This window comes from Canis lupus, chromosome 17 (assembly GCF_011100685.1).
Source record: "Canis lupus familiaris isolate Mischka breed German Shepherd chromosome 17, alternate assembly UU_Cfam_GSD_1.0, whole genome shotgun sequence".
Classification (NCBI taxonomy): domain Eukaryota; kingdom Metazoa; phylum Chordata; class Mammalia; order Carnivora; family Canidae; genus Canis; species Canis lupus.
In genome coordinates this window covers 3,757,085-3,901,263 of record NC_049238.1, presented here as the reverse complement: position 1 = coordinate 3,901,263, position 144,179 = coordinate 3,757,085, and the positions used below count along the sequence as shown (strand labels likewise).

Here is a 144,179-nt window from a genome sequence, read left to right as displayed (position 1 = left end):
GCAGTCTCTCGAGAGGCTCTCCTTGTCCTGCTGTCAACTCTTACCTCCAGCTTATAACCCTTCGCTAGAATTTCACTTCCTTGAACCAGCAGCTAATGTGGAAAAAAGGGTGAATTTGTGAAGTCTCCAGTCATTTGGAACCTGAGACCGTGTTTTCATTAGCTGTTTAAACTATTCCCAAAGCCTACTCGGGTGAATTTATCGTCAAAGTGAAAACTATTAAGAGATAATCAATTATTTGAAAAATCATTTTGAAGAATTTTTAGAACATCCATCTGCATCTATATTTTTTCATTGCTCCCTAAAACATTAAGGAGGTCACGTGATGTGATGAGCACTGGGTGTTGAATAAAACTGATGAATCACTGGGATGCCTGGGTGGCTAAGCGGTTGAACATCTGCCTTCGGCTCAGGTCGTGATCCCAGGGTCCTGGGATCAAGTCCCTCATCGGGCTCCCCGCAGGGAGCCTCCTTTTCCCTCTGCTTATGTCTCTGCCTCTCTCTGTGTGTCTCTCATAAATAAATAAATAAAATATTTTTTAAAAGACTGATGGATCCCTGACCTCTACCTCTGAAAGTAATAATATGCTATATGTTAACTCATTGAATTTAAATTTAAAAATAAATAAATAGGGCACCTGGGTGGCTCAGCAGTTGAGCACCTGCCTTTGGCTCAGGGCATGATCCTGGGGTCCATCGAGCTCCCTGCGGGGAGCCTGCTTCTCCCTCTGCCTGTGTCTCTGCCTCTTTCTCTGTGTCTTTCATGAATAAATGAATAAAATCTTTAAAAAAATAAAAATAAACAAATAAAAATAAACAAAAAAATAATGCTCCCCGGATTAGCTTCATGCGGTAATATTGTCAATCTAGGTCATTAAGTACATGTGGATATTTAAGTCCACATATTAATAATATACAAGTAAATCCAATTATATAAATATATGTATGTAAATATGCATTATGAACGTGAATTAATATAAAGGAATCATATAAATATGATTATAGATAATATCCCAACAAGTGTATAATATATACGTAGACATATAACGCTATGCAACCACAACCCTTTATAGATCAGCATTCTCACTTTCCCAGGCTTCTTCCCTCCATATTCCAGTGATTCAGGGAGGTTTTGCTGAATGTCTGACTATTTCTTGATAATTAAACAGTGATAATAAGAGCTAACATTCACCAAGCATAGACATCGAGTCAGGGAGCCTTCCTTGTGCAAACTCATCGCATCTGAGCGAGGAGCCTTCTGTCTGCTGAGAGGCCGGGGGCCCCGTCGCCACTGCAGGCCTGTGCCCGGCTGGAAGTGCCAAGCCAGGCTCTGGGCTTGGGCACCGTTTCCATGGCCACTCGTCGATTATAGGCCCTCTCAGGCTCCGTTTCAAGTTTCAAATGTAATTCAGAGGTTCCCGAAAGCTTTAAATACAAACAGAAAGTTATTCCCAAACAATGATGCTATTTTGAACGTCCACCTGTAATTCTCTTTAAGTCTAGTTGCACGAGCCCACAATTTGTGTATTTGTGGCTAAGATGAGTGAGAGACTGTGAAATACTAGTTGAAACATTTCACTGCACCCACTTCTCAATCTGCTCTTCCCTTCTTTCCTCCTTCTCTATCTTTTCTCTTTACCTCCCTTGCTTTCAACCTGTCCTGCCAATCTCATTCTCCAGCTAAGTGTCCAATTAGATGATTGTATGCAAAAAAAAAAAGTAATCATAAAAAAATCAATACCGAGGTTGTGGCGTTGCTACTGATGTGATCAGAAGGAGGCTCTCATCTTCCCCCCAGACCCTCCCTCCCCACCTGTCACAGGGCGTAATGCTCATGAATGCACATTCATATTCTTGGCTGGAGAAACATTGCCATGGCTCAGGTACCTACTGGGCTTTTCTTTGCTTTTGACAGAAGTTATATAGAGTTTATATTTAAAGAAAGAAAAATGAAAGGGTTTTCTGAATTTCTAACAGAAAATGGTGGGCTTTTTTTATGTTCCACTCATGCTGGAGCTTCATATAGGGGAACCTAGTGATATATCCTTTGCAAACAAAGGAAGCGTGTGGTCGGGCTCTTAATATGAAGGTCAGGGTTTTATTTATATTCACATTCAATTCAGAAAGAATAAAAAATCAATACAGATACGAAGCTGACATGCATTGTCCGCAAGCCCTAGTATTTCTAAATGCAACATAGAAATGCACACAAAAGGAACCTTCTGCAGAAGAATCTGGATCACCGACGTTCACACAAAATCTTACCCTTTGCCCCCAGATCCTGAATACAGAAATTTGTTCTCCTTATGCTCTGCTATTTTTGATAACGTTCAAATTTATTGATTGGTCTGCCTGCTGGGTACGTCTTATTAACAGTGTTAGGAATGAGAGGGATTTGTGATACCACCTCTTGGTCTTCAGGAATGCCCTTGTTGCAGAGGGCAGAGGGTTTATGCTGCGTGTATTTAGTGGGACCGGGAGCTGCAAGGGATCAGGGCAGCCCGGTGGGTGGGAAGCCGGAAATAATGCCGAGCGGTGGTGGATTTCGCCTCTCATCACAATGGCACAAAAAGACCAAGGCCCTGTCCCTGAACACATGCTCAGTGGCAGTGACATCTTTCCGCCTGTTACCTGAATGGTCCATTAACCATATTGAAAGTCAGATAGAACTCCTCTGCCATGCAGAGGTCTCCATCCTCTGTTTATCCTTGGATTTTTACAACTGTAAAGAAATCGTAAGGGTAAGAATTTTCCCTGGATCTATCTTTTCTCCCTTTTTCCTGCCACTAGCACCGAAGCAATGTGATTGACTTAAATCGGCCATGTTCTGTACCCAGGGCCACATACCCGTGTGGACATCTGAAGATATTTTGGCTTCATGTCCTGTATTCAAGCTGTTGGGATGGACATAGGCGTGTGTCCTTACACACATACGAAAGGTGGGAAGTGGGACTGCTCGACATCACCCCAGCCATTCAGAGCAAGAAGGGCAGTTCTTGTGGTTGTTGGGGTCAACACAGACAGACCTTGAAAGAGGTGCCTCACCAGGGCCAATGGCCATCGACAGCTACAGGGCCGGGGAGGGCTCCCTCCTTCCCTGGGGATGGCCCATGGGCCAGGGAGCAAGGCTCGCTCCCCTGACTCACCTCCCTGGGCTGTCCTCCCCTCTGCCCTGGACTCCCCACACCCACCCCTGATCAAAACAGGGCCCCACGGAGGACTTCCCGCTGCCTGGGTGCCTGTGGCTCTTGGGGCAGCTGGACAGTCAAGTTCACGGAACATTCACACGAATGCTTGGAAAATGCGAATCAGGGTCGTTTATCCACAGTGATCCCCGGTGGTAAATAAGCCAGAATCAGAGCAGCGGGTGACAGAATCAAGGAGCCATGTAATCGTCCACGTTTATGGGTACAGGTATTTCTTTTTTTTTTTTTTTAAGATCTTATTTATTTATTCCTGAGAGACAGAGAGAGAGAGAGAGAGAGAGAGAGAGAGGCAGAGACACAGGCAGAGGGGGAAGCAGGTCCATGCAGGGAGCCCGACGCGGGACTCGATCCCTGGACTCCAGGATCACGCCCTGGGCCGATGGCAGGTGCTCAACCTCAGAGCCATCCCAGTGCCCTGGGCAGAGGTATTAGTCGTGGGGTTCAAGAGAACCTCTGGCGCTGCTGGGTGTTCCCCCCACCCTTGGATGTTGCCAGACCTGGACCTTCAGCCGCAGTCCATCCGAGGTGCAGATTCAAAACTGAGGAATTCAGTTAAGGCCTATGAGCACATTCTAATCTAATACATGTTAAAATGATTATATTCTTACTAGACACATTTTATTCTTATTTTAAAATAGCGACTTTTTCTTATTATAAAAGTACATGACAGAAATTTTGGAGACTAAAAAAAAAAAAAAGAAATTTTGGAGACTAAAAACATAAACTGGGAAAGAAAAATTTTAAATTGCATAATTCCACTTCTCAGGAAAAAAAAAATACTATTAACACTCTGGTAGAGTTCCACAGTCTTTTGTTCCTCTGCTCATATTAATATGTATCTTATTATAATTTATATCATACTAAGCATACAACTTTGTGGTTTTCTCTTTATACACAGCATTGCATTATAAATAATTCCTAGTTTACAAATTTGTAATGAGCATCATTTTCAGAGGCTATATATCATTCCACCATTAGGCTAATTTTTTTAATCAACCCTTTGGGCCTTTAAATCGTTTTCTCTTTTATTATTATTATTTTTCTAATGACTATAATGATATCTATGTCTCAAGATTTGAAAAATGTGAACATTTTAAGGCTTTAAGCATTTAATACTGAATTCTTTCTAGAACACGTTTTCCAATTTCCAGCAGCAGGATGCTATCTTCACCATACTCACGAATACACTCAAACATGAATACTTAGGAAAAGTCATTTGAACCTACATATTATAGGTAAATGATATAATTTATGTTTTCGTCGATCTTCTAGAAATCCTTGGAGGTAAATGTTATTTATATAGATACGTACAGATATGTATTGTAAACTTATACAGTAAACTTTTTTTTTTCATTTTAAATGTTTAATTTTCTTTTGGGGAAAAATAAAAGTGTGTAGTTTTAGAGCAATAGGGACTTTTAATGTGACACCTGCCATTATCACCACACTGTAATTTGTGGTTGCAAGAAAATTATTGCAAATTTCTGCGCCTCCCCTGTCTTTTATTTGTAACATGAATTACGTGTGGGGTTGCTGGGAGGGGATTCAATAGGCTATAGGGAGAAAGTGCTAAGAACAGCTCGGCCACATGGTAAGCCCCCTAGACCGCCTACAGATTTTTGTTTGTTTGTTTTCACACCTTAGAAGAGTGAGGCCCAGAGAGGTTAACCAACTTTCTTAGAAAAATAATTTTTTTTTTATTTACTTATGATAGTCACAGAGAGAGAGAGAGGGGCAGAGACACAGGCAGAGGGAGAAGCAGGCTCCATGCACCGGGAGCCTGATATGGGATTCGATCCCGGGTCTCCAGGATCGCGCCCTGGGCCAAAGGCAGGCACCAAACCACTGCGCCACCCAGGGATCCCCGTCTTAGAAAAATAGAATCCATAAATAGAACCCTTTCTGAAGAGTATCCTGGAGCTTTATCTGCCCAGTGGCATAAAATACCCAGCAGAATGGGGGTTGTTGATCTCAGGAGCATTGTGTCGATGCTAATTCCGTTAATGAAACATTGACTTAGGTCTTATCATTGCAGCCGTTCACTTGTGTTTTCAGACCACACAGTGCATGGGTCACAGGGCCATGGAAGCAGCTTGAGTTGGATCTAGACAGGCCTGGTTATGAATCTCAGCTGCTTCATTTACTGTGTTATAATAAGATACTTGACCTTTTTTGGCTTTTCTATTTTTAGCCTTAAATATGAATTGATGATGATGATGATGATAGAACAATTCAAACATTTGTTGTGAGAGTTGAATGACTCAGCAAGCATTCAGCCAACAGGAGACCCCAGCACACGTCCCTTCCCACCAGGCCTGGTCTCCTCCTGTGGATGCAGTTGGTGCTGTGACATGGGCCAAGGACACAGCCTCACGCCAAGAAGAAGGCTGTCAGGTGGGTGGTGATCATGGAGCCAGGGAGAGAACCTGCATCTTATTGAAATCCTGACCCGGGAGCTTGTCCACGATCCTCTGGAAATCCCCCTCTGCCTTGTACTGCGGAGCATTACATTTTGTGAATCACTCATTTGTTTCCTGTATATCTATCCTCTCAACGGTTCTGGAGGGCATTGCTGCTTTAATTTTCACAGATGAACTCTGCAGGGAGCAGGGCATGCTCTGTGCTGGGCCTGACATCTCTGATGCGTGTAGGGGGAGCCAACTTCTGCTCTCTGGTCCCCCAGGATCCACCATGCACCACACTGCTCCCCACCTGCTGCGGCCCCCATGCTAATGCCTCGTTTACACCCATGGTGCTAAGAAGAGAAGCTACACAGCAGTCATGGAGGGCGATCGTCTTCAAGGTCATGCTCTTAAGTCACCGTGGGCCTCCAAAGGACAGTTATTTGTAGTTACAGGTCTCAACATCCCTCATCCAAGAAGTTATAACATTGCTAAACCCTCCACCATGGAAGTCCTGTTTTGTTGCACAACTGGTAGCAGGAAGACTTTCCTTTGGATCAATTAATGGTGATGAGGGGTCCACTGCTATTGATTGAGCCTCCGGTATGGATTAGGGGCGTGAGTAAAAATCCCCATGCCTTCCTTGCGGGTCGGAAACACAGGCACACTCTTCCCACCCCACACCGCTTGCTCCCTGAACTCATTAAAATTCATGCCGAGGTGAGCAGGATGGTAGGGCACTCGCATCTTTGTGAGGTTTATGGACAATTTTTCCTGCTGTGCCTCTGATGGTAATTCCTCAGTTAAATAATTCATAGTGATATTAAGAAGCTTTTTCCTTTAACTATTATGAAGGAAGAAGGAACATTTTTTTTAAGTAAAAGGTCAAGGGAAAGGCCCCCAATTCTTTTTTGTTTATTTGTTTTTTGAGGAAAGTCGTAGGTTTCATTGGAAATTATGAAATTTTTAAAAAGTTTAATTATTGGCTGCTAGACTGATACTTTTTTGTGTCAAATAAATGCATGAATCCATTGCAATCGTGTGAAGACACTATTGCCCGAAAGCCAAGATGCATAACAGTGCACATGAAATTTTAGTAGTTTGAAACAAAAACAAACAAACAAAAAAAAAAACAAGAAAGGGGAAATATTTTATTTTGGGGGTGACATAAATCCGGCAAATCAGGGGAAAATGGGATCTGTGTGAGGTGTAGAAAAAAGAGAGATGGATTTTGTCTAAGATTCATGCTGTAGAATCTGAGTTGGGTCAATACATTTACTGAGTGTCTGCTATGGGCTAATCATTTTGAAAGGCACTTGCTAAAAAAAAAAAAAAAAGAAAAGAAAAGAAAGAAAGGCACTTGCTACACAGACTCATCCTTAGCTCGTACAGTGGTGCTGTGAGGTAGATAATGTTCCTATTAGCATCTCATTTTATAAACATGGAAACTGGGGCTCATCAAGGTTGCATAACTTTCCCAAAACATGAAGCTTTTGGCAAAACCCCGACTAGGTTGCCGGTAGTTCTGCTTCTGACTCCTGTGGCCTTGTCTGTCTATTATCCCTGGAAGACCATTGAGGAAGCTGAACCCTCGGAGGAAAGGTTTCTGGTCTAAGGGCACTCAGCTACTAAGGTGCCGGAGTGTCCCGGATGCCTGCAGCGGGGAGAGTCCTGGAAGCCTGCAACTGACTCTCACCCCTGTAATCAGCTAGTCCCAATTCCAGAAGCCCGCAGCTCCCACTCTAGGATGCCAGATCTGACTTTGTTTCCTGTTTCAGAAACTGTAGCCTTCTGGGACACCTGCTTGATCATTAGCCGAGTCCAAGACCTCAACGTCTACTTGGGACTTACCTTTTGATTTTATCATAATTGAAAGTCAGGTCTTCCCTGAGACTGTGGCCCTTCCCTGAGAGTGCAAATGGGGGCTGCATGTCCACTGTCTTGCCGTGTGTCTTGCTACCATCCAGAGCCTTCATGGGATGCCCTGTGGCCCTTTCCAGGCACTCCACTCCCCCAACTGCTTCCCAGACTCTGGGACTACACAATGACCACACAGCGTATCTCTGGAACCATCGAAGTGGACCTGGCACCCCTCCAGGGCCTCATGGAGACTCGGGGCCAACAGAGCAAGAAGTTCCAGGATCTCTGGCACCCACAACTCAACCTAGGGAAGGATCATGCTGAGGCCAGGCATGTACGCTTGGCCTGCTGGTGAGGATCACATGCATCCATACTTGAAAATTCTGTAAATGTGACTCTGAAGAGAAGAAGCCTATGCCTGGGCAGTATTCAGATTCATTTAGTATCAGAAACTTCATTTTCAAAAAGCACCTTAAAAGACTTCTATCTTTAACTTGTTGGGGCTTTTCAAGATGTTAGTACTGACGTCGTTATCAAATGAGGGGATTTTCTTAGAAGTGGAGAGCTGTAATTGGAAAGTATTAGTCATGACCAGGAGCTTTGTGTTTGCCACATGGATCTGGGCACAGCCCTGCCCCTGGAGAGCGAGAGGGAAGTAGCTAAGGATTCCTGAGTCCAGACTTCCTCTGTAATCTGATTGTGTGGCTGCTTCTCCGCATTCCCAGTCTAAGTGGATGACAATCATCTGGCCCAGGTTACCTTGATCCTGCGTGGTGCAGATCTCAGTGGTTTTAATGACAGAGAGAAGGAGACAAGGCAGGCAGACAGTCTCCACAGTCTAGGACACGGCAAGGTAAAAGGATGGAAAGAAGACCCCTTTTAGCAGCAGGTCCCATTGCTTTTGTTTATTGCCCGATGCCGTCCTATAACTTTTGGAAGGAGGCACCGTGCGCAAAGCTTGCACAGTACAGCAGGTTGTCAGTTAGAATGTCTTCCAGAAGTCGGAGTCTGATCAAATCCACCCTGACACGTCTGTTACTTTATACTCTGTTCATTTTAATTCCCTTTGCCGTCAATACACACGAGAATTTCTGCAAGCTCCAGAAGGCCTCAGACGCTTCCCAGTAAGACACATCTGTTGAATTTCTCAGGAAAGATGCTGATTGCTATTATGAATATTCCATAGAAAACGTTTTTTATTAAAATGTCATTTAGGCAAGGAGGGTACTTTAATCAGCCACCAGAGTAGCATGTGTACAAATTTCTTATCTTCATCAGTTATACTCAGCTGTCCTTTTTTCTCTTAATTATTTTTATAATACATTTTATTGTTTAGAAGAATTTTTTATTCACAGAAACATTTCAAAGATAACACAGGGGGTTCCCATAGACTTCATACCCAGTATCCCTATTACCAGCATCTTATGTTAGCAAACAATACAGGGTGTTGCAATGAATGAACTGATATCGATGCAGTATCATTAACTAAGGCCCATACTTATTCAGATTTCCTTAATTTTCACTTAATACCCTTTTTCTGCCCCCCTGGGGTCATGGACAACATATCATATTATATTTATCATTTAAGTCCCCCCAGGCTCAGCTGATCTGTATGTATGAATGCACAGCATAGGTCTTTCTCCATCTCACTTAGTTTACTTAGCAAAATGTCTTCAAGGTCCAACAATGTTTTCACAAATAGCAAAATTTCTTTTTTTCTCTCTCACTTTTTTTTTTTTAAATGACTGAATAGTATTTCCTTGGGTGTATATGTACCATAATTTCTTTATATATCCATCCACCCATGGACACGTAGGTTGTTTCTATGTCTCGGCCATTGCCAATAATGCTACAATGGACACAGGGGTGCAGATATCTTTTCCAGTTAGCGTTTTCATTTTCTTTGGATAAATAAACACCCAGAAGGAGAGTTGCTGGATCACATGGCAGCTCTATTCTTATTTTTTAAGGACCCTCCATACTGTTTTCCACAGTGCCCACGCTAGCCTACATTCCCACCAACCATGCATGAGGGCTTCTTTTCACCACATCCTCGCCAACACTTAGTTATTGTCTGTTTGATGATAGACATTCTGACAGGTGTGACGTGGTATCTCACTGTGCTTTTGATTTGCATTTTTCTGATGCTGAGTGATGTCGAGCACCATTTCATATACTTGTTGGCCATCTTCATGCCTTCTTTGGAAAACTATCTATTCAGATCCTCTGCCCACTTTTTTCTTTAAAGATTTATTTATTCATGAGACACACACACACACAGAGAGAGACAGAGACAGAGACAGAGACAGGCAGAGGGAGAAACAGAGAGCCTGACGTGGGACTTGATCCCAGGTCTCCAGGATCAGGCCATGGGCCGAAGGCAGGTGCTAAACTGCTGAGCCATGTGGGCTGCCTCTCTGCACACTTCTTAGGTCAAATTTTTTGCTATTGAGTTACATGAACTCTTTATATATTTGGATCTGAATCCCTTATCAGCTATAATTTCCTAATATTTTCTTCCACCCCGGAGGCTGCCTTTTCACTTTGTTGATGGTTTCCTTTGCTGTGCAGAGCGTCTTAATTTGAGGTGGTTCCACTTCCTTTTCACTTTGTTGTTTGTGCTTTAGGTGTCATACCCAAAACAATCACGGCAAAGACCAGTGTCAGAGAGCTTCCCACGATCTTTTCTTCTAGGGGTTTTCATGGTTTCAGGTCTTGCATTCAAGTCTTTAACCCGTTTGAATTACTTTTTGAGTAGAATGTAAGCTAGTGCTGCAGTTTTGTCTTTTGCATGAGGCTGTCAGTTTGCACAATTTTCACGACATTGGCCAGCATGCAAGTGTATCATACTGGCTTTAATTAGCATGGCATTGATTAGTACTGACGCAGAACATTTTTATGACTTTATGCGTCATTTGTACTTTCTTATGTATGAGATACTTGTCTGTTCTTTTGGTTAACTTTTTTTCTATCGAGCTGCCCTGTCATCAGAACCAAACAAAAGAAAACCAAAACCAAAAAAACACAACAACTTCAGGATGTTGTTCATGTATAACTACACACTGATACTTCATTAGTTATATCCTTTGTAAATATCTGCTTGCAGCCAGAGTTTATACTTTCATAATTTTTGATATGAAAATTCTTAAATTTTAATGTGCTAATTTTTCAACTTTCTTCTTTTATGATTTTGCCTTCATAGTTCTTGCTCAAGAAAATTTTCTCTGCCCCAAGGTTATACATAGAGTGTTCTTGCAATTTTTTTTTCCTAAAATTTGTTTTTGGGTCCATGTGGAACTTATTTTTGATTATGGTGTGAAACAAATGTTCAATGTTATGATTATTTTTTGATAACCATCTGTCTTACCAGAAATTTATTGAATAAATTATGCTTTCCCCACTAATCTGTAATATCACATCCATCATATATCATATTTTCATATTCTTGGGTCTAGTTCAGGTTAATTCTCACCGGCAAATGAACTGATTTTTTTTTCACTTCCTGGGACTTACTATATAGGGAAATCTGTTTTAAAGTTTATTTTCACACATAATCAGCAATATATATTATATCAGGATAGTATAGTATCTTCCTCAAGTTGATGTTTGATGAAGGAATACACTTATATCATCTAAAAAAGCAACTTTTAAGTTTCCAAATGGGGCAAATACCATAGGAAAAAAAAAAAGTGATTGGAAACCCATTGAAGGGCCCTTTTACATTTGGGATCCATGAAGAAGATGGAGAAGATGGCTAAATGCAACTTCGCTTCTTATCTTACACTGAAACTTTTTTGAAAAGACTGTATGTAAGTGGGATTCTCCACTAATTAGCTTGATAACTGGTAATAAAATGATCATAAAACAATAACTTAAAATCTCGTTATGGCAGAAAGAAGGGGAACTAACTGTTGCAGAGCGAAGAAGAAAGAAGGGAAGGCGGGAGTAGAAGACATAAAGAAGTTTTTGCTCAAATAAAATTATATTTTTGTGAAAACTTAACAAAGTGTAGAAGATTCTTGAGTAACCTCTATGGCCAAATTTATAAGTGGTAGCAAGCAGTTCCAGGTAATCAAGAAAACAAAGTGAAAAATCGAAATAATGTAGCCACCCTCTGACCACCATGCTCCTGCACACTCCATGCCACTAAGCCCTTTTACCACAATGTGAAAAGAAATGTTGAAACATAGCTGACTTGGGCTGGAAGCAAAGTACTCACTCTGCACTTAGAACTATTTTCTGCATTTTACCATTTACTCTTTGCTGGGAAGTGGCATCGTTTTTTTTTGCTGTTTTTGTGGTTGTGGTCATATACAACCTAACCAGGGAGTCGATCTCCCTGGTGGGTGCCTGTCAGTCCTTGTCAGATTCACTTAATAGGCACTGTCTACTGGGTCAAGGCAACTTCAAACCGTCAGCCCTGCTCACACAGGGTGAGTCCCAAGCCTGAGTGTGGTCACGGAGAGAATTAATTCCATGGCATATATAACTAGTTCTAGCTCTGTACTCTTTAATCTACTAAGTGTGGGTGCCATGAAATGCAATCACACGGAAAAAAGAAGGTAAATAGGAAGCCAGTGGGAAAACCAGATACAGCAGTAGTAAACAGTAGTAGTAAACCACATGTGACAGGAGCATTTACTCACTAATAAGAAGGAGGGAACAGAGCATGGTAACACTATGTGCACTCATACACAGTGGTGAACACATCGAATATTAGAAGTCCTGAGCTATCATTCTGAGGGTTCTGACGTAGCGAACACATAGGCATCTGTGCACATACCGGAAAGAAATGAATGCGGGAGACATGGGAAGCTAGGGAACCTGTATAGGAGGACAAAGGAAGCTCTCAGTGCATCGTTGGGCTACTTGACTCTACCTAGAAAACACACAGGAAACCAGTCTACAAACCCTGGGAAGATGATCTCAAAGAGGAAGAGCACAGTTTAACTTAACGTAGTCACTAAATTTCACCACATATCACAGTGATTACGATAGGCATTGATGATTCATACTTATGCTCATCTCCAATGACAGTCCGTAGAGCTGGAGACAAACTAAAGAAAGAAAAAATTAACTCATAATAAAAGTAATTTTCAAAATAGCCTTGCAAGCTAGGCTCACAAGGGACTGGCATTATTATTAAATGTTAATGCCTGCTTCCCTTACTCAGCACTCACTATATTTGATAAGGTTTTGATCTTCTCGACATCTCCCCGGTGATGGGTGGATTGTAGGAAGTTGAGGTTGCAGAAAATCTTGAGTGATCTGTCTAAGACCCTTCATGTTCCTGGCACAAATTCAACTCCGGAATTTCTAGTTGGGCCTTCACATTCATGTCTGACACCTACTAATGCTGGTGTTCTTAAAGCATGATTTCGTGAAATCCCCAAAATACATGTAAAGTAATCACTCATGATCTATAAATAAAATCCAGAAAGAGTATTTGTACAGGTTCAAAAATATGAACGATGCTATGCTTCACAAAGAAAAAAGTAGATGGTTTTCTTCCTCTTCCTCATACTGAGTAGAAAGAAACATGAAATTTACCACATTCAACTGAAAATTAGCAGTAGGGTGTAGCAGAAAAGCACAAGCTTTACTCATGGATCTCTGGACTCGACCCTTGCTCTACTGCTTACAGAGTCTGGTTCTTCTATGAATAGATAGGTCTATGGTGAGTATAAAGTGAGTTGCTCTATGTGAAGTCTACTGGGATGCATGAGTGACATTGCTCCATTGTCCTCTTTTGTCCCAAATTCTATATGACATCATGAAGGTTTACCAGTCTCAGGTCACAGCCTAGTTTAGAACCAAATGAAGGATAGATGCAGGAATCAGATAGCCAGGAGATGTTTGTTTGTTTGTTTGTTTACAGGTGAAATCAAGGTGGAGGGATCTGGCTAACATATGGCCAGATGGGTTTGCCAACATTCCCTGACTGATGCCTCTCCGCTGAGTCAAATCTAAATCTTAAAACAAGCAGCTGGATGAACTCAATAGGAAGATCGGTCTACAGAGCAGACCCCATATGGAGGAAGACTGTCCATCTCAGAAAGAAAAGGAAGAGTCCAAACTCTTCGGTGCTAAATGTTTTAGTAGAGTGACCCTATCCATTTAAGAAAAGAGGATCCAATCTGTTAGAGCCAATCAGTCAAGACTGACTCACTTCTGCTTGATAGGGAAGAAAAGGTGTGGCGTGGGGAAGAGGCCAGGATGGTCACATGGCATCATTCTTCCCGGCAGAGTGCTCAGGAAGGGATGTGGAATTCGTCACAGCAAACCTCGCCATCCTTCCTGACACTCAAGCCAGACTGAAATTAGCTATAATGTGACCTTTCTGTACACCCTGCATCTAGACTCAACTCAACTCGACTCGTTTGTCCTTTTACCATCGTCATGCTCCATGTGGGCTAATGAGATTCCATGAGCACCCTCACACATGCGCACCCTCACACTTGCCATTTTTATAGTCATTCTTCACTCTGTATCCAATCCCAACCCTTCCCCGTGCCTTTCCATAGTAGTCCAGGTTCAGAAAGTATATTTCCACCTCCTGTTTTCCTTTGATTCTCCATGAAAAGTACTTACAACTTAAAATACATCACAAGGACTCATGCATAATAACAGAAACGGTAGTAGCTTACATTTATTAAGAATCACTGCATCAGAGCAACTGATGGCACAGTCAGTTAAGCATCAGACTCTAGATTTCAGCTCAGGTTATGATCTCAGTGTTGTGATATTGAGCCCTTAAGACTCTCACTCTCTCACCCTCTGCCCATCCTATTCCTCCCCCCCCCAAAAAAATATATATATATATATAAATTTTTTATTGGTGTTCAACTTGCCAACATATAGAATAACACCCAGTGCTCATCCCATCAAGTGCCCCCTCAGTGCCCATCACCCAGTCACCCCCACCCCCCACCCACCACCTCTGCCTTCCACCACCCCTTGTTTGTTTCCCAGGGTTAGAAGTCTCTCTAAATAAATATATCTTAAAAAAAAAAAAAAAAAAAAGAATCACCATGTACTAAGCTCTGGACCAAGTTTTTTTTTTTTTTTTTTTTTTTTTTTAAGATTTTATTTATTTATTCATGAGAGATACAAAGAGAGAGGCAGAGACACAGGCAGAGGGAGAAGCAGGCTCCATGCAGGGAGCCTGACATGGGACTCAATCCTGGGTCTCCAGGATCACACCCTGGGCTGAAGGCGGTGCTAAACCGCTGGGCCACCTGGGCTGCCCAGGACCAAGTATTTTTACACAAATTTTGGTTCATTTACTCTCCGCAACCTCCTAGGATTTCAAGCTACACTTTTCGGCATGTGTGGAGTTAGCTGAGGCTGAGAAGTATTAACAGACCCAAGTCTTTGAGGAAGGACCTTGAGGACGATGACAAGCATGCCTTCAGGATCTTGGTGGGCTTCTGCTCCATGCCCCGCTGGAACCCGTGAGGGTCGGTATTCCAGTGGACCTCAGGGATACTACATGTCAAGGCTGGGGTGACAAGAGCTTGTGCTGTTGCCACATCAGAACCGGACCTCCCAGTTCTTTTATCTTTGGGGCATGCTTTGACATCAGAGATCCACGGGACAGAGGCTACAACCAGAACAAGAAATGACACAGACACATACATCACAGTCACCAAGCTCACGTGTGTGTGTGTGTACTTATCGTCTGTCCAGGGCTCTAACACGTTTTGAGAGTCAAGGAGGAGAGAGGACGGCAGGCAGGTGGTAATCATGCTTCTGTGCGTCTCCACACAGTGTGATGCCTATAAGGGAAGACTACATGAGGCATCTTTAAAGACAGGTTCTGGGAAGCAGCAAGATATCTTTCCTGTACCCTAATTTAGGTAGCTGAGAGATAAGTAAATTAATCTTCATTATCAATCCGCCAGATAGCAGGAGTTACCCTGAAGCACCCACTCTGTCAGTGCAGCCAGGTATGGTCCACATGGCCGATCACTTGCCTTCTCGTGGATCCAGGTGCGTCCCTGACAAACTTGGCCGATCACTTGCCTTCTCGTGGATCCAGGTGCGTCCCTGACAAACTTGGCAACGAGAACGATCTTCAGTCCCGAACAAGCTTGCCCATTGCTTCTGCTTGCTCTGGCTCCTGCCTCTTGATGAGGCCGTTGCAATTAGGCAAATCACAGCGTCTGCAGTGGGGCCCCCTTTCCTTAGCCATGCATGACTCATTGTGACGAGGGAAGTGTAAAAGCAGCAGGTAAAAAATGATGAACAACATCCATCATTACACAGGGGTCTGGCTAAAATCTTTCTGTCACTATCAAGAGTGTGTAGTTTCCAGCCTTGACAGTGGTGGAAGCAACATGCTGTGAGCAGCGCAGTTTCCGCACACACCACCTGCCTTGATCCAGGCTTGGGCTGAAGCTACCCCACCTGCAGCCCCTAGAGCGGCCATGAGGTTAGATGGGCTGTGGGGCTGTGAGCCGGTGCGGGCACCCAGGGCCCCACTCCTGTCTCCTCACTCAGCTCTGCCTTGCCTTACCACTGGGCTCCTCACTCTTGTTTCTGAAAAGCTGACCCAAGTCTTCCTCGGGCCCCCCTGTGTGGGGGAGGGGGTTTCCCCAGAGCTCTGACATTGGCCTCTATCTTCAGATGTTGTCTCTTCCTTCTCCTCAGATTCTTAGGGTCCCAGACACTTGGAGATGGATCTTTCCACCTGGCCCCGCAAAGGTTCACCTCTGCCTCCAGAAACGTGACCCACATGGCTACATCAGTTAATCACTCCTTGAAAAAAAGAATCATACAGCACACAAGGTTTGCATGACCAGCATGGACCTTAGGAGCTCTTTTTTGGAGGCTTTCACAAAACTTCTACTTACCCAGAATTATTACCATGAAGTGTCTGGCACTTGCCTGTCCATTTTTCACTCCTTCAGGGAGCAGAATTTCACATCTCAACCCCAACTGGTATTTCTATTCTTTTTGGTTCAGTTCAGTCGCACACAGGTTCCTCTTCTTGCAAAGTGATTGCCCTGTATTTTACCTGGTTCTCAGGGCCAAAGAGTGAGGCATCACATCCCGGGAATGGTGCCCCAGAGTCAGTACTTGAGTCCACGGTGAAGGACATACTGAGGGTCTCGGTCCTGTCTCAGAGCGATTCTTCATAGGTGATAAAACAGAATGATAAAGGGATCCTTGGGTGACTAAGCAGTTTAGCGTCTGCCTTCAGCCCGGGGCATGATACTGGAGTCCTAGGATCGAGTCCTGCATCAGGCTCCTTGGATGGAGCCTGCTTCTCCCTCTGCCTGTGTCTCTGCCTCTCTCTCTCTCTCTCTCTCTCTCTCTGTGTCTCTCATGAATAAAGAAATAAAATCTTTAAAAAAAAAAACCCAGAATGATAAGAAGATGGTATTAGAAGACAGTATTTTCTAATATATTTCCTTATTTTGCTGATGAGGTGGTGAAGGTTTAAGGATGCTGAAAGACTCATTAGTGTGCCAACCTCAGACAACCGTAGGCAAATTTGGTGCTGAATCACTTACAATCTGATTCCAATCTGCAGGTCTTTCAAGATGTCATAGAAATATGTTGAGCTTTCAAAACATTGGTTACTCTGTGAAGACTTCACTTATTTATAAAACAGACAATACCTGTCCTGCCTACAGATTTGCTGTGATGATATCAAATGAGCTAATATACATGATAATGCTTTGTAAATTGTATGTCCTTATTCATGTATGTGAAACTGTTATTGATTGATGTAGTAGGAATAGAAATAGTTGCTGTCTTAGGAATATTATAACCACCCTACACTTTTCAATACTGCTTCCATATGGAAACTTCCATTGTTTATAAAAAATTATATATTTTACCAATACAAATATTTCATTGGAAAAAAATGGAAATATGATCACTTTTATTAAAATTTGCTTGGAACTAATTTTTTCATGCCAATGTATATAAATAAGATTTTTTTTTCCTGATAGACTCGGTTAATAGGAACCTTAACTTGCAACTGTCTCCTGCATTTCATGGTAAGAGTTACTTGATTTCTGTACCAATGGGTTTGTGCTGACTAGCAAACCACCCCAACTCTCAACAGCTAAAACAACAAACCATCATGTCTCATACTTCTGTGGTCTGCTGGGTGATTCCTCGCATCTTGGCCACTTGAGTGATCTCTGTGGGCAGCTGGAAGCTGGGCTGGGCTACCTGGTGCAGCCTGAGACTGCTCACATACTTGGTGTTTTTAGGCTTTTTGGTCCAGAGATTTCTGAGTAACAGCTGTGGTCAATGGGTCACTCATCCCCTGGAATCTAGGCTGACCTGCTTCACAAAGTGCTCTCAGCAATCCAAATGCAGCAAGAGAAGGAGAGACTTATTGGCAAGTATCCTCAAGTATGCCATTTACTAATGTTCTACTGGCCATCGTGAGTCTCAGGCCAAGCCCAGATTCAAGAGGTAGACAGTGACGTGGCCATGTTTGCAAATACTCCACCACACTTGCTCATATCCCTGATGCCTCAGGACTAGTTGAAAGCAGCTGTTGAGCATTTTTCTTGTGGTCAACCAAAGGCAGGGCAATGCGGGATGTACAAAGAAACATCACATGTGGAACCTGACCTTGTAAAGACAAGGAATGCAGAAAATAATGAGAGATTGAAGAAAAAAAACAAATAGAGTCAAATAGAGGATATTCTGGAGCAGATTAATATGCAGTGAAGGAATTGCAAGAAGCCAGACTCACTGGGAGAACAAAGGAATTTGTTTCCTTCAGTATTCATATTAGACTTTTTTCATATTTTTGCATGCCTCTAGCTTGACTGGCTAGTTTGTTAAAGGAAACTGTGTACGTGTGTTTCTGTGCCTACACAGTATTTATTTCAGGAGAGGCACCATCACTCTCTGCTCCATGATACCTGTATCACCCATAAATGTTTCTTTAGAAAAAAAAAAAAGATTTTATTTTATTTATTTATTTTTTATTTGAGAGAGACAGAGCATGAGCAAGAGGGGCAGAGAGTCTCAAGCCAACTCTCCATTGAGCACGGAGCCCGATCAGGGCTCGATGTCAAAACCCTGAGATCATGACCTGAGCTGAAACCAAAAGTCTGACACCCAACCAACTAAGCCACCCAGGCACCCCTCACCTGTAAGTGTTTCCAGCCACTTCTGTGTTCATTATCTCTAGCCCCTCCAGAGGCATATGAGGAAAGACATGCTGTCATTATGTAGAAGAGGAGTGAGAAGAGGGAGGATGGAAGGAGCCAGCTGGGGGGCCTGCAAAGAGCCAGAAAGGGCAGGGACTTCACTCCCTTGGGGGTAAGGGCTACAGCCATAATGTCACATTAGGAAGTCCCCCTAAAGTAAAGATCATGGTGATTAAGTCATGCACTTACTCAGCAACTAGTTATAGAATGTCTACTGTATGCCACCATCTTTCATAACAGAACATTCTAGGTAAGAGTGAGACAAAAGATTTTTTTAAAAACTTCCTGGAAAATAATAAGAACTATCAAAAAATTAATCATAATGATGTGATTAGATGAAGAAGTACAAGGCAAAGTCCGTGTCCCAAAGGAGAAGCAGAAACAATGACTTGCTAATGCCACATAATCAAAAAACCTGGCTTAGCAGTTACTAATTTTGTGGTTTTAAACAACTTACTTAAGTTTGATTAAGTCTCTCCATCTATAAAACGAAGATGCATGTAATTGGCCTAGTTTCTTCTCAAGACTTTTTATGAAACAAATGAGATAAGGTACATGAATGCAATCCGTGCGAGGTAGGTCATGATCTGTTGCCATTGTTAATGTGCCATCCTTGCCGTGATGACAGTTATTGAAATAGATGTGGAAGGCACATTCTAGATATATCTCAGAGGCTGAGCTAAGAGCAGGTGAGGGCAGTTAAACTTCAGAGGGAGGCAACATGGCAGGCCGTGGGCTCTTAGCAACAATCCGCTAAGTTACACTGATTTCAGTGCTGAGAATATGGAGCAAAGCAATCCACAGGTGATGCAGGCTAGAAAAGCAGGTAGGCCCGTCCCCAACCCTTCCCTGGCCTGCCATCTACTCAAAACCCAGAAGTTTGTGTTCTCTGGAAGAATATATGTTGCTTTTGGGAGGTGGGGTCAGTTTGAATACTGCCAGCCAAGAAAGGTTGGGACTTCAGCTCATTCGGGGTTTCTCAGCATGTCCTGCATTAGATGCTGTTGCACAAGTAACATCTCAAAATGTCTTTGAAGTGATAACGTACAAAAAATGTCTAAAATAAGATCTTTGTATTATGGTTGGTACCCTATTTATGCAGAAGCCCAGGGATTTCTCATAACATGATAGTAAAGCAGAATAACCACTGACTCTTTCCTATAAATCTTGGGCCTTGTCCACTTTCTTCAGCCCCTCTGAGCTTTACCATCTATGGCCATAAAGCATCGTCAGTGACACCAACCCTCTAGGATAGGAAGGATGTATGAAATAGCACACGGATGGCGTGTGGCACCAGGTAGGGACTAAAGAAGAGGCGGTTGTTTTCATCATTTTTATTTCCTGTTACTGTTTCAAAGGCAGTCTCGTGTGCTTCTGCCTCTCTGGGAGATCTTGAGGGAGTTCTCCTGAGGCCGTCACCCCCTTCCAACCAAACCAACACCTGCTGCCACAGGGGCTCTTTGCTGTATTGAGGAGGTGTGCTATACCTGCCTCTTACCGGCTCCTGGATATCCTACCAAGAGGTCTCATTCCACATCAGCATGCAGGCAGCATGGCTCAAGCCACATGTTTCTGATACCAATAATATTATCAGCTCCAAAAGTGTATCAATGAAGTCAATATTGGGGCTGGCTTTTACCTCACTTTGGTCCTTTGCAATCATCAAAGGCAATTTCTGTTGTGCAAAGTTTATGTTCTAGAGGCTTGGGGGTTATTATAGTGCAATTTGAATGTAAAGCAAATATAAAGCAAAAGATAGAACTAGGGGATCTTATAAAATATATTCCCTCGGTTAAATCATTTCTTCTTTACACAGGGATAGCCCAATAAAGCAAAAGACCCTTACAAATAGAATCGGGGCTTGAAGTCATTCCTCAGCCCACTCTTCAGAAGATGTGCCTGCCTGGGTCCCCATATCTTGCTAGGAGCGTAATTGGGAACTATAGTTCTCAGACCACCTACCTAAAGTGCATTAGATTAAATACTAAACCTGGTTATTATCACACTGTAACTCAGTTCTTTTCACACACACAGATACACACACACACACACACACACACACAAATACACACACCAGATTTGTGTTCACTGTCAACAGCAGCAAGACTTAATAGATTTGACAGGAAGCCGAGAGAATACCTAAGCCCAGCCCACAGTCATGTAGATGCATGGAGGTCTCAGTAATCTGTTGCTGAAAACCAGAAGAGGGTTTGTTCTGTGATCCCCAAATGAGTCAGATTTTCTAGTCGGAGATGACACTGCATCAGGTGTTGAAGGATGAGCATAAAACTGTGGGCATAGGAAAGACAAGGAGGAGGGCAATTAATTCCAGCAGAGAAAATAGTGTGCATAGGATCAGGGTGTGCAAATTAATAGCTCCTTCAGGAGAGAGTAGGTCTCTGTGCCCTTGACCAAGGTTCCTGGGGCACCAAATAGGAAAGGAAGCAGGGAGAAGCAGAAAAGCAAGAAGAAACCTATGCTGCAGATCAGAATAACCACTGGAAAGGGCCAATTCTGGCATGTAGGTGATGGTTGAAGGACAAGTAGAGGATTTCTAACAAGACTAATTTAAAAAAAAAAAAAAAAAAAAAAAAGACTAATTTTATTTTGAGGTCAATTCTCATGAGAAGGGTTTGCTTTGATTTGTAGAATCTGATCATGTATGCTGATCTAGATTGATCTACACATTTCTGGGAATTTATTGAACAGCTTCCAGACAGCAGATTTAAGTGGGGCTGAGATCCATCGGTGAAAAAAAAAATCCCATAGTAAATTATCTTCCTTTCAAATACCATCTTGAGTTTATATATCATTTTTTTCTTACAAGTTACTCAAATCACTTCACATATATCATTGCATTTTCTCTAATGTTTTTGAGACATAATTAGGTACATGCATTGCCGTGCTTATTTTATAAATATTGACATCTGACATATTGGTTACAGAATCTGCTTAAGAGAACATGGCATCAAAACTGTCATCAAACTACACATTATTATCAGCTATTTTGCATATAAGTCACATGTAAATAAAAATGTTATAAGCATTTTTCTATAATTAATTGCATACATTTAATATTTTTACATTGACTTCACAGTTTCAAAATAAATTGTACCAGCTTATTATACAAATCTCCAGCACTACAGGAAAAAAAATGTCTAACAAGGAAAAATAGGGGGGAAAAGTAGAAATATCATACATCTCATTACTGAGATTACAATAACTGTCCCCACAGCGGTCGTAGGATCATATTACTTGGGGGCCCAATATGGTGAAATGAATACTGAGTTAACGAAGGGAAAGGCATGCAGGGATGGGTGCCTGAACAGCAGCAGAAATATCAGACCCTTGTAAAGTACTCTGAGATTTAAGTTAAAACAACAGAAGCTTGTATGAGTCAAACAATTTTCATCTGTAGGTAAATTTGGTCAAGGATGGTGAGCTTACAACTCCTGCTCAAGTCTGTGTATTTATATGGCTATGGGATTAGATAAACAGTCAAACAGATAAACAAATACATGGACACAATAATTCCATAAAAATAAGATTGTGCTGCCATTCTATGACAATTATTAGTTTCACTTTAAACTGAAGAATAAACAATTTTAAATTTCACAAAAATTAACTCAAAATGGATCATGGACCTAATGTAAAATATAAAGGTACAAAATGATGGACCTAATGTAAAATATAAAGTTACAAAATGATGGGTACAAAATAGCTCAGTGGTTGAGGGCCCCTGCCTTCGGCTCAGGGCATGATCACGGGGTCCCGGGATGGAGTCCCACATTGGGCTTCCCGCAGGGAGCCTGCTTCTCCCTCTGCCTGTGTCTCTGCCTCTCTCTCTGTCTCTCATGAATAAATAAATAAAATTAAAAAAAAATAAAGCTATAAAATGAGAAGACAGCACAGGAGAAAACCTAGATGACCTTGGGCATGGCAATGACTTCTTTGAAAAAACACCAGAGACAAGATCCACAAAAGAAAGAATTGATATGCTGGCCTTCAGGAGAACTACAAACACTGCTCTGCGAAAGACAATATCAAGAAAATTACAAGATAAGCCACAGACTGGAGGAAATATTTGTGAAAGGCATATCTGATAAAGGGCTGTTATCCAAAACATACAAAGAACACTTAAAATCAAACAATAGGAGAACAAACAATTGGGTTACAAGGCTAGCCAAAGACCCTAATAGATATCTCACCAAAGAAGGTATAGAGACAGCAAATATGCATGTGAAAATATGTTCCATGTTGTGTGTCATTAGGGAAATACAAATTAAAACAACCCTGAGATGCCACTACACACCTATCAGAATGGACAAAATCCAGAACACTGACAACACCCAATGCTGGCGAGGCTGTGGAGCAGCAGGGACTCTCATTCACTGCTGGTGGGAATGCAAAATGGTACAGCCATTTTGGAGGACTGTTTGGTGGTTTCTTACAAAACTAAACATATTCTTACCATAGGATCAGCAATCATACTTTTTGGTATTTACCCAAAGGCAATGAAAACTTATGTCTATGCCAACCTGTGGGCATAAACCAATTGATTCATAATTGCCAAGACTTGGAAGCAGCCTAGATGTTCTTCAGTAGGTGCATAAACAAACTTGAAACCTTCAGACAGTGGAATATTATTCAGGTCTAAAAAGAAATGAATCGTGAAGCTGTGAAAAGACAGGGGAGAAACTTCAATGCGTATCACGAAGTGAAGGAAGCCAATCTAAAAAGAATACATCCTGTGTGATTCAACTATATGGCATTCTGGAGAAGGCAAAACTGCAAAGGCAGCAAAAAAGATCAATAGTTGTCAGAGGTGGGAATGGAGAAAATGAATAAGCAAAGCACAGAGCATTCTTAGGAAGACGAAAATACTCTGTGTGATATTACGATGATGGATTATGTCCTTACATGTTTGTCCAAGCCCACGGAGTACACAATTTCAGGAATGGACTCTAATGTAAACCTTGGGCCTCATGGGATTATGAAGTGTCAGTGGTGGTTCACCTTTGGTAAAAAGTATGCCATTCTGGTGAATATGTTGGGGGAGGCCACGCACATTTGTGAGCAGAACGTATATAGGAAATCTCTGCACCTTTCTCTCAATTTTGTAGTAAACCTTAAACTGCTCTAGAAAATAAAGTCTTTAAAACTGTTTAGCTGAAGGAATTACTGACTCCCATCTTTTCTAAACATTTGATCCTCCCCCCCCCAAAAAAAAGACTCTAAATGTAGAAAACCGATTACGTAAAACATTCCAAATTTCCACAGTTAAACTTCAATTGAATCTTTGTTTCAATTTTATACAGTATTGGGTTTCATTTTCTTAAATGAAAAAAAAAATCATTCTTCCTTTTCTCCTTCCTCATCTCCTGGTTTTTAAGATTGCATTTTGTTTGCATTGTATCAGAGTTACATTCAGTCCCATAAACGTAACTCTCATGACCTCAAGTCCTGTGTTTAAATAGATTCTCAATCATGATGGATTTTCCCCAAAAAATATCTTCATTCCACTGATTTCTCTGTTGATTTCTTGTTTGATTGAGTTTCATCTTCGCTTAGAGCAAACAGTTCTCTTCATATTCTGTTTGAATGACATCTTAGTAGATGTAGAAACATTGGATCATGCACCCGGCTCTCCGAATTTCATAAAACGTGCTCTATTTTCTGGCATTGAGTACAGCATACATTCTTTAATATATTGAAAGATTAGTTATTTCATTAGGTAGACGTTTTCAGAAGAACATATGGGAGTTAGATTTCTTGGGATTTTTTTTTCAGGTTTGAGGATGTCTTCCTATTTCCTTTTTTACAGTTAAAAAAAAAAAAAAGAAGTTAACTGGGCACGTAATATTCTTGGCTCACATTTTCTTTCCCTAAGAAATTAGTAGATATTACTCCACTGCCAGATTTCTGTTATTGACTATTGGTGCTGAAAAGTCTGAGACAAGACTAATTTTACCACTTTAGGGAGATTAATTTTTCTACTGGTTTATAAAACTTTTACTTCTTCTTCCCTTCCCTCCCTACCTCCCGTCCTCTCTTCCTTCTCAGTTTCTGGATGTCAAGTGCATATAATTAGACTATGGATTTAATCATTTAGTTTCATGAAAAACACATTAGTCCACATATGGATCACAATGATTTATTTAGCAAATTATTTATTTGGTATTTTTTAGTAAGTATTCATGAGTCTGATGTGAAAAAGAAAAGCCAGGACCTTGAATATAAACTACATTTTGCCATGTACTTGTCTCCGTCCCATCACCGGATAATCTATGGGATGCAGTCCTCTGTGCACCGTACATCTCTCCTCATCTTGTGTGCCTTCTTATAGGGCTTTATTGCATACATATTTTTGTATATTTTTTATCCCAGTTGCTTCAATGTTAAAAAAAATGTTTTATGGTGTATGTAATCTTTTAAAAAATGGCTCATTTAAAATTATATTGCTAAAATTCATTATATCATCATGTGTCACTGTTATTAATTTGTTTTCAGTGCTGTAGTGTATCTTGTATTCAGCTCCTTTCTTCTGATATATTTTCAGATTGTTTCCAGATTTTTGTATTTGTGGAATCTTGATATGAACATTCTTATTCAGATTTATTTTTCTCCAACAAAATAAGTGTAAAGTTCTTTCATGCTGGTCTCAAATTGTATTGCCTTGTCCACTATGAGTTGTGACAGTATCTTTTTGAATGATTGACAAATAGGTGATAGATACATAGACAGACAGATAGAAAGATGATAGATGATAGACAGATAAAAGGTAGATTATCTTTTGCTATTTGCATTTCCTCCTCTGGAGAAGATCTGTTCATATTTTCTCACTGTTCTGGTGAATTTGATGCTTTTCTTATTGATTTGCTGAAGTATTTATGTGACTTTTGTAGTAGTTTTTGTCACTTATATGAGTTGAAAATATCTTCCTCCATTCTATAACTTGTCTTTGCACTTTTTTAAACCCTATGGCTCCAGTAAAAAGTTTTTGGAAGGAATTAGTATATTGATTGCATCCTTTGCTGTTAGCTGAATTTAGCAAGGTGTAGTAAGAGGCAGATAAACTCAAGAAAAAAAATATATAACTAGTTCATAAGCAGAAATAACAGAAAATAAAGGAAGTAACTGAAATAAAAGCCTTGCAGTTTGGAAAATCCAATTACTTACATAAAGCCCTGACATAGTAAAAGACACTTAAAATTACTTTCTGATATTAATACCCAGTCCTGTGAAGACAAGTGAGTTAGAGCAATCTATCTCTGTTAAAAATAAGTCTCACATTGATCCTTCACCAGAAGAGACACGGAACAACCAGGTCAATAGAATGCCAGGTGGTATTAGCCAGCCTGCATCATCTTCTGTGCCAGAGGGAGAAATGGGCACATGAGCAAAGTGACCATGGTGGCTGCCTGTGGCCCTATAAGCCCTGTGTCTGCAGTGCAGGTCAGAAGGGGCCAGCAGAGTGCCCGGATCCGCACCCAGCTGGGATGACTATGCCGAACTCTGGTGTTGTGTGGTGAGCAGTATCAGATAATGCAGGTCGTGAAACCACTGAGATCTTTGTCATAGCAGCTGACATGACTTACCCTGACTCATCGGAACTATTTCCAAACTCTTTGGCATATGCTATTATGCAGCACAAATATCCATGATTCCTAGTCAGCAAAAAGATGTCACAACTCTGGAGCTTTGCTCTAGACAGAGAACTCGTTGTATTCCAAAGGAACACACGGTTGCTGCTTTGTTCTTTTTCTCTCAAGATATTAATTAGCCCCTCAGGAATACAACCATAAAGTGGCTTATCGCTTAGCTCTGCAGGGCTTTGCTCTCATGTTGGGCAGAGCACTGATTAATTTTTTAATTAGTCTTATGACTTCTTTCTTAGAATATACATTACCAAATAGTAACTACTGATCATGGACAAGCGTCTATTTACTTGGATGGAGGTTAAGAGGGCTTGAGAGTTAAGACAAAGCTGTTGTGCATGGCATGCGAGGCCCACCTGCTTGGCTTGCCCCAGCCACCAGAGCCTCATCTTGGGCTACTCTGCTTTCCAATTCCACTCTGGCAGTAGAGATGTGGTAACCATTTCTACATGGCACATGCTTTATTTTCACATGGCCGTGCCTCCCCCCTAGACTGGATCTTCTTCTGGAACAACCTTCTTCCCACCAGTAGCAGCCTTTACATGACTCTTACATAAAGAAGTGATATATGTAAACCACTGGCTTGTAATCTTTGACAGTACAGATTAGTTATTATTTTGTCATCATTTTCTGTGATTAAAACTTATTACAAATCTTATAGCCAGCCTGCCTACTTTTATGTTATAACTCTCCTGGAAGCACATTAAGAATCATATTTACTGTTAATATTTTAGTATTATCAGATCACTCTGTACTGTTCATGGCATAGTGTAAATACACACACACACACACACAGAGGAAAAAAGAGAGCACTAGTTTCAGAAAGAACTAATTCAGCTTACCGATTATAGGTTACAGGCCTTGAAAATGTAACTTATACCATTTCCAAGGCTGGTTCTTCACTGCAAAATTATCTTTAGTAAGACTAGGTACCTGTACGAGTGACAAACGGCAGGCACCTAATCAGCATGCATGTCTTGTCCCCTCACTTTTTCTTCTTGTGAAAAAACCTCTGTGAATGTCACTTCTCTACTTAAAAACCTCCCTTGCTTTTATGTCACCCATTGAATATGCATGAAATCATCGGTTCTTGGGGCATGCCAGTTGTTTTCACCATGGCCCTATCCATCCCCTTTACTCCAGGCACAGAACGCCGCTACACTGCAATCCCAACAGGTGTGGTCCACCCCTTTGCAGCTGAAGCCACTGTGTCTACTAATTCCCAAACCTTCAAAGTTCACATCTGACCTTTTCTTCATGGCCTAACTTAACAGCGGTCTTCCCATGCTGCCTCTCCAGATTCCCTGCCACCAACCCCCTAAAAAAACTACTCAAGTGTAATCTCTCTCATGAATAGGGAAATGAATTTAGTGGGACTTGCTGTTCACATCTTATATGAATTTAAACATCTGTCTTGACATTGGGATACCAAGACATGGGAAGCCGAGATCTCAATCCTGCTCATTTCCACATCAAGCCCGTATGCAAGATCAAGCCCATATGCAGCAGCCACTCAAAGAATGCTGCTGGATGACAAATGAACAAAATAGATAGAAGCTGAGAGTGTAGTTTTATTTATTTTGTTGCAGTTTTTGTTTACTTGCCCAGTTGCCAGAAAACAGTTTAAAAGTGAACTTCACCTGGGAGTAAAGGGCATTTGGGGCAGAGCAATTCTTACCCACCTGAACTTCTTTCAAAGCTTCCCCTCAGCTCAGATCCCTCTGCAGGTGGTTGCCTGTCAACACATGCAGGAGGTGGAGGCTAATCCTAGGAGAGTGAGGTTTCCTTCCCTGGGGGGAGCAGAGTAGGATGCTGAACTGTGTAAGCATCCAAACCCCTTTTATGATGATGATGGTGATGATGATGATGATTACACAAAGTTTCACCAAGGTATTTCATATCATTTGGATTATTTCTTTGAAAAATTTTGTGTTTTGGCTCTGCTGTTTTCTACTCCTTTATGTCATTTACTTTTATTATTTTATCCACACTTTATACATTGGAGATTAGACTGTAGCAATAATAAGGAAAACCATTTATTTGGACCTGGAGGCAATATTCTGAATATATATTCTTCTCTAGTAGACCCTAACCATATAGGCTTTTCCTAGAACTGGTTTTATTAGATTTCTTGGAAGAAAGCAGAAAAGATTTGCTGAATTACATCTCTAACTCATAATCAGACAGAGGGCAGTCACGGGTGCTTTCAAATGATGCATGCATGCAGAGAGCTTGCTTAATGCCTTTCCTGAGACTGATATATATACATATTCTGGGTGTTGTCCAACTGATCTCTGCAATGACAATTCTTTTTATTCAAACAGGAAACCTTTGATTATTTTAGCCACTTGTTTCTATCTCTAAAATAATAATAACAAATATTAGTAGTGTCTGTTTATACATAGATTTCACTCGTGTGCATGAAAACATCCATCTCCTGCCACAATCCAGTGAAAGAGGTGCCATCCTATTATTTCTCCAGATTGACAAGGGCTCAGAAGTGTTGCATGACTTCTCCCAAATTATGGCTGCTTAAGGATGTACTACAAGTAGACCATGACTTTGCGAACCTTAACTCATAGTTCTTTTAATGACAGGCTAAAAAAAAAAAAAAAGCCATTTTTAGAATCCAGAAAACTGGATACTGTCTTACACCGTATTGTCCCAAGAGCCTCTCAAAGAATTTGATCCAATAATAAGAGATAGACTTCTGTTTCTGAGGTGTTAATTATGTAGGAGTGGCCTTTGTGTTTTTAAGCACAGTCTATTTATAATGTGGTATTACACAATTACCAGTATTCCTTAGATTGCAAGATGTGTTGGTCACTCTCTAATACCAATGCATTGAAGATTCAAACTTCTTGATCTCTTTAGTAAGGGACTCCAAACTTCCCGGGGTTGGCTGAGCCTTCAGGTTTACTCTCCCTCACTGCCCTCTCCAGCACACACTACTCAGACTGCAGCCACACCTAACCTCTTGTGGTACCCAGTCTGGGATCTTAGCATCCTTGTGACTCATCAAGGAATGAAGCCTAGAATAGGAGCACTGAAGCTGGCATATGTTGGAGTATTGCAATCCCTAATTCTAATTCCTGGGCCCCCTTTACTGTCTTGGGGTAAAGAGGAAGATATAAGAAAGAAAAAGACCAGTGGCATTAGGATGTTTCTGAAGCTGCTATCAACTTTTCTTTTTTGGTTCGGTTGCTAAAATATACTCGATAGACCGTGTTCAGACACAAGAGAGTCTGAGGAATGTCTTTATCCCCATTGTCTGTGTGCCTTCCTCTTATTTCTAGAGAAAACTTGAAAACGCACACTGGGAACTCGCCAGCAGTGTCCTCACTCAACTCTGGAGAGGCTGAAGCAGTGCAGAGACACATTTACACACTGGCTTGTGTGTATTCGAGTTTAAGATTGAGGGTTTCTGCCAACAACATGGAAAGAAGATCGGAGGATACGCAGCCATGGGAAGATGACAGTGGGCCAGCTGAGAGTGATGTGAAGGAGATGGAAGACACAGGGCTTGGTGACAATGAGGGCAGAGAACCATGTAGGAGGACACTTAGGCTCCAGCTTTGGTGATTCTCTTTCTCAATTTTATCTCTTAATAAATAATCTTTTGGAAAATGGCAGCAGGTAGCGACTGTCCTTAAGAGGATCAAAGGGAGTCACCCTCTGGCTCCTTGGTGAAGACTGCACCATTGCCACCATGGTTATGCAGTATCTGCCGTGCGTGCCCAATCAGCCTAGAATCCTTTCATTCTAACCATAACTCACTAGCTCACTCACAAAATACTTATTGATTACCCACTTTGCATCATATGCTGTAAGGTTTTCTATTGAGAAGTCTACACAAAACATTCAGTCCCTAACTTTCTCTAGTATTAATCTTGATCCTCAGACCATGAGTTGGACTATCTCAGGTACCAACTTCCTTCACCCTGTCACCTCCCAAAGCTGCCTCCACCTCGCTCCTGGACCAGGGCTGACTCTGACTCTCCAGATGCTATGATGGGCTGATGGGTTGGCAACTTATGCCTGCAGTGCCTCACCCCACCCCATGCACCATTCCAATGGGTTGCATCTGTTTACCCCAATTGCTCCACATTATCATGAACGCCTAGCACGGGAAATCCAGCAGGACCAATCTCAAAACCTAGATGAGAACAACCCTGATAGATGATCCCTGATAGCAGTAGAACTTAAAATGGGAACATTTTGGAGTGAGTAACACTCAGGATGCTGGAGTCAGAGACTGGTTATGGAACTCGTTTTCCTCCCTGCTTCCTGTGCTCCTTTTCTTTCCATGTATCTAACATATATTTTTCTTCTGGAAGTCTCTTCACACAAAACGGCAGCATTTTGTGTTTATTCAGGATGCCTCACCTATATAAGGGTTTTTAGGTTGGAAATCCTGCCAAGGAACAGATAAACTAATTTATATTTAAATGTTAGTGTCTGCAAACATAGTAGCTTGGTACCCATCTGAAGATAGCTGTGTTTTAGCCTAAGGAATGAACCTCTAATGATGGATTTCCTGGGTGTCCTAGGGAGAGCAGTGTGGAAGATGTCTTATAACAATACAGATTAGTTGTTTTAACTGCTACCCCTTATTCTTATCTTTGCATGCTTCTGACCCCTTATTTCAACTCCAAACAGTTCATGGATCTAAATGTAAAATTTTCAATTATTAAATTTTTAGAAGAACACATAAGAGAAAGTCTTCACAGTCTTAAGGTAAACAGAGATTTCATAAAAATCCTAGAAGACAGTATAGGCAGTAATATCTATGACATCAGCCATAGCAACATTTTTCTAGATATGTCTCCTGAGGGAAGAGAGAAAAAAGCATAAATAAACTACTGGGACTACATCAAAATAAAAAGCTTCTGCACAGCAAAGGAAACAATAAACAAAACCAAAAGGCAACCAGCTGAATAGGAGAAGATATTTGCAAATGACATATCCAATAAAGGGTTAGTATCCAAAATATATAAAGAACTGATACAACTCAATACCCCCAAAATAAGTAATCCAATTAAAAATGGGCAGAAGGCATGAGCAAACATTTCTCCAAAGACCTGCAGATGGCCCACAGACACAGAAAATGATGCTCAACCTCACTGATCATCAGGAAAATGCAAATCAAAACTACAATGAGATATCACCTCACACCTGTCAGAATGGCTAACATCAACAACACAAGGAACAACAGGTGTTGGCGAGGATGTAGACAAAGGGAAACCCTTGTGCACTATTGGTGGGAATGTAAATTGATATAGTCATTGTGGAAAAGTGTAGAGGTTCCCTAAAAAATTAAAAATAGAACTATCCTTTGATCCCCGAATCACATTACTGGGCATTTACCCAAAAAATGCAAAAGCACTAATTCAAAGAAACACATGCCCTCCAATATTTATAGCAGCATTAGCTACACTAGCCAGACTATGGAAATAGCCTGTGTCCATTGATTTATGAATGGAAAAAGAAGATGTGATATTTTATATATATAACAGAATATTACCCAGCCACAAAAAATAATGAAATCTTGCCATTTGCAGTGATGTGGATGGAGCTAGAGTATATTATGCTAAGTGAAATAAATCAGAGAAAAGCAAATACCATATGATTTTATTCAGATGTTGATATTAAAAAACAAAACAAATGAGCAAAGGGGGGAAAAAAAGACAGAGAGACAAACCAAGAAACAGACTCTTCACGAAGAATAAACTGGTGGTTACCAGAAGGGAAGTGGATGGGAGGAGAGGGGAAGTTGGTGATGAGGATTAAAGAGGACACTGCTCATGATGAAAAAAAATAATATAAAATGATTTAAAAAAAAGGTATGCAAAGATTTTATAGACAGAAAACAAGCACATTAACTATAAAAGACGAGGTGTTTACCTTTGCCAAAACTCATCAAATTATACATATGGGAAAACCGTGTATTTTCTTTGTAGGTAAATAATACCACAAAAATAATTGCTGAAAAAGAGGAAAACAGTACAGCTACTGTTGCATAGGGATTTACAAAGTATTTCCATATGCACTGAAATATGCATTTATATTTCTTAGAAATCTCTTAAGGAGAAATTCAAGAACTTCGCTCATTAGGTCACTGCACACTGGGGCCCCCGCTGAGCCCCATTCAAGCCCCTGGACCTGCCCTTTGTTGCATTATTGCTTCCAATCTGTCTTTCCCAACAACTATCATCTTACTTATGGTTCATTTCTGTATCCAAAGCATCTTGTACAAGGACTGTTCACAGTAAGTGCTCAATACATGCTGAAGGGATGAATTATTAAGTATTCAAATAGCAGGGATCCCTGTGTGGCGCAGCGGTTTAGCGCCTGCCTTTGGCCCAGGGCGCGATCCTGGAGACCCAGGATCAAATCCCACGTCAGGCTCCCGGTGTATGGAGCCTGCTTCTCCCTCTGCCTGTGTCTCTGCCTCTCTCTCTCTCACTGTTTGCCTATCAAAAATAAATAAAAATAAAATAAAATTAAAAAAAAAGTATTCAAATAGCAGAATTCCATTCCAGAAGAACTTTAAAGATACAGACAAGTCTAATATTTGTGTAGGCTCAACTGGGTGGGTGATTATGGCTTAGATAAGATACCATTTACACAAAAAGAACAAAAAGAGAGAATAGAGGAGAAAATATGGGCTTTAATTGAGAAGAATTAATCACCGAGACTTTGGTTTCCGTATATTCAGGACTAGCGTATATGCTCAGCAGTATAGGACGTTGAGGATTGGAGTTGGGTGTAAGAAACAGTGGCATTTCCTCCTATTGAAATCTACGCATTGTTGGTTGTATATCGTAATCACAAAACCGATGGTTAGCAGAATGTGGGGATTATTTCTATTTGTCACGTGGATTGGAATCTAAGAATTTTGTGATCTCTGCCCATCAGTATGTGAGGAACACTTACTGAAGGCCGGCTGTGTGAGGAGCACACTATTAGCTGCGGGAAATTGATTCATTTACATATTTATCACAAATTGAGAGTACCATGCCCTTTTCTGTTAGTCAGATGAATTATTTAATTCACAGCCTCACAGAGCCACTACTTCAAACCCTGAATATGGGAAGTCAATTTGTATTTACTCAATAAATATTCTGTGTGGGAACAGAATGTGAAAGAACAAGAAAATGTTCTGCCTCAATAGGCCTAGGAGGCAAATTTCCTCGAAACAACTGGAGAAAATATGACAATATGACATACCTAGTGGACGTTCTGAGTTGTTTGGCACAGATACATGCTGTCACTCTTTGAAGAATGACAAAGGCTTCCACCGGCAGTGAGTCATCCAACTGATTCATGGAGGAGGGGAGAAATTGTCTTCACTTACTTTTCAAAGATTTATTTATATATTTGGCAGAGAGAGAGAGTGAGAGCAAGGAGATGGGGGAAGGACAGAGAGAGAGAGAGAATCTTAAGCAGACCCCCAGGTGAACACAGAACCTGACGAGCATCTGGATCCCAGGACCTGAGCTGAAGTCAAGAGTCTGACACTCAACCAACTGAGCCACCCAGGCACCCCTGTGCTAACTTGTGTTGTGCTCCTACTGTGTGCCAAGTATTATGGTGGACAGCTCATCTACGATTGGTTAATTGCATATTTAAACTAAAAATTGAGATTATCTCTTGAGATGAATATTCTATTTTTTTTACAGGAAATAAAAATGAGGGGCAGAGAGTTTTAAATACCTTTTCTATCATGATTTAGCTAGTAAGGAACAGAACTAAGATTTAAATGTAGACCTATTTTCCATTTGATGATTATTTTCAATTCACTGACTAAACAGTCATTGGATTGAAAAATAGGACCTCATATGTGGGGAGGCTGGAGGAGCTTGATTTTTCTTTAATCAACAAGGGAAGAAGCTGTAATAATGACTGGGTTTGAATCGCGTTGAAAATAGGACTAGAAAGAGTTTCCGTGGGAAGGAGAGGAGGTCTAGGGCTCCAGAGTGAAAAAAAGAAAAATCAGTTGGGATGTTATAAACATTAGAAGACTGGAAGTTCTTAATCCAGGAAAATGATAAACTGACCCAACCAAAGTGATCAGACTTAGTTGAGTCAGCAGGACGGATTGCTTCTGTATATAATTGAGAGGAAATAAAACTATTTAAGCCATCAGCTAAGTGTTTCCCACTATAAGTTACAGGAGCCTAATTGGAAAAGATCACTGGTGTCATTGGTTTATGGTTCCTCCTATAGTTTCCTGATAATAGGAGTTTCACGTTCTCTTTTCCTGGAACGGGGGATTTAATCTTTGATGGGAAAGATCCAGAGGACCTTTGACTTCCAATTTAAATAGCCCCCAATTGGCGCCCATTCATTGTTGGTGGAAGCGTAGCTGCCTTCACAATGGGGCATTTCAGCCCCTCTCAATGGGGAATTGAGCTTTCTCAGGTCGGGAGAGGATGAGTCAGATTGCACAGTGCTCAGCAGGCTGCGCACAGCATCATGGCCCAGCTGTCATCCCTCAAGAAGACTGGGGTGAGGCCCCAATATGTACCCGGAGAGCGAGTTCTCCATTAGCCAGATGGAACTTCAAGCTGTTGCCAGAACTTGCTGTCTTAAACCTCCGCTGTGAGATGATGCACGGCTAGACAGAGAAATATGGATCATCAGCCCAGCCCCGGAGAGTTGAACAGGCCTCGTTGATATTGACGTGCCTCCATTCTCTGGGGAATGATGAACTTCTGCTGACTGCTTGGGAGGCCACGACTAGCCATCGTCATCACGTGTGTGTCCCCCTCAGTGTCCTCGGAGCAGCTCCTGAGCGGCGAGGCACGTTCCCAGCTCCGAGACCCTGGATGGCAGCCAGGAAATGGAAACGCACTTCTTGGATCTGGCATTAGAGGCACGTTGACAACAGTAGGGGACAGAAGCAGCTTCTATAGACATGAAACGAGGGATGTGCGCTGGCGAAGTGGGCAAGAGGGCAGAGGGACAGAGTCAGGGAGCAGAGGAGGAGCAGCACACTTCTGGGGAGCATCGCAGCAGAAGGCCAGTCGAGCCCTGCCCCTTGGAGCGACACATGCGTCGTATGAGGACGGGGGCTGAGCCGTAGGGCAGTTCTGATTGTACCAAGCCTCCCTCTCCTTCACGGTCTGTCTCTCCTTCACACACACACCCCCACTTACATATTTTTATGAATCATTTAAAAATAAGTTACAGAGAAGATGTCCTTTACCCCTACTACAGTAGCGTGAGTTTTCAAAAATAATTCTCATCGACGCTGCACCATGATCAGCATCAAGAGATTCACGATACAATTCTCTTAAGTGATCATAACCTTATTCGGATTTCAGCAATCGAAGAGCGCAGGGCAGTTATTCAGTAGAACGTGTCTTAATGTGGGTCTGCTGAATGCTTTCTTACAACCACTCCGAATATTCGGGTTTTGGCAGGAGTCCACCCCAAATGATGTGGAGTTCTTCTGGGCCCAGGCTGTCAGGGGCACATCCTGGCGACAGAGCCATCATTGTCAATGGTGATGAGAACTCCAGTCTGGATTCCTTTTGCCTGTGAACATCAGACCTAGAGCCCAGCTGACAGCCGGGAAGCTGCACCGCAAACCCAAGTCCTCAGAGAACATTCCTTGAAAGCCCACTGGAGCTGAGACTTTCATTCGCATCGCACAGATGTTATCCACGGTGGTAGAATACTTCATCTATTTGGAGTGCTCATCACTATCTGGAATTCTCCATTTGTTCATCAAGTGCTGGGGTCACGGCGTCCGGCTAACTCTTGTACCCAGAGTACCCAACACAAGGCATCATTTTCACCAGGCACTTCATACGTCAGTCTGGAGTGAACAGCGTGGCCACCCAGCCCAGAAGATCACACATCCAGGCTGTGTTCCCCTTCCTCTCTGTACCCCAAACCCTACCAGCGTAGGTTTATACTCATTCTGAGAACATGACATGAAATTCCATGCCACCCCTGAGTTTGAGGTTATTCAGCTGCTTAGAGTGATATTTCTCATTGAACTGCTTGGCAAAGCCCCACTCACTTTTCAAGTTACACTGCAAATGTCACGTCCTCTGTGAAGTCATCCCTAACTCCACAAGGGAGAATTAATTTTCCTTCATCTGTAATCCCGGAACAGTTTATCTGTAATTACAGACACGTGTGGCACACAACACACCGTTGAACAGCTAGATGCCTTCTGAGTTCCTGAAGGTCAACTCTGGGCAAAATAGAGTAAATGGGTCATTTTTTTCTTTCTTTCTCTCTCTCTCTCTCTCTCTTTTTTTTTCCAAAAGAAAGCTTCCACCTAGATAATCAGCAAGAAGCCGTTCCAGATTTTGTGTGTTTTTCACAGCAGCCACACCAACTGTCTACTTTCAGCATTTGATAGGATGAAAGCCACCCCCCACCCCCACCACCTTGCTCTGCTCTCACCATATCTTTTCTACTAAACAGGAAATTCTGAATTCCTCATTTGAGGGCTCAAAATTTCAAGAATGGCCCCTGAGAATCAGTTCATATTTATTTTAAGCTAATGTTCTAATAGATCAAATAGCATATGTATTTGGCTTTTGGCAGGGGACTGACTTCCATGACCTCAAAACAAAACCCCAATAAGAGGACATTCTGGAGGAAAGGTGAGCTGCCTTAAAAATAATAAAGAAAAAGAAACCTCAAGGAATACCATGAATTCAGCCTCTGCAAACTCAGGAATATACATATGCTCATGGTCGATCACCCCAACGCTTCCAAAGATGAAAACACTGAAAAGAAATCAGAGAGGATACAAAGTAGATTACAAATAATGATATGTATTTATTGAGCACTTGTGTTCCTTTGCATGTTGTCCTGAGATCCTCTGTGTCAATGATGGAGAGGTAGTTCTAGGGTCAACTCCATTCATGCTGGTGGCTTGGATGGATGTTCAGAAATGCTGGTTTACATGGACCACCACGTGGACTAAGGGAGGAGTCATAAGCATGATTGAGAAGACAGCATGCTTGTTGAATGACTACATTTAGAGATAAGATATAATTGACTCCAGTGTGTTCAGAAAACCTCCAGATGTGCTATTAACTTAAAGCAACTCTCCTATCCAAGAACACAGATTTGTTCTGTGGGCCCTTTCTGTAGCATGGTCTTTGTTTGGAGCTCCTCCCATATAGATGTGCCTTGAAACATATTTCCTTCTCTTACCCAGTCATCTGAGTCTAATTTTACTAGTCTCCTTTTACTGCAAAATAGGTGAAGGGGATTAAGAGATCACAAATTTCCAATCTAAAATAAAGAAGACACGAGGTGCAATATATTACAGAGGAAATATAGTCAATAATACAGTTATAATTTTGTAAGATGACAGACGGTAACTAGGCTTATCCTGGGGACCATTTTATAATGTATACAAATATCAAATCACTAGAATGTATACCTGAAATTAATAGGATATTGTACATCACATATACTATAAGCTCTTACTTACACGCAGCTGCCCAGGGACAATTCCAGATCTACCTTCCTCTCATTCTGCAGAACTTCTTTTCTAGAAGAGTCCGCCTTCTGAATTGACACCTGCTGCATACATGCACCACATCTAATAGGCCAAGACCTAGAGTCAGTTGCTTGCTTTGAAACAAAAACACAAAGTTTAAGATATTATTTTTATTTTATCTCTTCATGAGAGACACAGAGAGAGGCAGAGACACAGGCAGAGAGAGAGACAGGCTCCATGCAGGGAGCCAGATGTGGGACTCGATCCTGAGACCCCAGGATCACATCCTGGGCTGAAGGCAGGTGCTTAACTGCTGAGCCACCCAGGCATCCCAAAAAAGAAAAATAATAATTTAAAACTGCTTGTAAAAAATCATTGCTTGTGAAAAAAATAATAGGTGTCATTTTTAATTGCATAGAAAATTGTGCGAGCTGGCAAATATACACAGAGAGTGACAGGTACTGTTGTTGGGAACTACAGAAAGGCTAGTTTTATAGCTATGCAGAGGTAGTAGGTATGTGTGCACACACATCAAGATCTGCATTGTCAAGAAACACTGAAAGCTCCAATCAAGGTCAGTGAGAAACACAGGAGAGGTTTGTTCCAGGGATTTCATACCCATCTGTGATGGCCCTTTGAGTTGAACTCAGTCCTATAGAATTAGGAAGAGGACAGAAACTAAATTAGGACCACCATCTATATGGGACTGTGTGTACCCTCGGAAGTCACACAGCACATCAACACAGTGTATCACCATTTGAACCCCAAGACCTGACCCTTACTGTCACCTGCTTGTACCCACCAGCCTTTGTCCTACATTTTCCCTTAGGCTCTTCTTTCTAGCTTCTCTCTTAACTCAAGCAAGGGGCCCTAACACCCCATGATGGAAAGCTGAAACCACCCCTCAGGCAATAAGACCACTCAGGCCCATCTGAAGTAAACTCTCAGCTTATGTCCATGCAGATGGACTATGAAGTGACCGAGGGTTACCTTCACTTCATTAAAATACCAAAATCTCTGCCCAAGGAGGACCATAAGCTTCCTTTACATAACATACAATGTAGGTAAAGGCATATTTCTTTGAAGCTTGTGCAGGACCTGATGCCCAGTTCTACATGTGATGACAAGGCTTCCCCCTCTAAATATTCATCCTAATCCTAAATTAAAAAAACCAATTGGCCCTTGCTCGGGGAGTCATGGCTTTGGAAGTTGTTCACTGGGATCTTCCTATTTGCTACACTTAAATTTTTCTTCTGTACAACAGCTCACCTGGTGTGGTTTCTCTCTGTGACTTCATTTTTAACATCAAACGCTCCCTTGCTTCTCTATACATTGCTTTATTTCTTTGCATCCTGAGCTAATTATTTATTCTGTTTATAACTTCCTTGCTGTTGTTCTCACCCACTATCTCTCTTCCTACCTTATTCTCACTTCCTCAATCCAGGATGGAGGAGTCTCTACACTAGTAAAAGCCCATGTATAATATCTTTCAGAAATATGCATGCTGATTTCTACGACTTATAGAAGTATGGCACTTCCGGTTTTGTATAAGATCAAGATTTATTTACAAAACATATACTTTAAGTTGGCATTATTGGGTTTTGTTTTAGGTGGTACATGGAAATAGGGGCCCCATTTCTCTTTAGAGAAGTTAGGATTTATCTCATGCATAATGGAACACCCCTTCACCAGCACCCTGACTCGTCTTGAGGTGTCTTCTTCCCCAAGTGTTTAATATTAGAAACAAATGAAAATTGAAAATGTCCTGAAACTTTAAACTGTAAACTTCCTAGGCCTTTCTTGGTGAAATTATAACAAATCTCCTGTGGACAACTAAATATAATGTGAGATTCGGAATTGATCCGGGACTGGGAGGACATGGCCATAAAGGACATTATTGAGACCACCGATCAACTTTGATCATAGATTTCAAATTAGAGGGTAGTTTTGCAGTGTTGTTAAATATCCAGATTTGGATAATTATACAGCGATTATGTAAGAGAACATTCTTGTTCTTAGGAAAAACACAATGTATTATTTAGAGGTAAAGAGACATGTTGTCTTCAACTTATTACCAAAAGTTTCAAGAAAAATAAATAATAATAATAATAATAATAATAATAATAATAACTATAAAGACATACACCACAGAGAAAAAAGTTAAGAATACAGTGGGCAGGGATCCCTGGGTGGCGCAGCGGTTTGGCGCCTGCCTTTGGCCCAGGGCGCGATCCTGGAGACCTGGGATCGAATCCCACGTCAGGCTCCCGGTGCATGGAGCCTGCTTCTCCCTCTGCCTGTGTCTCTGCGCCTATCTCTCTCTCTCTCTGTGACTATCATAAATAAATAAAAATTTAAAAAAAAATTAAAAAAAAAGAATACAGTGGGCAAAATGTAAACAAATGGTGGATCTGAGGAAAGCGTATGAAATTTTTGGACTATTCTTGCAACTCTTCTGTAGATTATATTATATTTAAATAAACCTTGGAATTTACCTAAACAAATATTTAAGAAGAAAGTCACTATTTATTGTCTATGTTGATCATTAACATTTTTCATTATTTGCCTGGAGATGAGCTTTAAAAAAAAAAAAAAGTAAAAATGTTGCTAAAACTCCATAAAGATGGTGCTTTTGTATTTTTGTATTTTGTAATTTTTTTAAATTTTTCTCTCTCAGAGGTTGTACTTAAAAATAATATCCCCTTTAGAAACAGCCCTGCTTTGCAGGAATTTCAATAAAAATATTTAGAAAATCAAGGGGAAATAGCATAATATTTTGCTCAGAAATATTCTTTGGTGTTGGTGTTTTGGCTTCCACCCCACTTTCCCTCTATTGGGTTGAAAACTCCTGACTTTGGTGTCAGCGGGATTAAGAATCATAAAGGACAAGCAGGGTGTCTTGCCTCTATCTCTGGTGTCTTGCCTCTTGCAGGTATTTTCCTATTTCAGCCCCACTCCCAATAAATGAACTTTCAGCAACCCCCTTGTGAAAAGGAAATATTACCTTGTTCCCATTATTACAACCCCTAATAAAATGGTGTGTTCCCTGTCTGAAATATGTTCATGAAGCAGGAAAACACGCCGGTGTCCCCATCTTCAGCTTGCTGGAAACACGGCAATCAGGGTGTTCTGTCCCTGAAATCACAGCATTGGGATTCAGGGTGCAGAAGTAGCCGCGCGTTTCCCTGGCAGGCTGTGCAGGGCGGGGGCTGAGCCCCCTGGGGGGCTGAGGTCCTGGGGGAGGAGGAGCCCAATCCTCCACCCCTCAGGCTGCAGTGCTTTCTGCTGCAATCAAACACGCTCTCCTCCCTGCCCTGGCAGCCGCCTCCCTCCCAGGAATCCACTCTCCCCTCCCACTGTGTCCCTGAATAGATGCCCCACAAATGCAGAGGATCCATCAGCCCGTGGGGTGTCCTAGCTTCAGTGCAATCGCACTGATCTGTGCTGCTTTGGTTCAGCAAAAACCAGTGGGCACACAAGCGGGATAGGCCACATGGAAATGCCTCCTTCTCCAGGCCGCCTAATCTCGTCCCTTTGCGGCGTCTTGCTTTATGGTGGGTCCCCAAGTCCTAAATAATATCCTAGAAGCAGCAGGGGCGGGGGGGGGGGAGGGGAGAGCTATTCAGGACCCTGGGGGGAGGAACCCGCCTTGGAACCTGGAGATCGCCTGTTGCCTTCGCTCTGCTCACCCTCCCTCCCTGCCTTTTTAAAGAAATCCACCTTCCCTGCTCACATTCCAGATCATTTCAAAGTTCAGCCAAGGCTTCGCCTCCCTGCGCGCCCTTCGTTCTGGGGGAGACCATCTTAACGCAAAGAGGGAGAGTTTATTCAGGTGGCATGAATCAACCAGCCGCCAGGGATGCAAAGCCTCCCTTGCAGTGCAGCCCCGGCATCCCTGCTCCAGCCTGGGTCCTAAAGAAGCCTAACAAAACCCCAGAAAAACAGGCCGCCAGTAATCTCCTTGCCTTCGCCAGAAACGGGGGTGATGGCAAGCTGCCCTCTCATTATAGTCCTGGTCTCAAGGTTAGAATTAGACCCTTAGGGTAAGGAGCTGTCAATTAGAGATAACTCCAAGCAATGCCGTCTGAAAGCTAGACTTATCTCCTAGCAACCCCTGCATTCAGGGTGTCCTCCTCAGGGCTGCTGTCGGCTCAAGAGTCATCTTGAAGACAGTGAAATACCCTTTTCAATTGGAGCAGATGCATAAAGAATTCTCCTTCCCTCCGTCCTCCTCCGTGGAGCCTGGGTGACATTTGACTGGGAAGGGGTTTGGATCTGGAAGGAATTAAGATCTGTTTTCCAGTTGCAGATGGTTTCGAAGGGAAGATTTAATAGAAGTATCTGGCCCCACGATCAGAAAATCTAAATTCAATCTGGAGGCTGGCTACCCTTGGCTTCCAGATAGGAGGCTGTCATGTTTATGTATAAGCGGACATACTCTTCCCTCGCATTGCCTGTTTTATGCTTAGGAAGAATTTGCCAACAGTTGGGAGTGGAGTGGCTATGGTTACCACGGGAACCCTGCCTCCCCTTTATCTAGCATGGCAGGGCATATAGAGAGCCGACAAGCATAAATCCTATTAAGAAAAGCACATGGTTATGCACCATTGATGTAGGAAACATCACAGAATTTACTACTAGAATATACACTTGGTGCAAAAAAAAAATCACATACATTCCTTGGAGTCGTCTATTCATTAAATTTGGGAATCGTGTTGTTGATTTTTCTAATCTCAAGCAGAGTGAGGATGACAAAATACTGGGTGATGACCAGGGGGTGGGGAAAAGCCATCCTTTGATTCTCTCCTGGTATCCACCGTAACAAAGGGATACCTCAGAAATGTTGTAAAAATAGCTTGGGCAAAATACCCAGCCTGCTGCGGGGTATAAATTAGGCATTGCTCTTGGAATTAAAGATTTGGCTTAACAAAGCTCTTTTGTAGGATAACAGCCTCCTGGGTTAGTAGTGCAGACACCAGGCACCGGCTGTGTGTTCAGAAGGCTCCTCAAGCCTCACCTCGCGGTCACTTCTTGGGGGGAGAGGGGTCACCCCTGCTTCTGCTGGTGGGACGTGGGTATCGCTTCTGAAGCCATCCTCACCGAAATTCCATATCCACACCCACACATGCCCTGCAATTGATCATTGAAATAATTACCTTTTTTTTCCTTTTCCTTTTTATTTTGTATTTAAATCCTTCGCAGATATTTGGGGGACAATGATCGGATGGCCAAGAAACAAACAAAATCCACCCCAAGCTGGCTGACTGATGAGTCTTCGGTGGGAAAACAAAACACATTCTGTGCAAGTGGGTCTTAGACCACAAGGGTGCAAATAGCTGTCACGGTGGCTGCTGTAGGTTTATGGACGGGGAGATTGGTTCTTTAGTATGCAGCATGATAAATAAGAATGCTCCCCCTCCAACCTGAACTGCTTCGCGGTGGATTTATCTTGACCCTCCCAGCGTGCAGATGAATTGCTCATTAAGTTCAGATGCACTTGTTTTTGTGTTGCCGCTTGTCCAGGGTACACAGGAAAAGCTTTTTAGAAAGAGGGGAGAGGCTTGGGGAACTCTGAGTGAATCTTTTTTTGTGCCTCTATCTGTGAATGGGATGCATATACAAGTCTGCCTTGGTGTATTTTAAAAATTAAGATTTCAGCTTTAAGAAAATCTAGCAGATATATCACAGAAGACCCAAAATCAAGTTATGGGTGACTAGAAGAAATGAACCCCTTCTCATTAGAGAAGAAGGTGGATGCGGTTTTATAAATGGTTTCTCGAGGCGGGCATACCTTAGGTTATTTTCCTTGTGGTAATTCCGTGTCAAAGATATTCAAATCTAAGCCACAGTAAGTATATGTGCTGTTAGAGCATTTTTACAAATGCTGCCGTTGTAAAAACAATGCTTTAAAATCTCAAGTTCTCTCTAGCATGGAGAATATCTCTCCATTTGTAACATGCTAGTTGGCACTAACTTGAATGCAGTAAAAAAAAAAAAAAAAGAAAAAGAAAAAAAAGAAAAAAAATTACTCAAATCAAAAACAAAAACAAAAACCCAACAACAGCAATCAAAATTTACTTTATAAAACAGCAGACCAGTAATTTCCCTAGGATTGTGTGGTGGACTGTCACCGTTGGTTCCCTAGGAGATGGCTGAAGTTAACCTCATCACTGCTGTATGAGTTGAATAAATTCTCTGAGCATCATCATGAGGCCCTCAGGCCCGCCTACGGCTCATTAATCTGTGGCCAAGAGCCTCAATATCAAAGAGCTTTTGGTCTGTAAAAAGGGTCAAAGATCAGGCTATATCTAGATGCAAATTTGACTCCTCCCGGGCTTTGAGGGAGCACCTTGCCTTACTAAGTTTTTTAGTATTTGATGTTGCAGATACAAGAATACATCGTTAATTAATGATGGTCAGGATTTGCTGGCTCTTTAGTGTACAGACTTATTGAAGGACCGGATGTCTCCTGACTTCCATGACATGGAAGACAAGACTGAATTTCTAGAACTAGGTTTAAGGGCTACAGTATATCATTTATATGAATATTTTATTTAAAAAAATGCCACTTTGAAAAAATAAATTGCTTTTAATTCATTACACATACAATGTCTGGTATATGTATACCAGTATATATATATTATATATGTACATATAAATAATTATATATAATATATAATTATTTAAAAAAATATTTCTTTATATGCTCGGTCAATAGTTCTCAATAGATGTCCATCCAGAGCTGGCTGTTGGGAAAGGTAATAGCACAGTAGAGCATCAATGCACAAGTGAGACCAAATTCTTCCCTGGCTCTGTGTTTGCTAAATGACCTTGAGTAAGTCACAGTTCCTAGAGCGTCCATTTCTTCATATAAAGAAAGGGAGGCTCAAGTGATGTGAAGTATTTGAAAGAAAAGATGCAATTTAGACTCTTGGGCAAATATAGGTCAATATTTCTATACTTTCATGTCAGTTTTGCAAGGCCTTAAAAAATATCAATATCATCCAACAGAATTGCTAATCTTAAAAACGACGAAGCGCAATACTTACAGGTTCCTGATAACCCCTACATTGCCCTCCTGCAATCAGAGAAGCATCCCTTACTGACTATACTTAACTGAAATAAATTTCTAGAGGTACAAATGTTAGTGTCTTGTATGTTGCTTGAGTTTCCTCATCCAAGGGAGGTAGCTAAGGTAATTCGTGAAACAATACCTTTAAGTCCAGCTACACTTTTTGTATTTCACCTGCTAACTCATAAGCACTAGCCTTTCTCCCTCTCACGGTCATCCTTGCCTTGTTATAGTTATTCATGGTTTTGTTGACAAATTTTCCTTAACACGATAGGATGTTCCCAATCAGAAAAGCTATTGCTATAGCCAAAATCAGCAGCTGGAAATTCAAAAGCTATGGTGAATCAGGGAAATATAACAAACGGAGATGTTTATCCTAAGAAAGCATCTATGACAAGATGCACGCCTCTCACCTATGGGCTTCATCCTAAATGCATTTGAACTAAATCTTGTTCTCCATTTCTATTCCTAATTTTCAAGAGAGAATTATGCTTCAGAAATATTTCTACTAGTCAAAACCATGCAGCCATGGAAAAATACAGTTTAAAGATTGAGGCCAGGTAAAATGACTGTTCTCTGTTGAGAAACACACAAAAACTCAATTATAAAGGTCCTGGCTGATGCAATTCAGTCTTTAGTTCTTTTGCAGGTTTCTATTGGAAAAAGCCTGAGGTTGAAATGTGTGTCTGTGTGTGGGTGTGTGTACATAAATATGCACACATGCATGTGCACATGCACACACGCATAGTAAGAGCCACCAGATTAACAGAATCCTAGAGGAACAAAGCTTTCCTGAAAGTTGGAATCAGTTATCCAAATCTGATTTTTCCATATCTGCATATTCCACAGAGCACCATGTTTTAATTTATCCCTCCACCGTGTGATCAAACAAGAAGCTCTTCCTAGACAGGAGGAAAGCAGGTACCATATTTATGTGCTAAGGCGTTGCCCATCGTGTGATAGTGAGGACCCAGAAATGCAACTAGATGAATCTTTTACTTATACAATACCTAAGCTGATGAACCGAAGTCATTAAAGAAAAGCCTTGCTGGTCATATATCACCCATGCTTTGAACTTAGCAATGCATTAGCTATTTCAGAGATTTATTCATGAAAGCAATCCTGGATTTGAATTCAGAATGGGTGAGGGGCTGCTGACCGACCCGAGGAGCCTGGGGGACCCTGTGGCCCACTGCTAGGCAACAGCCCATCCCCAGCGCCCTCCAGCAGACAGACCACAAAATGAATGACCTCATCTACAAATCAGCTATTTGATATGCAGATCGGACCACAGGCCTCTTCAATAACCCAGCACTCCGCAGGCAGCAGGTGCAGCGAAGAAGTGAGTGGCCTGTCGTCATTTCAAAAGCTGGGCTGCCTTCCTCTCTGCCTCTGGCCCTTAACAATTCCTGAAGCTCTATTATCTCCATTTTTTATTTAGACGGTCCATTTACAGAATCAGGGTTCATCCTCTGCTCTTGGTTCAGAGGCCTAACCTTAAGCCTAGACGTGAGGCCGGATTTAGAAGCCACACGAGCAATTGAGGAAGGATAACAATCATCTCGACTCTTCTTAATAGACAGTGGAACAAAACAAAAACACTGGCAAGTCCGGCCACGGCGCCATTCTGTACACTGCCCCATACCTCACATCTCCAGGGACATATGTCTCCTTCAAAATAATTATTGATGCCTGCATCAGACCCAGAGTTTGCTTTTCCATTTGTACTGGAAGCAACAATGTAAGTTAAGGATGAAATGAAAATATTCACTGCCATTCTTTATTAATAGCTCTCTTTTGTCACAATCGCATTCAGCACAGTGGTGTGGATGCCACCAATCAGAATTATGGCTTGCTGGGTCATAGGATGAAGGCGTTTTTTTATCCAATGCATTAAAATAAATAAATAAATAAATAAATAAATAAATAAATAAATAAACCCTTCATTACACCCGCCCCCACTCCCCAGACTTCACACCAGCAGTGAGATCCTGCGTGTGCTTCATACGGCTGTAAAGTGCAATGTAATATAATTTATATTGTCTGTGGTTGCAGGTTATATCCTGAAAGTCATAAACTATTACAGTTTTATGGCTCTGCTGCAGCTATTAACTAAATGAAAGAGTTATTCATTTGAAATCTGGAATCTGTACAATGCCCATGCTTAAATTCATCAAGATCCACTAACGTAAAACATGTAAAAATATTAGAGATAAAGGATTATACACAGTGGGGCCAGGGATGAGGCGGGGGAGGGGAGTGGTGGTGGTGTGGAAAGCAGCCCTGTGGAGCAGGGGTGTTATTACAGGGAGTGTTTGCAGATTTTCTGCTCTCCACTTACCTTCACATATCTGGAGGATCTCACACTCTAGCCCTGGAGTTGAATCCCAATAGCTGGTTTGGACTGGTTTGTGTGTATGTTGTACGTGTGTCAAATACAAAGACTGCATGTGTATTCCCACGTAACTGGAGATTGATTGTGTGTGTGTGTGTGTGTGTGTATGTGTGTGTTAGGTATAGATATAGAGAGACACGGATTCAGAGGCAAAATGAGTATCTGGCTTTGGCATAAAAACACGCACTGCATTGTCACAAATCAACTTTTTCCTTTTCAATTGCTTATAAATGTATCTATTTTAAGTGCTTATGAGTTCACTCTTTAAAATTAAATGTGAATAAGTCACAAGCACATGCTTATTCTGCTGACTAGGGATATGGGGCACACAGGCAGCCTCGGCTCCACACACTAGTGTCCGAGATAATTTAATCTCCTTCTTACCTTCGGAGAGACCCTTGCCTCAAGAATCAAAGATGCTGCTGGTGAAAACCACAGTGTGGGGTCTTACCTTATAGCAAACAACCAAACAAAAAGGTGGAAGCTTGGTAAGAATGGTGAACGAAGATTAAAATCCTGTGGATATTCCTTTTGTCCATCAACCCCAGAAGTAGAGAAAGAGTTGCTCGGACCCTCACGCAAATTGAGAGCATGTGAGTCTGATTTCAGACGCTGATCATCCCCCTTTGTTACTGACTGAATGAATGCTCCTGCCCATGCTCCAACTCGTGTGTTGAAGCTCAAAGTCCTAGTGTGGCTAAATTTGGAGAGGAGGCCTCTAAAAAAGTAATTAAGGTTTAATTCTTACCATAGCAGAGATGATTTTATTTTTTATTTATTTATTGTTTTCTAGCAAAGATGATTTTAAATGCCCCAAAGCCACCTAAAAACAGTATTAATAATAAATATCTATGGCATAGGTACTATGTTTACACTGCTTTTACAGCATCATTTTAGGATCATGGTATGACAGAAAGGTCTTGGATCTCAAAGAGCTGCCCTTTGACATGATTTAAACAAATAAACACAACTAAGGAGAGCTGGGTAGGGAAAGAGCTAGGCCATAATGACTGTGTGGCAGGCACCTTACTAGTGTCTTATTTAGCCTCACAGTAACTCCCAGAAAGGAAGCATACCTTTTCCCACTCTACAGGTGAAGAAAGTCAGCAAGATGAAGTCATTTACCCAAAGTCATCAATGAAACTGAAGGAGGCATAATTCACACCTACAACCTACCTCCCTACTTCCACATTCCACTCTGTTTGGTCTAGGCACCAGGTGTGCAGATGGAGAGAAGAGGTTGCCCAATTTGATTATTCAGCTGCGCAAGGACTGCTGCCCAGGTAGATGAAGAGAAGGGAGCAGAGCATTCTGTGTGAGAAGAAAATGAGTGAACGAAGATTGAGGTTGGAAAAAGCCGAGTATGTGGAGAGTATTGACTGAATCAATTTGGAATCATATATATATGAGATATATATTGATAAATATTGAGATATACATATATATTGAAAGAGAGAGCAAGATAGCGAGAGTGAGCAGTGGGGGGAGAGGCAGAGAAAGACTGAGAATCCCAAGCAAACTCCCAACTCAGCACGGACCCGACGTGGGGCTCCCTCCCAGGACTCTGAGATCATGACCCGAGCTGAAATCAAGAGTTGGATGCTTAACCCACTGAGACATCCATGTGCCCCTGGAGTTATAAAATTTTGAATCATAAAAAGAATGCAGAGAGCAGTTAGCCATAGATTGTGGAGGACCCAACTACCAGGGCACAGTTTATTCTTTAAATGCTGGTGAGTTCAAATGCTGGACATACAGCTAGCTGCATGGAGAGAGTGCATTGGAACATGCACCATTAACAAAACTGTGCATTTCTCAAGGAGTCAGGCCCTGTGCTTTATATATAGATTTGTACCTGAGAAAAGCAGGGATGGGAAGGTGTGTCAAATATTGTTTCATTTGTTGTTACATTCGTTGTACTTTTGATTGGATTGGATCTCAAGTGCGGTGCCAGGAGCTCTGTTCTAAACTGAGTCACTTCTGGTGTGTCCTTTACCTCTGCCATGTTGGGGTTTCTCTGAAAGCCCCCTGAGAATGTAAGGTGCATCTTCAGGGGCAGTGGTAGCCTCTCAAAGCAGAGGCGATGACTCTTCTCTGTGAACTCCAGACCTATAACAGGGCACACCATGTTATACAGCTGGTGCTCAATACAGATCTGTTCATCAAGACTTTAAGGAAATTGGAGCAGAAGCAGAGTGCTACACAACAGGGACACGTTTCCTCTGGTTTCAGAAATCTCAGGTCACAGTGCTCTAAGGAAAGAGTGCAGAGGTGAAGAAATGTAGGGTCAGCACTCCTCAGAGAGTGAGAATGTAGTTTACCCCTTTTAAACCCCAAATCATTGACCACAGACTCCCAAAGAATGGTTTCAAATCGGTTCTAATCTGGATGTCTGTGCCTATTTAACATACAAAATATAGATTTGTGCTTTCTTTGAAATAGATCTTTGAGCCCAGGACCAAAGTATTTTGGAGAACTGCATTTATTCGAACAGTGTCATTGTTCTGGTTAAAACAAGTGAAAGGAATGCGCGTTCCTGTGTTCAGGCGCAAGAGCAAAGAAGGTGACAATAAAACCCAGGACGGTGGACTGCGTAAGAAGTGGATGTGATTCCTCATCCTAGGAGCCTCTCCACAGTCTTCTGGTAGAACAGAACAACGCAGGCTTCTTTCACACTGGGACAGCACGTTCTGGTTTCTATGTTCACTCCTCCCTGCTGGCCCCCTGGTGACATTCAAGCTGAAATTAAAACACAAGGTGCACGCTATGCACAGGCAGGCAGGGAGTGTGCGTCCTACACAGCACTGGTGTCGGCACGGGTCTTACTTGAATGGTAAGCCAACCAGCTGCATAGGGAAGTGTCTTTTGATTGGGTCTTGCCAAAATGTCTACATGTTCCCTGCAAGAATTACTGACCCACAGGCTACATTTCTCTCCTCTCATTTATCCAGGAGAATGAGAGAAATCTTTCTATACTTTTTCTAAGCTTAAATTATTTATTCAAATGTTTTCAAATTTGGCACAATTCCAAAGCACTTTTTTTTCCCCAGCAATTTTCTCTCATTTTTTTTTTCTCTCCCTAAGCCCATGTGTATTTTAAGCAAATTCTCATCCATATGGTCCTCATTTCTGGTCTCTTGATTCATCTATATGTTGTTCTGTTTGTTATTCAAGATTTTTCTTTAGGTTCATATTAAGATTTGTTTGCTTATATTTTTGTTTGTTTCCTGCAAGGAAAAAAAAAAGGCTTACTTAGGCATTACAGAAAATAGTTATATATTAATGGATTTGAACATTTCTTCCTCCACATCCTAAGTAGGGATGACATTTATGGTGGACTCGTGATGCTAAGCCAGGAACTGGGTGGTTGATGTACTGTATCTCATTTACTCCTCCCACAGACCCTGTAAAGAGATAGCACTTGCAATTTGCAAGTGGACTCGCAGAAAAGAGAGCATACCTGAGACGTTAGATTCTTTACATGATGTCTCACAATTTAGAGCACTCTGCTTCCCAAAGCCCATACTCTACCGGTTATATTCCACTGCCTGGTACTCTAGTTAATTTGGAAGTAAGGCAAGCATTATATGAATGTATGTTTACGCAGAGTCCAAATAAAATGTGTCACATTCTCCCTTTGGGAAGATTTCATGGAAGATGGTTGTTCCTCTCTGGAGAGTTACATATTTTGATACCCTTGATGGAAAGTCAGCTCCAATATCTCCATTCTTTGTTTCTGGTGTTCCTCAGTTTCTCAAATGCCCATCATTTGATACCTGGATCAATGGATCGCTGGAATCCTGGAGGTCCCATGGAACTGCAGGAAACCAGACATACAAATTAGGTCCCTTTCTTTGCTGTAAATTTTGATATCCATTAAAAAAACAACTAAATTGAAGCCATGGGTGCTCTTAAAGAGATGCTAAAGTAAGTGGTCACTACAGTAATTGCTACAGAAATAATGAGAGGGCACAGTTTGCACTTTACCCCATGCTCTGGACATAACAGGCTTTGTGTCTCCATGTCCCACTATCATTATCTGCTAAACAGGCCTAATAATAGGTGTGAATGGTTCTGGTCACCAATTTCAGTGTGTGTGTGTGTGTGTGTGTGTGTGTGTGATGGGAGGGTCCATACTGTCAATCAATTCTTAAACATGAGCTGGGCATCAAGTGTCCTATAATTCAACCGATCCTGACACTATTTACCTCAGAATAGCCTCAGATCCTGTGGGTTAAGGACTCAGTCTTATAATAGTGTCCCCTCCCTGACTATCTTAGATGCAAGTCCAGGTTGTCGATTGTGCTTCTGACCTACCAACTACAGATTGGAGTTTCCAACAATCCCCTCCTTAGGTTCAATTAATTTGCTACAGCAGCTCACAGAATTCAGGGAAAGATTTTACTTGCTAAATCACTAGTTTATCATAAAACAGATATAACTCAGGAACAACCATATGGAAGAGATGCTTAGGACAGAGTATGGGGAAAGGGTGAGGAGCTTATATATCTCATCCAGGTGCACTGGTCTCTTAAACATCCATGTGTTTCCCAACCTAAAAGTTCTTCAAATCTCATCTCATCCCCTTGGGTTCTTTCACTGAGGCCTCATTTCATAAACACAGATGATTAAATCTTTGGCCATTGGCCATGGATTCATCCTCCCCCACCCAAATCTCCCCAAAGTCTGGACCCTCTAATCACAAGCTTGATTCTCCTGGCAACCAGTGGTTCAAAACTCGCCTCATTAACATAACAAAAGACATTTAAATCACTCTCATCATTTAGAAATTTCCAAGGGTTTTAGGAGGTCTGTGCCAGAACAACAGCAAACATATATTTCTTATTATGAATTACAATTTCTCATGTACCTTGTTTTCCTTGCAAAAGTGCTGTGAGATCAACTCAGGTAACACAAATGTTCTCAGGAGCTGAGAGCATGATGTGCATGTGAAATTAGCTGCCTCAGGATTCTTACCATCCCCTGGGCTTATGTTTATATAAAGATGCACCCCTGGAAAGTCATCCTGGGATTCTAAACAGTTTGATTTTTTCTTAAAGATTTATTTATTTTTACATACAGAGAGAGAGAGAGGAAGTATGAAGTGGAGGAGCAAAGGAGAGAAGGAGAGAGAAACTCAAGCGGACTCTGCACTCAGTACAGAGCCAAACTCGGGGCTCAATCTCAGGACCCTGAGATCACAACCTGAGTTGAAGCCAAGAGTCAGATGCTTAACCAACTCTGCTACCCAGGTGCCCTCTAAGCAGTTTGAATTTTTCAAGGGAGAAATATGCCAGAAGAAATGAGGCTTCGGTGGTGAGAGAAGTCTTCATGCTCTTAGAGCCAGTGAAGTGCTGAGTCCAGATTCAAATATGGGTCTATCTTGATTCCAAATCCTTGCATGTGGCTGCTGTTATCATCAGGAATCCAGGCAAAGCACAAATTGCCTAAGTTGCTGCTGCTGCTGCTGAGTATTCCAATTACACACTTGCTATATTTCAAACATGAAAATGATTTGTGTAGGTTGGTTTACATAGGAGTGACATTCAATAAAAGAAATACATTCCTTGATCTTTGATTTGCTTAACAAGCAGCTTTCAACTTTCAGTTTTATTAATTGCTCTGAAAACCTACAATTTAGGTAAAACTAATTACGTTTGATTTTACTCATTTGGTTAGCTCTCTTTTAATATAGGTGGGATTGAAAACAATCGCTCTCATCTATATGTGTCATATATGATATGACAATAGGAAATACCAGGAGACATCTATCCACTCCTTCAAAATTAGATCTAACTTGATTTCTAATGAAGGGTTTGCTCTTGCAAGAAATTGCCTTGACAAGTCTTTTCTTCCAGGAATCAATTTTTTTTCTTGTTTCTTTCTAAAACCAATTTCCTTCTGGCATCTTTTATACCTTCTACAATAAGGAATGACCAATGTTAATTTACTATGGATGCATACTATGGAATTCACACTTTGATCAAGACAGACATGGTATTTGTCACACCAGGGGGTTGGTGGCAAGACTTTGCAGAGAAGGAGTTCATAGGGGTAGAGAGTTTGGTTCAGAACAAGAGGTTATTGTGAGCTTTTAACACCAGGACTGAGATTTTGAAGACAGTGACAGACATAATTCTGAACACCCTAATTGCTTTTCAAGGTGTGAGTCAGAAACCAAAAATTCAAGAGAGTTGACCAAGACCTAAAATATAAGAAGAAACCAGGTACAAAATGAAGAATAGGAGATCAGACACAATGGGTTCCATACATTTTACCACCGAGGCTCACTGAGTGGGTCAGTCTTTGCAGGGCTAGCCAGATCAGAGTGACTCTATCCACAGGGCATCATAATACCTGAAGGTTCATCACATGATCATGCAATACCTGATATAGATATGAGATGTCTCCCCATGTCATATCTGGTCATTAGTAAAGCAAAATCACATTTATGGGAGAAAAAAGGCTTGGATTTACAAACCATACTGAAAATTGTGAGAACCCAGCCTTACTCAAAGCCATCTTGCAGGAAGTCTCAGGGAATATGACATATCCCATAAGGAAACAAATGGCCTTGACTGTCATCATCCTCCACTGCAAGGCACCTTCTTTCCAGTTCTTTCTACAGATGTGGGGCATGATTTTGTCAAGTCGGTTCAATGCCCCCCCCCCAACTTTGTTCCTTATTTAAATGGTGATTAACATCTTCTCTCATGCAAGGCAGCTGGAAAGTAAGAATAATAATGTGTGTCAAGGGACTCATGGACAACAGATTTATAAATTTTGATGGATTTATTTTTCTACCTCTATCCCATGTCAACTTCTATCCCAAAGGATAGCTTAGAATCCATGAGAAAATGGGACAGAAAGGCATTTGTTATTCTTTTTTTTAAGATTTTATTTATTTATTCATGAGAGACACACAGAGAGAGAGGCAGAGACACAGGCAGAGGGAGAAGCAGGCTCCACGCAGGGATCCTGTGAGGGACTAGATCCCAGGACTTCAGGATCATGTCCTGGGCTGAAGGCAGGCACTAAACCGCTGAGCCACCCAGGGATCCCCGGCATTTGTTATTCTGTGGCATCCTCCTCCACCTCCAGGCAGAGACCTATGTAACACAGCTCATAGGGGGTGCGTGCTCCGGCTCAAACACGTCTAGCTTCTCATAGACTCTGCAGAACACAGTGAACCAACACTCCCAGGTAGACTAGCAATCATTCAGTGAGCTGGCTTTGCCATCTCTGAGTCCTGAACAGAGATTGTACCTAAATCTCACTGCACATGAACTCCAGGTGACCAAATATCATGTTTGCAGAGAAAGCATTTTATCTTAATTCTCTGATAGTCGTCCATTCCTTCCTTCTTTCCTTCCTTCCTTCCTTCCTTCCTTCCTTCCTTCCTTCCTTCCGTCCCTCCTTCCTTCCTTCCCTCCTTCCTTCCTTCCTGTAACACGATGGGGCCCCATGTGGCCTCAGAGACCAGCAGCAGCTGCCACTGCAGATCAATGTGCCTGTGGGCTGCCCTGCACCAAGAATGGGACCAGACGAGCAGAGAAAGCTTGTCACCTTTGATTACTCGCCCTATCCCAGTGCTAAAGAAACAAGATGTGAAGAATGGCCTCTCAAGAACATTTGATCCAGCCTGCAAAATCACTGCAACTTTAACCCTTCCCTGCTGGAGATCCATGTCTGGTCCTCAGAGGCATTTTCAATGGAATGTCATTTCCAATCAATGGCCGACACACAGACACGCGCGCATTTCAGACGCCACAGGAAAACCATCCTTTATTAGGAATGGCCCGAGAATGGCAGACCTGGCTCCATGGAATTTTCCTTTGGCAACATGTTGTGGTTAGAAGGGCACTGGACTGGGTGGCAGGAAATCTGGCTTCTAGTTTGTCGTGAGCTGGCTGTGTTCCTCCATCTGTCCTAGGAAGAAGCTGGAGAGGTTGGCAGCTCAGGGCCCCTCCATGTCTGAAATCCCCAACATTACACAGCAGCCAACATCCAGGGCTCGAGATGCACACCAGACGAGGGTTAGTCTCAGCACCACCAGTGACCTGCAAGTCATTAAACTTTTTTTTTTTTGAGTTGGTTAGCAAAAACCAGGATAATAAGAGTGCTTAATACATAGAATTATTTTGAAGGTTTTAATATCATAATTTAATCAAAGTACTTTGCTCAGTGGTCGGTCTCCAGAAGGAATTTAAATTTTACAACTATACTTAGGATTGCTTGTAGGATCTGCTTAACTGTTGATCACCGTTCATGAATTTAGAAATAAGATGGCTTTAAGAAGTGGTTGTTCAGTAAAGATGTGTGGATCTCTATTTGTGCAAATGCCCCTGCATTACTGTACCAGGAAATGTATAGGAAGAAACAAACAGACAAAACAAATAAACACAGAGTGTGTAAAACATTGCTCGCTGAACCACATCTGGGGCCCGGCCACTCAAGGCCCTGCCTCTTCCCTGAGGGTGCACTGGCTTCTCTGCCCCTTTCTCCGTCCTCACTGCTAGCAGGTCTGCTCACATCACGTAAGCAACCCATGGAAACCCCATTGACAGTCAACCTGCATAGAAAAGCCAAAGGAAAGAGTCAATGCAATTAACCCAGAGTGAAGTCCTGCTTCGAAAAAATTCTCCCACTCCATTCTTGGATTTATAGTACAAGGTTTTCACTGTAATGGCTCTTGTAAATTAATTGCAGACACAATTGTCTACGGGCATTCTCAGAATAAGTGGCAAGTAGTTAATTGCACCCCGAATTAGCCAATTCTGCCCATAATTAACCATTTGAAGACAATTAATTGCATGCATAATATTTGCACCTGCAACTAATTGGAGGCCCTTATATTGTTCCTGGAAGAAATAAATAAATAAATAACAACACCAAAAACAAAAGAACCAGGGGCTACTCTTCAAATGCATTCTTTCACGGTCCTGGGTCCCCAAAGCTGGGAGGGGAGGGGAGCAGAGGAGTCACTGGTCTGCCTTAGGCTGCCTCGGTACAAAAGCTACCTTATTTTTTCAGGAGGAGGAAGGTGGGCAGGATCTTCTTTGCTTGTGTTCCTTTTTCCCCCCTCTTCTTATCATCCCTTAGAACTAACTGTACTTAAACCTAATTTCTTCAGCTGTGCAATCATAAAATCTGAGCCTCTCCAATGCTTGGGAAAATTAAGACCATCCCACATACTAAAATAGCGCTGTTGTCTTAAAACAAAGGCTAAGTCCTCTTATTCTTGCTCTGGTTTTATGCAGAGGCAACTGATGGTGGTTGCCACGGTGAGGAGCAAATGGCCTCTGCGGCCTGTGGGCCATGAGAAGAATAATCACATATGCATCAGTAGTTCAGAGGGGTGAACTACTATGTTTGGCGAGGCTGGTGAAGTCTTTCACTCTCAAAACAATAAATTGCTATTAATAATAATAACAATGACGGTAATACCAGCAGTGACCACCACTACAAATCCTGTGTAGTAAAGGCTTTTGCCTCACACTATACATAATCTCACTTAAGTTGTTACAGCAATTCCAAGAAGATATTTTACGTCCATTCTGTAGATGAGAAAACTGTGAATAGAAGCTGCCTAATTTCCCTAATGTTGCACAGCCAGTAGGTCATGGAAATATAATTTAAACTTGGATAATCTAATCCACGTAAAGTGCTCAGTACAGTGTCCAAAACACCATAAGTACTCAGTTAAGATTAACCAAGTTATTTATATCCCTATTAATTTCCAACTTTATTCTCTTTTAATGGCCACTTTGAAGATGGTGTAGTATTTAGGGATAAATACTAAGGGCTCATTATATTTCCATTACTGTTCTAAGTGCTTCACGTGAACTAAGTCGATTTAAATTCGATAATAAGAGCTTGAGAAAATATCATTATTATCCCCATTTTACAGATGATAAAACGGAGGCAGAGAAATGTTAGCTAACTTGCTGAAGAATATAAAACTAGCAAGGGGAGGAGATGAAGGATTCGAACACTGGCAATCTGGCTCTAAAAGGATGTGTCCTTAACTCTTACAACCTGGACAGATGGATTTGTCTGTTAAAAATGTGTCTGTATATACATTAACTTGGATATGATAGAGCTGTCTGTTAAAAATCAGCTCACAGTATTTAAAAAAAAAAAATTGTCCTTGTTGCCAAATGCTTGCTTTCCAAATGGGAGCAGAACCACTGTGGGAAGAGGAGAGGAAAATCCTCTGGTTTCCCCCAATCTAAGAAGCTAGAGCCCACTGGTTGTAGTGGGTCCTGGGAGGAGGAACTCTTGTCAGTGACTCAGAAAAAGATTTGTAGAACCATCCAGAAAAGCGGCTGAGAAATATGAAAAGAGGATCAGGGACAGAGCAAAGCGTGGACCCAGACCCAAGCAGAGGAAGGGGGAGCGCAGGCTCACTAGCAGGAGGTGAGGTACCAGGAGGGAGGGACGGGGTTCAACGCGAAGGATGCTGTGCTGGGCTCAGGGTGAGCCAGGGTTGGCTCCACCCACGTTGGGTCTTTCTAGGCCATCCTAGACTTCTCACGGGGATACCTGGATCTTTAATGAGCTGAATGGCTCCCTGCTTCGTGGAGGTAGAACCACACTATAGTAAAACCTGAAAAACACGGGTGGTTGAGCTGCCATTGTGGCAAAGAACTTAGATGTGCCGGCTAAATGTTTTGTGAGGAATAAACAGAACAGGGCTCACGCAAGAGGAGCAGATCAAGTGGAGCCTCCGGGGGAGGTAAGCAATCACCACATCTCAGCAACAGAATGGACACCAAACTCCTGGCAGTTGGGAAAACAGAGATACTAACACCTAGTGGTGGTGGAGGTGGTGGTGGTGGTGGTGGAGGTGGTGGGAGGGGGAGCATGAGTGTTCTCATGTGACCATGACAAGCTTCAAAGGCACCAAGACCTATGTGGCTCCCCACCTCCAGAAATAAACCTAAATCATGGCATCACCCACTTCCGTGATAAATGTTTGAACCCGGCAAAGCAAATGCTAGGCCAGGGAGCTCCATCATCCTGCGGCCACAGTCCCGGGCATCATCGTGCTGAGAGGCTGGTTTCACAATTGGGTGCAAACTCAAACCGCTGTCCTTTCAGTTCATGTTTTCCCAATTTCTCTACAGCATAAAAGAAAGGGTGTTCGAAGGTCTTGCTGACGCCAGGTGCTGCACACTCACGTGCCTATCTAGGCCCGAGGCTGTCCCCACATTTCTTCCACTCACTAGTGTCGCTCCTGGTCCATGAAAACAGTGACGTCAGCCTGTACGTGTTCTTTAAAAGGCCGTTCTCCCCTGGAAGAGTAATCCTTTCTTTCTTTTCTCCGTTTCATTTCCGTCATCTACTTAATTACCAACCCTGATATTATTTTGGTCGTAGATTAATGTGAAATGGATGAATCCATCCTCCACCCCTCCCTTTGCAACGTAAGAGCATAGCTGGTACCATGATATCACCGTAGCTGCAGGTGGATAGAAGAGGCGTTGACACCCGGTATGCAAGCCCCTCGCAGTCCCTAAGTTGGAAGACCCAGGTCACCGTGCAGGGCAGTAAGCAGTTCCTCTTGTGTGCCCATCCTTTTTGGGTAAAAAACACACCGACTTTGCCTTGTGGAACTGCCCTTTCCCTGGCACACACTGCAGAGCCTCATCTTCTAGAAGGATCATTCATCCTGAATAATTTGCACCCTTCCACTCTGTTATTCCAGTTGGGGGGGGGGCATCCCATCAAGTCTAGGGAGTTGCCATAGTTACCTAGCATTTATTTATTACACACAGTTTGGGACTTTTAATAGACATCCAGGATGCCAAACTTGTGGTCAACCATCATCTTGAGCTTCCTCTGAACAGTGATTTTTGGGGGGAGGGGACTCGTATTCTTATACACATTTGCTAATGCTCCCTCCCACTCTGGATTCTGAGTCCCCATTCTGTCTCCAGACAGAATGTCAGCATGGAATTAATGTGCACTGGGGGATTCATCATCGGCCACCACAGCATCTGTTACCCTGTCTTACGCTTTTTCCCTATCACCCACCAAAACTTAAATTTAAAGCTTCCTTAACAAAATTGGCAAACATCCTGTGAGATGCATGCTCTAAGGAGGGAGCTGGGTATCTGCCAGCTTCTCTGTCCCCAGGTGGGTGCCGGCGGCAGTGAGGGTGAGGGGCTGCGGGGCAGGGCAGGGGTGGGCAAGACCGGAGCGCAGCTGGTGGGACCTGGGGATGGGAGCAGAGGCAGGATGGAGGGGACAGACGAAAATACCACCCTCTTAGCTCAGGGCAGCCTTCTAACCTGATGAGATTCCTCTCCCCCCACCCCCGGAGCTCCCCACCTCTGTATTTATTCTCATCGCACACATTACCTTTGCACATTGTTCACAGAAGCCTAGAGATCCCATTTCCCTCCTCCCCCCTCGGCCCCACAAAAGCACACAGATCCATCCAGGAGCCTCCTGACTAGCACGTGAGCAGCGTGAACTCATACATGCATAATTTATACAGACATGCGTTCGCTGACTGATGCCACAACACGCAGAGTCGTACAAAAGCAATGAAAAGAATTGCTCCTCGCACACGAGGCACAAATCAGATGGCGGTGCCCCCAGTGGTATTGTGGAACATGTGCCTTAATAATGTTAAAGTCTCCCCTCAGCCTCCATGGAGCGAGCTTCAAAGGTGCCAGCGTCTCAAACCACTGCATCTCTTTAGAACACAGTGACAACAGAGCCATTTCTCACATTATTTGCAAGTTGTTCACCTTGCCCACTCTTCAAACATGACCTAATTGCCACCTGCCAGGCAGTGGCCACGGTGTAAAACGCGGTCCTATTATGTAGGAAAGTGCTGTGATCATACAGCACCTCACATCCAAACAGCCAGATTGGAAAGAGCAGATGGAAACAAGACGGTGGGGAAGAGGGCAGGATAAGAATTAAGAATTTGTTTCTCGTTCATTCACTAGGGTACCCATCCCACTGTACATGAGTTTTTAAAAACCGGTCGTTTCAAAAAAAAAAAATGGAAGAGAACAAAAACTTGTAAAAGGATTAGCCAAGGACAAAAAAAAAAAAAAAAAAAAATCTCACAGCTGGAGGCATTCCTTGTTCAGAGCTGGTCTGAAATCTGTTTCTCAGGTTGGAGCTGCTGGCACCTTCTTCCCGCTTCCACGAAGCCTGGCCTTTGAAGTGAGTTAAACACTGAGGATCCGTTTTATCAAAATTACAACATGGCTTGACTATGGCTTCTGGAGGTCTGGTCTTAGAGATGGAATATTAATGAAACAGCAAGCAGACAAAGAAAGAAACCTACTGAGAGGTTGAATATTTGGTCCTGGGATCATCTCTGTGAGAGATAAGAGTCTGGCATCGCATCAACGGGTCCAAGTGGGCTTGTGGGATCCATTCGAATCTTGCCTAACAAAAGGCTGGATTTTAAATCAAGGGCAGAGGCGTTTTTAGATGTCCGTTGAGGCAAATGGTAACAAGTGCACTGTTACACGAGTTCTGTAAAGACGTCCGGGATAGAACTAACACAGTGATGTGAGTCAACTATGCTTCAGTGAAAAATAAATAAATAACAAATAAATAATAAATATATAAAGATTACTATAAATAATATTATAGTATTATAAATATTATTTATAAATAAATAAATAAATAATAAATCAATACATGAATATATAAGTACATACCCACACACGTAAATAGAGAGCCTCTACAGTGGACTATTGCCTTTGTGGGGTGAAAACTGACAGTAAATCAAGGTCACAATTTATTACGGATGTGCTCACCGTGTGGGCTATAAAGCGAAATTCTGTCCACCAGGCTTTACATCTAGAACCTTGTTTGCGGCTGCAGCAAGGTCGGGAACACACGCATTAGATTTTTCCTGGCGAATAGCAGAGAATCCTGTGGTTCCAACCATCATGCAGGGGCACAGGTGAGAGTGTGGAAACCGGCCAATGGCAAAAAGCAGGTGTTTCAAGTTTAAAAACAAAGTGGGGCTCTGAGAAAAATACAGGCTTTGGGGGGAACTTTCTAACAAAATTGGCCTATGACTGTCTCGGTCTGTATGTGGTTTAGAAAATAAATCTCTCTTTATCAGATATCATGTATCTGGCCATTCCAGATACCTTATCCGTGACGTGTCTAAAGCATGGGTTGACAATAATTGTGAAGTAGGTACAGTACTTGGTGTGGAGAAAGTTTAATTTAATTCAGGGCTGAAGTGTGCTAGAATCAGCTCTGGGCACATTCGAGGAATTACAAAATTCGACATTGAATTTGTGGTTCCTTGTCTGCCACACACCATCTTTACTCTCCTAGAAATACCAGGAGTGGGCCTGCAAACCCACCTCACATGGTCTTTCTTTGTTCTTTGCCATACAGTTTATGTAGACTGCGGGTTGGCCTGACCAAGACAGCAAGCCTCAGAGTATTAAGAGCAGGTATTGCAACCAGGAAGACAAGGCATCTGAGCTCTGGTGGTTTTCCAGACACCTTCGAATCACACAGAAACCAGGTAAACGCAGGAACCAACACCAGACATGCCTGAGGCCACTCGAGGTCGTCCAGAAACACCCTAGTGTCAAGTTAGGTCCTCTCTTCCAGACAGCACCTGCCCCAACCCCAGACTTGATCTCCACTGGCAGAGATGAGCTGTTCAGAGCTTCTGACAACAGCTGGAAGAGTCCACCAATGTCCTTGAAAAAACAGAAATCCTGCTCTTCGGCACATTGCTGTCGAGGAGGTGATCTACCATGGGTCCCCACGTTGGCTTTCTGTAATGGAACCAGTGTGTTTAATTTTGTTTAAAGTAGCTGCAAAGAGAGGTTCAAGTTGATGTTCAGGTGAGAATGAGCTGGATTTTCCTTTCGTCAAAGGCTGTATCCAGGCACACGATGCAAGTAGGCCACTTCCACAGCGTGATCCCATACAAACTGGGTATGTTTCGGGGAACAATTTTATACAAGTAAGGTGAGTTGTGAGGCATTCAAAAGGAAAACACTAGATTAACGCTGCAGAGGAAGATATTTACTGACTTAAAACAAACAAGCCAGGGATCCCTGGGTGGCGCAGCGGTTTGGCGCCTGCCTTTGGCCCAGGGCGTGATCCTGGAGACCCGGGATCGAATCCCACGTCAGGCTCCCGGTGCATGGAGCCTGCTTCTCCCTCTGCCTATGTCTCTGCCTCTCTCTCTCTCTCTCTCTGTGACTATCATAAATAAATTTTTTTTAAAAATCACCATTTAAAAACAAACAAGCCTTCTTTGTTTCTGCAAAATCACATTTTTGATGTCAGGGAATTCGCAGGGCTGTCTACTGATTTTCACAAGCCATCCTTTACCACTTTTTCCCCCCATAAATGCTTCCGCTGAAGCCAAAGACAGTTTAAAGGGCAGCCTATGGAAATAAGGCCTGGACTGAGCAGTTTGAGGCAAACTCCCCCCACCTCAGACTTTCACTTTGAAGGCCACTTGTGCAAAATCAGTGGAAGTATAACTTGAAAGTGGCACCATTTCTGACTGTGACTGTCGCTTCTCAATGGGAGGTGCAGGAGATAGAATAAGGGGGAGCAAAAGAAGTAAGGATATTCATGCTTCGGGGAAAGGCAGTCATTTGGAGGTTAGGCACGCTGGGAAGTAAAGCAGAAGATACACTTTGTCTTCAAGGTCAGAGCTCATCATCCTGTAGACTGGAGGCCAAAGCCAACCCAGCACATAACTGGAGCTTTACAGGAACACAACCATGGCCACTGGCTTGAGTGTTGGGTGTGGTTTCAACAAAGTCCTCTTGACTTACAAAATGAAAACTATTTACACCCTGGCACTTTGTAGAAAACGTTTGCCAGCCCCTGCTTCTAAGCAATGGACACCTGCTAGAATGTATCTCTCCATGATGACATGGGAGTAAACAAGAGAGGCTGGAAAGCAAGGAGTGGGAGCTCAAGATCATTTTAAATTCTTTCTGCCCTAAACATTTGTGATCTCTCTCGCTCATGTTAGGAAATTGTGTCATCAACAAAAATGCATTGAACCACATGGTAGGTAGTAACTGAGTTCTTTCTTGGTGATGGTGATAGATTTTCTTTCATTATTTCTCCTTTTTGATTCCCATAACAAAGTGGCAAGTGGCACATCCTATGTTCTTCCCCCAATCACCAAGCCTTTGCTATTATTTAAACAGACACTTTCTATATCTTTACCCAGAAAAGTGAGCCAGGGATTTTCCTGGGTCTTGGTAGTAGGCCAAATACGACTGAACCTTATAAAATTAGGGATGCTTTTCCAGGGCCCAAGTAATACAGATTAGGATACACAGAGAGCTAGGTTTGCATACTTAAATAAAAAGTTTGCTCATCCATTGAGGTAAAGCTGAGCGAAAAGCCCAGCTTTATTTTTTTTTTAATTTTTATTTATTTATGATAGTCACACAGAGAGAGAGAGAGAGAGAGAGAGAGAGAGAGGCAGAGACATAGGCAGAGGGAGAAGCAGGCTCCATGCACCGGGAGCCTGACGTGGGATTCGATCCCGGGTCTCCAGGATCGCGCCCTGGGCCAAAGGTAGGCACTAAACCGCTGGGCCACCCAGGGATCCCAAGCCCAGCTTTAAATACAATTTTCTTAATAGAAAAGGTGTAAAATGTTCCAACTAGACTGTGTATTGTGCACTATTAGCAAAGGCCGAAGAGATTTGTTTTCCATTGGAATAAGGAAAGGAACTTTCCTTTTCTGTGTGATTAGGATCTTCCACTACTTGTGGTGAGAATCATAATTCTGGGCAACGTGAACAGAGCTTGATTGAGAAATATGTCACCAATATCTTGTGGCATCTCGAGAAGAGTTTGCTTGATACGAATTTGTTCTAAAATGTAGTCGGTAACAAAAGGGGATGACCTGTGAGTTCATAAGGCTCTAGAGAAGGGAATTTATGTCTCATTCTCTCAAAATGTGGAATGATACATTGATGGATATTCCCTGGTCCTCATGCTTTTTGTTGGTTTCTTTTCTTTGTTATTTGTCTCAGGTTTTGAAGTCCATGAATAACTTGCTCATGATTCCCCCCTCAGAAATAAGCCTCTTTTTTACTTCTTACTTTTACAGTGTTCCCAGCATTTTGGATAATTTTCATAAGGCATTTGGCAGAGATGCAGTAGAAAGGGAAAGGCTTTTGAAGGAAGTCAACACAAACTTTGTATTCCAATTGCAAGACTCAATGGCCAGAGTGATCTTGGGACAGTGGACCTTACTTATCTCTTTGACCTTCGTGTTACCTATCTATAAAATAAATGGTATCTGAAAATTAAAAGAAAGGAAGCAAAAATAGCAGGATTCTCTAGGCTCTCACCAGTCCGTGGTTGCAGATAGGGTCGGAATAATAGTCTCTGGAGACTTCCCTCAAGTCATTAAAACAGGTGCCCCCATTGAACACCTGGCTCCCAGTTTGCTAACACAGTGAGCTTGAGGAATTCTCTTTACAAGAGCATCTTCTTGTGTCTAGTTGGGTTGATAGCCACCCCTCCTCCCTGAGCTGTGAAACCTGAGTGACACTGCTCGTGGACCATGGCTCTCAGAAGCTGGTCACTGTGGCCTTAAACTAGCATTGTTCCTCTCCTTGATGACTAGGGCTTTGTTGGAGGTGGCATCTGATGAGCTTCATCCCTCTTTCTTATCAAACACCATTGAGAAAGCTGCTTTTCACTTCTCTGCATATTCTTGTTTTCAGACATGGCACTTACTTTATCACAAGCAACAATCTGTCTTAGACTCCTCTCATTGATTTATCTTATACTCTTAAATGTGATAGACCCCCAGTCCTAAACTACCACCCATTTCTCCTCTGGGCAGCAGCTTGGATGGCTGGAATGAGACATCATAGCATGGACAGCCTGAAAAATTGAAACATATTTTCTCACAATCTGAAGACTGAAAGTCCAAGGTCAAGGTCAGAGTGCCAGTAAGGTTGGTTTCTGATGAGACCTCTCTTGTTGGGTGGCAAAAGTCTTCCTTCTCACTGTGTCCCTGCGTGGCCTCTTCTTTGGGTGTGTGTGGAGAGAGAGAAAGCTTGAGAGTTTCTTCCTCTTCTTATAAGGACACTAATCCTACAAGATTAGGCCCCTCTGCTGGGATGCTATTTAACCTGAGTCATCCTCGTAAAGGCTCTGTCTTCAAATATAGTCATGTTGGGCGTTAGGGCTTCACCCCAGGAATTCTGGGGGACATATTTCAGTCCATCATAGAGCTTCTGGATTTCTGGTATGTCCATCCTTAGAATCTACCTCAGTCTGTCTTGAATTTCTTCCAAGTTATGACTCCAGCCATGTGGATGGTTGGACATCTAATGCATGGTACAGTGTGCAGTAGCCCCTCAGGGAATGTCAGACTCTTCTATAACCACCCCCTCTTATTCTCAAAAAACTCTAAGTGGTGCTCTAAGAAATGGAATCTGTACCCAGGATTTTCATGTTAGAGGAAGTTACTTTTTATAGATGGCCCTGGAATAATATCCTTTGTTGCATGGTGCGTTCCATCACCTACTGGGACCCACAGCTACGGACACCACTTAGCATTCCAACTCTGCCATCGCCAGGTGCCTTGTTGCCTCTCACCTTCTTCAAGGATAGCTTTTTCCCATTGCTGTCTGTGAAGGAACTGCAAAGTAGAAACAGAAACTCTGTCAGGAAACAGGATGAGGGACATGAAAAAGCATGACACTTGGGCATAAACAATATGCTCCCCACACCCTCAGGTGCAACTCCACAGTCTGAAAGCCTGCCCCATGAATGCCAGGGTATTGCTTTCAAAGACAGCCATTTTGGGATGAATGGGTTTTTTTGTTGTTCAGAAGAAGTGTCTGATGATCAACTGGGTCAACATGACAGTCATAAAGTCTTAAGCTTCAACAAAGAGGGGAAGACCAAATGCTTAAGAAGTCATGTGGAATATAGTGCAAATCAGGTCAATTAAAATTACATTTTAATGTAATTCCTGCCCTGCTCCTGATGCACAGAATGCTCCTTTTCTGAACTAACGCCAGCTTATGCCATCAGAAGACAGATCAGATGCTCATCTAGAAAACCCCAATGCCCACATGGAGGATCTCTGCTATGTATGCGCAGGGATGAGAACAAGGTCCTGAGAGTTTATCACACATGGAACATTAGACAAGGTGAAGGGACAAAGCACATGACAAGGTGGTCATGGTGTTTTTAAGGGAAGTTATGTATAAAAAGCCACAGTTTCTAATCCTCCCAACTCCCTCCCACGACCACCTCCCACCATTGCAAGTTGCTATTGCTTTATTTTATTAGCAAGATTAAATAAGTCTGAAAAAACTGGAATGGTTATTGATGAAGGGCTCTAAGAAGACATCTCATGAGAGAACTGAATTTCAGTATTCCATCAAAATATCCAGGTCCTACTGCATGGACCGACACTGGCAGTAAGCTTGCCAAGGAGTAATTTTAGCACATAAAATTTTACCATTCTGACTCTTATTCAGAATAAATTTTTAAAAACAAAGAGTTTTCATTCATTTTTCATTAAAGCTGACTGGGGCCCAACAGCATCATTTGCTCTGAGCTAAGGAGGGGGGACCTGTGTCACCCGATCTAGGCTCCATGCTCAATCACCCCAGACTCAGGCAAAAAAAAAAACAGACATGGACGATCAAAATTCTCATTTCTATAAATAGCTTCCTTTCAGAAGAACATACTTCATACTTTATTGCTCACACAGACACCTCCCGGGACTCATGTTTTCAAAACCACTAATCTCTTTGGTTTCAGAATAATTTTGGAGAAATCTTACCACTCAGTCTTGCGTTTCAGAGACACATGTGCCCAATTCCTGCCTGTGCTCCTTTCAGGCAAGAAGATAGCTCACATTTTTTAGAGCATTCTTCCTTTCTCTTCTTTGTCTCAGACATTACTGTCCTAACAACTTGGAACCACTTGGCCTTCTGCAGAATGGGAGGGAGAGCAGAGCCCCTTTGTTCTGGGTTGGCTGGCACACATCTTTCTCTGCTCACATTTAGAAAGAACAGAGACTAGACTAATTAAATCCCATATTTTTTTTCAGATAACTCAATTGAATAAACTGACAATGATGTTATCTGTGGGCCTGTTGTCATGTTTGATCAAGTTCTTTACAGAGCTATATAATCTCTCATAAAACCTGCCTGAATGGTACAGTTCAGAGAAGCCTTTGAACAGAGCTGGTTGTCTGTTGTTTCCAGAATCCATCAGGAGTGGAGGTTATGGGGTTGGGGAGCAAAGTTTGAGAGGCTCATATCATTCTTATCCAGTGATTCTTAAATTGATTGTTTTAAGAAAATACAAAATAATAATTAAAAAAAAAAACAACTTTCCTCATCTAGGACTTTTACTGTCTTGCTGTAAAACCCTACTCAGGGCATAAAGTGATGTATATTTTCATTTATTTCTAGAGTGAAAAGAAGCACTTCAAGCTCGTACCTTTTTAAAGCTGAAATGTGTCCAATGTGTCCCATCTCCCAAGCTCTAGGCCTAATGTCCCACATGCGTCAGCTCGTTTGACGCCTGTGACAACCCAGACTACTAATTCCACTTTGGGGATGAGGAAATCAGGGCGTTAGGTATAGTGAATACATGTCAGGGTCACACAGGAGAGAAGATGCTTCTGAACTTACTGAGAACAGGAGCAATCAGGTCTATCCATCTGTCGGCATCAGTGAGGGCTCCAATGGGAAACATGCCTCAAATAGGAGAACTTGGAAAGTTATATCAGAGGTGTAGGTGAGGTGGAGGGGGCCAGGGGCTGCCTTAGCTGAGCTGTTACCTCTCCAACATGATGCTGTGGGAGGATCTCCAACCTTCCTGCCAGGGAATAGTAGCCCAAGGGAACCCTTAGCTCCTAGGTGGAGACAAAACCTCCCTCCCCAAGTGGGGGAAACCCACTCAGCCAACCCAACCCCGTCTGGAGCCCAAAGGGCACAGAGTCCTACTGACCAAGTCCCAGTCTCCTCTGGCAGCCAGGTCTCAGCTCTTAGCATCTGTTCTCACTTCCAGCCTGCAATCCTGCTTCTCCCCAAGCTATGAACATCCATGAACTCACCTTGTGCTGGAACAACAGAGAAAACTGAGATGAGGTGTGCCTTTAGAGGATTTTCAGGCTACAAAGGGAATAAAATAACCCCACAAATAACTGGAATTCACTTTGGAAAGTGGCAAAACCCACAGCAGATAAAACGTATTCAGTGTTGAGGAAAAGGGAGATTATGACTGTCTTTGAATCAGATGCTCAGGGTTCAAGTTCATGTCTAGTGGAGGATTTCCTAGAACCGTCTTCCTAGAAACCTGGAATCATTTGGTCCCCGACTTGGCTTCTGGACTGTGAGCTCCTTCAGAAAGGTACATGCTGACCTACACCGTCCGGTGTCCGATGACACACTTCCTGACCCTGGCCATGAATGGGTCCTTGTGTGGCCAGCATCTCATAAGGCTTCCCTCTCTCTTCCGAATGCTTGCAGGGCCCGAGGTGGCTCCAGCCAGGGTGTGCTAAGCCACAGCCAGTTTCAGTTTCCCAGGAAGGGTCTGAAATGTAGGTAAGGGAAGCGATATCCCAGATGACACAGTAAGCTCAGGTCACAGCCAGGTCACCTGTTTCCAGTGTGGCACTCCATCTTCATCATCCCATGCTGGCATAAAACTGGGTAAGACAAAGCTAGATGGAATAAAGCAAATCTTCCCTTTTATTAAGTTAAAATAAGTTCACAATGCCAATTGGTGCTGGAAGGTTTGCAAACACAGTATCTTGTCTTCTCTTAAAGTCTCCTGGAAAGTGGTTCCTGTGTTTGAGAACTGTCCCTCCCCATGTCTATGCCCCTTACTCTCTTGAGAGCCCCTGGGGACCAGAATCTGTACCTTCCTTGCCTCAGGGTCTTCTGTCCAAGCAGTGCCTATGTGTGAAGAGGATCTGGCTAATACTTCCCAAAAAAATGCTAGCACTGACCCTTCCCCCCCTTTGGCAGGGGGCATTCCTTTGGCAGCATTTATAAATTTGTAGTGACTGTACCCACTGCAAACACTATGAAGTGCCCCTTTATTGATGTTCTTTCACACTGTTTCTCAGGTAAATCATTTTAAGGTGCTCTCAGAATATTACATTAATTTCCATTTTACAGATAAGGGAACAGGGCCGTGGTCAGGGCTGTGGTCTACTGAACAGTTGTAGCTAACACCCCTCCACCCGACTCTGTGTTGGGGACTGTTGGAAGCACTTGGTATACCCTGCCCACCTTCATGCTCAGGGCAAGTTTATGAGATGGTGAAATTATGATCTCTGGATTTAGTATGATGACCTGAAACACAGAAATGCCCACGTAAAGGGCCCATCACAGAGCAGTGAAAGGAACAAGCAGAGATTTGAGAACAACTGGCTTTAGCGCTCAAATCCTTATTGACTTCACTCTACTTCCTTCTTTAACGACAGGCCGAGGATGCAGAGCTGGCCAGCCCCAACACACCCTCCTCTGGTGAACGACTAGCTCTATGATATTGAGGATGTCTCTGTCTCTTACACCTCGTCTTCTCATTCTTTGAGAAGTGACACTAACGCCCCCTTCACTCACACAGGTCTGCCTTTCTAGATCACTCGCTGGGCTTGCCCTGCTCATCCTGCAGAGAAAACAGATCCATCCACCATTCTCTGGCCTTCACAGTACCAGCATCTCTGATCAAATTCTTGTATCCTCAACCTTGTTTAATATACCAAGGAAATAAGCCCACCATCTGTCCAGGCCTGGATCCCCCCAAATAAATAATTCTTTAAATTGTGAACATCAGAAGAATGTTGGAAAAGGACTCACAAGCTGAAATCTGAACATCTAAATGTTACCACTTCATTTCTGAGTGACTTTGAGTAGTTCATGTCAATTCTATGCATTTACTGTCCATCACCTGGAAAATGATGATAATAGGAACAAGTACTACAATAGTAATACTTGTCAATGGATTCAGATGAAGATATGTCAGAGCATGGCAAACAGTTTTTAAGAATAATAATGATTGGTTAAATGTATGGTCATTGTTTCTACAGATTTATTTGCTCTACATTATTGGAACACAGACAGAAACACCAGTGGTCTAACCAAGTAGGTAGCCCAGCAGGAGGGATGGCAGTCTCTAGACTGTATGCTCAGTTAATGGATCCTTGCTTTGTTCCCCACCTGCACTGCCCAGAAATAATCCTGCCTAGCAAGTGATGTAGGAGAAAGGTCATGTGTTCGACCTTCGACAACCTATGGAATGTTTCAATATATCCGTGGATATTCATACTTACCAAATGAGGATTATAATAATTCTCAGGGCTGCTGTGGGTATAAAGGGTGATGATATACATACAGTGCTTAGCTCAGGGTTAGACATAAAAAATTCTGTTTTCTTCTTCCTTTGGATAAAATTCTTCTTATGAAATGGAAGGAAATCATGGGAAATTTTAAAGTTCATAGTTACCAAGTGTTACTATTGACAAATAAAATTGCTCGTCCTTCTCTCTTCTCCTTTGCCAATACTTTGATTGTTTTCTTGATTTCACACTCCATTTGCAGGATGCTAAGTGTCCAGGAGAATGTTTACATTCTTACAAAGTAAAGAGTGCCTAATTGATGAAAGGAGAGAGTGTTCGTACTAGTTTCCTGGTAGAAGCCAAATTCTCTCTCCTTCTTCCAAACCCCCAATGTGGTGGTGTATCTCTTTTCATATCTTATATAAGAGCCACCTACATGCATGAGCTAATGGAAGCAATAGATTTGGGGAGTTGAAAGACCTGGCCATAACTTTAGGTCAACAATTTTTATTCCTGATGCATGGGACCACCATGGTGATTTTATGAGCCTCAGTCCAATCATCTACAAAATAGGGATCAAGTGAGGCAAATGTGTAAAAGTTCTTTTTTTAAAAGATTTTATTTATTTATTCATGAGAGACACACAGAAAGAGAGAGAGAGAGAGAGGCAGAGACACAGGCAGAGGGAGAAGAAGGTTCCCTGCGGGGAGCCCAATGTGGGACTTGATCTCTGGGCCCTGGGATCATGACCTGAGCTGAAGGCAGACGCTCAACCACTGAACACTCAGGTGCTCCCATGTGTAAAAGTTTTTAACACAATATCTCATAGATAGTAGAAAGTTTATAAATTTCTATTTCCCATCATCTTTCCCCGCAAGAGCATAATTTGAATTTTGCATAGCAGTATAGCTCCCATAATGATGAGCAATGTGTTCTACACAAAATATGCTCTTGGTAAATGCTCACAGAATTAAGCTGAAGTATAAATATATAGATAATGCAAATATGCTAGGAACACAAGACTATTCTTTGTTATAAAAAGCACAAGCTCAGCACGTAATTTTGTGTATTTTGAGTATAGCCTTGTAATTTTAGCTGAAAGCCCACAATGTTCAAACCTATTTTTGTTGGTTGGTTTATTTCTTACAGATGATCTTGAGAAAGGCAATGGCTTCATAGAAAGAGTAAACTATTTGGAGTCAGAGTTGAATGTAAACATATCTCTTAGGCTACATGAACTCAGGGAATTTATAATATTTTATTGGCTCTAAGGTGCCATTAATTATAAAATATATATGTACCACTAAAATGAAATAAAATGTTCCATTACACAGAGGCATGATTGTTGATGTATTAATTGCAAGATGAATCCTTATTTCAGAGATGTTAAGGGGAAATATGATTCAGGGATCTATTTTATTTAACTTCTCTAATCCTTAGTTTTTCCATTAGAATAATAAAGTTGATGATAGGGATGCCTGAGTGTCTCAGCAGTTGGGCACCTACCTTTGGCCCAGGGCGTGATCCTGGAGTCCCAGGACTGAGTCCCACATCGGGCTCCTGCATGGAGCCTGCTTCTCCCTCTGCCTGTGTCTCTGTCTCTCTCTCATGAAAAAATAAATAAAATCTTTAAAAAAAATATAAATAAATAAATAAATAAATAAATAAATAAATAAATAAATTGATGATAACTGAGAGGACATTGAAAGAATCATGTGGAAAAAGAGTATGAGTTTCCTTTTCAAACTCTAAAATACAGCAAATATTATTTATAGACAAAGGCTTCTTTTAATGAAAAACAGCTTTGAGATATGAAATTTCTCTTGCCCTTCTGATCTATTTCTGTACTAAATGTTTCTCAATATTGTTTTCTCCCCTGGAAATGCCCTTATTGGCTATTTATGGAATGTCATGACAAGCTACATATTTTGTGTTTATTTCAAAATATAACCATAGAGAGTCTCTGAATTTGTGCTATTTGGCTTAACTGCGGACCTCTAAAAGGAGTTTTTTGCTTGTTCGTTTGTTTTATTTTAATTGTTTTTAGTAATTATCCAAATACAAAATTTGTAGTTTGGTAATTCCTCAAGAAAAATTAAATATCCCATTAAGGTTATTCACTTAAATGAATTAGCATCAAACCCAGCCAAATCCAGAAAACATAAATAGGAAAGCCAATGAAAGAAAGAAAGAAAGAAAGAGAAGAAAGAACGGAGAAAGAAAGAAAGAAAGAAAGAAAGAAAGAAAGAAAGAAAGAAAGAAAGAAAGGAAGAAAGAAAGAAAGAAGAAAGGAAGGAAGGAAGGAAGGAAGGAAGGAAGAAAGAAGAAAGAAAGAAAGAAAGAAAGAAAGAAAGAAAGAAAGAAAGAAAGAAAGAAAGAAAGAAAGAAAGAAAGAAAGAAAGAGGGATCCCTGGGTGGCGCAGCGGTTTGGCGCCTGCCTTTGGCCCAGGGCGCGATCCTGGAGACCCAGGATCGAATCCCACGTCGGGCTCCCGGTGCATGGAGCCTGCTTCTCCCTCTGCCTGTGTCTCTGCCTCTCTCTCTCTCTGACTACCATAAATAAAAAAAAAAATTAATAAATAAATAAATAAAAAAATTAAAAAAAAAAAGAAAGAAGGAAAGAAGGAAGGAAAGAAGGAAAGGAAGAAAGGAAGAAAGGCAGACCAGATCAGGGAAAGAGCTGGACTACTTAGATAATGAACTATTTTTTGGAATTTTTAAAGCATATCCAGGATATAAGATATGAACACTTCTATGACACCCTCAACATATTCATTTGACTTCAAATTTTGGGATTGGGGAGAGAGAGAGATGCTTTCTGGGTTCTCTGTTATACTCAGTGTCAAATGACACTTCTAAAGGAGTACATGTCATTTAAATGAAAAAAAGTTAAATGTTGCATATTCATTGTCTCCTGGGCTTTTGCCAATACCTCTTGATGTGACAAGCACCAGTGCCAAGAAATACTGTGATTAATGCCTTGTGAGTCCCTCCTGTGTTTCTGATTTTGTAACTCCACTCCTGCTGCCCCTGGAAGAGATGGTAACCATTTGCTAAATCTGATTCATTTGGGGTAAAGCTCAATGAGCTAATGAAGCTCAAAGGTTTTGCCAGTTCCCAAGACCATGGAATGCCACAATGAAGTTAACAAAGTCACAATATTTGACGGGAATAATTTCTAAAATTTAGGAAAGAGCAGGGCCGCTATGCCTAGTCCAGCATTAGCCCCGGGGATGAACCCAAGTTCATGTGCAGAGCATTTGACCAGAGCATTTCCTTCATCTAGAATATCTTCCTCCCCACCTCTCCTTCATATTTCAACTTTGCTTCCCTCCTTCCATAAAATGTTCACATCTCCATGTGTGTCTCTCTCTCAGGAAGCATTCCATTTAACACATTCTATATAGATTCACGATAGCTTTCATTCTGTTACTTGGGGATGTAGAGATGTCTGTCTCCCTCATAGATTTGAATTTCTATGTTTTATTCATATTTATAATCCCAGAGCTTATGCATAGAATTACTCAATATTTGTGGTTACATTTGATTTTGAATAATAGAAAAAAAAAAACATTGTAATAGGGATGGGGAATGAGATGTAATTTAATGCCATAAAACAGGGATCCCTGGGTGGCGCAGCGGTTTGGCGCTTGCCTTTGGCCCAGGGCGCGATCCTGGAGACCCGGGATCGAATCCCACGTCGGGCTCCTGGTGCATGGAGCCTGCTTCTCCCTCTGCCTATGTCTCTGCCTCTCTCTCTCTCTGTGACTACCATAAATAAATAAAAAATATTAAAAAAAAAAGTTTTAAAAAAAATGCCATAAAACAATGGTTGTCAGATAGAACAATGGATGACACCCCACAGTTGCTGTGCTCCCATGCCCAACAACTGCCCCATTAAAACCAACTCCACCTTTTCACTCCCAGGAAAGAAAAACATAGATGAATCCAAATAAATTAGAATAATATTATAAAAAGAGAAATCATTAAATTTGCAAACCTAGCACTTCATTTTAGTGATAAAGTACTTAAAACACATCTCAAGTTTCTGCTCACTTGGTTCGGCAACTCTATACTTGAGAACTATTGCCCCAAGACAGTGCTTACCAAATTCCCCACGGTGATTGTCTCAAACCTCACTCACTCCCTTCCAGTCACTAGACACTCTCCAGGCTTCAGAAACTTACTTTACTTCCTCTTTTATCCATCCCTAACAGAGGGTCCCAACATTGGCACCACCGACGTCTGGATCAGATAATTCTTGGTGGTCTGGGCAATTCTGTGTCCTCTGGGACATTCAGCAGCATCCCCGGCCTCTATCTGCTAGATGCCAGTAGCAATCTCCAAGTCACAACCATCAAAAATGTCTCCAGACATTTCCAAATCCTCCACTTGGAAAGGAAAGATCTCCCCAGTTTCCACTGACAAATACAGAGACTCTTCTGGCTACGCTCCCTTGGAGCAGATGACAGAGACTATGATACTAGCAGAGCAGAAAGGACACATGGGTCGGGCGGCGAGGGTGGTGGGCGGGGGGCAACTGCATATTAAGAGAAGCCCAGAGTGAGTCAGTAGAAGAGTAAAGTTTCTAGAATATAAACATGAGTATGTCATTCTTTTGTGGGGAGGAGGGTTGTGCAGAGGGAAGAGAGAGAAAATTTTAAATACATTCCATGACCAGCACTGGGCCTGACGCAGGCCTCGATCTCATGACCCTGAGATCATGACCTGAGCCAAAATCAAGAGTCCGACACTTACCTGACTGAGCCCCTTGGGTGTCCCAAGCATGTCACTCTTGTGTTCCAAACCCTCCACCAGCTCCCTGTCACGGGAGAGAGAACACGGAGGAGTGCATGGCCAGGGCTCACACGTGGCCAGGGCTCTCTCACCGTCCTGTACTCTGACCCCGTTACCTCAGACAACAGACATTTGAGTGTGTTGTGATCCTTCATGCCTACCTTCTTGGCAGACATCTGTCTCTAAATGCCATATTTTGAAGTTTCTTGCCATCCATGTCTGCTCCCCGCCACTAGATGTGAGTTCCATGAGGACAAACAATTGGAGGACAAAACTCCTTAACTCATCATTTTGTGCCCAGCACCTTATTCGGTAAGGACAGTGGGAAAATGCCCAAAGTCTTTACATTTTGGCAAATAGCTTGGCTAGCCTGGAATTCCCTTATCCCCTTCATTTTATTCATTCTTAGAAATTCAGTCTAACCCCCTAAAATGCCTCCAGAGAGAGAGAGACTTAGATCATCTGCACTGATTTGAATGTGCCCCTTGTGTGCCTCCCTAAGATCTCAACATGTTGAGTCGTTCAGGTGGCAATCAGACACTCTCCTTCAACACCACCCATTTCTGAGAGCAAAGACCAAACAGCATGACCTGGGTCACCTCAATGTTTAGTGCTCATGCTCAGTTTCCAGGAAATGTTTTATATATTTTTTTAAATTTTTAAAGAACATCTCTATCATGTACTTTTAGCTTTTCTTTTTTGAGGACAACATAAGCCATGCCTCATTCTTCTGTGCATTATCCACAGAAAACACACGTAGCACAACATCTGGCAAAGAATATATTGTGAGCCAACACACCATATTTGTGGCTTCTTTGTCATTATAGGAAGCTTTGGGAGAATGCTGCACTTGGAGTCTTAGTTAAGTGCTTTCCAGAAGAGAGAAGACTGCTCTCTGGTTTCAGAGTGATTGGCCACCATAGTGAATGTCGTCAGGCCTCCACCTACACCCCTGTGAGCAACTTTTACTGCTTAGTACTCGCCATTCCCAGCTCAAGTACCTCTGTCTCCAAAGGTCTGTCCCTGGGACTGTTGTTGAGGATGACGCTCATCTACTAGAGTCTCCTCAGCCTTGTGTGCAGACAGCTGGATGCTCTTGTGAGGTCCTCTCCACTTGTTACTCTTTCCCCAAAGAATAAGGGGTTGGAAACTCAGCTACTCACAGGGATCAGACAGTGTGAGCATAGTTCATACCCCACAGCCTCTCAACCCGGAGCAAAGCTCTGGGGTCTTTTCCAAAGTACATTCTTGCTTTGCTTCTTCCCTTTTATTATCCTGGGTCCCCCAATTCTATACCTGCTTCTCCATGGAACACTTCCTTAATAAATCACTTGCACACAAACTCTTGACCTAGGGTCTTCCTCTGGGGAGCCAATCTAGAACAATCTCTTCCTTTCTCCTAATTGTCCACAGGGAAGGGAGAAAGGGCGAAGCTGGCTACATAGTTTATAGGGCTCACTACAAAATGAAGATGCGGGTCTCTGTAAAAAGTACTAAGAATCTCAGGATCAGCAACAGCAGACCATTCAACTAAGACTCAAAAGTTGAGCACCCTGATGTCAGCTCTGCTGGATAATCTCATTCAAATTTCCCATATCCAGCAACCCTTCCACAACTGCAAACAACTAACTAGTAACACAGATGTACAGAGTTTGGATGAATGTTTTCTTTTTCTATAAACAGTTTTTATTTAAAGTATTATCAGCATAAAAATAGCTATAGAAATGGAAGATATATGGGACAATTTAAAAAAAATAGGCTCAACAAAATGATCTATGACACATAAGGGAGTTTTGAGATTCATTGCTCCTGGCAAAATTCTGAGCACACAGTAGTCACTCAATAAATACTCGTTGACTGACTAAGATATTTAAAATTTTTTGACTTTCTTTTTATTGGTTTCCTTTGCACTTGACACTGTGAGAAACACATAGGTTTGGAGTAAGCGAGTTAGAAAAGATGAAGGATCTCAGTAATCACAATGAGTTTCCAGATGGGAAAACTGAGATCGGTATATTTGAATGAATTCTGTATGGTCATGTACCTGATATATGATAACGGAGAATTGTGGCGTTTGTTGTTTCCAGAACAACGGGATGTGATTTAAAATTGTTTGTGGAATTGTATTAACATAAACGTGAAATATTACCAGAGGGTCAGTGAAGCTGTGTCTGCATGATTTATCTGTAGCATGTAACGAACTGCCACAAAATTTAGCAGCTTCAAACCACATGCATTTGGCCTGAAAAGGGGGTAAGGGGGGCAGAGATGGAGAAATTGGGAATTTCTCAGGGAAGGGGCAAAGTGGAGAGGTGGTGAAGCTCAGAGGCTGTTTTTGTTGACATGAGAACACTTCGGAAAAAAGCCAGGTGTCATCTGTGGGAAATTTGGAATATGTGTAAGATAGATGTGTATATGCAAGTGATGGGATCAGTGGTATTATTTTGGGTGGGGTGAAGCAGCTGCAGGTGTGAGAACCTGAAGTGAGGTGGGGGGAGATGAGACCAGTGAGGGTGTTGTGAAGTTTGGGCTGAGTCGTGGAAGAAATCCTAAAGACATAGGAGTGTCCAAACGAGGAGGAAGAAGGGTCCGTGGAGGTAGAACTGACAAGCTGGTGGTGTGCGGGGGTGGGGGGGTTGTGATTTCAGGATTGGGGGAGAAGGGGCATTGAATGACCAGATGACATTGCAGAGCAGGTCTGGGCATGCCAGGCCCTTTCATCCTCTCCCCAGACTCATCACAGATGCCCAGATTTCCCCTAAACCAGACCCACTATGAGGTAGGGAAGCTATTTCCAGGAAGAACAGCAAATGCAGGAAGCAGGTGTTTGAGCAAATCCCTCAGATGCCAACAAGGGCACAGGATTCTGGGCCCAGGAGGCTCTATGCTGGTTTAGGGGCTCAGGGACCCATTAACGACTCACAATGAGCCGTCCTGCCAGGGGGCCAGTGACATGTTATGTCAAAGGACGAGTTCCGGTTATAGTAGTCGTCTATGGCCTTGTAATATAATGCCTCCAAACTTAGCAGCTTAGCACAACGCACCGTGTCTGGGTTCAGAAATCAAGGAGCAGCTTACTTAGCCGGATGATCTGGCTCAGGGTATCCTGCAAAGCCGTGGTCGGGCTGTTGGCTGGGGTTGCCATCCTCGGAAGGCTCGAGTGTCAGCTTCTAAGGAGCCAACGCACAGGGCTGGAGGCTGGAGGCAGAGGTCTGCAGGCCTGGGAGCCTCTCCTCGGCCAACTGGCCTCCCTCGAAGCTGGTGATGAGAGACAGAGGGAGAGACAGAAACAGAGACAGAAAGACAGCAGAGAAAGAAAACTAGAGAGAGCAACAGAAAGGGAGGGAGGAGAGAGAGAGAGATAGAGAGAGAGAGAGAAGATGCACAAGAAGCCACCGTGGCTTTGTGACCTGCTCTTGGGCTCAGACACCATCACATGCTCCTTATCCTATGTGTACGAAGGAAGGCCAGCTCACACTCTAGGGGGAGGAGATGATCTCCACCCCTCGAAGGGAAGACTGTCAAACAGCATGGATATGTTTTTAAAACCACTGCAGAGAGTGAACTGGGCTGCAAATAAATGTGTCGGGAAGCTTGAGCAGATGGGGGGCAGGCGAAGACCCCCTGCACACCGAGGGAGGGAGGGAGGGAGGGAGGGAGTCCAGCCCACAGGGATTTGCACCCGGCGCCTTCCCGGGCCTGGGGCCCAAACAAGGGCTCACCTGCCTTTGAGATTAGGTGAAATTTCATTTGTCTGAATTCTCGTGTTCTCTTCCCCACTTGTTCCAGACTCAAAGTCTGTCATCAGATCCTAGGGAAATTGTTTCGGAGCTTGTCGCTCAAAACTTTAAATAGGCTGATGTCAACGCAGACGGGGCTACAAAGTGGGTCCTGGAGGCACAACTGTCTCTGAGGGCCGGCCGCACTCATCCCCCGGGTGCTCCTCCACAAGACCTGCCCCTTTCAGGGGCTGCCCGGCTGCATCTGCTCATCCTCCGGGCCAGGAACGATGATGGTCATGCCAAGTACACTGTAGGGTGATTGATAAATAACCTTGTGCAATCTCCGGGCTCCCCAGAGGATCCCACAGCTCATTTAAACCTCTCTGATTTGGATGCTGAGCCAAGACAGCAGGATCTTATTGTCACCCCTCCCTGTGAAGCTAAAAAAAAAAAAAAAGAAAAAGTCAATAACAATTGCAGAGTATCTACAGCTGAAACATCTGAGATCCGTTGGCTCCATTTCCAGTGGTTGGGAGACAGAAAAGGCAGGACGATGCTGTAGAGGAAGCCCTAGACCTCAATCCAAGCCCTGGTCTGAGGGGCAGGCTTTGCGACCACATCACTGCCACATCCAGGAGGGGAGATCCTGAGGATCCTGAAATGTGTGTTCCACTCTGGGCTGCAGGTCACAGGCTCTGACTAGTGGTTACCAATGTTCTAGCAACTTCTGGCCCTCAGGTCCTCGCCCTGTATTGCAGTTCGGTATTTCTGCCTCTGTCAGCAAGGTAGGGAGGGCTTTTACCCTGCTCTGACCTCCAGGGCTGCATTAATTTTATTATTATTTAATTTGTTTATTTTTGGTTCCCAAGTATTAACCTTACTCTTAGTTTGCAATATCGTCTGACAAGACACCCAGGATTGGAAGGAGGGCATGTAAGCAACCACCCCTGTGCTGTGCTTAAATGTGCTTCTGCCTTGAGTCCACTGCATGCACCTCAGGGAGGCACCTGCAACCCCCCACCCCCACCCCCACCCCACCATCTCAAACACCTCCAGGAGGCTTCTCTGCTTACCTGGCTTCCAATCAACCTGTGCCTCCCAGAATTCTATGAGGCTGAGTAGATGTTACTGCAACTAGGGTCCACTGCCTTCCAGTTCAGTATCCCCAGCATCGCCAGATTGTGTGGCCCCCTGGGACCCACACCACAAAGCCACTCTAGCGAGTGATGGGGTATAAGTGCAGTTCATATCTGACCAGTCTTCATTCCACAAAAGAAAAATTAAAAACAAAATAAGGAAAAAAAATAGGATGCACAGTATCCAATGTGTTTCCCATGTTCTGACACTTTTTTTTATTTTAATTTTAATTTTATTATTTTTTTTTATGAGAGAAGTTTCTAAGAGTGTAGAAAAACGTGTTTCAGTGAAGGAAGGCCAATTTTCAAAACCACTCATTTGGCAAATATACAAGCTCTCAAGCCGGAAAGCCCTGCTTCTGGTTCCTCGCAGTTTACCTAATCCAAAAGCAGTGGTAATCATGTTGAAAAAAATTATCAGCTCTGCCAATAGCCTTGGGCTTTGCTTGCCACAGTAACGTACACAAAGCGAGGTGGCGATAAGGGGTTGCTTATGCAATTGAAATGCACTGCCATCCACACAGAACGCGAAGGCCTGTTTGAAGAGCTACCGGGCACAAAATTTATGACGCCCTTTATTTTACAACTGCACCGCCCTCACTATAAATGCTTTCATGGGATCAGCCGGTTTATTCCTTGGCTAATAACCCATCCATTCAAGCTGGAATGTCTGACTCGAGAGTTCTTTCTACAACATGCAATATTTGATCAGACAATAATCAATGTATCTCATGGTTCCAATGCCATATCAACTTCCATAATAAATTTCTCACCGTTGTATGGGTCAAGTTCCCCCAAATAGCTAATAACTTGGGAGAAAGCTAAGCCTTTGAAAAATCGGCTGGCATTCCAAGTCTGTGGGAGTCTCTATAAATCTGCTTTCCAGCATTATAAAATGATGCGTCTTCAGCATATTCTTCTTTTTCTTGATGTTGAATTGCATGTGCTTACCAGAGCAGAATCAATGAGGGATTGCTACAAGGATATCTTACTACAGCCATTCTCTTCTGAACCATCCATTTGCAAGAGATTGACTAATTAAATCACGTCTTGGGTCTTCCTTTTAGCAAGAAAATGCAGTTAGCTAATCTGAGCTCATATGCTAACACCAGAAATAGGCATTTTCACATAGGACGCATTCGTCGAAGTCCCACAAAATACTCTTCCTTATTTATATTCAGTGCCCATGGACTCAGGCCTGCGACCAGAACCACACGAAAATGGGCTGTGGATCGTTCACAACATTCAGGGTCTCCATACAAATCATGCAGCATCCCTCAGCTTCTTGACTTTTATTCATTAATTAATTCAGTAAATGATTATAAAGTATGTGATGTGCACCAGGTAACATTGGCCTCCATACCTTCCTGCCTGTGGCTTCACTCAGGCCTATAGTTCTATCTTGTTCCATACCTCCAGCCCTCGGTCTTTCTTTCCCTTCTCAGTTACAATCTGGGTGCTTATCCCAAGCCAGATATTTCCAGGCAGCCCACTGTCCTCTTAAGGAAGTAAGGAGATGATATAAAATGATTGACATTAAGATACCAGACTGAATATTCCAGCGCTAACAGCTTCTTGGCGAAAGGGAGCAATGTGGATCCTCACATCCTGCCAGTTCCTGGGAAGACTTTCTATAGCAAAACAACTATTCTGAAAGATTCCTAAGATTACTACAGAGATGCAGGGGATCCAGGATAGCCAGACAGCCTTGATAAAGAACAAATTTGAAGGACTTACACTTCCCAAAAGCTTAAGGCAATGTGGTACTGGTATAAGGATGCACTTAAAAGGTCAGCAGAATAAGATGAGAACCCAGTTGTAAACTTGAATTTACAATCAATGGATTTTTGACGAGGTATCAGGCAAACTCAATGAAGAAAGAATAATCATTTACACAAATGATGCTGGAAAACTAAATACCCACACATAAAAGATGAAGTCAGACCCCGATTTCACATAAGATACAACAATTAACTCAAAATTAACGATCCATTGAACCCTAAGAGCTAAAACTGTAAAAGTCTTAGAAGGAAATAGGAATAAAACTTTGTGACCCTGGTGGAGGTGGCAGTCTCCTAGATTGAACCCCAAAAGCATGAGTGACAAAATAAAATATAGTTTGACCTAATCAAAATTTAAAACTTCTGTGTATCAAAAGGTAAAAAGACCATTCACAGACTGGAGAAAAGTGTTTATCGATCATTTATGTGATATGAGACTCATATCCAGAATCTATAAAGAATTCTTACAACTCAACAATAAAAAGACAATCCAATTTTTTTAATGGGAAAATAATTTGAATAGACATATTTTCAAAGAAGACGTACAAATGGCCAATAATCCCATGAGGAAGGTAACAGACAATCACAAATGTTGGTGAGCCTGTGGAAAAATTGGAACCCTTGATCGTTGCTAGTGGGAAGCAAAATGGTACAGTCACTTGGGAAAACAAGTTGGCAGGTCCTCAAAATGTTAAGCATAGACTTACCATATCACTCAGTATTCCACCCCCTAGATGCGCACTCAAGAGGACTGAAAATATACGTCCACACAAAAACCTGGACACAAATGTTCCAGCTATATTATTGTTAATAGGCAAAAAAGAGAAACAACCCAAATGTTCAACAACCAATGAATGCATAAATAAAATGTGATCTATCCGTACAGTGGACATTTATTCAACTATAAAAAGGAATGGAGTACTCACACACACTACAACATGGATGAGCCTCAAAAACAAGCTCAGTGAAAGGAATCAGACACAGATGGGCACATGTTGTATGATGTCATTTACATGAAATGTCAAGAATAGGCCAAATCTGTGAGACAGAAGGTGGATGAGTGGGTGCCAAGAGGTCAGGAAGGGGAGTGGGGGTTGATTGCTAACGGGATGACCTTTCTTTTCGGGATGATAAAAATGTTCTGAAATTAGATAGTGAACAGCTCTGTGAATATAAGGGAAAAAAATCACTAAATTGTAAACTTTAAAAGAAGAGATTTTATGGTGTATAATTCGTATCTCAATAAAGTTGGTATAGAAAAGTCCCCCTCATTTATTAGCTCTCTGCTCTGAGTCCAGACGTGACATGACTGAGTTTTCTGCTAGCAAATCACATACAAGGCGAAATCAAAGCGTTGGTGCCTGGGCTTTCTTCTGGATCTCGGCACCCTCTTCCCAGCTCACTCTTGCCCTTAGCAGAATTCAGTTTCTTGGAGAGGAATAGGGCTACAGACTCTGTTTCTGGGCTTGCTATCCATGAGGGTCTCCACATTTCTCACCACGTGACCCCCTACATCTCAAAGCCAGCAATGGATGATCTTCCTTGGGTAAAATCCTAGCTCATGCTTCAAATCTCTTAATTTGGGATGGAAGCTGTCTCTTTATGTGCTCATCTGAATTAGATCAGTGCTGCCCAGAGTCATCTTCCTTTTCTAGAGGCACCTGTGCTATGTAACCTACCTTCACTACGGGAATGATATTCATCACATTCACAGTTATACTTGGTGTGTGCACCAGTGGGTTACAATCTAAGTGGGAGTTCTGTAAGTCTGCTTACCATGCTCCCTGGCTTTAAATCTCCCTGGCCTTATGCTGACCTGCCTGTCATGCTCCTCAGGATTATTCTGTGGATTCCCTTGAGTACCAAGTGGCCTAGCACAGAGCACAAAAAAAAAGTACTTTCAGGATGACTGTCAGGCATAATGGGTGCACCTTGCATGTCCTCAGTGGCAGGGGACTCTGGACAACATGGAGGTCCGTGTGCGTGGCATCCCTTCTCATGTGCATTCTAGGAACGGTGCTAAATTCTAAAGCTTTTAGGGATGGTCCTATGATTGTTCCAGAAATCACAGTCTTATTTTCTATATTTGGAAACTCAACACTCACAGAAATTATGTGTGTTTGTGTGTATGTGATGGAGAGAACATGTGTGTGGGTGAGAAAGACAGAGATGGCTGGCAGAGCCATGGCTTTACTGCTGTTACTGCTTCAAACCATTCTGCTTAAAAATAGGAAATCACATCAAAATCAATAGAACATAATAAAAGTCATCACTGAGGTAAGAAGTCTGCAGAAAGACAAGCAGGTTTCATGGAATGCTGGTCCTGTGCTTTTCTTTCTCCTCCCCACCTTTTCAGATGGTGTGGATTTATCCACAATATGCCCAGATTCTGAAAACCCGAGGGGAGGGGTGAAGCTTAATTGCAGCCACATGAAGCCTGGGAGGGATTGGCTTATTGACAAGGCCTCCCTGCAAGAAGTAGAGGGACTGGCCAAATGATGGTAATTGACCCAGACAGCAATCGCGGAACATTTTAGCTTTGCGGAGGGATTGTATTCACCAGTTGTGATGTAAGATGAAGAGTATGATGCTATGGTTTGTCTTTAAAGAAAGGCTCTTACTTATTTAGCAAAAATGTCTTGGAGTCCAGTTTTCACAGCCACCTAAAATGGGGACATGACATGTACCCGGGTTTTCAGGAGTTAAATGTTAAGAAACGTCTATTGTTTAAAATGTGTGTTCTTTAGATAAAAATCTGATTTCAATAAATAACTTTTCCAAAGATTAAAAAAATGTTCCTATGCACCCGTCGGGAGATTGTATTTAAGACACATTGCCCAAACCCTCAAATAACTCTTTGAGAAACATTTAATTCCCATTCTTTGCAGATCAGAAAACGGAAGCTATCAAAATGACATTGCTACTTATGGGAGCTGAATGTTAGAGAGACCCACAAGGTCTTCTACTGTACTGACTTCATTTTTTTCTTTCTGTAGGACGATAGGTCTCTGCTACCCCTTGAGAACATAACTCACTCTTTTCCCATACATCTCAACAAGATAATGCTGCATTTTTTTTCCAGAGGAACTTTACAAATTTTTATCATTGCACATCTTTTGTCTACAGAAGTCGTGTATAACCAAAGGCACGTTGGATCGTTTGGTCATGGAGAATCCTAAACACATGAATTATGTATTTCACAAAGTTATCCAACTGTGTACCATGCATGAAAAGTTGTACATTTTTTTGATAAAGAACCACCTCAGAATATTTTCAGATCAAGATTTGATGTAAATAAATGTAACAAATATTCAATATTATTCCCATTTTTAGAGTCTTGTCAAAGCCATTAAACTGAGAAGTAAGGTGACAATCCCTCATTTTTGAAAAATGGCAGCCAGACTCATCCTTCACTAAGGATGATTGCTAAGAGGTCATCAACCTTCTTCTGAGACACTCCATCTATTGCCTGTCTTTGGACTTAAAACCGGAGCCTGGAAACTGGTCAGAGCTGGAGAGAGAAAGGAAATCAGGGTCATTTCCCCCAGAATCACCATCTTATCAGTGGGAGTGAGGAAGTCCTTTCTCAGAACCACAGAAAGCAAGTGGGGATGTCTGCCAAGAGAAAAACCTGAAGGCTAACCTGTTCCCCAGCCCAGTTTGGAAATAACCAAGCTGCCCACACAGTTGAGAACAAACTCAGGGGGACACCTGTCTTCTCCCAAAGCAGAATAGGCTGGGCTGACAGGAGGTGCCAGGATTTCATGCCGGGGTGGGGGCAGTGCCTGCATCACTTTTGGAGTCAATGTGGCTCTACTGGTTAGCTGTCTATACTTCTGCTGGGAGGGTCTGCATTACTATAGGCGTGTGTCTGCATTTGCACCAGAGGTGAATGCACTAACATTGGAAAGATCCACAGTTTGATTCTAGGCAGATGTACTTCCGTGGGTAGATACCTGCATTTCTCTTGGGAGAAGTCTATATTTACCATTGGGAGGCAAGGGCATACATAGATTCTCAAGAGTAAGAATGGCTGGTGTTTCCTATTAGCAAGAGGAGACCCTCAGGAAATCAGCTGGGCCAAAGGTGGGTGATCATCTATACCAAGAAACAATGTATTGTCTGATATATGGGGCTAAGAGGAGAGGAAGACAGAAAGCCAATTATATCTCCTGTAAACCCACAGTGGCCCAATGTGACCAAGCCAGCAGTTAGGAATCTGTACAGAGGTCCCTAGGCACATAGGACCTTGCCCTTGTATCCCCCTTTACAGAAAGCAAAGGTAGGGATCCCTGGGTGGCGCAGCAGTTTAGCGCCTGCCTTTGGCCCAGGGCGCGATCTTGAAGACCCAGGATCGAATCCCATGTCAGGCTCCCGGTGCATGGAGCCAGCTTCTCCCTCTGCCTATGTCTCTGCCTCTCTCTCTCACTGTGTGCCTATCATAAATAAATAAAAAAAATAATAATAAAGTTGTTTTGGGATCCCTGGGTGGCGCAGTGGTTTGGCGCCTGTCTTTGGCCCAGGGCGCGATCCTGGAGACCTGGGATCAAATCCCACGTTGGGCTCCCGGTGCATGGAGCCTGCTTCTCCCTCTGCCTGTGTCTCTGCCTCTCTCTCTCTCTCTCCCTGACTATCATAAATAAATAAAAATAAAAATAAAAAAAAGAAAGCAAAGGTAATGAGGGTGTAGATGGTGTAATGTGAGGTGAACAAGTAAGAGCACATGGCGCCTTGCTTCCCCAGTGAAGGCTGCAGAGCCCGAGCAGACCTGAACCATGGGCTAGGATGTGAGATACAAATGCTGCCCTAGACCAGCCTGGAGTTTTAATAACCGAAAATGAGTTTATTGTAATGCCTGAGCATGATCCAGAAGGCTGTGATTGCTGCCCATTCAGGGGTAGGGAAAAGGCCAGCTAGGTGGGTTTGAGGATCGCAACACACAGTTTCTTATGTCTGTCAAGTTTAGCCCGTGCAAACTTACTCGAATAGCGGCTGCTGGGGTAGAAATGATATGTGAGGGATACTGCTTTCAAAAGTTTGGACTCTGTCTTAAGAGCCAACACCATTCATATCTACATTCATTGACGGTATGCCGCCTTTTTGCCTTCCACACCTACCTATGGCGCTCCCGCAATGCATCCAGTACTAGGTTATGGAACACGCAGGGACGCAAGAGCATCTGTCTGCTGCAGACACAGGGGGAGCAGGGCTCACAATAGACATTACTTCATGAAAATAAGAAATGGGGTGGCCACATTAAATGTCTCAAAGACAATGAACTTCAAATCTTCAAAAATTTTATGCACTCATTATATTGAAGAAATATGTTTAAGTGCATGACTAGTTGGGTTGATTATGCAAAAGGAGAAAAAAAAAGGAAAGGTCAATAAAGGGACAGTGAACTAACAAGAAAAACATGGTCAATCCAGACTTCTTGAAAACCCTGATTGCCATTTCACTAGAATAGCAATTACCATTATAGCAGCTGTGTTTGGGGAGAAATGAGAATATGTCAAGCGTTATGATCCCAGCTCTGCATTAACTACCTATTTGATCTTGAATAAGTCTTTTAACATCTCTGAGCCTACTCTCTCTCTCTAACCAGCAGCTCTAAACCTAAACACACATTCCCAGATTTCCAGTGTCAAGAATGCAGTTGAACAATCTACATATTTTAATGCTTATGTTGGGTCTTTTCCATAACAATTCCAGGAGGTAAGCAAATTCACTCGTATCCAGCCTCCTACTGCATCTTTTCCAAAAGATAAACTGAATTTTAGGGTAACAGATGTTTGCTTATTATAGGAAGACAATGCTGTAAAATTCTAGCAGCCCAGAGCATTTGTTTCCAAGCATGAGAGTTTAAGACACTCTGAACATTTGTAAGGCTTCGGTGGCTCTGGCTGGACAAGACGTGGTCTTTGTCCATGATCTCTCCACGGCATGAGATCCCACGGCAGCGGTCACAGACGGGAGAATGAACTCAGGAGGGGCTACCTGAAGGACACCTACCATGGTCAAAAAAGATGGCAATTTTTAATGAAGCATGATCTTTTCATTTGAAATTGTGATTGACCAGCAGGGTAACTTTTCTCAGCTTGTTACGTTCCGAGTTCTGCAGGTTAGCTAGCTAGGCTCAGATGTGATTGGCATGCAGGGCCCCTTAAAACTGTCAGGCCACCTTGCAATTAGGCATGATGCCACCCGAACAGATGGCATGAATGATGGCATGCCAGACAGCCAATACACTTATCGGCATTGAGCATTCAGAGAGAATTTCCTCTCTCAGAATGTCAGAATATGGATCTATGGCATAGCGAGCAGCCGAATATTTCACATAGCGCGCAAACTGTAGGAAGAATCAGAGTGTTTTTGTACAGGGCTAGATATGGCACCAGAGCAGCATAGACTAATGGAGTCCCAGGGTTTAGAGATACTTTAAAGGCAATGAATTCTGGTGACCTATTAGATGCTCCATTCATTCATCCATCCACCCCCTGGGATATTGGACATTTATGATGAGTTAGGTACTATGTAGCTGTCTGCACAACCAACCAGCCAGGCCTTGACCACATTCACTGGCAGGGAACTCACTACTCTTACTATATCCATGTCACCCTCCACGGAATCACTTTAAATTTGATCACATCTTCTTAACACACAGCGTCCAGAGCCAAATCCACTGCTATACATACAGCTGGTTCTCAGATGGCAGACAATTCAGTAGCTTTAAGTAGAACTGTAACATTTTTGGTACTTTTCCTTAAAATATAAATATGACTTATTATTCAATGTGGTCACTTCCTCACTTCATTCCATTTTTATAAAACACCACAAGCTTTGTGATTCCAGGAAAGAAAACAAAAAGGCTATGGTTTAAAAACATCCCCGCTATGACCTTGGATAGTAAAGTGATGTAGAAAAGAGCAGTTTCTCTCAGGGTCAGACATGGCCTACCTCTCAGAGATGGCATTTCCTTGCTGAGTGATCTAGGGAGAGCTCTTTTGTCTCTCTGAGCTTCCATGTCCTCGGCTGCAGAATGGAGATAAGGTTGTAATATATCGTACATCTTATCATATATCTTTTCCTTTATTGGCAAACATTTTATAACCATTGTGTGCAAGGCACCATGCTGGGGCATATTCTATTAATTATCAAATACGATGAGTTTATGTTATAACAGGTGAACACTACATATTGTTATTGAACACTGATGGGAAGTCACTTGATTGTTTGGCATCATCTGCCAAAAATATCTGTGGAATGAAAAATAAACTTTGGGCTTGAAAGTGACCTTATGATATAACATGGGCACGTCTGTCTACACCCACAAGATGGTACAATTCTTTGCAGGAAAGTTACTAGAAGTGAACTCCTCTAAAGGAAGAAAAGGATGAACCCACAGAATTGGATCGTTTGGATAATGGGCTGTGATGGATCAAGGAGAAGGTTGCAAGGAGCACAGCGGTCCTAGATGAAGTGTGAGGCCACCACTCTCTACATACTATAGTGCTATTGCTTCAGAGTATAGAAGACTTTGGGCAAGAAGGAGAGGAATTTAACCAAATTTCCAAGGACCTCTGATGGCCCAACACCATGTGTGCCTTTTCCTTCTATGTGTTCTCTCCACATAAAGCAGGAATGGGGGATATAGGGGCAAAGGATGCCTTCGTGATTATTCCTACTCCAGACCCGTGGGTCATGCCTGACTCCTTGGCAAGATGGATGCGTTAACATGTAAGCACAAGTGGAAGGTGCTTCACTATAGCCTCTTGGGATGGCTGAATGCCTGAGATCTGATAGCATTGCGCCAGTGGTTTGATGTACAAAGAACGCCACCTTTGGAGGCAATGCCCAACATGGCAGCTTTGGCACAGCATTGGTGGACATCCTCAACAGTGGTGGTAATGGTTTTAATGTGGGCTGTTGGTAGTAGTACCTTCCCCACCATTGTGAGCACACGTGCTGCTTTTGGCAGTAGACGGTGTTACGGGTTGAATTGAATCTCCCTAAAAATTCACATGTTGATTTCCTAACGCCCAGTATCTGGGTGTGGGGACTTATCTGAAGATAGGGTTGTAGCAGATGTAATTAGTTAAAATGACGTCATAGAGTGGCACTCTAATTCTTATTTAAAAAGTGAAACATGGACACAGATGTGCACACGAGGACACCACATGAAGATGAAGGCAGTTAGGATGATGCATCTAAATACCAAGCAACACCAGAGATCACCAACAAGCCATCGGAATCCAGGGTAGAAGGGCTGGAAGAGATTGTCCCTCACACCCCGAGAAGGATCCAACCTTACCAACCCCTTGATCTCGGGCTTCCAGCCTCCAGACCTGTGAGAGAATGTATTTCTGTTGTTCGAGGAACAGGGCTGTGGTGCTTTGTTACAGCCGCCCGAGAACACTAACACACCTGGAGGAAGAGACAGTCCTCCAGGCCACAGAGTGGGGCCAGAGGAAACAGCCGAGGCTCCAGGTTGTGCTCAATGTCGAATTTTGCAATTCTGCGTTTAGATTCTAAGACACATGAGTGTGCTCTCTCCAAAGACCACAAATAGAAGCTAGGGTGCAGAAATGACCAGCTAGCTGAATGAGTCGTCTTATAAAAAATGGTCACTTTGTCAAGGAAAAAAGGGAAAAACAAAACAAACAAAAAAAAAACCACCCTGCTAACACCAGGTAAATTTGACTGCTCAGGTGTTAGCGCCCTTCCTGGTGGCCCCAGTGGGGCAAATGGCAGCTTAGCGACCAAGTCCGGTTCAGGTACGTGACACCGAAATTTGCCTTACAAACAGAGGGGGCGAGGGGGGGGAGGCCTTTCTGCACCAGCCCACCTTAGCATATACTTCTGGTCAGCAGCATTAATCAGAATGGTAAATATTTATAAACTTTATTTATGGTGACTCTTGCTCTGCCCGAAAACTCTCCCACACCGCAACAGATGGGAGCCTAACATTATGCACCAGGTATAAATATATAAACATTATATAAGCAGGTAGATGAATATATGAGTTAGCCTTGAGACTAAATCAGAGTGCAAAGGTGTTGAGGGACATCCTGCTTTTGCCATTTTTTTTAACCGACTCTAGTTATGGAGTTCTTTAAACTAAAACTCAGCATAAGCAATCCTCAAGGGTTCGTGCCTATGTAAGTCCTTCCGGGACTCTGAGTAAATTCAGGGTAAGGCGCCGCGTAGGCATCAATTCTAAAAGCAACGTCCTGGATCGTAGGGCTTCTCTTTTATTCATTCTGATTAATGGCCTATGCAAACATCATTTAAAAAGGCACACTCCAGCGATTTAATGAGAGATTAAGTAATTTTCAAAGTATTACAAATACAAGGGAAATTCCATCCAAAACGACAGAAAGAAATGGTGTGGAGTATTTGCTGAATTTCTATGTGCTGATTATTGACCAAACGAACAAAAAGAGGTCCCATGTTGGAAATGCGCAGTAGCGCCTCACACATACTGGCACTGGAGGCGGGGGTGGCGGGGGTCAGTTCTTCTTTGCCTTGTCTCCCTTCACTGGTGTCTGCCTGTCTCTGGCCCCTCCCGACCCTCTCCCCCAGGCAAGAGTGGGAAGCGGGCTCCTCTGGAGGACAGCTAAAGGCTTTCGACGTGGATACCAAGGTCAAGGCCAAATGCCCACCCCCTGGCAAAGCATCAAGCCCAGTTCCCTGGGATACATTGAAAAAGCAGACGGAGAGTAGCTCACAGCTTCTCTGTACTAAATAAAAGTGGTAAGTTCTGATTCAAATGCAAAGTGACCAAAACGTGTTATCTCACCACCGGATACGGATTTGAGGACCTTGAACCCGTCTGCTAAGCCCACCTATCGATCCCAGAGTCAGGTCTCTGAGTTTCTAAGGCGTGGCCTGGTACTCCACGTAAGTTATGCCTCAATTTTGAAATGTGTTACCTATTGGAAGACAGAACAAGAAGGAACCCATTTTAAATTTTTTTCCAACACTGATCTATGACACAGATATAGGTGTACAATATCGTTTTACTGAAGATAAATGAATATGAACTTACGTCAAAGCATGTGTCTGGCTGGTAGCCTCCGAAATCAGAGCCCTGGCTGCAACCGCTGAGCTAATTGCATAGTGTAAGCCACAGTTAGGAACCCAGGGTACATAGGGGACAACTGCCGCGGAACAGACCTGGCACTGTCCTCATGCCTTTGAGGGATGCCTGCTGGAAACGTGTCCCAGATTGTCCCCTGTAAGGAAATCCCAGACCGGTAACCTTCAGAAAGCAGGGCACCTGTCTTCCCGGGTGCTACTTCCTAAGCCTGGCAGTGTGACGTCCCCCCACCAGGGGTCATTTGCTGCCCCAGGGTAAATAAAGGAAAGAGGGTGGAGAAGGATGGAAGGAAAACTTTCACCATGTAGCAGGAGAGATTTCAAACGCACATGGAAGGCTGACTGTGGCAGGTGTGCTGCGAAGGGAGGGAGTGCAGGCGGGATCTGCAACAGGGAGGAAAAGCATCCAGAGCCAAACCCGAGAGGCGGGGTAGATGTGGTCATCAGGGATAAAAAAAAAAAAAAAAAAAAAAACAACACAGTCAAAAAATGTTAGTAGTTTCTGTGAAGGAACTTGATTATTCATCACTCATTTCTTCACTCGTTCTTTGATAAATATTTATGGGGCAATCTCTGTGTTCCAGGCACGTGTCAGGCTGTGGGGAACAACTCAGTGGATAACGCGGAAGCGTCCTGTTCTCGAGGAGCTTTCGTTCTAGCAAAAGAAGAAAGGCCATAATAAATAAGCCAACCTGGAGGGAGATAGAATATTTTCAGATAACGATAAATGCTTTTAAAAAATGAAGCGGGTTAAATGAAGCATAAAAGACACACTGGGGGAAACTTTCGGGATCACATGGTCAAAGCGGCATCTCTGAATGAGGGGCAGAGTCCTGAAGGTCAAGAAGGAGGGAAACTGATGGTAGAAGTGTTCTCAGAAAGGGCAAAATGCACCCAGAGGTCCTGGGCAAGGAAGGCGGGGAGCTGTGAGGGATGTTGTGTGTCATTACGACATCTGGGATTTTGGGAAGACCTGAATATATATACAAAGAGGAGCCTTTAAAATTCTTATCAGCTCCACATCTAGGCAGGTTCTGACAATCTTTTAATTAGAAGGAAGAGTGAAGCAAAGTCTTACGAGCACCCATCCCTCCGTTCAGAGCAGAGCTCCCCGGAGACCAGCAGGTGGAGGCTGATCTGAGAACGCGCCCCTGCAACAGGTGCTGAAGAGTTGCACGTGCAGCTCTGGGGTTTCGGTGGAGAAAGCCGCAGATGTGAGAACCATGCTCAGCCAAACTGCCTGATGTTGTCATCAGGTGTATAAGCACTTCGAAAACGTATCTGCCTTCTATCTTTTGGGGAGATAATAGTGTGCCCTGGGATGATGAGGAGGGACTGGGGAAAATAAAATCAAAATTCCTTCCTGAATATCAGGGGTATGCTAGGTATGATTTTTTTTTAAAGACTGTTGGTTAACCAGAGGGTTAACAACAGGCTCGGTGCCCCCAAATCGTTCCTCAGGAAAACGTAAGAACATCTCCGCGAAGCCTACGCTTCTGAGTTGGGCACAGTGAAGCCTCTATCAATCAGGTCTGCTTCATGATCACATTAGATGTTTAAAAGTTGTCTCTGCATAAATTGCTTCCCCTTATTCTCATAATTAAGCCAAAGAGATTGATCTGAAAGAGACTTTCTTCTGGATAAAACATCCACTGAATAAAGATCTCGGACAGAATGTGATCACCAGTGACTATGAATGTCCCCATCCACCCAAACTTAGTGGCTTAAGGCGAGATCAACATTCATTTGTCCCATCCCCAGCTGGCCTCCAGGTGCGTCCCCATGAGGCCAGCCTCTCTGCTTCCCTCGGAAGGCTGGGAGCCGCACCTGCTCCAGAGCTGGTGGCCGGTGCTGGGCCCTCGCTGAGCTCCTCAGGCTTCTCCACCTGCAGGTGCACCTCCAGCCAGGGAGCATCGGGCAGCCGACACCCTGTAGGCAGGTCAGGGCTCCCAGGCCACACACCCCAGGGAGAGAGGGAGCCCGGCCCGGGAGGAAGCCAGGAGGCGTCCTGCGTGCTCTCCCTCAGAAGCGAGCCTGAAGGCCAGCGCAGGGTGGCGGGGAGGGCCCCGTGGTGACAGCCACAGTCTCGAAGGCCGCCGGTGCCTGCAAGAAAATATTAACAGACAAAATACACAAACGCAGTATTGAAAGACATTTCTATGGTCGTCGTGCTTTCTCAATATTCTTCAGTCAACTCCTGCTTAAAAAAAAGAAAAGAAAGAAAAAGGTTAAAGTTAGGAATGAGCTAACTGTGCAAGCTTTTCTCCAATGCCGCCGCTGATAACCTGCTCCCCTCCTTCTCCTCGATGGCTCTCTTCTCACATCCTACTTCTGGGGCTGCTGAGCACACTTGTTTCTCAATAATAACCTACAGTCCAGGCCAGTCTGATGAGATCCACGGAGGATTCGGGAGCACGTACAAATACGGGTTCACATCCTGTCCTTTGCTAGGGACATGGACTTGGGAAGTCCATCCAACGGCTCTGCGGTTCCGGCTCCTTAAGGGGAACTCACAATGCCTGTGTCATGGGGATGCCGTGAGGATCCTTCAGGCGATGCTTACAAAATGCTCACAGAATGCAGCACACCCTCTAGGGCACTCGGTTGCACAGTCTGGCCTTGACTCCTTCCCAGAGCACCCCGAGGCCAGGACGGCCGTTGTGTCCCTCCAGGTGGGTGGTCGGTCAAGACGGCTCCACCGTCCACCGTCTGCTATTTGCATTCCTAAGGACACACACACACACACACACACACACACACATACACACCGCAGCACGAAAGGTAAGGCAATGTTACAGTCATTCTAGACTGGGCCAGAATTCCTAGTTTCAGAGCAAAATGGTATTTTTTCCATCTTCCCAGAGAATACTCATCACCTAGTCACCAATTTCAAAAGGAGAAATTAATAGGTAGCTTGCTACAGGCTTGAAGAGAGAAAAAGAGCCCATCAGTCAGCCCCCGTGGTGCCCCAGGTAGAGTGTGCCAGAAGCCATGGGAAGCAGGGTGTGCAAACCTTGTGTTTTAGAGCAGAAGCAGACCCATCTCTCTAAGGATGGGGAAGCCCATTGTGAGTTAGTGAATTTTACAAATCAGCAAGTAAGAAAAAAAATATATATGTAATTAAAAGAATTAACAGCGAATCGTGGCATGTACAAGGTTCATCTATTGTGGCAAGGATAATTTAATTTTACTTATTTAGGGTAATATTTCATAGTGTGCTAATGAGCGAGCTCTCATCTCTCTGGTAAAAGTAATGAAATGTTAGGATTAGGAGACCTCAGTGCTGCTCTCTGTTGGTCCTGACAGGGGGTGAGACCCCCGGAGGTTGTGCTCCACGGCCGGGGTGCGTGCACGTGGGGAATAGCAGTGAGAACGGGATCCGGGCTTCCCGAGGGACTACAGTGAAGGCACAGCCGTGTTCACTGAAAAGTGAGTACACACAAATTTAAAGGGATATATCAGGCGACATGTGGATAGCAGTCTTCTTCTGGAACCATCTAAAATGGATTCTTTGCTAAGAAATCAGAATCATCATTTGTTTAAAGGCAGTTTATATGCCAAGAGGCAATACTCCTTCTAGATCTTCCCATTTCTTCCAATGAATCTCTCTTCGTCCAAGCCAAGAAGGCAGAGCACGTAGCTAGGCTTCTTCTCTATTTCGTTTCCTCTCCGATCAGTCATGAACACCATCCTCATGATCCCTACCTGGTCCTCCCTCCCGACTCATCACCAGAGTGTGGGACAGCCCAATGCCCACATCCGGCTTCCCCATCCTTTGTCTTCCTTCCATTCACTTATGTCAGATTGATCTTCTCAAAATGTTCTTGTGAACATGGCAGCACTCAGCCCGAGAACCTTCTGTGGCTCTGTGTTGCATTCCTGTATTTCTAGACTGAGATTCAAGACCCCCCACAGGACCCTGCTTCTTTCTCTCTATGCATATTTCCTCTAATCCCACACAGAAACCTGATTTTCTGGTCTACAGGTGTTGTTGGGTAAACAAATTCATTGGACCTCTGTCTCTCCATCTACAAATGAGCCAGATTAACTCCAGGCTCCCCTTTACCTCCATTTTACCCTCTGTGTTTAGATTTTGATCTACTCTTTTTTTTTTTTTTTAGATTGATTGATTTGGAGAGAAAGAGGGAGAGAGAGAGAGAGGGAGAAAGGAAGGGAGCACCCAAGCACGGGGAGAGGCAGAGAGAGAGGGAGAGAATCTCAAGCAGACTCTGCTGAGCATGGAGCCCAATGGGGGGCTCAATCCCACAACCCCAAGATCATGACCTGAGTGAAAATCAAGAGGCGAAAGCATAACCAACTGAGCTACCTGGGCGCCCTTCAATCTACTCTTGAATCCATAGACATTACTCACCCAAAGTTCCCCAGAGACTTCAGGTTTGCAAGCCCAGTGATGGGGTCCTCCCTGTCTGATGGACACTTTCAATGACTTCTCTCCTTGGCAATCTCTCTTGCTAGCTTTCGTGACATTTCTCTTGTTTGCATCTCCTCTGCCCTTTCTGACCACTTGCTCCCATCCCAGTCTGCCTCCCTGATCTCTTTCTTCCTATTTCATTAATTTTATGATTTAAATTTATGATTCCTAGGGTTTTCCAGTTATCTTCTTGCTCCTTTTATTCTCATGGTTTGACCACCTGGTTTGTGAGTGCTCTGGAAAGTTTCTGACTTCGGTGCCTACATCCCAGCCCAGGGCTGGAGCTCCAGGCACTCGTACCTCATCTAAAATTGACCCACATTGAAATCATAGCATCAGCTCCAAACACTGTCTTTTCTCTACATTCCCTGGTTCAACAGCAGCATCAGCTCAAGGTATCCCAGCAAGACTCCAAACCCTCCTCACTGCAGCTGAGCCCACTAATGTGATCCTTAAATAACTGTAGAATCGACCATCACAGACCTTCATTGTCTCTTCTCCTTTGGAAGAGTTCCCTCAATTTGTTGGATCTCACTTTTCTCCCCCATTGAGTCCCTCCTTGAACACAGCCATCAAGGTATGAATTCAACCTCAAGGTTCTGCTTGGAGCTTCCCAGCTGGAATCTTTCCAATAGTTTCTCACATCCTTCGATGGAAGCCCATGCTTGCCCCATGGACCGTGGGGCTCTCTATGATCGTCTAGAATGTCCTACTTCAATACTCTTCAGTCTTCCAGCTGACCTTCACACAGCTCAAGGTCATTCTCCCTGACTCCAACCCTCCTCAGTCCTCAGGGCTCCTGAGAAGGCCTCTCTCCCAGTCCTCACCATTGCATCCTATAATTGTCTACTTGTCTTTTTCTCTGCCTCCAGATTGTGTATTTTCAGGGCAAGAAGACTGTCTCATGAATCGTCATGGCCCCAGTGATCTTCCCAGAATGTGGCACATTGTAGTTGATCAACATTTCCTGTGTGAATAAACAAAGACATCTATGTTATGTTATGTTATGTTATGTTATGTTATGTTATGTTATGTTACAGCATCCTGGACTCCCCTCCTGGAGCACCAACCTAAAAGACTTTGCTGTCCTTTATCACACAGGCTCTAGTTGCTAATCTTGTATTTGGACAATGTCTGTGGCTCAGGGTGGAGCCCATTAGGGTCTGTAACCAGGCAGCACCTGGCATGACCGAGGGGAAAATACAGCCACAGAGTTCCCAGCCTGTTCCTGAACGCTGTCCCTGTCCCCTCCCATTTGGATTCACTGTCCCCCCATTTAACACTTGAACTCTTAGCTGCTGAGATTTGGAGTGAGGGGCTAATTAGTCAACAAGACATGACAACATCCTGCTACAGTGAGATTACATACACCTACGGGTGTTAGCAGACGCAGAGTAAAACCCAGCAACTTGAGAGACCTGAAAATGGTGTTATCTTCCAACAGCACACGGGAGAATGTTCCAGGAGATAAAACACACAAGACAAATGGTGTCTCTAATTGAAATGCACTGGAAGAATGGGGCCCATAGAATTCTAAATACACTTTCTGTTCCAACGTTCCTCCTATATGGGCACAGTGAACTGGATTAACAAAGGATTGTGAATATTTTTAACCACCAGAAAGAATGTATTCTTTCTAGAGGGGCAGACTCCAGAGACCGTAAAAATCTACAGACATCACACCACTGTGTTACAATTTCTGGTCTGTTTATAATTTATTATTTATTCCTTAATATTAATGCAAAATGCATGTCTTTATTTGGTGAAGAAGAAGAAGGTTGTTTAGGAACCCCAGGGGATTCCTTTCCACATAATTATATTTCTAATTATAATGGTGCTTGTGATGTAACAGAAGAATTGAAGCCCCACGGATGCCAGCCCAGATTCCCACGGCCTTGAGAGCGCACAGCTACTCCTCACTGGACCTGGTCCACTCTGGGCTTTCCCTGTATTTCTTGTCCTTTCTGACCTTCACGTGGCCGCCGCCCTTCAGGGGGATCCAGGTGGGATGCTCGCCAGACCGCCACGGCCTCCCCGGTGCTGGGGCCTGAGGCACTGTGCTCAGGGCTCTACTGCACACACCCCGCACAGCACCCCCGGATGGGAGCTCTGCCCACTGCGTGACTGCATCAACATCACCAGAGTCCGCGCCCGGGCCCTGGGAGGTAGCGGCAGACACGGCGTTCACGTGGGAGAGCCTGGAATGACCATGTCAACAGGCACACAGTGGCAGAGAGTGCTTCAAGACCAGAGAAGTTTCATAAAACAAGGAATGAGGAGGGTGGGGCTGTATGATGTGAGAAAGTGCAGGAGGTTCGTCTGAGGAGGGGATATTGAAGAAAAGGCACGATGAAGCAGGGCTCACAGCTGAGCAAAGAGCTGTGTGGCATGGGTCTGCCCAACGTCCCTCCACCTGCCCCTCACCCGCCCTGCCCTGGTCTCCCTCCCCTGCCTCCCCTTCCCTCCCCTGAGGCTGCAGCTTCTGCAGGGTGACTGGGCAGCCTGACACACCTTCCTCCCATCTCCTCTCCCCTTCCCCACTCTCTCTCTCCCTCTCCCCACTCCACTCCTCCCCGTCTCTCTCCTCCCTCTCTCCCACCCCTCCCCCCTCTCTCTCCTTCCCCTTCTTCCTGCCTCCCCTTACCCAGTATTTTGGTCAAGATGCAGAAAGCACACCTAAAATCAGCATTCCATAGGAGACATGATGAGTTGGGGTGAGGCTGGTCCTGTGCACGTAGGTGAACAAGTCTCTAACGCCCAGAGGAGCTCCTGGGGTGGGGTCCCTCCTGCCAGCCCGCCCACCTCTGTTGGCTTGTCCATCCTCACCACCTGGCACCTGGTGCTCTTCAGAGGAGGGATAGTGTGGACGAGGCAAAAGGAAAGGCCTCAGAGCAGCCAGAGAATGGGACAGGAGCAAGGAGCACCAGAGGAAGGAGCATCAAGGAGGAGAGGCAGGAAGAGGGGACACACAGGGGAACGAGGGATTTACGTGCTGCCTCGAAGAAGCCCTCCCCACCGAATCTCTGTCTCCTCACTCATGTGATGGGGATAAGGTCCACTGCCCCCAATAAGAAAATGAAGAAGTGCTTTGAAAAGAACAAAGTAATAATACTAAGTGTAGCATTACAGCTAATAAGCACACAGGCTGCTCTCGATGACGGCGACCCTGAGCATGCCATCTCCCTGGCAAGAGGAAGGGTCTGGACGGGGGCTATATCCCAGTCACACGGAGGCTCCCCAAACCATCCCCCACGGCCACCGGCATCTCGTTTGCGGCTTCGGTCGCTCAGTCGAATCCCAGGGTTCAGCACCCACCCCATGCCCCTTGAGCCACACTCTGCTGCACCCGGGAAAAGTCAGAGCATCCAGAGTTGGACACAGAAGTGATGACTTGCAATGAGCCTTTTACTCTGATTCACAAGCTCCAATTTCATATTCCGTATTGCATACAGCGTAAGGCACCTGCCACATAGCGTAACGTATGCCACGTAGTGCAGACTATATAGCACACCGTGTGACGTATACCGCACAGCACATACCACATAGACCATAGCATAGAGGTTTTTTTTTTTTTTTTAAGATTTTATCTATTTATTCATAAGAGACACACACAGAGAGAAAGAGAGAGAGAGGCAGAGAGAGAAGCAGGCTCCATTCAGGGAGCTCGATGTGGGACTCGATCCTGGTACTCCAGGACCATGCCCCGGGCCAAAGGCAGGCACTAAACTGCTGGGCTATCTGGGGATCCCCCATAGCACAGATATTAAAAGAAGTCTTTGAAGTGTATTTTACCAAGCAGAGAGGAAAGGCATTCCGACTTGCAAAGCCTGAGCACTGTCTCTCGGGCACGGGGTGCAGGTCCTAAAAGAGGGCCTGGGTGAGCAAGAACCTGCACATAGGAGGAGCCTGGAAAACACAAGCTTCGTTTACGAAAAATCATTTTGGAGGCAGACGGAAGTCAGACTGGAGGGCGAGGAGCAACCCAGAGGTAGGAAGCCCAGGAGGTTGTTTTGCATTCATGTGGCAGGAATGATGCAGTCAGTCCTCAACCCGAGCAACAGCGGCCGTCAGGACAGGGAGAGCGCCCAACGAACCCAAGGGGTGCGGGTAGCCACGGGGCCAGGTTTCTAGCTGGGCTCATTAGGAGGGTGCTGCCAAATAAAGGTGGGGGGCACAGGGAAGCAGCGGGCTGCGGAGCCCATGCTCAGGAGCAGAGGATGCGGAGGCTTCGTTGGTTGGGGCCGTGGAGGTGGAGGCGCCCCGCCGCGCAGGCCGAGCCCCCTGCCCGCTCTCCAGCTGCCGGGCCAGGGTCCAACAGAGGCGTGTGAGCGAGGTACGAAGGTTTCAGGGTCATGACTGTAGAGTTGGAAATAAAGTCCCTGGGTGTCAGTACGGGTGTGAGGGAGGAGGTACAGCACTAGGTGAGGGCGAGGAGAAGGGACGGCGGAAGACAAGCCAGCAAGTGGACAGACGGGGCAGGGCTGGACGGCGACCGGAGGAGGCCGGAGGGACATCTGGAGACCCTGCGGCCCCCGCGTCTGGCGCGTCCCCGTCTCTCCCCCTCCAAATCAGGCCGCCCTGCGAGACGGTGGCACCTGCCTTGTCCCCGAGGGGGGCGCCCGTAGTCTCCCCACCATTGTCACCCTCGTGACGACAGGGCTCGCCGTCCCTTCGAGACGCTAAACACCACCAAGCTCCCCAGCCTGCACTTTCCCGAATACCCCCGTCCAATCCCAGCTCGCTCTGCAGAGGCTGCGGCTCCCAAAGCGGCGTGCACCTGCCCCTCCGACGGTCCTTAGCGGCGGGAATCAGTCTGGGCCGCGCCACCTTTTAGCTCAGCGATTAAAAGCATGTGATAAGGACGCGCGTGTCGGCTGCCAGGCCCAGCGCGCTGCGGGAGCTGCGGGAGCAGAGCCAAGGTGACGTCAGGGAGGACGTGATGACGTGAGGACGCAGGCACAGGAGGTGTGGCCAGGGCACGCGTGAGGGGGCGGGGCCGGGCGCGGGGGCGGGGCCGGGCACGGGCACGAGCCGGGCTCAGGGGCGGGGCCGGGGGCGGGGCCAGGCGCGGGGGGCGGGGCCGGACGCGGGGGGCGGGGCCGGGCGCGGGGGGCGGGGCCGGGCGCAGGGGGCGTGCCCAGAGGACCGGCCCGAAGGAGCAGGTGTCTAATGGGTGAGCCCATCAGGGGGCCGTTTCCCAGGTAGATGGAGAACCACTTCCCGCTGCTCCATTTATAGCTTCTCGGGGCGCAGTGAATTTTTCAAGCCAGACAGCCCGATGGGGATCTCTGACTTGCACTTTCTTTGTATACTGCCCAAATCGATGAGGACCTCAGCATCCCTATTCCATAACTCGGGGCAGCAATTCTCCGCAGGGCACTGCAGGCGAGAAAGGCCGGTCCTCAGCAACCGACCGCCAGAGCGGTTTGTCCCTTTGAGCTGCGGCAGGCATGGCGGGGAGGGGCGGGGTGGCATCCGGGGCTGGGCTGGGTTTGCACCAGCCTCCCTTGGTTTTGGGGACGGCAGGCCTGAGTGTGGGAGGAGCACATTCAAGGTCTCTCCCTGAAAATGCACGAGCGTGTGCAGGCACTGGAGCCAGGCTCACACAGCTCTGGCAAGGAAAGGTTTCCAGGAGGGCAGGCAGGTCGGACAGGGCTCAGGCTCATACCCATCGCGGGCCCATGTGAATGGGAACGATTTGCAGAATGGAGTAAGCACCAAGCAGCCTAAAATAGGTACAGCCCCCCCACACTTGCCACCAAACAAAACTGGGTTGTTCAGAAAATGACATAATCCCATGCCATGGGCCCCGATTGTGTATTACACACTGCTGCAGAAAGTAAGGATCTTCTGGTAGAGGAAACTGTTTTGTGTCCCAGTTGTCAGGCACAGATGCAGTTTGGGGGATGAAATGGAGATCACGTAAATTAAGGGGACCCTGGTGCTCATGCCCCCCCTCCCCAAACGCCCATAGTGCCCCTGATATTCTCGGAATGAATACTATTTATGACCTTCTCCCTTTGATGAACGGGATGGCTTGGCCCACACACTTTCTAATGTGGTTTTCATAGAATCATCCAGAGCAAGAAAGAAAGAGAAAGAGCGAACGAGTCTGTGGCTGCCTCCCTTGAAAAAAATCACCGTGGGCCACAGCAAAACTCTGAAAGTAACAGTGTGAAGTCACTCTCCCGCTCCCCGTTTTGGATGGCAGATGGGAGGCAGGTGCATTTCTGCAGGATGAGCTGAAGAAGAGGAGCTTAATTAAAGAAGGAGCTAACAGCGTCCAAAAGATCTTGAATTGCCACCGTGTGGGCCTGCCTCTCCCTTCCCCAGAATCTTTTTAACTCCTTTCACGGCGGGTCATTGTCCTCACTGCAGCCAAACACAGTGCGGCTGGGGCTATTATTTGCCTGTGATCAAATGGCCAGGCAGAGATGACTATCAGGCCAATAGGCCCTTCTGCGCCGACTCTGCAATTGAAATGGCTCTCGGAGATGAGGCCTCAGCTGCTGCCCGCCGGGCCGCCTCTAATTATCACTGGGACCCAGCCTGCTGGTCACCGTCATAGCTGCCATCTACGCTGACCGCCTTGCCTCCCTGGCTGCCACTGCCAGGTCTTCCTTTTGTTCTATGCGGGATCCAACTTCTGTGTCCCTACAGATGGAGGAGACCGTCCCTCTGGCACCAAGGCACACTAACCCGAGTGACCAGTCTCCTACTTCTCTGCTGCCAGGTTGGATGTCTTTCTTGGCTCGGATTCGAAGTATTTTGGAAACATGGTGCTGGAAGGACCCTGGGGTCTGCTGTCCCCCGTTAGGGCTGTGGACCTGGAAGATCTGATAGGGGAGTGAATTGGGGGTGAAACCAGAATGCCGGCAGAGGAATGGTGATTCCCAGGGCATAGACTGGGGGAGTGTGGAGCCATTTCTGGGAGGTGTGCATTCCTCCCATCCTGAACTCCTGACCAGGAGAGTAGAGCCCCCGGGGCTCCAGGTCAAGGAGTGCGGCATGCCCAGTGCTGGGGTGGGTGGGTGTGCTGGAGCCAGAGCTGCCTTGGGGGAGGCCCAAGGACCAGGACAACACCTGCCCTCAAGGCCTGGAGACAAGAGAAAAGAAGGGAAGGGCCACTGCCTGTAGAGAGAGCCAGCTGGGAGGGAGGTGGACAGGCCATCATCCCCGAGGCCCCTATCAGAGGTCACCGCCACTTGCACCCCCTTTTTGGCATTATCTAGAACAAAGCTCTGTTTACAACGGAAAGCCAGGAAGGTGATAGAACTCATTAGGTTTACATGAGTAATTAGCGGCAGAGCTAAGACCCTGTTATATTATCTCCTTATTTAAAGCTTTGCAATTGTTTCAAGGAAGTATGTCTGTGGGATTTTATGACCTTTGATCTTTAATCCAGAAGAATGCACTTGCTGTGAATCACTATTAAGGACATGATATACTCTGATACACACACACAAGATCAGTAATAATCCCTATCTCTTTATTCAGCTGGTATTGCAGGCCATGTGGTTTTCCTCCATAAACAACACTCTGCAGTGCGACCCGGCAAGGTGGGCATTGATGCTTCTGTTCTGCAGATAAAGAAATCCTCACCAGGAAGGCTGAAGAAGCGGACAAGTAGTAAAGACCAAACACAAGCGGTCAGGGGAATCAGGATGGGCACCCAGATCTGCGTGGCCCCACAGCCAGACGTAATCACTTCCTTAATGCCCAAGGGCTGTGAGTGATGAGATTTATTTTTAACAAAAGAGAAACCCCACAGAAGCCTTTCAATAGATTTTTCCCTTTCTTAATCTAAGGAACGGAGGGGGAAGGTATGAAACATGGAAACAAATGCACTATCAGAACTGGCCCGTGTCATTAAGCCAAACCACCTTCTGAGAGTGGTCAAGCCTTTCTTTTTGCCCAGACGGGGGCCTGAGGCTGGGGTCTCCTTCGGAAGGTTTTCTATTCAAATGGTAAGAGGGGCTACTTCCTGGGTAATTGTTCACAGCCGCAGGGCCAGACTCTTTGAGTTTCCTGGGCACAGATACACTCACACACTCTGGACAGCTGTGCACACACACACACTCATGCACAGGGGACTTTATCCGGCCTTCAGTTCAACCATCCAGAATTTGATGTCCCAGACCAGTTAGAGGATGGGCAACAGGATAATCTGATTTGAAGGAAAAAAAAATCGTCTGCTGTCCACATACTTCTTGTTTTTCTTAACTGCCTGTCTTCTCACTATTCTTTCCCACCCAGGCCCTTCCTATTTACACCTAAGAACAGAGTCAGAGGAAAACTTCTCTGACCTAAGGCTGCGTTATCTAACACGTCCTCTATCATGCCAGGGGAGCATGTTGGCTGGTGACCGCCCTGAATGCACCCAGTGCGGGCAGAGCCTCGCGAACCCAGGCTTCCCCGGGATGCAAGTCCCACGTGCACACACACAGCTGGGCCAGCCTGCTGTTTGGTCCCCAGGGACACATCAAAGTTTCCCATGATGATGCAGGAGCAGATAAGGCTTTTTATATGCTGAGATCATGAAAGGGATTGTAAATTTGCATCTGTTAATCATCACTACTTTCTGAAGCAGCAATGACAACCTGATTTTTCATGTACTCATTCAACCTTTATTTTTTATTTATTTTTTTTCATTCAACCTTTATTAAATGCCAGCTGTATGCCTATAGCCACTGAATTGTGCCATATCACCCTGCCGTCCTGCCCCTAGGTGTGATGTGTGACGTCCACTCTCTTTAGAGGATTTCGGCACTAAAAGCATTACTCTACTGAGAAAATGTGAAAATATTCTCTTTCATCCGAAGTCCACCCTTTTGGAAATGGGAGCAAGTTTTCCACAGACTTATTTTTTTTTTCTTTACAATCGAGGGTCCTTTGTGAGATAAAGCCTCAAGGATGGAAATTAGCTGCCTCTGTCCTGAGAATCTCCCCGACCCTATTCTTTCAAAGGGATTGTCCAGAGCACTCTGGGACCACCACAATACAGACACGCACGGCTGCCTAGCGGCCTCACTTCAATAGAGAGGCTTACAAAACCTGCTCCCGGTTCTGAGGATCGTCTTCCTGGGGGCTTGGGCCTGGGGAAAGGAGGTCACGGTCTCGGAACTGCCCAGAGCAGACAAGTTCTGTGCTTTTCCAGATGTGAGAAGACCCAAGAGCATTAAAAATTGTAGAAAACTTAAACATCATCGTCATCCAAGGGATGAGGGATAGGAGAAGAAGAGGAAAATGGGGTTAAGGAAGACACTATAGGAAAAGTTTCCCTCCACCACGTCTCCCCACTCTGGGGCTCACCCCAGAAATGTACCTCCTTCAGGCGGGAGGGTGGCACCCATTCCCAGTCTCCCTTTATTCCCAGAAAAATAAAAACCAAGTGGTTAGCAAATGCCAGGAAGAAAAGGCAGATGAGCTGAATCAGCAAACAGCCCAAGGTGCAGCCCAAGCCCCGGGGGAACCCCAGGTACGACGCCCACTCTGTAGGACCGCAGGATGTCCTTTCTCTGCTGCGAAACCCCAGCCGCCTCCTGGAGGCTTGAAGCCTGAATCGATCGGAGGCCACCTTTTGTGAAAGTGATGCTATCATTGTGGTTGTAATTTATGCAAAGAAATTCTGTGGCCCAGGATGATTGAATTATAGCAGACAATGCGGGGTTTCTATAGCGTGCACCCCCTCCGGGTTTCTCACTTTTATCTCCATTAAGATCAGGTCTGTGAAAATTCAGTGCACATGGTTTTCGATCTGAAAAATGGAACGTTTCCACATGTTTCTGTACGTTTTTGAAGCAGAGAGACACACACCAACATTTTTACATCTAACTGAGTCTGGGAGGCACAGGCGAGCAATTCCTTTAAAGAGGCAGCCAGAAAGGGTTTTGCCGGGGACATTTAGGGGCAAAGCTGTGCAGTCGACTTGATTGAAACCTAAGGCACCGCGAGGTAACGCCCAGCCCCGGGGAGGAGCGCAGGCTGCAGGCCCCAGGCCCACCAACACCAGCTGGGACGTGCCTCTCCCCTCGGCCAGTCCAGCTCCTGTCCCCGCAGCCACCACCTCGGCCTCAGGTAGGATGGGGCGACAGAGAGGAGGGCAGGGCTGCGGCCCGGGCTCCTGTCCCTGGGTGACGCGCTCTGCACCTGCCTTCCGCTGAGGGTGCGGGAAGTCCCACAACGAAGCTTTGGGTGACAAGCGGAGCTGGTTTGCACCAAAGGCACCTCCTCTTTAAAGCATCACAGTGTGGATTTCAGCACCCTATTTGCTATCAGTGGTATTGTTGGTGTGTGTGTGTGTGTGTGTGTGTGTGTGTGTGTGTGTGTGTGTTTTGTTTTTTGTTTTTTGTTTTAATGTATCCCCTGCCCTCTGGGGCTGATGAATTCCCAGGCCCGCTGCCTCTCTCCCTCTCTGTACAAATGCAGGGCATTCCTGACTGGGTCTGCGCAAGTGCCGGGCGCCCGGGAGCCTGTGGCAGGTAGGCCACCGTGCAGGGACCCAGGGGACCCTGCTTCTCCCTCCACGGCCCGTGTAGCCCCGGCCTGCACCCTGCACCCTGCGTCCGCAACAAAGACACCTGCTTCCCTCAGCGCCGGCAGGACCCGGAGGCGTGGGTCCGAAAGACCCTGAGAAGTGATGAGCAAGGGTTCGGGCAGCTTCTGGCTCTCCTGGGGAACTCGGTGGAAGAGTAGCTCAAGATTGATTTCTCAAAATGCTCTGACCTTCCGAGCATTGGGTCGAGCCTGTGATCTATCATGTCAGGGAGGAGGAGGAGGTAGTGTGTGTGTGTGTGTGTATGTGTGTGTGTGTGTTTAAAGAATATGAATTCACAGGGGAATCCCAAGGAACATTTACAGCCATAAAGGGTATATTCCTAATTTGGGCAGATTTGGGAATCAATAAAATGTTTATATGGGTGGGTCTACCCTCTGAGACATAGATACGTGCATGCATGTACACGCACACAACAGTCACAGACACCCATGCACACATACATGCACACATGTGCACACACACAGGCACATGCATGCGCACACACATACCTACATACCAAAACTAATCTAGGGCCCAAGAAAAAGCTGATTTTGAGAAATGTAATTTCTGATACAAGGTAAAGATCAAACCAGGAGGCTGTGCCTGTCCTGCGGATTCTCCTGCAGACACTCCCCTCACCACCTCACTCCACTCGGACCTGGATGAGACGCCCTACAGACAGCAGCTCCGGGGAGGGGGCTGGCCCAGAGGAAGCCGTGGGGCATATGTCACAGCCTACCAGGGTTTTGATAACCATGAGGATGCCGTGGCCCCGTTTCCACTCGCACTTGTATCTATAAACACAGAACACCAGGGAGCCGTGACGTGCTCTCAGTTGTCGCCTTTCCTCCTGCAGCCATTGTCTCCAGCATTGGAAGAACAGCCTGAGTGCCTGGGGGCAGGTCGGGGTTGCTGCCTGGGCCCACACCCCAGAGGCACCTGGAGGGATGGCCGTCCTTTCCTTCTCCAAGCTTTTCAGAGAACTTCTCTGCTTCTCAAAGGCACTGAGCAGAGCGTGCACAGTAAACTGCCTGCTTCTCTCTCTTTCCCCTTGATTAGATTCTATCCAAGGAAGAACGAAATCTTAGGATATGGACAGTCCAGAGTAAAGACACTGATAAAATTTGAAATTAAGGAAAAAATTCTGTTATAAGATAGCGTATAGACAGTGATCCTCTTACACGCACGAGCATATATAAGACGCAGGTCTACAGAACACACAGGAAGAATGTGTACAAACATCACAGAGGTACTAACCTTTCGATGGTGTGATCATTGTTAATTCTATTTGGTTTTCTGCACTCTCAATTTTGTTTTTTTGTTTTTTTTTTCTGAACGAAGTACAAACGAAGTGGTATTGTTTCTATGATCAGAAAGTATTAACTTCAAGGCAGCAATCTGAACACTCTGGTCTATCTGCTATTTGCCGGCTTCCATAAAAAGTAGCAAAGCACTTAAAGTTCCACTCAGGGAACATCGCCCCCAGTGGGTTTTCTATCTTCACAGTTTGTATGTTCCAAGTTATAACTCGACCCCTCTGAACCTTAAGAGTACCTGTGGTATAGACCCCTAGTTGGTCCCCAGTAATATTTGGACCCCCCTGTTCCCTCACAATAGTAGAGCCCCAGTAATCAGCAGGGCTTGTGGTTGGGGGAAGGGGAATAAGATGACATTTCCCAGACTCTCTTGTGATGTGTGTGTCCCCATGACGTCCTGGACGGAGCATGTGAGCCATAGTGGTGTGTGGGACTATTGCACACATGGTATCAGAAGAAGCCTGTCCAAAAGAACTTTCCTTCATCTCTGAAATTCAAGCGTGGGTAGGTGTTGTTCAAAGCACACCCACCGCTGAAGCCCTGTAGGTCCCCGGGCTGGAGGACTCACCATAGCAGCTGTCACTCAGGGCCAGTCACTCCCCACCTCTAGTGTCCAAGGAGCATTGGAGCCTCCTCTCAATTGCTTCCTGGGCCTTGGGGCCAGGTGGGCAAATCTAACCTCGTACAGGCGCCTAGGTGCTCCACTCTGGAATATTTGTATAGTTTCTTGAAATTGCCCAAGTGTTCCTTAGTGCTTAGGTTACTGGTTACCAATCGTCTTTGTTGAGCCAGACTGCCGTGAAATGCCCATCTCTGCTTTCCTGGTGGTGCCATCACTCCAAATCACCTGCTACCAGCCCCTGTAAACCATGTCGGATGAAGGGTGTTCTTCCCAAAGCTACGAGATCCTGTCTTGGAGTAGCTTTCTCCACTCAATACCCTGGCCAGTGGATTTACTTCTGTATTTGCCTTAACTTCAAGCCTCCTCTCCCACGACAACCTCTTGGGTGTGCCTTATACAATGAGTGCAGAGCACGGGTGTGCAAATCAGCTTTCAGGAACAGGTGGCCTCACTGCTGTACCTGACTCACAGGGCTGAGGAGGACCACGCTTGCTTCTCTGGATGCTTTTTGCTCCCATGACTAGTCACAAGCAAGTAAAACTGAGTCAAAACCTCCTGTCTTGCTTCATTTTCTCCTCCTCCCATTCTGTTAATATCTCCATTGGTTGTTGATATTTACAAAGAGTTTAAATCCAGTCATTCTGAGCTTAGGGTCGAGGACCATCCTTGGATCACATCTCTTCTACCCAGGCCTGAACCATGCCTCTTGATTTCACATCTCCTTGCTCAGAGCCTCCATGTCCTGTCTCCACTCTCAGAATGACACAGAACCCCACCCCATAAGTACAGAGGTAGGTGACCTGCATGTTTTCTGATTGTCAGCATACCCAAAGCCTGCCTTAAGTTACTCACGCATTCTTTGCAACCTGGTCATTAAAGATAAAATCTCTTTGGATACGCAAATATCTGAAAGGCAAAGCCCTATGATATTCCAGCAGCTGACACTTTTCCAGGCCTCAGATACTGACCATTGATTCAACTTTTCAGTAGAATGTCAGTTAAAACTCAAATATTTTTATTCTTAGCTCAGAAGTCTCAGTCTTAGGAAACACCTTTGAGTTTCTGCACAACACGGGAAACAATCAACAGAGCAAAGAGGCAATCTATGGAATGGGAGAAACCATATATTTGATAAGCAGTTAACATCCAAAATACATTAAGAAACTGCTGTATATCAATAGGGGAAAAATTAAAATGGACAAAGGATGTGAACAAACATTTCTCAAAAGAAGACACAGAAATGGCCAACAGGTATTTGGAAAGTTGTTCAACATCACGAATCATCAAGGAAGTCCAAATCAAAACCACAAGATATCTTCATACCTGTCAGGATGGTGATTATCAAAAAGGCAAAAGATAAATGTTGGTGAGGATGTAGAGGAAAAGGAGCCCATGTACAGTGTTGCTGAGAATGTTCATTGGTACAGTCATTATGGAAAACAGTATGGAAGTTCCTTACGAAATTAAAAATAGAGCTACCTTATAACCCAGCAATCTCTCCTGGGTATTTATTCAAACAAAATTAAATCAGATCTCACAAAGATACCTGAGCTCGGGGATCCCTGGGTGGCGCAGCGGTTTAGCGCCTGCCTTTGGCCCCGGGCGCGATCCTGGAGACTCGGGATCGAATCCCACATCGGGCTCCTGGTGCATGGAGCCTGCTTCTCCCTCTGCCTATGTCTCTGCCTCTCTCTCTCTCTCTCTCTCTCTCTGTGACTATCATAAAAAAAATAAAATTAAATTAAATTTTAAAAAAAAGATACCTGAGCTCTCGTGTTCATTGCAGCATCATTCACAATAGCCAAGATAGGGAGATAACCTACATATCCATCAGTGACTAAATGGATAGGGAATGAAATATTATTTAGCCTTGAAAAAGAAGGAAAACTTACTATTTGTGCCAACATGAATGAACCTGGAGGACATTACGCTAAGAGAAATCATCCAGATTCAGGAAGAGAAATACTACATGATCTCACTTTTATGTGAGATCTAAAATCGTATAGATTCATTGCAGCTAAGGCTAGAATGGTGGTTGTCAACCGCTTGGAGGGAGAAGGATACAGGGAGACGTTGGTTAAGGGACACAAACTTTCAGTTATACTAATTTTTTTTAAGATTTTTATTTATTCATGAGAGACACAGAGAGAGAGAGGAAGAGACACAGGCAGAGGGAGAAGCAGGCTCCATGCACCAGGAGCCCGAAGTGGGATTCGATCCCGAGTCTCCAGGATCATGCCCTGGGCCGAAGGCAGGCGCTAAACCGCTGAGCCACCCGGGCTGCCCCAAACTTTCAGTTATAAGACGAATAAGTTCTGGGGATCTAATGTCCAGACTGGTGACTATAAATAATACGGCATTGTAGGAGTTCAGTCGGTTAAGCATCCAACTCTGGATTTCAGCTCAGGTCTCAATCTCAGGGTTGTGAGTCCAAGCCCCACGTTGGCGTGGAGTCTATTTTAAAAAATATATATGGTATTGTATTCTTGAAATTTGCTAAAAGGGTAGATGATTAAGTGCTCTCACCCCGCCCCCATGCACAAAAGAGGTAACTATTTGACACGATGGCTATGTCGATTGCCTCGATTATGTGGATTATTGCACAATGCAGATGTATATGAAGACATCAAGTCGTACATCTTGTACATGTGCAATGTTTTATTTGTAAATTATGCCTTCATAAAGCTGTAAACAAAACAAAATGAAAACAAACCTTGGGTTTCAGTGGACTGATTGCTTCCGTTTTGACGGTAGGCTCAGCACCGGGGGGCACTCCTCCGTGTGGCCCCTGTGTCTCAGGAGAGACGGCCTTTGCCCTTGCCTCAGCAACATAGACCTGGGTGTCATTCCCACTCCACGAGACAGCTTTGGTTCTCCTAGAAAGTCCCACAGGGAGATGGGGGCCAACTTGTCACCTTCCAGGTCCTTCTCTCTTTGTGGGAATCCACCTCACCGGTAAACTCCAAAGACCTTCAGACCACAGCAGAACTTTCACATGTTGTTATTCCTCCAAATTAACCAAAATCTGATCCGAATATCTCTTTACCTTGCTGGTGGAATCTCGGTCGTGTTCTGAGCCTCACTTCCTGGACTTGTACAAAATTCTGTAAGGTTCCATGCAGTCCAGATGTTCAAGGAAGCATTGTCTTCAGCACCAGGTGTCCCACAGATAAACCCTGCCCCACGTCATCCCTTTGAGGTAGGCTGTGTCTGAGCTGAGTTTGGTCACCGGGATACTTTGTGGCTTTTCTCAAGGTCATTGCTCTGTGTTCAGTGGCCTCTGACTTCCCAGCATCTTTGATGTGTGTGTGTGTCGGGGGAGTGGTCTCTGGGCCTCACTGGGCAGCAGCTACAATGACATCATTGAGAAGTCAGCTCCCTCCTTGTCCCCAGAAGTCCCCAGCGCTCACCTCGCCTGGCCTGCCAGCCCCCATCTCCCTTTGTTGAAAGCCCATCCCTCTGCTCTTTCCCCCACTGACTGCTCCAGCGTGGTCGCCCCCCCCCCCCCCCCCCCCCCCCCAGCAAACCCAGACTTCCAAAAACTCTGGCTGGAATCAACTTCTTGCTGCCTGGACACTCCTGTGTTGGGTCTTAGGACATGAAGCCATTAGCCATCTGGGAGGGAAGAGAACACACAGTCTTGGCAATTTTATCAGAGTAGGGATGAAAAAGTGTCCAAGGGGGACGCCTGGGTGGTTCAGCAGTTGAGCATCTGCCTTTGGCCCAGGGTGTGATCCTGGGGTCCTGGGATAGAGTCCCACATCGAGCTCCCTGCATGGAGTCTGCTTCTCCCTCTGCCTATGTCTCTGCCTCTGTGTGTGTGTGTGTGTCTATCATGAATAAATGAATAAAATCTTTAAAAACAGAGAAAGAAAGAAAAAGAAAAAGTGTCCAGGAAGGAGAAACATGCAAAGATACTCTGGGAACTTCTGTGCAAAATTACAGGATTGCTACTATGGTGATGTTCAGTTGTAGGGTGAAAGTCCAGAATGGAAAACACCTCTTTTCTTTCCAATTCTGACAGCCAGAGGTGAGGGGGGACGGCTGGCAGGGATGGGGGCCTGAGGATGGGGATGGGCTGGTCATCACTCATCTACTTGTTAACTTGTGAGTAGGTTGCCCGGTCTTGGTGTTTGGGCTCCTCAGAAGCTCGTTCCCTTCCTCTGGCGTATCACGTCAGCTAAGGTGGCTAGATATAGGAGACAGAGCGCCCCCCACCTCGGGGCCCTAGACCAGAACGTCCATTATAGTCCACAGTCAATACACTTGGGACACCAGATCCAGGCACTCAATCTCCATTCTTATCACCACATATGAGAATCATCCCCAGTGTCGTGTGTGAAATGTCTCCTGATGACACGTGGCTTTTCCGCACAGGAATACTGACCTGGACCTCGGGTCACAGAGAGGCCAGCAGGCTGCCCCCCCACCCCCCACCGAGGACCTGGTGAGACACGGTGAGGACACGAAGGCTGCGCTCCGGCGGTTTTGGGTGGCCTGGGGACCCGGCTGAGGCTGGGGGAGGCCCGGAAATCTCTGCCCCTCGGAGAGCACACCTCCTCCCCAGAGACCAGAGAAATGCCTCGGATATAAATGAGGCAGCAGAGCCGTCTCCATAAATCGCAGCCTGCAGGCCTTTTAGTGCGCTGGCGGATCCCGGCCGTTAGCCGTATTTAATTGCTCGCTGCGTGGGCTCCCTAGATCATTACCATCCCAGCCATCCTTCAAGGATCCTTGTTAGCGGCCCGGGGAGCACCATAGATGGAGCGACAGGGGAAAGGAAGGAGGAGAGCTGCCAAGGGAGCTCACCCGAGTCGGCGGCTCCGGGGGACGGAGCTTCTCTGTCCCCAACTGCACCTGGGGGATCCCAGGGGCGCACATGGGGCTCTTGCTGATGCAGAACGGAGGACAAGAGAAACCCTCCACGATGTCCCCCAGCATCGCACATGCTTCCCCCAGGCTGAGCAGATGTCCGTGGTGCCCAGCTGAATGCGGGGCATTGGGAGTGACCACAGCCCACTTCTGGAGACGAAGTAGCAGGTCACCACGGACACTCACATCCACAATCCAGCTGCTTGGCAGCGGCAAGTGCCCTGGGGGTGTGAGCCCGGGGAGCCTCCAGGTCGGCTGAGACCTGTCCCCACTCCTAGGACGTTCCAGCTGGGCCAAGACTAACAGACCACAAGACATCCCAGTCCAACCCACTGGCTTTATTTCAGTGACTCTATTTTTAATCTTGTGGGCATCTTTTTTAAAGTCTTCTTGTTGGAATCTTACGTATGCTCCTTATTCCTTTCTTTTTCCCTTTAAATTGTGTCTCGAACAATCAAAACCCCATTTTGACTTGTCCATTATGTGCAGCTCCTTGGACACAATGCCTCCTCCTACTGAGTCTGTCGACCTTCGCGGCGGTGAGTTTCCACAGGTGCCACGAGCTCATCTGCTGTAGGAGCTGTCCTGCCCCGGAGCCTCAGACATGCCCAGGTGTGCAGGCACCTCTCCTGGTGTCATGCTGTTTTCTCCTGGGTGGGGGCCTTTGGGGGGCCAGTCAGCTCCACAGGAGGTTCTGCAGCTAATCCCTGCTCAAAATTCCCAACCAGGGCAGACAGTTGAATCAAGGCCCCAGGAGTAGGCACTCTTGGGGTGCAGAGCCAGCGTGGGCTTGTGTGCTGCGTTCCCCATGCAGAAGGCCGTGCGCTGCTAGTTTGTGTTCAGAGACGACCCACCTCCATCCCCGTCCCTGGTTTTGTAAAGCTGTTTGGTTGTCAAGCTTATGGCACATGGCATCTGCCTGCAACATAGACATCCCTGGGCAGGTGTTGACTTCTCGTCCCCTAAGAGTATTACCTGTCGTCCCCAAAGCTGCTCACGGTTCTCAGTTTCAGCTCTGCTGATGCTCCAGCCCTTAAGGTCTCCTTCTGTGGCATCATTGCGTGTGTGTGTGTGTGTGTGTGTGTGTGTGTGCTTTTTAAGTACATCTGTGGCGTTTACAGAAATGTGCTTGATAGTAGTCTGTAATCCTGGAGCAGGAATCTGGGCGAGAAGGAGTGGGCTGCACATTGCCCACTCCACCTTCTCCCTATGAATTTGCCCCCACGTAACCACAAGGAGCAAACGGAAGCATTTTCTGCCCCGATACCAGAGCAGAGTGGCCCGCAGTGACCCTGAGAGCCCGGAGGGCACAGTGAGCCCTGAGTGGGGTCGGAAACTGGTTGCAGACCCGGCTCTATCACCCCCGCTGTGGCCGCCTCCTCCTGTGCCTCCGTCTCCACCAAGGGACACACGGATCTCAGCCGTGGAGAAGGCGGAAGGTTCATCCATCATGGGAAGCAGTCCCGGAAATGTCACGGCTGGATACGGCCACCAGAACGCTTGCCACAAACGATTGCTGAGTTTCCCCCTCGTGGGGCCGGTGGCTGGCGTGGTCCTTTTGGCCGGTGCACAGGGTTTGCCTGAAACTGAGTAGCTGAGCCTCTGGCCTGGTCGCTTCGGGAAGCAGAAGGCGTGAGTGTGCGGCCTGGAGAGGACAGCGCGGGCCCCCTGCCCTCCCGGGCACCTGCTGGCGTTGGGGACCTCTGCCCTCCTGAGCTGGCTGAGAACTCGCTCAAGCTTCTGAAGGGCTCGGAAGGCATCGCGTGCGTGTTGCGATCAGACTGCCAGGGCTTCCCACATCAGGTGTGCTGCTCAGCGCCGATCTTGGCGAGAGCCCTGACCTCCCAGCATCCCCAGCCGCCACCCACAGAGGGGCACGGAGGCTGACCTCCGAGGGCCTGTGATGCCCGACGCACAGCAGAGCTCACAGCACGGAGGCGCCTAACTGAGAGACCCCTTCTACAGCTACGTTAAGGAAAACTGTGTTTCCTTCCAAGCAAACATACAGGTTGCATGAGTCAGGTGACCATATTTTCCATTTTAAAATTTTTTTGTGGGGATCCCTGGGTGGCTCAGCGGTTTGGCGCCTGCCTTTGGCCCAGAGCCCTATCCTGGAGTCCCGGGATCGAGTCCCGCATCGGGCTCCCTGCATGGAGCCTGCTTCTCCCTCTGCCTGTGTGTCCGCCTGTCTCTCTCTATCATGAATAAATAAATAAAATAAATAAATCTTTAAAAAATAAATAAATAAAAATTAAAATGAATAAAATTTTTTTGTTTCTTTTTTTGAATTCTAATAAACTAATGTATCAGCCCATCCACTGGCCAAAATAGTACCTTCTGCAAAGTACACTCAGATACTTTGGTCTTTGTTTCCCTTATATGTCAATGACAGTGATAAACATTATTTCAAAGTGTGATTATGAGGCAATCAGGAAAGTGCTTATATGAATATTTGGCACACAAAAATGCTCAGAAATCTGTACCTATTAATTGGTATAAAATGCCAATTTTATACCACTCCTGCCTGACGGTCCAGGGTCCAAGGGTGCAGACACATAACGCAGCCACCACCTCGCAGCTCCTCACAGGCCACTAAGGATTGAAAAGCACCTTCAAAAATTTCAAAGTCCCAATTCTGGGATGGGGAAAGAGGTTCCGCATGGGGAGTCCATCTGCTCAAGTTCAACAGACCACGGAGGGCAGAGACAGAGTGGACCCCCAGCCGGACCGCATCTCCTCGGCTTTCATGGTTAACTCTTTACTCATATGACCTCTGGGGGCAGCAATCTAACCTCGGAAATATGAAATAAAGGACAAGCTTGGGGACGGTGGAGGATCCGTGGTTGAGCTTGATGTCGGAGGGCTCAAGTTCTGTGGTGCGTCATCCCATGAGATAATTAACCGTTCCTGGGTGGCCCGGCCACACCCCGAAGTCACGGAGCACAGATGAGCGGGGATGGCGTCCCTGCCCCTGAAGCACTGAGTCTTCTCAGGCCCTCTTACGAGGCATCCTGCTGGGGCTCTGGGCTCACCCCAGATGTACAGACAGAGCCCCTGGGGACGAGGCTGGGGATTCCAGCTCTGCAGGTGCTAACCGTGTATCCCAGAGTTTGAGAAACACCGAGATGAGACCTCAGAGCTCCGCGGGTTAGAAATGTAACACATAAAAAATTTTAAAAAAGGAAAAAAGGAAAAGAAAAAGAAATGTAACACATAAGACTGACCTGGCTATGACATCTGTTCTTTCCCTGAAGGATTATGTGGTGAACACGCACGGTAAACCAGCCCCTGTGCTCTGTGCTGGGAACCCTGGACAACAGGACAGCCAGGGTCTGCCCCTGGTCAGGGACCCACACACATATGGAGCCCCAAGAAAGGCAGGCATAAGTTAGGGGTACCTGGTGTCCCAGGTGGGGGCTTGTGCCAAAGTGAGAAGGGAGTGGACGTCAGAGAAGAAGACTCTGAACGATGCCCACAAGGGCAGGAGTGGCTGGGCCACATCCACGGAGACAAACACCAGCTGGTTACTCATAGGAAAGCTGTGGCCAAGGCTGTCCTGAAAGTTGACCCCCAGCTAGACCTCATCTCCTTGGCTTTGATGGTTAGCTCTTTACTCATATGACCTCTGGGGGCAACAATTTAACCTCAGAAATATTAAATAAAGGACGACTCTGGGGACAGTAGAGGATCTGTGGTCACAGGGCTAGGGTGGAGGAGGGATGAGCACACAGAGCAGTGAGACTAGCCCGTGTGACACTGTCATGGTGGAGACGTGTCATTACGTTATGCATTTGCCCAAACCCATAGAGTTTGCCCGAACACCAAGAGTGAACCATGATGTGAATTATGGACTCTGCATGAAAAAGATGTGTCATTGGGACGCTCGGGTGTCTCCGTGGTTGAGCGTCTGCCTTTGGCTCAGGTCCTGATCCCGGGGTCCTGGGATCGAGTCCTGCAGGGAGCCTGCTTCTCCCTCTGCCTGTGTCTCTCCTTCTCTCTCTCTTTCTGTGTCTCTCATAAATAAATAAATAAATAAATAAATAAATAAATAAATAAATAAATAAAATCTTATAAAAAAAAGAAAGAAAGAAAATGACGCTTCATGGATATGGTCACGGGTTCTAACAAGTGTCCCCCCCCGGGGTGGGGGTGTTGATGATGGGGGAGACTGTGCTGGGGGGGCAGGGGAACGTATGGGATGCCTCTGTACCTTCCCCTCAATCTTGCTGTGAACCCAGAACTGCTCTAAAATAATCCTTTTAACAAAACAGACAAAAATACTAACCATTTCTAAACCACTGATCTTTAAAACGTGCTGTGTGTAAAACTGATAGTATCAGGCATCGGGGTTGGAGAGGCAAAGGGTCCGGCGCTGAGTGGAGGTCAAGATGGGGCCCCGGGGCTTGAGCCGGTCGCCGGGTCTGGCCAAGCGGGAGACGCCGCCTCTGCCTCCCGCCAGCTAGTGGCAGGTGTGGGGATGGGGGGCGCTGGGGCGGCTCCTTGGACCGCATGCCCAAGGGGACAGACGTCGGGACCTCCAGGGAGGCACGGCGCTCCTCCTTAACCCTACAAGTTGCTTCTGGGGGGCCAGCGGCCGAGCGCGTGCAGCCGGTGGCCCAGGGCTCAGCTTACGCGAGGGCTGCGATGAAGGTGGCGCCGGGGTCACCCGCACCTGCAGGTGGAGGCCCCGGGATCTGGGTCGGAGACGCTCGGCGGGCCCTGCCCTCGCCCGCCAACAGGGGCGCAAGGCTCCCCATCCATCGGGCTTCCCCGACTGTGCACATCTGCTCCCAGACCTCGCAGGCCGGGGGGCGCAGACCCCTGACCCCAGGGCCGCGCCCAGGGAAGCCGCCCGCCAGCACCTCGGGGTCCAGCCATGCGCCCCGGCCTCCTTGGGCGCCCCTCCCGCCGACCCCCGGACTGTCGGCTCACACTGCCCCGGCCCGCACCGCCCCACCCCGGCCACCCAGGGAAGCCCTCCATCCCCACCCCCACCCCACCCCCATCCGCGGCCACCCAGGGAAACCCCCACCCCCACTCCACACCGCCCCCCACCCCGCTACCCAGGGAAGCCCCCCACTCCCACCCCATCCCTATCCCACCTACGGCCACCCAGGGATGCCCCCTTCCCCCACCCCCACCCTATCCCCACCCGCGGCCACCCGGGGCAGCCCCCACCAGGAGGAGGCGCCCCCACCGGGCCCCCCCCGCCTGCCCCGCCTGCCCCGCCTGCCCCGCCTGCCCCGCCTTGGTCATCCCAGGCCCGCTGGGAGGGCGGCGGCTTCCCTAGGATCAGGGCAGCACTTCCCTCGTCCCCCCCGCAAAGAGGAGCCTCGGAGAGTCGGGGACGCGTCAGGCTGGTGCGAAGGCTGCGTCCCCGGCATCCACCATCCACCTCCACATGGCGCGGCTTCCTGGGCCGCCCGCCCGGGGTCCTGGCCGAGCCGCAGGGGATGCTGCGGGATGCGGGATGGGGGGGGGGGATGCACTGGGGCTCCGCGGGCCTCCGACACCCCCTACCCTGGGAAGCCTGGGCCCCCAAGCGCCAACCCACCACCTGGCGGCTGGCAGAGCTGCGACCTTGGTCCTGGGAGCCATGGGCAGGAGCCTTAACCCCAGAGGCCACCTGCACGGTGACCTCAGCAGCCCAGGTGTCCTGGGGCCCTCCACAGCCTCACTGGAACAGCGGCACCAAGGGAAGTGGCAGGGCCGAGGGACCAAGGGCAAGTGGGCACCTGCAAGCCAGGACCGCGTTGGTTGCGACTGTGACCTCAGGACGGGACCAGTCCACAGCCACACCGTTAACCCAGATGGAAGACAGACGGGAGCACGGCGGCCGGGCACCCCCGGTGGCACGGGCACAGCGTCCAGGTCCATAGGCTCATCCTCGAGTGTCCTCCCGAGCCCGACCCGGGAGAGACGCCCCACTTGCTCCCTTCACAGGGGAGGGAAAGAAGAAGGGGGAGGGGGTGTTGAGCAGCTGCTGGTGCCAAGCACGGTTCTGGGGACACACAGATTTCCCCATGAGGATCCACAGATTTCTCCCTCTGACGACTAGACGTTATTGCATTTTCCCCAGTGACTTCCTTTGGGTAAAAAATGCAAATTGATGACATAAGCCCAGAGACACTGTGTGACTCGTGCAAGGACCACTGCTAGTAAGCAGCAAACCCGGGACTCCCACAAGGTTGCTCTGGAAACTTTCTTTCCCCCCAAAGGCACCGGCACTGCTGCTCGGGCTTCTCGTGGATTCTGGTCTGAGGACAGGATGCTCCGAGCCTACGGCCTGCTCATTCTTCGGAAGGGAAATAAACCGAAACGACATGGTCCCCTGGGATCCGCCGGGAGGTGGGTCCAAGCTCTGCCCCTTATGGACCCCGTCCTGGTGTGGCCTCTGAGCTCCACCTGCTTCTAGCTCACCTGTGCTAGTGAACCTGCTTTCCTGAACCTGTGTGTGTGTGTGTGTGTGTGTGTGTGTGTGTGTGTGTGTGAATTAACAGACTTTAGGTTTTAGGCTTCTGGAATAATAGAGCAGATATCCTGGAGCATTCCCACACACACTTTCCCTCGCTGTCCCCCGAGTTTTCTGTACTAGGGACATCTTGCATCCGTGTGCCACCTTGGTTACACCTGATGAGCCAACATCCGAACATCGTGATTAGCTAAACTACGAGGTTGACATCATTCTATGGGGTGGCACAGACGTGTGCGATGTATCCGCGTGACAGTATCACACACAATAAATAGTTCCGCTGCCCTCAAAGTGCCCCACGTTCCCGGTGGGCCCATGGCAATCCCCGGCCTCTTCCCTGGCTCCGCAGCTCTGTATATTCCAGAAGGTGATGGACGGGAAGCAGCCTTTCAGATGCGCTGCCTTCGCTCAATAAAGTGCATTTGAAGCGCATCCAACGTCCCCCCATGCCTTTTCGCGGGAAGCCGGGTGCCTCCCAAGCTTCCTCTTCCCACCGCAGGGAGAAATGACTGTCCTTCCTCCCCTGCACCGCAGGCATGCGGAGCCCTCTCTGGTGCTGAGAGGCCTGAGCTGGTCACCGTCTGCGTGTTTCCCCTTGGAAACATTTGAGTCCAGAGCTTCCCACCTTCAGCATGAAAACCTAAGAAAATACCCTGCAAAACTAGATGCTTACCAGATAGGTGGTTTTTTGTTTTTTTGTTTTGTTTTGTTTTGTTTTGTTTTGTTTTGTTTTACAGCTAAATAAATGAGAAAGGACAGGCCGGAGGGCTGGAGGCAGGGAGACCTGTGGGGCGGCGGGGTAGGGACTGGTAGTATGTTTACTGCAAACCCACGAATGGAGCCGAGCCGTGCTTAGGTCACCAGGCGGGGGTCGCAGGGCCAGGTCAGGACTCTGTTCCATCAGGTGTGCATCTGCCGGGGGGCGGGGGTGGTGGTGATCAGCACAAGGAGTGTGGGGCGCGGCCTGCCAGGGACAGGGTCAAACTGTCTCCAGGACACTCTGCCTTGCTCAGGACAGGTCTGGAGACAGCAGGTGTAGGAGACCTCCGGGTGCTTTTTGAGGAGACGAGAACTTTCCTCCCCCCACACCCACAGGGCTTTCAGTGCCTGTAACGCCTACGAGGGGCCGGGAGAAATAGGTTTCTAATTTCTTATGAGCCGGTCTATAACTGCTGATAGCAACCCAGCAAGGTAGGTGTCCTTGTTTCAATTTCTCAGATGGGAAAACCAAAAGTTCAGAAAGTCAAGAGATTGTCAGACCAGAGGTGGGTGAGCCCGGAGGAGAAGGCCTGTTCCTCAGACCCGTAGACCCCCGTGGTCCTCCCGCCACGTTGCAGCCTCCACCGCAGCCTCCACCAGACTTCATCCCCATTGCAGCGCCGCCACCCCAGCCACTCCCGTCCCCTGGGAAGAGGCCAGTCTCCAAGGAGCCAGTCCGCCCTGGTCACGGGGGTGGACCTGGGCTGGGGAGCAGAGGTCTCCTTGCAACCAGCCCTGTGAGCACCATGTGTCACCAACAAGACAACCTCCTGCTTGAGCTTTTGATCCACAGCTTACTCTGTGCTTATGAGGTGCCACAAACTGGGGTAGGCCCAGGGCCTACAGGGCACGGAAGGGACGGGCGTGCCTGCCCTTGGGAGCATACGGTATATACGGGCTTCATAAAAAAACATAAAGGGCCAAGCAGAGGTCAGGTGATGGGAGGGGCTCCGGTTAAAAATTAAGAGCAGGGCAGGGTGGAGTGTTTGGAGGGAAGCAGGAGCTCCTACCGTAAACAGGGTGGCCGGGCGACGCTATCTATACGGTGACGGGGGGAGAGGGCGAGGCGGAGACCCAGGGGAACTGCCTCTCCCACGGAGGAAGCCACGGCAGCTCCGCCGGGAGGGCACACGGCACACAGGTGAGGAGCGGCCCTCGGGCCCGGGACAGGGGGATGCGCACGTCCATTGCGCTGTGCGCGCCGGGAGGGATCCTGGTGACCAAGTGGATCCCGCGGGGCGGGGACGCCCGTGCGCGATGATCTCCTAGGAAAAGCCACTGCAGGACGTGCACACAAGCCCTTCAAGTGACCCCCTTGCCAGCAGAGCGCCCTGCAGGCCTCGAACTCACAGCCGTGCATTGGGCAGCGGCCCGTCTTCCTTAGAAGACTTTGCAAAATGGTAACTTGGAAACTTTGGCAAAGAGAATTGTTAGCCTTAGTCTCTGTGGATCCTACCCAGTCGTTGCCCAGTGTCTTAGAAACAATCCCACACACGCAGAGAGCAAAGAGTATCCACAGGTGCGCGGTCCCATCCATGAGCACCGCAGGTCAAGGCCGCCGGGTGTCCGGGGCATCCTCTGGCCGCGGATGGCACCACCCCCACCGCTGGACACCTGCTCGCAGGGGTGTGCTCTCTCTTCAGGTCACGACTAAGTGCTGCCCCTTCCTGGACCTTCTCCCGGCCCGGCTCTCCTGCGTGGAATGCATTTCTTCCTCTGTTCTATAACTCGTCTCTGGTGTCCGGGCTCTGGCCATGGGCACAGTTCTATTGCACCCCCTTGGTGACCCACATTTGCAGAATGTCACCATGCTCATCTCTGGTGGACAGAACCCTGGCTGGAATGACTTCAGACCTGAAAGGCCTTTAGAGCAGAGGGTGAGACCAAGGGGACAGGGCCGGGAGGACGGGGCCATGAGGACGGGGCCGGGAGGATGGGGCCAGGAGGATGGAGCCGGGAGGACAGGGCTGAGAGGACGGGGTCAAGAGGACGGGGCCGGGAGGATGAGGCCAAGAGGACGGGGGCAGGAGGACAAGACCCAGGAGCATGGGGCCAGGAGCATGGGTCCGGGAGGACAGGACCTGGGAGGACAGGGGCCTGGAGGACAGGACCTGGGAGCACGGGGCCAGGAGCATGGGTCCAGGAGGACAGGACCTGGGAGGACAGGGGCCTGGAGGACAGGACCTGGGAGCACGGGGCCAGGAGGACAGGACCCGGGAGGACAGGGCCAAGAGAACAGGTCCAGGAGGACAGATCCAGGAGGACAAGGGCCAGGAGGATGGGGCCAGGAGGACAGGACCCGGGAGGACAAGGGCCAGAAGGACAGGGACCAGGAGGACAGGGCCAGGAGGACAGGACCCGGGAGGACAGGGGCCGGAAGGACAGGACCTGGGAGGATGGTGCCAGGAGCACGGGGCCAGGAGGACAGGACCCAGGAGGACGGGGCCAAGAGAAAAGGTACAGGAGGACGGATCCACAACGACAGGGGCCAGGACGATGAGGCCAGGAGGACAGGACCCAGGAGGATGGGGCTGACAGGAGAGGGGCTGGGAGGACAGGGCCGGGAGGACAGGAACAAGGAGGCCTGGAAAACCACCCTGGACAGCACCGCACTCCCCACCACCCTCTTGCCCGTGCACCAGCGGCTTCTCCGCCACCCCTGCTTCTGAGAAAATGAGCACAAAGGGGGTACCTGCCCTGTCTCTTCGGTGTGAGGAAGGCAGGAGCGAGTGGGCCAGGGGTGAGGAGAGCTCACCGGGCCCTCCGTCTGCTGCCCGGGCTTGGTGCCGGGTGCCAGGGGCGGCGGGTCAGGCTCCGCTGGGGGGTGAGGACGAACTCCGGCTCCTGTGAGACGTGGGCCCTGCAGAGCCTGGGCTGAACGGCACGGAGGCGCCTCCGTGCCTTGGGAAAGTGACTCCCGCTCTGAGCATCAGGCCCCACGGGTGCCAGTAGGGAAAATACACGGGCCTGCCTCCCAAAGCTTTTGTGCAAACCAGAATACCCACTGGACATAAGGAGCATCTGGAGGGAGGGCGAGAGCTCAGTGACCACTAGCTGCTTCTGTTGCTACTGGTATGACTGGTGTTACCGGTACCACGACCACCACGACCCCACTCCTGTCACGATGACCACTCCTGACCACCACAAGCCAAGGAGCTGGCATCCAAACTCCCCTCTTCCCCTTTGCCCCAGCCTGTCTCTGTGTGGCTCCCGGCAGCCTCCCCTCCCCCTTGCACATCTCATCAGAATGGCCCTGAGTGGGGAAGAAAAGGAAGACAGAGTCATTCCTCTTCCCCGAGAGCTCCCTACGCCTTGCCAAGAACACGCTCCACCCTTGAGCGCTCCGGTCTCTGGCCTACCTCTGCCTTCGGGACGACCGGGGCGGGAGGAGGACTCTGGGTGACAGGCCCGAGACACACGGACAGGTTCCCCTCATCACCATGGTGAGCGTGCCCTCCCTACGTGGAGATTCAGGTTTTTGGGAAACTTCTCAGCTGCATGTTCCGCTGGGGTCTTCCCAGCTCTCTGACGTCCGTACGAATATTATCACGATCCTTTGGACACTGGTTGGGTTTGTCAAACCGGAAGCGGGCTCACAGGTGGTTGAGGAAACCAAGGCTGACTCCACGACTTGCCCTGGCTCTCGCAACTGGGAGGACGCCGGGCCAGGCCCCACGCCCAGAATCCCACCTCCTGCCCTTCCGCGTCTGCGGGTGACGTTCAGTCTGTGGGAGGAACGTGGGAATTCAGGCCAACGGGACAGTTACAGAAGGCCACCTCCTTCCCCTCTGCGTCCACGTTGTAGGGAACGACAGGGGCAAAGAGCGTGGGCACCTCAGGCCCACCCACGAAACAAAGAGGCCCAGACACCCCCGTGCTCTCCGGGAAGCTGCCTACTTGATGGTCCCGGGTGCGAGTCTGAACACACGCCCGTGACACATCGGTCTTGTCCTCTTTCCCACACCAACAACAACGGCCCACGATCATTTCAGACAGAAAGCCCTGGATTGTTAATCCACTGGCGACTCAGTGACTCCACGGGGTGACATTCCACGGTCCGCAGGTAGACGTCAAGCAGAGCCCCGGCAAGAGGGGGCTCCCTTTCTTCTTGAAGAAACAAGAAGAGGTCCCTGAAGTCGAGTGACCTCTGCACAAAACATTGCACTTCAAGTCCAGGGGGCGGGTTTTGCTTCAAAGCAGACGCTCCGTGGTCCGAGGGGCTCCCGCTGCACCAGGGCGCCGACGTGTTCTAAGTCTGCGGTCTTAGGTGAGTCACTTAAATTCACCTGCCTGACCTTTCAGTCCGTGGATAACGTCAGTGTCCGGCCCCAGCACCCCACGGGTGTGAGGATCACAGGTGCAGGTGGGTTAGTACAAGGCCTTGCACACCCTGAGCGCTCAGATGGTGGTCCTGAGGGTTTCAATCCATTCTCTGACTTAAATTCCCAGGCAGATAAAATCCTACGAATGTTTTCAGAAAGGGAACTGAGGTCCAGAGACACGGAACGACCTGCCTAAGGACACGTGGCATGGGACTAAGCGGTCATACCTTGCGTGACCCTGCAATAAAGAGTCGCGTTTCCCATCTCAGGAAACATCCTATTGAGTAAGCATCTTCCGCAAAGGACCTCTGGCAGCTGGGCGAACCCTCGATTTTGAGCCACGGTTTTATGCTTTTTCAGTGTTATAATTTCACGATCGTCTAATTAAGCAAACCGGTTCATTACCAACAACACCAAGGTGCTAATTCGGTCCCCTGCCTGTGACTTCCTTTCAGGCTTGTTTACCTGGGAATCCATGTGTAACTACAGAAAATCCCCACAGCAAGTGAGAGGAGGCCGGGGGCGGGGAGCCTCCCGTGTAGTATTTCTCCAAACCGGAGTCCAAATCCTCCGGGCCCCCGAGGTTTAATTACCTGCTGTTTCGGGGGTGGCAGCCTGATAGACAGACCCTCCCCACAAGCGCACACATACCCCATGAGGGACCAGGCCGGGGGCGGGGCTGGGGGGCCTGCGAAGCCTGGAGTCTGCATTCAATTTGGAACTTGAAATGGAACTTTCACCTTTTTCAGCAAATTCTGTGTGTTCCAGAGGTTTAACTTTCTCTCCACCCCTTCCAGGCCAAGAAGGAAGAACAATCGCGGTGCTTATTTTAGCCCAGAGTGTGAGCGAGAAACCCCTTTGGAACCTAGCAATTGGTTTTTGTTTTGTGACCAGCTCTCGCCACAAAAGGGGGACCCACCTCCTCCCAAGCATTGAATTAACCCTATGTGAGACGGGCAGAGGATTAAGAAGGTTGGTTCAAGCCCCATTCAGAAGGTCCCGAGGGGGGCTTTTTCAGAGGATTCTTCTGAACAAAGGTTGCCAAACTAAGTAGCTTTTTTTTTGTTGTTGCTTTAGCTCTGGCCTATTGTTACCACGGAAAGCGACCTTTTCCACTTAATTGGGGCTTTAGAATTCCACCTCTATTGTGTTTGTATATAAGAAACACTGCTAAGGGGCCGAGTACGTTTATGAATATAGGCCTTTCTGCACTGGGTGAATCCAAGGTGCGTTAGCTGCGTACGTGCACCTGCCCGTGCAAGTTGCTCTGATAACAAGAATCGTCATAAAATGAGCCGCAGCAATACTTAGCTTCCATGTCTCGTGCTCCTGGTAGACGTCGGTGACTCTGGCGGGTCCCCTGAGTACTGTGTCCCTCACGTCACAGCTAACCGTGGGTCACAGACCAGAGCCCGAGACCCCGCAGGAGGGAAGCAGAGCCAGGCCACACCGCCCCGCCGCGCCGCTGGGCCCCAAGATGTCACTGAGGACATTTTTTGGTTCAGCTTAGTCATCCGATCTTCTGTTTTAGGTCTCCAGTGAGATAGGAGGAAAGCCCCCAAAGACACGAGATTAGCATGTGGGTCTGTCTGTAGACGTGGTTAAAAATGTGACCGTCTCCAAGGGACCGGCGGGGACCGTCCACGGGCGCGTGTGGACTAGTGCAAGGCCACGGGGAGTGGGGAGATCTGAGGAAAACCGGTGTGGCCCAGCTCCCAAAGACATCCCGGTCAAACTGATTTTATGCATTTATTTTCAGACCGCTAAGCCAACCTCAGAGATTAGTGCCAGGTTTCGATTTGGGGCAGGGGGTTCCCAGTGAGAGACAGCTGCGCTCTGCTAATGGTACGAGGCAGATGTGCCAAACTTGGGGGGGCCCTGACACCTCCAGCTCACAGACACAAGGTCTTCCGTGGTGTGCACAGGGCTTTCAAAGCCGGGGAGTCCATCCTCGGTTCCACGCCTCCGGCTTCCTGTGGAACCCTACACCACGAGCCCTCAACAGGTGGCTCTGAACAGGGCAGGTGCTCCCTGCGGCACGGTCCCTGGCCGGCTTCTCTCCTTTGTGCCAGCTGCCTGGCCCAAGGCTACTTGATTCTGCTACCTCTGTGCCAAAGGGACCACGTCTCTCAGGGACCACTTTTCTCTCCTCAGGTGCAGGGTTACAGGAGCCCATCGCCTTCGCCTTTTGGCACAGAAATAATATGCACACCGAGTTCACAAACTGAAGGAGGAGGAGTCTTTAATTCAGTAAGAGGGGCATGGTGCTCAAGGGCATCCAAACACCCATTTTACAAATTCAATGCAAAAAACCAAACAGACAAGCAAATCCATAAAGCATCCAGCTATAGGGCATCAGAGAAGAGTCTAGTCATGATGTTCTGTTTGCCCTAACGAGCACGGACGTTTTATACCTAAAATATCACACAGGATTATAACTAATGGGCCTATGTAGAGATTGTCTTTTGCTGTATTTTTAAATGAAAATGAGAAAAAGAGAGGGGCATCTGGGTGACTCACTTGGTAAAGCATCTGCCTTGGGCTCAGGTCATGATCCCGAAGTCCTGGGATCAAGTCCCGTGTTGGGCTCTCTGCTCTGCGAGGAGTCTGCGTCTCCCTCTCCTCCTCCCCCTGCTTGTGCTCTCTCTCTCTCTCTCAGATAAATAAATAAAATCTCACAAAAATAAAGAAAAAGAGAAGGGTGTTCTTACAGAACTTGTCCAGCTACCCAGAAGGGTTTCATCAAAAAAGCCTGGATGGCCTCTCAGTCGAGGGAATCAAGCCTTTGTCTAGGATGGAGGGCTATGAACCCCCACTCTTCCTGGGTCCCCGTTAGTGGCCCACACGATGGCTTGGACATCGAGGGGCTTAATGCATGTTAAGTAATTAATCTAGTATTTGGACAATTAAATTGAATCTGGACATTCTGTGCCATTTTATAGACTGAAATACTCTGTGTTGCAGCCGAAATGCTTCACATGGTCAGAGTGTAGCCTTTTAGCAAAGTCCCCTCTTAGCAAAATGGACACTGGCCACAATGTAAGAAAATGAATGACAGTAAGGTACAAAAAGGGAAATCAGCCCACAAAACCTCTTTGTATCAGTTGAAGGGGAAGCTACAAAAGCCAGTTCAGCTCCCTGGGGACAGCTCGAAATCCTCTCCGGTGTTCTTAGCTTATAGGCGGGTATAACCAGCTTTAGTATCAGAGTCCTAACATTCTCCAGATTGGGTGAAGAATATCTACACTGAGAAACACAGCTATTATAGGGAAATGCACTGATAACGGGGGAAAATAAAAGAAACTGACAATTGACTGAGGGGGAGAAAGGATAAAACATTGAGAAACACTGAAATTAATACGTAAATTCAAAAGATGTGGTCGCCTTGGGATATTTGGAATAGCAGAAAACCTCCCTGCAGAACCCGGAAAATACCCCCAAGCTATATGACAATTTATGATGTTTGCTCTTCTGAAGAAGGAAGAAAGTGATATAATAAAATGAAAAGGATTTCCATACAAATTTGTTAAAACTGTACAATACAGACGCTCAGCTTTCCGGGCAGTTCGCAGCCCCACGCTGACTCATTCGTTCTTGAGTCTCAGACTCCTGACACTGTTCTAGTTTTGCCCTTTGAACATTTTCCTATAAATCTGACAATTGTGTGAGCACAGTGAGGCATGGCAGCCAGCCTCCGCAGCTCACAGCCCTGCACCAGGCGTACAGAGGCGGTCTCTGTGCCCAGCGTCCCCCAGCCACTTACACCATCTGCTTTAACCCTCCATCCTCCCATGTCCCGCTCCATTATTTCTAACAGCATCTACCCTGCCATCCAGGAGCAAAAGCTGAGTGAAGCATCAGGCAGGATACAGAGCATATCTCTTTAAAAATAATAGTGACAGCGGCATACACGCACTTGTTGCATCTGCACAAGGGATGGCACTAAATAGATGGGTGTGGGTGTATTCCAGGGAGACTGGAGTTACAGAGATAAGCAGGGGGTGAAGTGGGCCCGTGGGCTGCAGGTGGCCGACCCTGCTTTAGGGTTTGCTTTTCCATAATGAGGAACTTTCTGAATTGGAGCATGGATCAAGACGAAGTCATTGGATACAGCTCAGAGGGGACTAGCTGGACGTCAGCAGAAGTCCTACGTAGGTTTCCAGGGTGTGCGGCATTTCCTTCCTAAAGGTTGGACAAGTTGCCAGGAGGATACCGGGTCTCAGAAACCACACACAGTAGGACAGAGATGATGAGGCTACTGTACAGATGGTGCAGATGCTGCAGAGGTGGGCAGATGCTGTAGGGACAACTACAGATGCTCAGAGGTGGCGCAGATACTGCAGAGCTGGTGTAGATGCTGCATAGGCGGTGTGGATGCTGTACAGAGGGTGCACATACTGCAGAAGTGGTGCAGATGCTGCAGAGCTGGTGCAGATGCTGCAGAGGTGGTGCAGGTACTCTAGGGGCACTGCAGATGCTGCAGAGGTGATGCAGATGCTGCAGAGGTGATGCAGATGCTGCAGAGCTGGTGTAGACACCACCAAGATGGTGAGGAGCACATAGGTTAGGGGAGGGAGGCATGGCGACAGGCAGTTTCGAGGAGCACACTGAAAGCCTCATGCAGGGTGCAACTGGGAGATTTGATGGCACAGAGGAAGTATGGTGAGCCCAGACTGGGTGGAGAGAGAAATCCTGACAGACAGTGAAGGCATTTCATGCGTTTGGGCCTCCAACTGCAGTGGGATGATAAGGGTCAGCCGCCTAAGCCGGCAGAGGTGCATGAAAACAGCCCAAGGAAGAAAACCGTCACACGTGCGGTGAGACAAAGAATGGCGAAGCCGAGGCGCGAGAAGCAGGGCCAGGCCACAGAGACCTGATCTCCCAAGGAAAGCAGCTGTGACTCTGGGAAGCAGAACCCTCCCCTGTGCTTGACCTGGGGGCCTCCCGCTTGCCACCCAGGCCGCAGCTCCCAGCCAACTGCCCGAGCCCTCGGGTGGGCTTCCTGCACCCACGGGGCTGGGGTCCTTACACAGAGGAAAAAGGGTCATTCCTGCCATGCCCGAGGGCTATTCCTGGAGAGGTGAATCCCCTTAGAAGCTATTCGCTGGGCCTGGCTTCCACCAGAGGGACCCCAGAGACCCACGGGCTCTGGGGCCTTTGATACCCTCCACTCCGCTGACTGCAGGACCAGGCCATCCGGGCATGGGCTCCTCATCCTTTGATCCACTTGGGGATGAGAACATTCTGTGCTATGGCAACAAGGAGGTAGGTCCACCCTCCTAAGGCTGCACATTATAGTCACCTGGAAACTAAAAGTTCATGTTTGTGTAGACCGTTCCCATCAGATCTCTGAGAAAGAGGTGCAGCATCAGTATCCCCCAGGCAATTCCTGTGTCACCATCTATGCCGGATTGCAGCCCATCCATGTCCCGGCCTCCCTGGCAGGCCCCCCACCCTGCCTGTGCCTGGATCAGCTTTACCCAGGAAAGGAGGGGTGGGGGTTGGGGGCTGGCCCAGCTTCCCCAACTTCCACATGCTTTCAAGTCACCCAAGAATCGTACGAGACTGTGGGCTGTGATTCCGTTAAGTCTCAGAGCCTGAGAATCTGCATTTCCATCCAGCTCCTGGGCGATGCCTATCTGCTGGTCTGAGGACCACACTTCCAGTGGCAGTTTTGGGCTGCAGGAGACAGCGCAGCACTCAGATGAGGAGGACGTGCTAAGATGTTTGAGAAGAATGGACCCCTGGGAGCTGGAGAGCCAGGGGGCTTCCTGGAGGAGGTGTGAGCAGGAGGGTGGGGTTGGGCCTGGGAAGAGGAGGAGAGCCTGCGTGGGAGACAACAGAGGGGAGCGAGGCCTCAAACGCTATTCTGATGGCTTTGCCCACCTTCCTTGTCTCCTCCACGCTTATCAGTGTGACCCTCCCTCTAGGCCTGAGAGTCGTGAAACACTGCACGGACGGTTCTGTTTTTACTTCTCATTTCTACTGTTTTGTGCTGCACTTTTTCTTTTTGTTGTTGTTGTTGTTGTTCAGGCTTTTGTGCTTGTGCAGGGTGCACAGGATGGAACATCCTTCTCTTCTTTTCCGCCTAATGAGCAACTACTGGTCCTTCAAAACCCGTCTTAAATTACACATCGTCTCTAGTATCCCCTCACCGCGGACCTCAGGCGACACCACTGGGTCTCGCCCCCACACTCCCGCAGCTGTCAGCTCTTGGGTTTGTAACAGATCCCTCACTCTGTGGCACGAGTACATTTTAGTGCTTCCGAATTCCCATGGGACGTAAATCTTATGGATTCAGGAAAGAGGTATGTAATTTCTAGGAAAACTAAAGTATTCCTGAAACCATAATTTATTCTGTATTTTTCTTTTTTTGCAACACTGTATTCATGTGGTTTTCAATGAACGTCCAAAATAATACATAGCGAATCCGTTTTCTGTGATTGGGGGTTATATTAAGAGAGACTTTCTGTTAAATATGTATTACAGTAAGCACATGATTTATTACGATGAAGTCATATGATGGGAAAGAGTAGATATTCCAATAACAAGAAAAAATGATCTCCTCCTAATATAAATATTTGATAATAAAAAACGCAAAACAAAGATACAGGAACACAAAATAAATGCCCAATAAAAATCACTTTAAAAATGAAAGACGCGGGATCCCTGGGTGGTGCAGCGGTTTGGCGCCTGCCTTTGGCCCAGGGCGTGATCCTGGAGACCCGGGATTGAATCCCACATCGGGCTCCCGGTGCATGGAGCCTGCTTCTCCCTCTGCCTGTGTCTCTGCCTCTCTCTCTCTCTCTGTCTATCATGAATAAATAAACAAAATCTTTAAAAAAAAAAAAAGAAAGACGCTGTCATGAATATTTAATATTTGAAATTGTCATTCTTAGAATAAAACTTTAAAACAAGCCAAGTATGAATTGCCCTACTCCATAAGCTTGATCTTAGTTACATGACAAATGTTCCAGACATAGAAAAATTTCTTTCACTTAGTGCTGATGTTGTTTGAACTGAGGTGGGATGACCCGAGAGCATCTTCACCTTAGACATGACCACAGCATCTCTCTCTATAAGCTCATATCCTGTTCCAATCCTGAACACACTGCGTCCGCTCATCCTGGGTTTGGCACTGGTGTTGAAATCAATATTGCCGTTGCACAGTCTATGTTTAATGGGTTTCTAATTCTATGACGGAATATTCCACAAAAGCATTTAGGTCGCCCCTTTGAATCTCTTGTAAAATACCGACAAAGAACTAGAGCCTGTGTGGTGGATGCCCACGCACCAAAAACCATGAGCCACAGAGACCCCAGGGCTCATCTTCAAATTCCCCCACTGTGGCCTCGTGCCTGACACGGAGCCCCTGGCTGTAAAGATGACACGCTGTGCTTTCTCTTTGTGGTGCATGCAAATGTTTGTTTTGTATACCAGCAAGTGTCCTCCAACCTTAGATGGTAGAAATGTGTGCAACAGAGAGGATAAATAAACAATGCTGTAGAATTCAGAGGAGGAAGAGACTCTCCGCAGCAGGGAGCAGGACAACGTCAGCTCCCCGAGCACCAGGGCGTGGGCCCCGAGCCCGGAGGAGGAGGGAGGACGTCCAGGTGGAGGCCGGACATTGGGGATCCGGGAAGGGAGGCTAGGTCCGAGTGGGGGGCAGGGGCGGGCAGTAACTCAGGCCGAAGGCCGCCAATCTCAGCGCTGTAATGTTAGGGTCCCCCTCAAACTGTGTCTAACACACAACCTGGTCTCACAGGCCGGCACCCTCCCCTGCCCGGTGCTGGGAGCTACCCTGGAGGAGGTTTGCTAAAATGGACTTCTCACTAACTCAGCCCACGTGGGGGCTCTTAGGTCACCTCCTGGCCTTCCTTGACCTGAGCCCCTCGTGCACCTAGCTGCTTGTTTACAGGTCATCCCGTGGCCGATGGGAGGGGGTCAGAGGACCTAGGCCTGAAGGTTGGGGGGGCGGATATCCCTGCAGCCTCGGGCCCAGGACCAGTCAGATCACAAAGTGCCTGGGCCACACAGTGACAGGATACGTCCACTCTGCACATGAGGGCAATGGCTCACGGATTATTCTGGCAGCAGGTCCCATGCCCCCTGCATGCAAATGCCACAGATGGTTGAGAGCCCATGTAACCTCTCCTGAGCCTTTGTGCACCAGGGATGGAGTATCTGGGCCCCCTGCCTCATTTGTAGAGAAGCAGAGCCCACTCCCTCACTGTGGCCGAGGAGCAACCCACAGGGAGCATTTCTGGGGTTGCAGGCAACCTGAAGAAGGTGGGACTATTGGAAACTGAATATCTTCCACGTGGCCACATTTTTCTTCCAGAGCAAAGTAGAAAAGTGGGGGACTGCGATAAATAAGGTCTTAGGTTTTCATGAGTGTTAAACATTGTAGGGATGGCCTTTGAGACTCCTTGTTCCCTAAACACACCACCGCTCCCCATCCCAGGCTCGGCTCCATTCGCCCACTCCTGTGGCCTCCAGAACAGGTCAGTTCCAGATGCTTCTCCTCCTTCAATTCAGGGGGCCACCCTTTCACGTCTGACCGTCCACCAGAATCCCTGCTTCCATTCCTGACCTGCAAGATCCCTTCTCCCTCAGAAGCCCGTGTGATCTTCCAAACATGAATCAGATCATCACAGCCCAGCCCGGCTCCAAAACTTCCTGGCAGCCCCTCAATTTTACCAAAACCAAACTCCTGATCCACAGTCCCCTCTTTAGGCCAGGCTGGCTGGCCTTCCTTCTACGCCCCCATCCTGACCTACAGAGGCCACCCCAGGACCTTGGCACTGACTCTCGCCTCTCCTCGACCCAGCCTTCACATCTTAAATAGCCTTTCCTGACAGCTTGGTCCAAAATCAACCCCCTGGTCCTTATCAGAGCCCCCCATTTCGATTTCCTGCTCCTTGTTCATCAGCATCTGATACTCTTCATTTTCCTTTGATTCTTTGTTTAATTTTCTGTCCCATGCCCCCGCCGTGGTGGCATACGAGCTCCCCAAGAGCACAGCCCTTACTTATTTTCCACGGTTTTGTTCTCTGTGCTTAGAATAGTGCCTGACCTGGAGCAGGTGTACAACAAACGTCCGTTAGATGAATGAAACGATGGAGGCAGAAGTGAGACTTAGAGCCTTCCGGCACACACGCTGCCCTAGAAAGAGCACGCGTTTGCAAGAGAGCCCCCACCTTTACAAAATTTAGAAAACTCCAGGCTCGCCGCCCCCATTAGATACTGTCTTCTACCAGCCACCCCAGTTGGGCCCCTGCAGGACGCGGCCTTGCTCGGAGCCCATGCAGTCTCTGCAGATTGGGGGAGTTGGGAGGGGGGGTCCTTTTCCTCAGTGAAGATGTGTCTCTGCAACGTTGCAATGTCTCCCCACTCGTTCCCAAAGTCGCAAAACAAAATAATAAATAAATACACAAACAAATCCTTCATTCCCCTAAGAGACGTGAAGGTAAACACCACAGGCAAATGAAACCTCGAGGACCAGGATCAAAGGACCTAGCAACTCGTCTCAGGGCCGCTACAAATCTGGAAAAATTACTCCCTTCTTGCCGTCTTAATTTCCTCACCTATAAAAAGAAGTGATTGATTCTAGGCCAAAGCATTCTAGGTGAATGTGAATGCTCGTGTCTGGGAAGGTCATGCTGCCGTTTAAGTATAGTTCGTAAAAAATTTCAGTGACACGAGACAAGGATGATGGTAAGAAGTCAAGACTTTAAAATATAATATACATATGCTTTAAATTGTGTAGAAAACTTTTCAATTGGGGAAATCATGAATGAGACTTCCTATGTGTACACTGGGGATGACGCATGGCTTTTAGGTTCATCTTTTCCTTTGTTCTCGAAGCCGTGATCATTAGATGCGTCATATTTTCACAGCCCCTTCGCCCCTAAGAAATTGAACTGAAGGAAGCTAAGCAGGTAACTGCTAAGCTCCCTTCTTGCCCTGACAGCCTGTGACGGCCACCTCCAGAGTCAGCGGTGATCGCGGATCGGTGTGGAAGTGCTTCTCAGCACGGCCCGTGTGGGGACAGACCGGACTGGGGGCGGCCCCTCAAACACCGCACTCCCTCCATCCCGGCCACACTGAGGAATGACCTTGAGAGCCATATGGGACCCCCCACTCCAAAAAAAAAAAAAAAAACACTGGGATTTTTCTTAGACTCTGGGGAAGGAGGACTTTCATCTTGGAGCTTACCCATCAGAACTGTTGGAGGAATCAGGGTGCCAGGGTGGCTCAGTCGGTTGGGCATCTGCCTTGGGTTCAGGTCGTGATCCCGGGGTCCTGGGATCCAACCCAGAGTCAGGCTCTCTGCTCAGCGAAGAACCTGCTTCTCCCTCTGCCTCTGACCCTCCCCCTGCTCTGGTCGCTCTCTCACACTGTCTCTGTCTCTCAAATAAACACATTAAAAAAAAAGAAGAAAGGAGAAGAAGGAGAAGGAGAAGGAGGAAGGAGGAGGAAGGAGGAGGAGGAGAGGAGGAGGGGAGATGAAGTAGGAGAGGAGGAGACGGAGGTCGAAGAGGAGTGGAGAGGGGAGGATTGATGGAATGATCTTCTGCTCTTCTCTTCTTCGGTAGGAGGAGGAGGAGAAGTATCCGAAGTATCATCTGTGCCCCTCACAGGGAATGCTTCTTCATGGAAAAAATCAACCCAGAAAAGAGCAAACGGGCTTGAGAAACAGAAAATTTTTAAAAAACAAGCCAAACATAAACGCCCACTGACTTCTGTGGACTTCACTGAACCCCAGTGTCCAGCTGGCACAGAAGCAAAACCACATTTTGACCCTTCTGGTCTCCTGACCCAACAAATTCCCTTCCTTGTCTAAAACAGTCTGAGATGCATTGGTCCCGGTGCGAAGATTCAGACACACGCGCAGCTTGTCTGCACCCCAGCCTTGTCTTCCCAGGGCGCCCCCCACCCCACACGATGGACCAGCAGGTGCGGGTGCCAGGGCAGCGGCGTGCATGCAGCAGGGCAGGTCAGGCTGGGTGCTGAGCGCACGGGTCCCCCAGGGACCGTCTCTGCGCTGAGGGACTTTGGTTCTGGGGCCGAGGGAGAGCCTTAGGCCTGTCTGCAAACTCCCGGAGCGTGCTTGCAGCGCGCGATCACGTGAGAGCAAAGCCAAGCTGCAAAGGAAACTAGAGAGGATGTGACTTATGTTGCAGAGTGTGTGCAGGTCGGGGTGAGTGCCACCCTGAGCCTCGGCCCGGAGCCCTCTGGGGACAGGGGCCTGCTCGGGGCTGCAGGGTAGCTCTCCCCCGCCCCCCGTACCTGTTGCACTCAGTCTCGGAGGCTGTGGCCCAGGCCCGTGGAGGACCACACACCTCTCGGGGGCCTGGGAGCCTCTTCCAGAGCACAGATGCTCCCTTACTCTGCTGCAGCAGACCAGGGCTCTCCCACCGTGTCCCGGACTTGGGGAGGCACAGCTCCCGCCTCCCAGGTTGGGGTGGGGGGAGGGTGCGAGCCATGATAATACAATTCTCCGTAATAGAAATAAAACAGGCAGCTTTCAGGGTAAGGATGGGCGCCCCAGGATGCTTTTGGGAAGAAACTACGGCTAAACTGAGTCTAACGCAATGAGTAGAGGTCGTATATTCATTTGGCCGGAGTGGGTGCTACAGGCTGAAGGTTCAGCCCAGAGACGGGAGGATGACATTAGGGAACCAGGACGAAAATCTGAGCAGTGAGCACCTGCTGTGTGAAGCATGAAGCTGGAAGTCTCTGGAAAGGAAGCTGGGGTTGGGGGGGTTGGGGGGTCTGGAATCAGCCCAGACGGTCCTCGGAAGAATCCTGAATGTAACCGTGAAGGCACAGAGGAGGAGTTAAAGCGATTTTATCAGGAAAGTGAGTCCTCTTTGCTCTTCGGAGAGTTCGGTTGGAGGCACAATTTGGATGAATCTTCTGGTTTCAGACACCAGAATATTTGCCTCATCATGACCAGGACCTAGAGCCAGAGCCTACCCAGTGGATCGGACATGGGGAGGTGGACCCCAACCCGGGTGTAGGTTATGGTCTTCATAGCCAGTCAGCCCCTGAGACCCATTCGTCCAGACTGTTCCCGAAATGCCCTCATCCCACAGCCCCCGGCTCCCTCCCATCTGCTGTCGGTGCCTCAGACCTGCCAGTGGGGTCTTGCTTCACCCAAAGCTCCCTCAGGCCTCCATGGCCACAGCACCTGCTCCAGCACCCACATTAATCTAATGGTGGTTGGGACCTTAACTCACTCCCGTACCCATCACCGCACAAGACTGTGCCCTGTCCTTTCTAAAATGCTCTGAGAGGCTAACAGCTCCCCTGAGGCTAGAGCTTAGATTTCATGGCTCTTCCAAGTTTGCACCCATATTTTGCTGTCATTTTTTTTCTGTCCCAAACCACGGTCAGTGGGTGGACGGTGTGTAGACATGCTGAGCACCAGACCCCGCGCCGAGGACTCAGGCAACAAAGGTAAACAGGACACAGATTTGTGCCCGGAGCAGCTCAAACCTGTCGCAGCAAGTATTTAACCAGCTTTTCCGAAAAGGGGCCGACCCGCCCCAGGGTCACGCGGCTCCCCCAACACCACACGGCTTCCTGCTCACTGCAGGGCAGCCTCTGAATTTGAACTCAGCTCGCCAGGCGCCCTGACACGCTCCGTGCTCACTAGCCCTGTGTGGATCCGGAGAAGCTGCGAGAAACCACCTCTGGGGACTTGCTAATCAGGCCCCTCTGCTGCTGTCACCCAGGAGCCTCGAGCTCGAATCCCCCACCCGCTCAATGCTCTTGGAAAGCGTCTCCCTGATTTTAGAGGTGGCTTCCTGAACAAAGTGCGCGATCAGCCCACTCGTGCTCCTTGGAAAGAAATTAGGGAAGCGGCAAAAAGCATGCAGCAATCAATCTGTCTGGGAGCAGCACCTCGCCGGGCAGGCAGGCTGCCCCACGCCCACCGCCGAGGCCGGACCCCGGGCAGCAGCGGCCCCGGCTCCCCTCACCTGTGCAGGTTCTCAGCCAGCCGGGCTGCCTTTGTCACAGCAGCGGGCTCCCAGCCGGGGAGGTCCGTGCTCCAACAGGCTTGTCTGTGAAGCAGCCATGCAGCCCCTGTTTCCTCGCGGGAGGCAGTCGTCAAAGCATCCTCCGGGCTGCAGAACGAATCCCCTTTGGGGAATCCTCTTCAGGGCTCCCCGGGGCGCCTGGCACTGCCTGGCACAGCCAGCCACGTCCGAGCTCCAGCCAGACTGCTGACCTGGCACCGGCGCTGTGTGATATAACTGGCTCGCACGGGGAGGCTTTAACTGTCTCGTCCCCAAGCTCAGAGCCCTCGTGTCTCTCTGCGATGCTCCTCCTGCGATGCCACTGCTCCGCCGCCCCGGGCTTCTGTCTGCCAGGGCCCCAGCCTTGCAGGGGCTCACAAACCCAACCCTTGCAAAAGATGCTGCCCAAGGATTCATCATTTTCAGCAGAGTAATTATTAATCCTAGGGCTTCTGTTGAAGTCCTTTTCTTTTGTGAGGCCAATTAAAATGCATTTTCAGCATTAGACATTTGTAAATATTCTAGTGTTTTTCCATAAATACCTACAGGTCGAAGTCATCGTGTTCTTAAAAAAAAAAAAAATCCAAAAGCACTCCTTCGTTCCTGTGTGACATGCTGTTCTCATTTAATTTATAGGACTCGCAATTCCATATGGAAAGGATATGGTTGACTGGGGAGACATGGATATTTAAAAAAAAATGTAATCGCATAAGAAATTAATAACGCAGGTTAGGCTATGGATTATGTCGTGAGGGGAATGGAAGGGACGGAGGAAAGAGCACAGGATTGACACCAGAGAGACCCCGGTTCCAGTCCCAAACCTGACACTCGCCGAGCTATGCGGATTTGTGCAAGTGCCTGGTTCCCGGGCGTCACGCCCCTGCCAGGCTTGCGAGCATTTAGGCTCCCTGAGCGCCGGCGTCACTTCTGGCGTCACCACCCGCTAGTCCTTCATATCTAGAGCCGGGAAGAGAAAAGCTCTCTACTAGCAGTTTTTGGACGGGGTAGTCTTTGGATTCACTGAGGATTCCCGGGCTTGGACTCCCAGCCCTGCCCCTTCTAGCTCCGTGATTCGGACGGAAGTCAGAGAAGACGATGCCTCGGCCTCTTCATCTACAAGATGGGACAACGGAGCCTGTCCCTGGGCTGATGCGGCTCCTCTAAGGACCAAATGGGTCGTTGCTTCTTGCAAAACCACCTAGAGTGGTGCTGGGCCCACGGGTCAGGGGCCACAGCTCTCTGAGTTGTGTGCGCGTCTCTTGCACAAGCTCGAGAGCCCGAGAGCCCGAGTCTCACCCAGAGGGGGCTCTGCTGATGCTTGCGAAGATACGGCCACACCTCTGTGTTTAGGAGGCGGGGGCTGGCCTTCGCAAGACAAAAACAAAACCATTTTCCTGAGCATTTACCGTACACGGGGGCTTCTGTAAAGTCCTTTTCCTCTGTTAACTGTTGTGTTTCAGGGTACCATGGGAAAGTGCTTTCCGTTAAATAACCATTTAAAACGGCCCCAATCATCAAACAGGCCAACACTAATGTAGAAAGCTTATTCAACTTGCCCGAAGCAATAGATGTAATCAGTGGCGAGTCCAGGACGGACGGGAACCCCGGAATTCCTGCTGCAAGCCCACGTGAAGAGCAGGAGTCATTCATCACACAGATCACAGAGGAAAGGAGGCTTTCCAACAGGACTGAGAAACGGGGGTGAGGCTTGACGTGGGAGGAGGAGGAGGTCTGCCTTTTTCTCCCCAGCCATTCTGTTTTCTTGTGTAACTGGGATCTCCAGGAGTGTATTGGTACAGTTATTCATCAACAGCTTGTGAGTAAGGACCTCAAAACATTTATTGCCGTATGAATTAGATAAATGATAGATAGATAGATAGATAGATAGATAGATAGATAGATAGATAATAGATAGATGGATGGATGTCCTACACTGATGGATGATAAATGACAGCAACAACAGCAGATGAGGACCAACCTGGGAGGCAAGCATCCTCCTGCCGCCAGCACTCTGGGGGGTCCCCGCAGTGGTCTCTGTGGATGAGGCCTCATGCCCAGCCCGGGTCCAGGTGCAGCGCCAGTAACACAGAGCAGGGTGGAAGAGTGGGCTTGGAGCCAAGGGACAGACACCAGACAGCCCACCTTTCATGCCAAGGGAGCACAGGAGGAGAAAGGAGATGCAGGTGAGCAGAGAGGAGGGTGTGCCCAGCTCCCCAGGACAGACACAGTCCACTGCCAGCCTCGGAGGCTTGTGCTGAAGGACAGAAAAGAAGGGAAAAGAACGACAGTAACAAGGAAAGCCCCGCTTCCCACCCCCAGTTGTTCATTACATCAAAAACCTGGTGAGGTGCATCCCGCACGCAGGGGGCCATGCCGAGCATCTTCTCCAGCCCCCAGAAGGTCCTGTGCGCCAGGACCTTCACCATCTTCCAGTCCGTCCTGGGGTTCTGGGTATTGCAAAGTGTCCTCCTAGGACTCCACACAGGCTCCTTCTTGTGTAACAATGAGTTCAGGTCAGCTAAGGACATCCCAACCTGCCCCATTTCTGTTTGGTCCACACACCTCTGGCATCATGACCAAGCCACCTGATGTGATCACTCCTTCACACACCTACTTTTCCATGGTTCCTGAGGGACAAAGCTGTGTCTTCCTCATCTGATCTCTGCCCTGTCGAGACGGGTGACCGGGGATCTCTCCTCTGGGTGGGCGAGGGCTGTCCTGAGCGCCCATAGCGCCCGGCTTCCACTCACTAGATGCAAGTAGCATCCTCCCCATTGAGACAACCAGAGCCATCTCCAGACATTGCCAAATGCCTCCTGGGGGCAAAATCAACCTCGCTTGAAAAAACGCTGCCCTGCTCTGATTACTGGGTTAGAGCTAATGTTAAAAAAAAAAAAAAAAAAAGTTGTTAGAGAAATAATCACATTATGATAGAATGCATTCGACGTAACATAACAAGCAGCCATGGAACAACTGATATCTTTCTATGTATTTCTATATAAAAGAGCAAACTAGGGATCCCTGGGTGGCGCAGCAGTTTGGCGCCTGCCTTTGGCCCAGGGCGCGATCTTGGAGACTCGGGATCGAATCCCACGTCGGGCTCCCGGTGCATGGAGCCTGCTTCTCCCTCTGCCTGTGTCTCTGCCTCTCTCTCTCTCTCTTTGTGTGACTATCACAAAAAAAAAAAAAAAAAAAAGAGCAAACTACAAAGTCATTCCTTCATTTACTTGTTAGGAAAATTAATGAATATCCTGGACACTTTTTTTTTTTTTTTTTTTTAGTACTTTCCTAGCCCTGAATATAAAGCCACAAGAAAATAATTGTCTATTGTCACCAAGGTTAGCAAATGAAAAAGTCTTTCAAAAACACCTGCATGGGCAAATACACACGTATTCCCAGCCAACAAACATTATCTATCGTCAGTTCACATATTGATTGATTCCTTTCACAAATAACTATTGTTTCTGCTCTGGGTCGGACACTACCGTGCCCAGTGCATGGATTATGAAGCTGTAGAAGACCCAATCGCTGCCTTTAGGCAGTAGGGGTCGGAGAAAATCCCAGCAAACAAATGGGGGCAATAAAACGTTATTCATTCTTGCAATAAATATTTAGGCAGAGTGCTGCTGCACGCTGGTAATATGATACCGAGCAAAATTGGTACCATCTCACGTAGCTAACAATCTAGAAGAGCTAAGACACAAAATGAGAAATGAGGAAGAGTATTATCATGGAAGTAAGGCAGGCCACGGGGCTCTTGGGTGGGTGCACACGGATTAGGGGGATATTCATGGTGATTTCAGCACATGCTCATAAGTTCTTTGATACTCGGCTCATAAAACGTGGAGTCTGATTCACCTCCTGTTGGATATGAGTTGGAGTTAGCGACACATTTCTAAGGGAAGGTAGCAGAAGAGGCACCGTGTGACTCATGGGACAAGGGCCTCAAGACAAAGACACTCTGCTTGCTTCTCCCCAGGTTGAGACCCAGGCACGCAGCCAGCGCCGTATTGAATGGACGTTCAGGAGATACAGCGTGGCCCAGGTGGACAGCCCAGCCGAGGTCGTGGCCAGGGGTCACATTAGTCACCAGACCTGTGAGTGTGCATGAGCTTTTCAAGGAGGCCAGCCTTCGAGTCACCCCGACTGCGGCTCGGTGGAACAGAGGAGGATTATTCCTGCCAAGTCCTGCCCACGTTGCAGATTTGCAAGCAAAATAAATGTTGTCGTGCTTTGGGGTGGTTTGTTACAAGCCACAGTAACCCTGACCATATCATCTAGATTGGAGAGATATTCCCACAGGGGTAGCGGGTGCACAAGGGTACTCTGAGTAGTTTGTGCAAGGTTTCGTGTATTTTCTTCAAGATAAATACGGAGAGCAAGCCAGAGGTGCATGGAAATGCAGCTCTACAGACTTTTAAACACAGAGCTGTAGGTACTAACCTATATGATTTCTGTATTTCCTTCTTTTCTAGTTTCCCTGTTCATTAGGGGGTTTGGTTGTGCGATGACGTCACTAGAGGGCTCTGAGTAGCCCCCACAGAGCTCTTTCCTGGGTGGTCTTTCCAAATGCCCAAGTCACGTTAGAAGGGATGGGATATACAATGTTCATACAAAGTGCCTTGGCCAGGAGCATGGATGGAAGACAATTTCCCCCAAACAATGAAAAAGAAAAAAAGAAGTGAGAAAAGAAGAGATCTATGGGCTCTGTGCCTTGGCCCCTAACGTAACAACCCGAGCACAGTCCAAGTCCTCAGGGAAAGGCCACCCCATGATGTGTCCAACCTGTGCACCCGGGCACTTCTGTCTTGCACGAGACCCCAAGTGGCAGAGGGCCCCACTGGTGTGAAACTCCTGGTGTTGCGTTCACATCTCAGCGACAGCTTTGTGGGGCAATGACCCTGACCTGTGCTCTGCATCACCCCCAAAACCTCGGCAAGATGCTGAAACTGTTGCAAAGTACAAAGAGGAGCAGGCTCCTGAAGGCTAGAGCCTGTGTTCTATGACCCTGGGGACACAACTCTCAATCAGTCATGTTGTGGACAATAAAGAAATGAACGTTTCACGGACATCCGGATTGGATTGGTGAACTGAGACACGTGTATGAAATACTGTGCATAACTGGACACCATTTAGGCATATCCTGCTTGGGGGCCCTATTTCATTTTAACATCAATGTAATAAGTAATAGTTCACATTCTATTTCAAAGATCGTATCACATTGCATCAAGTAAAGCAGGCAAAGATGAGAAGGAGTGCCTTTTCAATGGTGCTGTCAACCACGGTCCCCGTAAAGCCATCTCGCTGAACCGTGCGTGTTCCCATTCGGGTGGATGGAGGATGTAAACTCCCTGAGGCCAAGGGACAGCCTGAAATGCCCCCAATCCCCTCAGTGCTGAGCTGAACGGTGCTGCCCCTGAGGGCTGGGCCGAGGCTCTGGGAACCGGGAGACAATTCCAAATGGCCCCAGCCTTCCTCCTTGTCCAGCCCGGGGTCCTCGTCTCAAAGCCACACAGTAAAGTCCAGCAAAGGGCTCATCGTTGCTCTCTCTGTGTCCAATACATAAATAAAATCTCAAAAAAAAAAAAAAAGAAAGAGAATTTAAGTTTAGATCTCCGCTCCACTGTAAACTAACCGTATAGTCTTTGGTGTATCACTTAAACCACATAAACCTCCGTTTCCTCATCTATGGAATGAAACAT

General features: G+C 46.2%; 1 long non-coding RNA gene across 2 annotated transcripts; it reads right to left on the bottom strand.

Annotated features, from left to right (window-relative positions):
- Positions 1-87,222: 87,222 nt before the first annotated feature.
- LOC102157347 lies at positions 87,223-138,704 on the bottom strand. Of its 2 annotated transcripts, XR_005371989.1 has the most exons (5): positions 138,439-138,704; positions 97,033-97,516; positions 92,068-94,220; positions 91,819-91,951; positions 87,223-89,051 (listed from the first exon to the last, which is right to left on the bottom strand). It is a non-coding gene; the product is annotated as an uncharacterized LOC102157347 (long non-coding RNA). The 2 variants fall into 2 exon arrangements; XR_005371988.1 differs by lacking the exon at positions 87,223-89,051 and having other exon boundaries at positions 90,998-91,951.
- Positions 138,705-144,179: the final 5,475 nt, after the last annotated feature.